Below are 130,175 nucleotides of genomic sequence, written 5' to 3'. Positions count from 1 at the left end.
TGCCCAATTAGGGAGATTATTGATGTCCCTTGAAGAGGACCCTGGATACCCTCTGTCCTCCTTTCCCCCCAGCCACATAAGCAACTACCATACCTTGCACAGGCTGGGATACTTGTGTAGAATATCAGGTTCATCTCCCCAGATACCCACAGCAGCTCTGCATCAGGCCAACGCATACTTCCACAGGTCTCTCCTGCATCTGTGTCCATGGCACAGGATCCATCCTCAGGCCACATTCTAAGAGACTAGGAGAAAGATCTTTCTCCAAGTTTTTAGTAGCCTTCACCTACTTCATGTCTAGCTTTTAGTCATTACAAACCACATCTTATACTTTCCCTCTATTTTTCCTCCCAGTGAAACTTTTCTTTTTTCTTTTACAGGTCCTAGGGCTTGAACTCAGGACAACCACTTTACCAAATTGAGCCACAGCTTCACTTTATGCTTTTTTTGGTGATTAACTGGAGACAAGAGGCTCACAAGCTTTCCTGCCCAGGCTGGCTTTGAACTGTGATCCTCAGATCTCAGCCTCTTGAATAGCTAGGATAACAGGCATGAACCATTGGCTCTTTTCTTTCCTTTCCTTTCCTTCCTTTCCTTCCTTCCTTCCTTCCTTTCTTTCTTTCTTTCTTTCTTTCTTTCTTTCTTTCTTTCTTTCTTTCTTTCTTTCTTTCCTTCCTTCCTTCCTTCTTCCTTCCTTTCTTTCTTTCTTTCTTTTCTTTTCTTTCTCAGCTGTGTGGCCTGAACTCTGGTCCTGGGCGCTGTCCCTCAGCTCTTCAGCTCAAGGTTAGTGCTCTACCACAGCACCACTTCCAGTTTTCTGAGTGGTTTGTTGGAGATAGGAGTCTCACAGACATTCCTGCCCGGGCTGGCTTTGAACTGCGATCCTCAGATCTCAGCCTTCTGAGTAGCTAGGATTATAGACGTGAGCCACAGGCGCCTAACTGGCTCTTCTTTTCTTTTTGCTTCTTCTTTTAGTTTCTATGCCAGTAATGACACTTGAACTCAGGCCCCTTAAATTTTTTGCTCAAAGCTGGCACTATTTGAACAACAGCTACATTTTTGGCTTTTTGCTGGTTAATTAGAGAGCAGAGTTCACAGATTTTCCTGCTCAGGCTGGCTTCACATTTCAGTCCTCAGATCTCAACCTCCTGAGTAGTTAGGATTGCAGGTGTGAAACAGTAGCACCTAGCTCCAACTAGGGGAAATAAATAAGTGCCACCCCAAAGTAGGGCTGACATTCAGCAAATCCATCTGATAGGATTGTGTTCGTTGTTAAAATAATGGGGGGAAAAACTGGGCGCTGGTGGCTCACTCCTGTCATCCTAGCTACTCAGGAGGCTGAGATCTGAGGTTGGCATTTTGAAGCCAGCCCCAACAGAAAAGTCCTTGTAAGACTCTTATCTCCAATTAACCTCTCAAAAACAGGAAGTGAGGCTGTGGCTCAAAGTGGTAGAGTGTTAGCCATGAGCAAAAAAGCTGAAGTACAGCTCCCAGGCCCTGAGTTCAAGCCCCACAACCAAAAAAAAAAAAGGAAAAAAAATCTGTCCCAGTTGATGAACCTTCCAAAGGTGAAGTATTCCCTTCAATGCTATACAATGGTATATGTAGCCAAAGGGCTACCCTAGTTGTCCCTCAAGACCCCCCCACCCCCCATAGCCCAGTAACACCATCAGGCAAGACTACAGGCAATGAGGATAGCACAAGGAGTTTCCTGTGCATGCTAGTGTGCTGGAATTCATAAATGCCCATGCCAGACTCATAGTTGAATGCTTTGAATTCCATCCCTGTCCTAGGAGATGATCTCTATAAGTATGATTTATGTAAGACAAGAGGCAATCCAATGACTTCACTGCATGGTACATGTAGACCCAGGATGACCTTGAGCATGAATGTGTATCACATAAGCAGGCATCCGGATACAGCTTTTCTATTTGCATATATAATATATCCCCCTATGATGGGATAAAGGGTGGTGATAGTTATGCCTGTGGCTGATTAAATAATGGTATCAGGTTATAGAAAATACAAAGAAGAGGGCTGGGAAGGTGGCTCAGTGGTAGAGCGCTTGCCTTGCATGCATGAAGCCCTGGGTTCGATTCCCCAGCACCACATAAGCAAAAAGGAAAAAAAATGGAAGTGGCTCTGTGGCTCAAGTGGTAGAGTGCTAGCCTTGAGCTGAAGAGCTGAGGGACAGCGCCCAGGCCCAGAGTTCAGGCCCACGACTGGACCCCCCCCCCAAAAAAAAAAGAAAGTACAAAGAAGAGAAGTACAAAGCTCAGAATCTGGTATGTGGCACCGTAGATATAAATATAAATAACAGCTTACCATTCATTCAGACTGGAGATATAGCTCTGTGGTAGAGCACTTACCTAGCATGTATAAAACTATGAGTTCACTCACCTGCACCTCAAAAAAAAAACTACTATCAGTCAATCAATAGATACTTATTAACTGTCCATGTTTTATACCCCAAAAGCACAAAGATAAATAAGACAGTCCATGTGTTTATTCTCAATATAGTTGGAGAATCATATTACTAATGGTCTACATGGGGTGCTTTGGAAAGCCAGGCATGGTGGTATGTGTCCAGAGGGCTGCCTCTGGAGTCTGAGGCAAGAGGATCACAAATTCTAGGACAGATTGGGCTACTTAAAGCACAACGTGCATTGTGCTAGAAAAGGAAATGTGTTCTACATGGTAAAATTTAGGAACGGTTTCATAGAGGAGTTGACAGCTGATCTGGGCTGTGGAGAAAGGGAAGAGAAGAAATGCATTCTGAACAAAGGTAGGAAAGCACAGAAGCATTCAACACAAGTGGTACTTTGGGCTTCCTAGTACAGGGCATAGGATGATAAGTACAAGAAGATAAATCTTAGGGTTTGGGCGCAGGGATATAGTGATTGCCTATGTCATGGATTTAACTGGTGGTGGGTAGAGGTACCTGTAAAATAGGACTGCATTGTAAAGCATCTTCAAGGTCAAGCTAGGGAGAGGGTATGCTGCCCTATATGCAACAGGGATTCCTAGAAGTGTTAATGCCAGGCACAGTGGCTTGTGCCTGTAATCCTACTACCCAGGAGGCTGAGATCCACAGGATGGCAGTTTGAGGCCAATCTGGGCAGAAAAGTCCACTAGACACCTCCATCTCCCAAATAACCAGCAAAAAAACCAAGCAGTGCTGGTTTGGCAGTGGTATGGCTCAAGTGGTAAATCACCAGCCAAGTAAGCAAGCTGAGCAAATGTAAGGAAATCCCACTTCAAAAAAAAAAAAAGTTGCCATTTTTCCTGTAGTACTTATTTGTAGGGACAGACGTGGTTATGTAGGCTAAGCTAAGGAATATACAGAGACACTTAGGCTAAGCAGAGATGTCTCTCCCACCCTCCCACACCAGTGCTTTTCTGTATGAGAGGCCTTTCTTTTCTTTTTGGCCAGTACTGGGCTTGAACTCAGGGTCTGGGCACTGTCCCTGAGCTTCTTTTGCTCAAGGCCACTTGAGCTTCAGTGCTGCTTCTAGTTTTTTCTGTTTATGTGGTACTGACAGGACTTCATACATGCTAAGCAAGCACTCTATCACGAAGCCACATTTCCAGCCCCAGAGGCCTTTCTTGTGGTTCTCTAGCTGTCCTGACTCCAAAACACTGCTTAAGGTCCCAGGGAGATGGGGAGATCTCTTAGCCTCTTTCTTTCAGATTCCTAAAACCTCTTAAGTGGATCCATCTACCTTCATTCTCCTTTGCTTGATTTACATCCTACAAGGCAGGTTATAAATGTACCAGCTGGATGATTTAGATGGTGCCTGTGGGCAGAGATGCCTAAGAATTTCCTATCCCCCCCAAATTCTTTCCCTCATAGAGAGAAATTCTTCCCAACATAGACAGAAATGTGACCACATAGCTTTACTATCTTGTCATTTTCACTCACCCCCTAAAAGGTTAATTCGTCACCTCTGGTCAACCCACCCCCACTACGTGTGTGCACACCACCATCGGCATCAGGTCAAGCCACAGCAATGTTGCCAAACACCCCAGTGGTTATGCAACCAGCTTCCCGAGAAGAGACCGGGCGGGCCGAGTGGGTAGAGGTGGAACCAGGGGAGGGCCCTGGGTCCTGAAGGGAACTGGCTGCCTGGCCTGCTTGCCTACTGGTCTGACCGCAGTGGCCCCAGAGGGCGGGGATAGCACTGGCCCTTTATCAGTGCCCTGCAGGGTTGTGCACCCATCACCCCTTGGCTTCCTCTCTCAACAGACGGAAAAGGGAGGCAGCCACAGGGGGCAAGGGGAGGGCTGGGCTTTATCCTAAGCAGCAGAGCCAGGCGGTTACCCGGATGGGGGAGGAGATGGAGGACCTTTGGGACAAGAATGAATAGTAAGGCAAGCTCCTCTTGCTAGAGTAGTCTAAACTGAGGCGCAGAAGGTAAAGCCAGATCTCCACAGCCATCCACTCATTTTTTCCCCCTTGTGTTCTAGTCTGGGTAAGGATAGGATTTTTAAAAAGCCTTGGAGAAGGTTCTTTTCCTCAGATCAGAATTCTTACCTCATGCCTGTAATCCTAGTTACTGAGGAGGCTGAGATCTAAGGATCACTGTTCAAAGCCAACCCAATCAGGAAAGTCCACGAGACCTTTCAGCTCCAATTAACCAGCAAAAAGCCAGAAGTAGAGCTGTGGCTCAAGTGGTAGAGCACTAGCCTTGAGCACAAAAGCTTAGGAACAGCACCCATGACCTGAGTTCAAGTCTCAGGACCAGCACAAACAAACAAACAAATAAAACAATTCTTGGATGATTGATTTGGAAGGGGAGACTGTGCCTCATTCTCAAGACAAATGAGCTTGAGGTTTTCAAAGGAGTTGCTTAAGGCTGTGATTCCTAGACCTTGGCATCTCAGAGTTAAGCCTGCTGGTAGAGCCTAGAATTTATTATATCCCAGAAGAAATATCATCCAGGGCTTACTTATTATCTCTGATGGAATCTCAACTCTTTTTTTTTTTTTTTGCTTTGATGGTCCCGAGTTTTGAACTCAGGACCTAGTACTGGCAAATGCTCTATCACTTGAGACAACCCTTCAGGCCTTTTTGGCTTTAGTTATTTTTCAGATATTTTTCTAATGCTTTTTGCCTTGGGGCCAACCTCCCTACCTACATCATCCACATAGCTGGATTACAGGCATGAACCACTATCCCTGACAAGGAAAGGATCTTGAATCTTAAAACCCTTCATGTGAGCTCAGGATGATGGGGCTCTGTGGTGAATGCTTGCCGAGCATGTTGAAAGCCCTGGGTTTGATTCCCAGCAGTACAGCATTAAATAAGTAAAATGAATACATTTTTAGAAAGGTTTGAGTTTGGGCTTTGATTGGTTGTGTGGCCATGACTTATTTCCTTACTTGAAAGATGAAGATAATGCTTGGGATGGTATTTAAGCCAGGAGGCAGCTTGATTCCAGAAGGGAATCAGAACTAGGATGCCCAGAATTTGGTGGCTAACTCATTCAGGAATAAGCCCTCAGGCCATGGCTCTCCATCACACCCCAGCATTGTTGGGTGGGGCTAGTGCTAGCCATAATGGGCACGGTGCCAGTCTTCTGGTCTTCAGTCACCTTCCAGGAACCCCAGTACCCCTACCCCACCCCATCCCACTGTTGCAATCCTCTGCAGGGGGCAGGGCTGCCTAGCCAGACCTACCCTCTCAGGATGGAAACCAGCCAGATGCCAGGCTATTTACTTACTTATCCGTTCTTCACGGGCATCATCGTTTTTATAGCTGCCGTCTTTGGTCCTGCTACTCCTTTACCCACAATGCCCTCCTTGATCTGCCAATCTGAGTTTCAGTTTGAGTCTCAGGTCAACACTTAGCAGTACAGACTTGGGTGAATTATTTAGCCTCTTCCAGTCTCAATTTCCCCTTGGTAAATGAAAAGAACATAACTTCCATCATGGGATGTGTGAGATCAGATGAGGCAATGTACACAGTTGCTGTGTGTGCATGCATGTATGTGGGCGCACAATCCTCAGATCTCGGCTTCCTGAGTAACTAAGATTACCAATGCCTCACTGGTGCTTAACTGATTTACCCTTATTTAAATAATTTCTTCTCTGTGTGTGTGTGTGTGTGTGTGTGTGTGTGTGTGTGTGTGTGTGTGTGTGTGATAGGCTTTCTTAGGGTTTCACCTCTACCCCTAGGACTGAGATCCCCTAAGTATGTGGGATTATAAGAGCCACCAAGGTGTCTGGTTTTTAGTATAATATATAACTCATTCATCCAACAACTATTTACAGAATGTGTGTGCTAAATTCAGAAGATACCAAGGTAATGAAGGTATGAGCCTCCCCATCATAGTTTAATGGAGCATTCCCAAGTATCAACAAACAACTGGATAGAGCCATTAAGTTTTTCGTGACTCAAATTAATAAAATTAGAGACAAAAATAAAATTAAAGACATAACAAATATCAATGTTCAGAGGATCATAAAAAGGATGCTTGGAAAAATTTTATTCAAATAAATAGGAAAATCTAGAAGAAATGGATAGATTTCTGGATGCATCTAACCTATAAGTTAACTTATTTGAGAATACAGAAAACTCAAGCTGGACACTGAGATCTGAGGATCTTAGCCTCCTGAGTACCTAAGATTATAGGCATGAGCCACCAACTCCAAGAAGCTGAATTTTCTAGGCAGAAACATAGGGTTCAACATTGCAGAAAGAAGAAACTATACATATAAATATACTGTTGTTGGGGATAAAGGTTTGACCAATTACAGTACACGAGAGCCCTAGCCATACAGAAGGAGAGGAAGTTTCCAGCCTCCTGGAAGAGCAGGGTAGGTCATGGTGATTAGGCTCACGGACTACTCCCTGGCAGCCCAGTTCTCAGTCCTCTCTCATCTAGTACCCTGGGGCAGGTTGGGTTGACCTACACAAGGAGGAACTCAGAGGGCTTTAAGGAGGGACTTCTAGTCTTTAAAGAAACTATATTTGCCAGGCACAGGTGGCTCATATCTGTAATCCTAGCCACTCAGGAGGCTGAGATTTGAGGATTGAAGTTTGAAGTCAGCCCAGGCAGGAAAGTCCATGAGACTTTAATTTCCAATTACCCACCAAGAAGCTGGAAGTGGAGATGAGGCTCAAGTGGTAGAGTACTAGCCTTGAGCAGAAAAGCTCAGGGGCAGTGCCCATGTTCCAAGTTCAAGCCCTAGGACTGGAGGGTGGGGGAGAAGATAGCAAGGGCAGGGGGCAGGAAGACTCTATCTTTTTTTGGGGGAGGGGGGTCCGGTCGTGGGGCCTGAACTCTCGGTCTGGGCGCTGTCCCTCAGCTCTTCAGCTCAAGGCTAGCACTCTACCACTGGAGCCACAGCGCCACTGCTGGCTTTTTCTGCTTATGTGGCACTGAGGAATCGAACCCAGGGCCTCATGCATGCAAGGCAAGCACTCTATTGTTGAGCCACCTTCCCAGCCCGGAGCCTCTATCTTTAATTAAGAATCTTCTGCCAGCCAGGTGCCGGTGGCTCACACCTGTAATCCTAGCTACTCAGAATGCTGAGATCTGAGGATCACGGTTCAAAGCTAGCCTGGGCAGAGAAGTCCATGAGACTCTTATCTCCAATAAACCACCAGAAACAGGAAGTGGCGCTGTAGCTCAAGTGGTAGTAGGCTCACCTTGAGCTGAAGAGCTAAGGGACAGCACCCAAGCTCAGAGTTCAAGCTAGAAGCCTCTGTGATCCCCCCTCCCTTTTTTTTCTTTCTTTGTTCCTTTCTTCCTTCCTTCCTCTTTCCCTCCCTCCCTCCCTTCCTTCCTTTCATTTTTTGTTCCAGTCCTACAGCTTCAACTCAGTGCCTCATGTTCTTCCTTGGCTATTTCATTCATGGCCAGCACTCTACCTCTTGAGCCACACCTCCCCTCCTTGTTTTTCTTTTGCCGGTTAATTGGAGATATATAATTTGCCTGCCCAGGCTGACTTCAAAATTTTCAGATCTCAGTCTCCTGAGTAGCTAGGATTATAGATGTGAGCCACCAGGGCCCAGCTGCAAGATCCATGGTTAACCAGGACAACTCTGCACTACCAGAGTTACTATGTGTGACAATCATATCTGCTGGAGCCAGGGCTCCTGCATCTAAAGACATAGATTTCAGTGATATTCCTCAGAGATTTGAGAAGCTGAAAAAGAAAACCTAGGTCTCTTAAACCAAGGAACCTCTAAACCCTGAGAATTGATAAAGCAAATAAAGAAGTAACAATCCCCTGGAGCCATGGGCCAGTGACTCAAACTTGTAATCCTAGTAACTGAGGAGGCTGAGATCTGAGGATCACAGTTCAAAGCCAGCCCAAGCAGGAATGTCTGTGAGATTCTTACCCTTAATTAACCACTAAGCCAGAAGTGGAGCTGTGGTTCAAGTAGTAGAGTATCAGCCTTGAGGGGAAAAAGTAGCTCAGTTGCCAGGTCCCAACTTCAAGACTCAGGACACACGCACACACACACACACACACACACACACACACACACACACACACACACACACACACACACACACGGAATTCCATTTCATCTGTCAACCATCACTGAGAACAACCTTTCTCATCCTGCTCTATCAGTATCTGTGGCTCTCCATTTTTCCAGTGATACTAAGAGATTAACCACTGGCTAGTCTAAGACCAGAGCACCAGCTTCTGACAAGTATGCCTGCAGTCTCCTGTCAGAGGGACCCAAGTTCTGGCTCAGCCACTCCCTTCCCAGAAGAGTTAAGAAGATGAAGTATCGTAGGGAAAGCTGCCCAAGATGGCAACACCTCATGAAGCATCTCACCTTATATTAAGAGATACCAAATTTGGAAACAAATCCCTCTGTATAAGGGGAAAGGCCACAGCAGTTTTCTGATTCTCTCATATGAGGAGTCACCAGTGCCCAGCTGTATGTCTCAATGTAGTAGTGCTTTCCTTCTCCTAGCAAAGGCCATCTTTCCCCAAAGCACTGGCTTTAGGACTAGGAGATAGAGTTTTTGCTTCTGTATTACCTTTCCAGATACTTTTTTGTTTTTGTTTTTTGTCGGTCGTGGGCCTTGAACTCTGGGCCTGAGCACTGTCCCTCAGCTCTTCAGCTCAAGGCTAGCACTCTACCACTTGAGCTACAGCGCCACTTCCTGACTCTTTTTTTTTTTCCACATACTTGTTTAGAGCAACTCTAAAATGTTTTTGTTTTTTTCCAGTCCTGGGGCTTGAACTCAGGGCCTAGGCACTGTTCCTGAGCCTCTTTGTGCTCATGTCTAGCGCTCTACCACTTGAGCTACAGTGCTACTTCTGGCTTTTTGAGTAGTTTGCTTTTTTTTTTTTTTTTTTTAGGTCTGGTCATGGGCCTGAACTCTGGGCCTGGGCGCTGTCCCTCAGCTCTTCAGCTCAAGGCTAGTGCTCTATACCACTTGAGCACAGCACCACTTCCAGCTTTTTTTTCTTTTTGCTTATGTGGTGCTGAGGAATGGAACCCAGGGCCTCATGCATGCAAGGCAAGTGCTCTACCACTGAGCCACCTTCCCAGCCCCAGTTTGCTTATTTTTTAAAAATTTTTTGCTGGTCCTGTGGCTTGAATTCTTTGCCTGGGCACTGTCCCTCAGCTTTTCAGGTCAAAGCTAGCACTCTACCACTTGAGCCACAGCACCACTTCCAGCTTTTTCTGCTTATGTGGTGCTGAGGAATCGAACCCAGGGCCTCATGCATGTGAGGCAAACACTCATCACTGAGCCACCTTCCCAGCCCTTGAGTAGTTTATTGTGGCTCAAGTGGTAGAGCGCTAGCCTGGAGCTGAAGAGCTAAGGGACAGCACCCAGGCCCAGAGTTCAGGCCCCACGAACAGCAAAAAAAAAAAAAGAATCTCATAGATTTTTCTGCCCAGACTGGCTTTGAACAACCGTCCTCAAATCTCAGCCTCACCGGGCACCAGTGGCTCACGCCTGTAATCCTAGCTACTCAGGAGGCTGAGCTCTGAGGCTCACGGTTCAAAGCCAGCCCCACCAGAGAAGTCCATGAGACTCTTATCTCCAATTAACGACTAGAAAACAGGAAGTGGTGCTGTGGCTCAAGTGGTAGAGTGCTCGCCTTGAGCTGAAGAGCACAGGGATAGCGCCCAAGCCCAGAGTTCAAGCCCCAGGATCGACAAAAAAGAAAAAAGAAAAAAGCCAGAAGTGGTGCTTTGGCTCAAGTGATAGAGCACTAGCCTTGAGCTGAATAGCAGAGGGACAGCGCTCAGGCCCAGAATTCAGGCCCCATGGCCGACAAAAAAAAAAAAAGATATATTAATAGTCGGGTGCCAATGGCTTACACCTGTAATCCTAGCTACACAAGAGGCTGAGGATCACAGTTCAAAGCCAGTGAGGGCAGGAAAGGCCTTGAGACTCTTATCTCCAATTAACCCCCAGAAAACAGGAAGTGAACTGTGGCTCAAAGTAGTAAAGTGCTAGCCTTGAGCAAAAGAGCTTAGGAACAGCATCCAGTCCCTGAGTTCCAGTCCTATGACTGACACACACATACATGTACAACAAAAGGATATTCATTCATGTTGGTCCGACAGAGAATGTTCTTCCCTAAACATACTGGAGAAATACTAACAATCTGGGGGCAAAGCTGGGAGTGGATACTTCGCAGATTACTGCTTTCTCTTCAGTAAAAGGAGATACATCTGGATTGATTGCGTTTCAGCCCTATCCAAGTTAATTGATTTTGCTTATCTCCCCTTCAGCCATGTTATTATAATTGATTGGGTTAAAATTTGATTGTGTTAGTGCTCTAGCCTTTTTACTTTAAGTGATTATGTTTCTAGAGCTTTAGATATGCTGATAGAATTACGTTTTCCTGAAACTATATTAGATGATTTGCCACTTCTACAAATGGCTGATCTAAACCATCTCATTTTGACTAGTTCCAATTTTTCCTGTGGTGCACAGTCTTTTAGGGGCATCTGCTAACGGTACTTTTTTTGTTGTTGTTTTGTTTTGGGTCATGGAGCTTGAACTTGGAGCCTGCGCCCTGTGCTTGAGCTTTTCTGCTCAAAGCTAGTGCTCTACCACTTTGAGCCAAGTATCAGTTCCAGTTTTTCTGGTGGTAAATTGGAGATAAGAGTCTCATGGACTTTCCTGCCTGGGCTGGTTGTGAGCTGTGATCCTCAGAGATCAGCCTCCTGAATAGCTAGGTTTATAAGCATGAGCCACCAGCACCAGGCTGTTTTTGTTTTTTTGGTTTGTTTGTTTTTGTGCAAGAACTGAGGTTCAAACTCAGGGCCTCTTTTTTTCTTTTCCTTCCTTCCTTCCTTCCTTCCTTCCTTCCTTCCTTCCTTCCTTCCTTCCTTCCTTCCTTTCTTTCTTTCTTTCTTTCCTCTTTTTTTTGTTGTTGGTCGTGGGGCTTGAACTCTGGGCCTGGGTGCTATCCCTGAGCTTTTCAGCTCAAGACAAACATTCTACCACTTGAGCCACAGCGTCACTTCCACTTTTCTGGTGGTTTATTGGAGATAAGAGTCTCACAGACTTTCCTGCCCAGGCTGGCTTTGAATCTCAATCTTCAGATCTCAGTGTCCTGAGTAGCTAGGATTACAGTCATAAGCCACCAACACCTGGCTTCAGGGCCTCTTCTTTCTGCCCTTTGTGTCCTTCTTCCCCGCCCCTTCTTCCTCCCCCCCCCCCCCATCCCCTCACTCACTTGGCTCTTTTTGCTCAAGGCAGACTTGATCACTTGAGCTACAGTTACACTTCTGGGTTGTTGGTGGTTTATTGGAGATAAGAGTTTCCCAGACTTTCCTGCTCAGACTGGCTTCAAACCTCCATCCTTTGATTTTAGACTCCTGAGTAGCTGGGATTACAAGGTATGAGCCTATATCCAGACAACTGTGGAGAATGTTTTGTGTTCACTGTAAGCTAGAAGAATTGCAACAGTTTCCTAGCTAGTCTTTTTGTCATCTATATCTCTTTCAATCTTTTCTGCATAAACAGTTGTCAAATTAATCATCTTGCAGTGCAGGTGGCTCACGCCTGTAATCCTAGTTACTCAGTAAGCTGAGATCTGAAGATTGAGGTTCAAAGCCAACTCAGGCAGGAACATCCATAAGGTTCTTATCTCCAATTAACCACTAGAAAACTGGAAGTGGCACTGTGGCTCAAGTGGTAGAACACATGCCTGAGCTGAAGAGTTCAAGAACAATGCCCAGGCTCAGAGCTCAAGCCCCACAACCAACAAATAAATAAAATAAAATTAATCATCTTAAAATTGCTTCTGTGTTGCTGGGCACTAGTAGCTCATGCCTGTAATCCTAACTACTCAGGAAGCTGACATCTAGTCTGAGGCCAGCCTCGGAGAAAAGTCCACTAGACTCCATCTCCAAAATAACCAGTAAAAAGTAGGGCTAGAGGGGGCTGGGAAGGTGGCTCAGTGGTAGAATGCTTGCCTTGCATGCATGAGGCCCTGGGTTCGATTCCTCAGTACCACATAAGCAGAAAAAAAAAAAGCTGGAAGTGGCGCTGTGGCTCAAGTGGTAGAGTGCTAGCCTTGAGCTGAAGAGCTGAGGGACAGCGCCCAGGCCCAGAGTTCAGGCCCCACGACCAGACCCAAAAAAGAAAAATTTTTAAAAGTAGGCCTAGAGGTGTTACTCAAATAGTAGAGCACTAGTCTAGCAAGTACAAGGCCCTGAGTTCAAACCCCAATACCAGGAGGAAAGAATAGTCCTAGCCAATTGAGAGGATGAAGCAGGCAAATTGAAAATTCAAGTCCAACCTGTTGAATTGAAACCCCTTTGTACAACTAGTTAAAGATAATAAACTTAAAAAAAATTAAAAGAATTAAAAGTTCAAGGTTAGAACCATATATCTAGAGGTATATGGTTACATATATACATGAAATAATGGAAATAACATTTTTAATTGAGATGAAATGCCCATCACATATATCTTTTTTCTTTTTTTTTTTTTTTTCAGTTGTGTGGCTTGAACTCTGGGCCTAGGTGCTGTCCCTGAGCTCTTCTGCTCAAGGCTAGCACTCTACCACTGGAGCCACAATGCTACTTCTGGTTTTCTGGTGGTTTATTGGAGATAAGAGTCTCATGGACTTTTCTGCCCGGCTGACTTTGAACCACAATCCTCAGCTCTCAGCCTCCTGAGTAGCTAGGATTATAGGCATGAGCCACCAGCACCCAGTAACGCATAATATATATCTGTGTCAAATGGCTTCCATTTAACCAATAGGAGAAAATATTTACAATTTATGTATCTGATGAGTCCAGCATTCACTGTACATAGTGTTTTACAACTGAACAACAAAACGACAAAACAACCTAAAAATGGATCAAGAACTTGAATAGACATTTCTTTCCCAAGAAAGTATGCAGATAGACAACAGACACATGAAAAGACACTAAAATCATTAGTCATATGGGAAATGCAAATCAAAACCACAATGAGATGTCACTTCATATCCATTAGGATAGTTGTAAAAAATACAAAAACAAAAACAAAAAACTCAGAAAATAGCAAATGTTGGTGAGCATGTAAAGAAATCCAGAAGCCTCATATATTGCTGTTAGGAACACAAAATGGTACAACTACTATGCAAAATGGCCAGGTCTTCTTTGGGAGTGCTGTAAATGTTATGGAACTAGGCAGAGCTTGTGTTTGTACATTGTAAGTATACTGAGTATATTGTACATTTCATCTCAATTAAAAATTTTTATTTCCATCATTTGGTATTCAATTTACAATAAATAATAGTAGAATATTTGACACTTTACACACATATTATCTCATTTAATTTCTTACTTTATCCCAAAAGACCCTCTTCTTTTAGCTTCTTTTTGTCTCCAAAGATTTTTTTTTTCTGTCATGGTGCCTGAACTCTGGGCCTAGGAGCTGTCCCTCAGCTCTTCAGCTCAAGGTTAGCACTCTACGAGCCACAGAACCACTTCTGGCTTTTTTCCGCTTATGTGGGGTCTGAGGAATCAAACCTACGGCTTCATGCATGCAAGGCAAGCACTCTGCCACTGAACCACCTTTCCAGCCCCATTCCCTAAAGATTTCTTTATTGAGATTAAGTAACTACATATATTTCACAGTACAGTGGCATAGTTATACTTAGCTAAAGCCACCAACACATTTTAACCTTCACAATGATAATTATCATCATTCTAATCTACAAAGCTTATGAACTCTGTACACATTAGCAATAAAAATATTTCTTACAGAGTGTGTGATATGAATATTTCTTTCCTTTTGCTTAGTATCAGCTGTTCCCTCTTTCTCATTCCCTCCCTCCCATCGCTGCCTTGAGTAGTATCCTTTGTGTGTGTGTGTGTGGGGGGGTCATGGGGCTTGAACTCTGGGGCTGGGTGCTGTCCCTCAGCTCTTCAGCTCAAGGCTATTGCTCTACTACTTAAGCCACAGCACCACTTCTGGGTTTTTCCATTTATGTGATGTTGAGGAATCGAACCCAGGGCCTCATGCATGCTAGGCACGCACTCTACTGCTGAGCTACCTTCCCAGCCCCCTGTCCCAGCTTCTTAAGTAGGTAAGTCTACAGAAGTTTAAGGCCATCCTGAGCAGATCTCATCTGCTAAAATACAAAGCTACACCAAACAAACAAAAATTCTCAAAATATACTAAATACCTATTCAGTGGTTTTGATTTCTGCATGACACAGAATAAATGGAAATAAATGTTATTATTATCATTTAAGCTGCCAAGTCAAGGACAATCTCACTGCTTGATGCCAGGCCTAGGGTTAAGTGTTTGGATAACTCTGCACTGAGAAAAATGGCCAAGTCTTCATCTCTTCTGGATCTGAGGTTGTCACTTGGGACTTCACCAGAAAAATCATTACATCCCTTCTTAGCATATATTCTTACACATATGACAATGTTTCATATTGTTTTATACTTTCTTTTGTCTTTTTTTTTTCTCCATGTGCCAGTACCAGGGTTTGAACTCAGATCTCATGCTCTGCCTTAGTATTTTCTATTTTTTTATTTTTGTCGGTCATGGGGCCTGAACTCAAGGCCTGGGCACTGGTCCCTAAGCTCTTTTGCTCAAGTCTACCACTCTACCACGTTGAGCCACAGCACCACTTCTGGTTTCTCATGGTTGACTGAAAAGAATCTCAAAGACTTTTCTTCCCTGGGCTGGATTTGAACTGCGGAGCCTCAGATCTCAGCCTTCTGAGTAGCTAGCATTATAGGCGTGAGAGCCACCGGTGCCCGGCTAGTTCGAACTTTCTCTGAGAGTTCCTAAAAATATCATTAGACATTGGGAGGAGAGCCCATTGGAATTGGAAGGCGTTAGGGTGTCCCTGATCTACAAGGTACCAGAGACCAGGGAACTGAGGTTATGCGGGGGGACAAACCCAAACTTCATTAAAACCCTTCCTCTCTCACTTTTTTTTTTTTTTTTCATTTTGCAATGGCTTGTCCCTACTGGAAAACCGCAGACCCTACTCCCAGTACCCTCAGAATATATCCATTGTGATCCTAACCATGGTCCCTCCTGTTCTGGCCTCTCTCCAAAACTCTGACATCCTATTTCACATTGAGCCCAAGAAAATCTGATTCCTAGATACGTTTTGATGTGTAATCCATCCCTGGGCCCAGCAAGGCCTGGGTCTGCTCCTTGGAGAGGTTGTTTCTGAGGCGGTTGTTTACTGATCCTGGAATTTTTTCTAGTTAAGTAACACTGCTGGGCCTGTGATTGGGGCCGACTTGCTCTCTAAGTTTGCCAACCTGTAGATATGAAGGAGAACCTAATGGGGGCGCAGGGCACTGGGACTGGGGTAGGACTCTGCGAGGAAAGGCCGGTGTGAAGAGCTAAGTCCCACAACGCCCCCTACAGGGAGTGAGGATTAAAGCCACTGCAGCCGGCCGACGACATCACGTGTCTTCGGCCCAACCAACTGAAAATTAACAATCGCTTCCTCCACTCCCCTTGGAAACAACCTCGTCCCCTTGACCCTCCCGCCCCTTCAGGGGTGAGATTCTGCACTTTTTATTGAGTGTTCGAGCTGACAATCAAATATCTCCTCCTTCTGGCTGGATCGCTTGCTTCCGCTAAGCAAATGAATACGCTGATTGGTTAACAGAACTTGTTCTTATCCAATAATCCTTACCTTGGGCTGGGCTTAATAAGAACTCAGAGCCAATCAGTGGTGGCGCTGCTTTTGCGACTCCACGTCGGCACCAGCTGCGGGACAAGATGGAGGCGCTGATTTTGGTAGGAGGCGGAGGGGCGGCGGAGCTGTTACAGTGCTCCGTGGGGTCAGAAGTTAGGGTTTAGACAACCGGGAGAGGGGAGGAAGGGGAGTTCTGGGTAATCTTAGGGAACTAAAGTTCCAATGGCCTATGGAATGAATGGTGTGGCCTAGTGCAGGACCTAAAGCCTCGGCTTAGGTAGAGTAGGAGCCCTGCCGGGGAGATGGAATAGTTCGTAGGAGAAAGTTGGGGAACGCGTGGCATCCTTAGTACCCATGCAGTTTACAAGTGTGCTTGATGGAGGGGCCGTCCTTCAGATTCTCCCTGATTTTTAGCATTGCACATGTGTGTGATAATTTGACTTGAACTTCCCCAAATGTCCATACTGGCCTTAAATTGTGAAAAATAGAATTCTAGGTGTTTTGTCATTATTACAACACTTCCTGGTGGTTTCTGAGTGTCTCCATTGAGAAGCCCCAGCTACTTTCCGTCAAAAACTTTTCAGTTTCCTGTTCATTCCGATTATGTAGTTCTGTCATGATAAAGAATTAGCATTCCACCAAAGTTCTGGAATACCTGATAGAATTATCATGGCTTGTGGCATTTTTTTTCCCAGACTCCCTATCTGTCCTGATTTTTCCCTCCCCTCATTTAGAGGTTAGGAGTTTTAGAGTGCTTATTTTTCCCTCCTGGCAGCTAAAGAAGTGTTTTAAATGGTCTGTATGATCCTTTTTGCTTATTAAAATGAAACACATATTACTCCTTCTTTGAACTGGACTAGAACATTTTTTTTTCTCTAAAAGTGCATTGTTTAGCGTTTGGAGGTGTGTGTGTGTGTGTGTGTGTGTGTGTGTGTGTGTGTGTGTGTGTGTGTGTGTGTGTGTGTGTGTGTGTGTGTTTGTATGCCATTGCCAGCTTGCTTCCTTGAGTGGAACGCTAATTGTTTAGCGTTTGGAGGTGTGTGTGTGTGTGTGTTGTGTGTGTGTGTGTGTGTGTGTGTGTGTGTGTGTGTGTTTGTATGCCATTGCCAGCTTGCTTCCTTGAGTGGAACGCTAAGCCTATTTCCACATCCAGACCTTTATTAGTAAATGAGAATAGTAGGTTTTACTTCTTTCAAAATATCAGGGAGAATTTCTTTTCTATTATATGCGTTCATCAAATCTAGATACTGATAAGCTTAAACTCTGAGTAGTTTTAAATACTTTCTGTTAACAAGTTTTCTTAACTAGGAAGCAGGTTATAATAGGTTATAGGGAAATGGTTTCTAGATTGTTCATTCATTTATTTTCAGGGATTGAGTTTGAATTTGAAAGTTTGCCTCAAGCTTGCAAGCCAATACTGGTGTCACTTGAACCAGGTTCTTTATGCTTTAGTTGTTAAGATAGGATCTTGCAGGGCTGGGAACGTGCTCAGTGATAGAGCGCTTGCCTTGCATGCATGAGGCCCTGGGTTCGATTCCTCAGCACCACATAAGCAGAAAGAAAAAAAAGCCAGAAGTGACACTGTGGCTCAAGTGGTAGAGCTCTAGCCTTGAGCTGAAGAGCTGAGGGACAGCGCCCAGGCCCAGAGTTCAGGCCCCACGACAGGACCCCCCCCCAAAAAATAAATAAAAGATAGGATTTTGCAATTTTTCCTTTGAGCCTGCCTAGACTGAGATCCTTCCGTCTATTCTCCCAGGGTAGCTACAATTACAGGCATACCACATCCAGCCTCCTTACATGTATTTTAAAGAGACCTTGCTTGAAAGAGCAAAGAAGATAATACTGGTACACCACCCCTCTTCTTTTTATTTGAGTTAAGGTCTCACTATTATAGCCTAGACTGGCCCCCGGCTCTTGATCTTCCTGAGTGCTGGTAGTATAGGCCTTTGCCATGGCCAGCAAGCAACCCTTTTATCAATGGGTCTCTTGGACTGAGTCTGTTGCTCAGTAATAGAGTCCTTGCCTTGCATGTTAAAGATCTTGGGTTGATCTCTGGCACTACAAAAATTAAGGAATGATGAGTCTGTGTGTAGAAGTAAGCTGGAGGAGTTGTGTGTCTCTCTATCGCAGGCTTTTCCCTTAGTTCTCTAGCCCTGCTTCCTCAGTATAGTCTTAGTTCTGCATGCTTCTTTGTTTTTATTCCACTTTAATCTCTACCTTAGATACTGCACTAACAACCTTGCTAACTAGGTCAAGTATTCCCTTACTCTTTTTTTTTTTTTTGGTTGGTTGTGGGGCTTGAACTCTGGACATGGGCACTGTCCCTGAGCTCTTCAGCTCAAGGCTAGTGCTCTACCACTTGAGCCACAGTGACACTTCTGGTTTTCTGGTGGTTATTTGGAGATAAGTCTTACTGACTTTGCTGCCTGGGCTGGCTTTGAACTGCGATTCTCAAATCTCAGCCTCCAGAGTAGATAGGATTACAGGTGTGACCCACTGGCACCTGGCAGTACTCCCTTACTATTATGTAAAAAAATCTGTTAGACCTGGTACCCGTGGCTCATGCCTGTAATCCTGGATATGCAGGAGACTGAAATCTGAGGATCGGGATTTAAACCCATCTGGATAAGAAAGTTTATGAGACTCATATTCAATTAATCACTAAAAATCCAAATGTAGATCTATGGCTCAAGTGGTAGAGTGCTAGGCTTGAGCAAAAAAGCTCAGAGAGGGATGGGAAGGTGGCTCAGTGGTAGAGTGCTTGCCTTGCATGCATGAGGCCCTGGGTTTGATTCCTAAGCACCACATAAGCAGAAAAAACCACTTCCAAAGTGGTGATGTGGCTTAAGTGGTAGAGCTTAAACCTTGAGTTAAAGAGCTGAGGGACAGTGCCCAGACCCAGAGCTCAGGCCCCATGACCAAAACAAAACAAAATAAAAAACTCAGGGACAGTGCCTAGGCTATGAGTTCAAACCCTGGTACTGGCACCAAAATAAATTCATATTAGGGCCAGGCATCAGTGGCTCAGGGCTATAATTGTAGTTACTCAGGAGGCTAAGATCTAAAGATTAAGATTCAAAGCTCACCCAGGCAGGAAGGTCCATGAGAATCATCTCTAATTAACACCAAAAAGCTGGAAATGGTAGTATGGCTCAAGTGGAACATCTGTAGAACATCAAACTTGAGTAGGAAAAGCTAAGGGACAGCACCCAGTCTTTGAGTTTAAGGCCTGTTTACAGACACAAATACACACATTAGTTGTTTCATTTTGTTGCATTGTGTTTTGGCTGTACTAGGATTTGAACTCAAGAGTCTTACACGTGCTAGGCAGGAACTCTTATCACTTGAGCCATGCCTCCAGCTTTCATATACATATATATATGGTAGGGGAAACCAAGGTATAGGGGAAAAAAAAAATCATGTTGAAAGGAGTACAGTGGGGGCTGGGAAGGTGGCTCAGTGGTAGAGTGCTTGCCTTGCATGCATGAGGCCCTGGGTTCGATTCCTTAGCACCAAATAAGCAGGAAAAAAAAGCCGGAAGTGGCGCTGTGGCTCAAGTGGTAAGCACTAGTCTTGAGCTGAAGAGCTGAGGGACAGCACCCAGGCCCAGAGTTCAGGCCCCATCAGACCCCCCCCCCCCCAAAAAAAAAAAAAAGAAAAAGAAAGAAAGAAAGGAGTACAGTGTCAAAACTAGGATTCAGCTGGGAACAGGTAGCTCACACTTGTAATCCTAACTACTCAGGAGGCTGAGATCTGGGATCATATTTCAAACACAGTCTGCACAGGAAAGTCTGTCTATGAGACTCTTATCTCCAATTAACCACCAGAAAACTGCAAATGGAGCTGTGGCTCAAAGTGGTAGAGTGCTATCCTTGAACAAAACAACTCAGTGACAGCACCTAGATCCTGAGTTCAAACTCCTGACCAACATAAAAAACAACAACAAAAAACTAGGCTTTTGAATTCTTTATTTTTGTAGACCAAGTGTGTATCTGTCTCTGTCTCTGTCTCTCTCGCTCTCTCTCTTTCTCTTCCTCTATCCTCCCTCCCTCTTCTACTTCTTTCCCCTTTCTTATTCCATAGAATCTCGCTGTTCAGGCTGGTCTTGAACTAGTTATGTAGCTCAGGCTGTCCTCATAGATTCTCACCCCCACCCACACCCCCATGCACACACATACACTTCACCAAATTCCTGTAGGTTCTCTCAGTACTTACGTGTTACATACCTTGGAGCAAAGTATCAAGAGGTATCTGTGCTTATAATGAGATCTCCATAGTTTTTCTCTTATTAAACTAAACTAGTATCTTCCTCTGTGTCAGCTCTTGCCAACATTTTTTTCTCTTCACAGTTTTACTGAATTTTGGGCCCCCAATTAAAAATTATGTACCTTTTTCACCGCTTCACCCTTTGGTAGCTGAAGTTCTGTGACAGAATTAGTTCCCACTGCTCTATAAAGTATTCTCATGGTACGTTACCAATCAGTTTCTGTGTATCCACCATGGCATTAGTTTTGGACTATTCTTGTGAGAAGTGAGAAAATGGTTACTGAAATATTCTTCAGTATTCAGTGGTTTAAATAGGAACGTTAGTTGAGAATTAAGAGATATTGTCGAAATCTCTACTTCTTAGTACTTTTAGCCTAGCCCACAAATTTCAGCTCTATAGGATTCAGAATCTCCTTTCCTTACCATGCCTTTGTTTCTTATCCTTTCAACTGTCTATTTAGTAGCATTTCCTGTTTCTTAGGTCTTCATCTTCATTATGAGAAGTAAAAGAATCCCTAGATGTCACTTTACATCTCTTGTAAGCTAAAGAGTCACCTGTACCCAGATAGTGTTTCGCAAGCTGTTCCTCAGTAGACTCCAGAAGTTCCCTTGAGCCTCCTCCTTTCATGTTTCTATGTGCTGGTTTGGTTGGGCCTCTAGGTAAACCTGATCAAAGCATATTCTTCCACCTTTACCTCTAGAAGGGCAACAGCTATATATGCTGAGGAGGGGAAGGGTATGATAGAGGGGGTCTAGAAGAAACATGGATCAAAATTTGCTCTGATAATGGGAATTTCTAAATAACAGTAGATTCCCTTCACTAAGGTATTTTACAGTGGGTCATATTTCTCTCTTGAATGAAGTAATCCCGCCTTAGCTTTCACGCAGATTTGTCTAATCTTCCTGAGGCCTCCTTGTATTCTCTAAGGAGAGACCCTTTCATCTCCTTTCCTCATGCTTTATGGTAATACACTTACCTGCATCTTTGGACTCAGCTTTTACTCTCCTGCTATTTCTGCTGTGCTTATTTTAGCGGTGGATGGAGAGGAATCTCTACAGATCACCCTTCTCCATGAATCTGTAGAATCTTAAAGATAATGATTTACCCTTGCCTGCCTTCTTTAATTTTTTTTTTTCCTCTTCAAAGATGAATTACTCTGGTTGTTCAGATTCTTAAAATCTTTGTACTTAGAATTCAGTTTTTCCTTGTCATGTTTCACCTTCAGAATCCTTTTCTAGAGCTTTACAGACTGAACTTGCTAATCTATCCTTCCTTCTCTACCTTTCATAATACTCTATCCTAAAACAATGTCAAAACTCCAATGTCCATGCCTCATGCAAAAATCAGGCCATCCAAAGTGCACGAGGATGTGCAGATATATGGAGGAGGAAGCTACGCAGAATACATCAATGACTCTTAAAGGTTGCTATTGCTCCATGGCCTTTGCTCCCTGAATCATCTTAATGGGGCTTTTGTTAAATTCCTTTGGCACTAACAGTAGAGGTACTTGGCCTAAAGGCCCCCTCCCCCTGCTTTGGGCAAAAGTATCAATTACATTAAGCCCCCAAAGCACTCCCATCTCGTTCCTGGCAGTCCCCTGTGCCCCTCTCCCAGCTGCGTCCTTGCTGGTGCCTGGCCCCTCCATTTCGTTAGAAGAAGCAATCTCCTCATCCCGCACGGTGGAGATATATTTCTCAGCTAGGGCGCAAACAGTGCCAGCACTGCCCCCGGTGAGGTCCCTGGCAGCCATAAAAATTTTTATTGTGATTATGTTGGTGTCGGGGTGTCCATCTGGGTTATTGCACACCTAGTTTAATTGATTGAAGTTTAATTTATTGACACTTCAAATTAAATGATCAGAATAAACTGTGCTGTTACTCTGGCCGGCTTGTTTTAATGGTTGATTGCTGGAAGCAGACCTTGGCTTGAACTAAAACCCCCAAAGAGCAATTGACGCTGCTTCTAACTCTCCCCATGTCTTGCCCTCCAAGAAGACCTCGTTATAGATTTCCGACGTATTTATATATATTTTTTCCCTCTCCTTCACAGTGGTGGGAAAGAGTCGGTCCCTGGCAAGGTATAAATTATATCAAAGGTCTAAGGGAGCTGTCACATGGTCAAAAGAGGAGGAGGAGGCCTCCATGTGAAGAAAAGCAACTCTGGAGAAACCAGGTCCTCCCTGGTAGGCAGAAGATGAATACAATTATCCAGATGCTGGAGGGAGCCAGCTGACATATTTAAGATCTTTCTCATCTTGGTCCTTGCTACTGTTTCTTTCTTTTTTTTGTGAAGGCCCTGGGGCTTGAACACAGCCCTGGGTGCTCTCCCTCAAGGCTAACACTCCACCATTTGAGCCACAGCTCCATTTCTGGCCTCTTAATAGTTAATTGGAAATAAGAGGCTGGCTTTAAACTTCTATCCTCATATCTCAGCCTCCTGAGTAGCTAGTATTACAGGTGTGAACCACTGCCTCCTGTTTCTTACTTTACTGCAGTTTACGCCATGCCTTGGTTAGGAGTCAGAATATGGACAGGAAAGCTAGAGGGAAGGGGAATTGGAGGAGGCAAATAAAATATGGAACATGAATCTTTAAACAACCAGTTCCTTCCTATCCAACTTTACCTAGAACAGGGAAGGAGAATACCTATAAGGCAGGGGAGGTTGAGGCTGAGTCTGTGCATATTTAGGAGATGCCTGTACTCAAGAGCCTTCTCACAGCCGGGCGCTGGTGGCTCACGCCTGTAATCCTAGCTACTCAGGAGGCTGAGATCTGAGGATCGCGGTTCAAAGCCAGCCTGGGCAGGAAAGACCGTGAGACTCCTATCTCCAATAAACCACTAGAAAACCGGAAGTGGCGCTGTAGCTCAAGTGGTAGAGCGCTCGCCTTGAGCTGAAGAGCTGAGGGACAGCGCCCAGGCCCAGAGTTCAAGCCCCACGACCGGCAAAAAAAAAAAAAAAGAGCCTTCTCACAGTTTGTCTCGCCTGTTTCTGGGCAGAATGGTTTTCTCCCACATCAGAGCTCTCCTGTCCTTAGATTCCCCAGCCTATGTCACCTCTGCTGAAGTTTGGGTACCTCCATGCCTTCAGGAAATCCTTCCTGTTGTATAACCTAATACTTGCTGTTGTATAACCTGTTATGCTGCAAACAAAATCCTGTCTCCTTATTTGCCCTTCTACCCTTTACAAAAAAAGTACATCGTCCTATCTATAGCCAACTGGTCTTTTTTTTTTTTTTTTTTGGGTCCGGTCGTGGGGCCTGAACTCTGGGCCTGAGCGCTGTCCTCAGCTCTTCAGCTCAAGGCTAGCGCTCTACCACTTGAGCCACAGCACCACTTCCGGCTTTTTTTCTTTTTGCTTATGTGGTGCTGGGGAATCGAACCCAGGGCCTCATGCATGCAAGGCAAGCGCTCTACCACTGAGCCAACTTCCCAGCCCCCAACTGGTCTTAATAGCTCTATTGAGCAATTTTTCTCCAATTCCCCTTTTCCCCCGTTTTTCTTTCTTTTTTTGTGCTAGTACTGGGCCTTGAACTAAGGGCTTTACACTCTTGCTTGGCCTTTTCTGCTCAAGCCTGGCGCTCTACCCCTTGAGCCACACCTCCCTTTCTGGCTTTTTAGTGGTTAATGGGAGGTAAGAGTCACAGATTGTTCTTCCCAGGCTGGCTTTGAACAGCAGTCCTCACACCTCAGCCTCCTCAACTAGATAGAATTACATGCTCTGTACTTTTTAGTGGGAAACTGAAAACAGGAGATCAACTCCACTACAAGCTGACTTGAAGGTGTAAATAGACTGGAAGACGAACACATAGGCTGTCTGTCAAGTGTTCTGGAGACTTCAGGAGCAGATGGGGGGGGAGCAGAGGCATAAATCATGATATAAATTATGACCAAGGATGCATTAGAAATAGGTCTAAACTGTCTGTGGTGCTTCTTTTTCCCCCTAATGATACTGAGGTTTGAACTTAGGACCTTGAGTTTAGTAGGCTGGCATTCTACTACTTAAGCTATGCTTCCAGTCTTGTTTTTCACTGATTTTTTTTTTTTTTTTGTCAGTCATGGGGCTTGAACTCAGGGCCTGGGGCCATGTCCCTGAGCGCTTTTGCTTAAAGCTAGAGCTCTACTAACTTTGAGCCACTTCCAGTTTTCTGGTGGTTAATTGGAGATAAGAGTCTCACAGACTTTCCTGCCCAGGCTGGCTTTGAACTCTGGTCTTCAGATCCCTGCCTCCTGAATAGCTAGGATTACAGGTGTGAGCCACCAGCTTCTGGTTTCACTGATGATTTTTGAGATTGGGATTTACTTCCCACATAGGCACGTGCTGAGCTTCAGTCACTACTTTGGACTTACCATTGTCACTGGGATCACAGACTGATGCCTGTGTCCACCTTCTATTGTGTAGTGATGGAGCCATGCAGACTTTTCTTTCCTGGCTGGCCTGGTACTGTGATCCTCCTAGTCTCAGATTCCCCAGTGGCTTGAGATGACAAGCATGTGTCACTGGTCCCTGGCCTGGGAGAGGTTGAGGTAGGAGGATTGCTTGAACTTAAGAGTTTGAGGGGCTGGGAAGGTGAATCAGTGGTAGAGCGCTTGCCTTGCATGCATGAGGCCCTGGGTTCAATTCCTCAGCACCACATCAGCAGAAAGAGCAGAAGTGGCACTGTGGCTCAAGTGGTAGAGTGCTAGCCTTGAGCTGAAGATCTGAGGGACAGTGCCCAAGCCCAGAGTTCAAGCCCCATGACTGACTCCCCAAAAAAGAGTTTGAGACCAAATAGACAACATAGAGAGATCCTGTCTCAAAAAAAAAAAGTTTTAAGAAGTTTTAAGTTTATAGATGTGGTGGCTTATGCCTGTAATCCTAGCTACTGGAGTTTGAAAGCCAGCCCAGGCCAAAAAAGAAAAAAAAAAAAAGTCCTTGAGATTCCATCTCCAACATAACCAGCAAGAAGCTAGATTAGAGGTGAGGCTCAAGGGCCAACTGTAAGCAAGCAGAGCAAGCATGAGGCCCTGAGTTCGAACCTTGGTGCTGGCACACACACAACAAATTGTAAACTTTAGAGTCTTAATTTTAGATGTTCAGCAGGGTATGGCAGTGGATACCTGTAATCCTAGTACTCTGGTTGGAGCTGAGGCTGGGGGGTCTAAAGCTGGAGGCTAGCTTGAGCTATACAATAAGATCCTGTCTCAAAGCAAAACACACAAAAGAAAGGAATCTAGCCTCATTTGAGGTTTTCCTTTGCTAAGTGATACTCAAATGAAAGTTTTTGAAACTGGTGTGGCAGGAGGTTCTAGTGCTGCTGAGGGGTGCGTAGGGGCTTGGGTATGGAATTCAGTTTCTTTTCCCTGCAATGTTGAATTGTTTCATCTCTGGGAATCTTTCACTTCAGTGAAAGTTGAAGAGGTTGAGACAGTGTGACTCCAGGACAAAAAAAAAGTTCTTCCTCAGGCCGGGGGGCCTTGTCTTTCACCTGTAATCCTAGCTAATCAGGCTGTAATCAGGCTGAGCTCTGAGGATCACGGTTCAAAGGCAGCCAGAGCAGGAAAGTCCATGAGACTCTTATCTCCAATTAACCACCAGAAAACCCAGAAGTGGTGCTGTGGTTCAAGTGATAAAGCACTCTCCTTGAAGCTGAAGAGCTCAGGGACATGGCCCACGCCCCAAGTTCAAGCCTCACGACTGACCGCTCCCCCCCCCCCCAAAAAAAAAAAAAATCTCCCTCAGACAGGCTTTTTGAGAGCCTGGGTCATTTTTACCTTCCTGTTTTCCATTTTCCATTACCAAATTCAGCCATTGAAAGCTGGAGGGGTGTGGTATTGACCTTGACTCCCCCTGCTGGCTGTGTTGGTTTTCTGAGCTTTATCCATTAATTTATGGAGGCCACAAACACTTATTGAAGTCATTAACTGGGTGTGGATGGGGAAAAGAAAGAGTAATTTATAAAAGTATTAATCATTTCCTCATTCCCCCCCCATCCTCAACTTTATCTTATCACCCATATTATCTCTGAGCTGGAAGTCATAACAGTTTGTGAACATGTGTTAGCTAGGAACAAGGCCCATAGATTTTGTCTGCTGAGCAGAGAAATCTGCTATAACCTTAAGCAGTCTAGGTCAAGCTTCCCATTTCTCCCTTGGGGAAGCTGTGTCTCATAGAAAGGAACAACTTGACTTAATGGCTGATGCAGAATATAATACAAGGGTTGTAGGAGTCCAGAGACATTTTCTCCCATGATGTCAGAACTGCTTTCCATATTTTGTGTCTTCTTGGCAAGGAAAATTCTAGCTAGGTATCTTCTGCCATCAGTTCTTTGAAAATATGTATCCAGTAACTCTTTTTGGTTGTTGTTGCTAGTGCTCGTGCTTGAACTCAGGGCCTGGGTACTGTACCTGAACTTCTCTGTGCTCAAGGCTACCACTCTACCACTTGAGCCACAGCGCCATATCTGGCCTTTTCTGTATATGTGGTACTGAGGAATCAAACCCAGGGCTTCATGCATGCTAGGCAAGCATCTACCACTAAGCCACATTCCCAGCCCTCCAGTAACTTTTTGATGACATTTGGTCTAATACAGCATGTGTTCAGTAATCATGACTAGATTTGATCTCATGTTAGCTAAGGTAATGTTTTGTGGTGCTGGAGATCTAACCCAGCACATTGTGCATGTTAAGCACATAGTCTAGTACTGAAATATACCCCCACCCCGAGTTCCTGAGCTATGCTTCTGGAATCTGCTTTATCCTTGTCAAAGGCAGGTAATTCATGTAAGCCTGTAGGTTTCTGGCTAGTGAATTGAAGCCATCAATACCAGAGGAGTTAGTGTGTGTATGCGCCTGTCGTTGGGACTTGAACTCAGGGCCTGGGTGCTGTCCCTGACCTTTTTTGCCCAAGGCTAGTGGTGTATCACTTGAGCCACAGCTCTATTTAACATTTTTTGTGTTTTTTTTTTTTGGGGGTGGGGGGGATAGTTAATTGGAAATAAGAATCTCACAGACTTTCCTGCCCAGGCTGGCTTTGAACTATGATACTCAGATCTCAGCTTTCTGAGTAGCTAGAATTACAGGCGTGAGCCACTAGTACCCAGCTCCAGAAGAGCTTTTAATTTAAAAAATAGCACAGAGTCAGGAAGCCAAATACTTGCTTAGCCACATGGAACTTAGAGAGGTATCTAGTAATTTCTCCTTCTAGGATTTGTTTTGAATAGAGTTTCACTTTATAGTTCAAGTTGGCCTGGAACTTACTCCATAGCCAGGCTGGACAATCCTCAGTTCAGCCTTTCCATTGCTAGGTTTATAGGCATGTACCACACTACACAAGGCTGTCCTAGTTTTTAACTATCTTGGTTTTATAAGTAGTATTGAGAGAAGAACATCTTATTACAGTTTTTAATTGGTCTAAATCTATTGCCAAGCCAAGTTACCCCTTTTTTTTTCGGGGGGGGGTCTGGTTGTGGGGCCTGAACTCTGGGCCTGGGCGCTGTCCCTCAGCTCTTCAGCTCAAGGCTAGCACTCTACCACTTGAGCCTCAGCACCACTTCCGGCTTTTTTCTTTTTGCTTATGTGGTGCTGAGGAATCGAACCCAGGGCCTCAGGCATGCAAGGCAAGTGCTCTACTACTGAGCCACCTTCCCAGCCCCAGAGTTACCCCTTTTTGATGTGACCCTACAGATTTCTTTCTTTTTGTGTGTATGCCAGTCATAGGTACAACATTTTGGACCTTGAACTCAGGGCCTGAGTACTGTCTTTTAGCTGACACTTTTAACACTTGAGCCACAGCTCTGCTTCTGGGTTTTTTTTTTGGGGGGGGAGGGGTTGTTATTGGAAATAAAAGACTCATAGACTTTCCTACCCAGACTAACTTTGAACATTGATTCTCAGATCTCAGCCTCCTGAATAGCTAGGATCACTGGCACGAGCCACCAGCGCCCGGCTTTAGGATTTCTTTTTAAGTAGGGAATGAAAAAGTTTCTAAGAGTCTTAACTAGATTCTTACTTTTGCTCTTCATCTGCAGATAAAATCTTAACACTATAAAGTTTTTTTTTTTGGTCCCCCTAAATGAATCACATAATTAGTCATAGTTCTAAAATACCCTGTCTACCTGATCTAAATACAGTTTCTCCAATCTTTTTTTTTTTTTTTTTTGGTCAGTTGTGGGCCTTGAACTCTGGGCCTGGGCACTGTCCCTCAGCTCTTCAGCTCAAGGCTATGGCTCTACCACTTGAGCCACAGCACCACTTCCAGGTTCTTTGAGTGGCTGTTTTTTTTTTTTGGAGATAAGAGTCTCATAGCCTTTCCTGCCCAGGCTGGCTTTGACCCATGATCTTTAGATTTCCGCCTCCTGAGTAGCTAGGGTTACAGGTGTGAGCCACCACACCTGGCTAGTTTCTCCAGTCTTTTGGTGGCATATCAAGATCTTCCTCCAAAGTATCATCATACTATATAGGTAAATAGACTTAATTCTGTGGTGTTTTTCAAAGTTCTTTCTACTGTCACTTGAAAAACACAAGGCACTGGCTGGGAAGGTGGCTCAGTGGTAGAGCGCTTGTCTTGCATGCCTGAAGCCCTGGGTTCGATTCCTCAGCACCACATAAGCAAAAAGAAAAAAGCCGGAAGTGGCGCTGTGGCTCAAGTGGTAGATTGCTAGCCTTGAGCTGAAGAGCTGAAGGACAGCGCCCAGGCCCAGAGTTCAGGCCCACGACCGGACCCAAAAAAAAAAAAAAAAAGCACATGATAATTTTTTTTTTTCAGTGCTGGGAATGGAACCAAAGTCTTACATACGCTAGGCAACCACTCTACCATTGAGCTATATCCCCATCCCAAATAGCTGGGACCCAAAATACAGAACTGCTTTTTTCATATTTTTATGACTATAATCCTGAGGAACCTGCAAGTCATCTAGATGGCCCACAGGGGGCAGCACTAGGCACAACTCTCCCTTTCTAGCCCTGTATGTGCAAAGGGAGGGGGTTTTGGGAGATGATGTTTTCAACAGGCTTCAGAAGCACCTGATTGAGATCAAATACCCATTTATGGCAGCCTAGTTGCTTGTTTGATGGTGTTTCAGCTATCTGAGCACAGCATTCTAGTTTTCTCCATAATAAAATGACACGAAATCTATCCAAGCCACTCCTCCTCCCACAAACCAATCTGCCTCTCTCTATATATCATTTCCAGGCACCATTAGCATTTGAGGTGAAGTTCTGTTATACACTCAGACTGTGGCTCTGTGAAAGTCAGTGCATTACAGAACTTTGTCTCAAAAGCTTTCTAGCAGCTACCCATTCTGGGAGGGGAGAATAGATCTTTAAAATCCTTTGAATATGGTCCTACACTTGTAGAGCCTTTTTTTTTTTAAAACAGCATTTAATATGTTACAAAGTCAAAGCCTAGTCTATTGTCCAGGAAGTTCATTTCTCAGTAGCTGGGAGTTATTTATAAAGTTGCCCTTTGCAAAAACTCGAAATTACATGATCAATAAGGGCTTCTGGGGCCTTTAAGCTGACTGGTTTTATGGCATGAGGGGAACGGCTGGCCCTCCCCACTCCTGGGAGGTAAAGGCCCCGGCTGAAGTGGAACCAGCTGCAGTCAGGAGGTGGCAGGAGATGGAAAGGAGAAGCTGCCGGCTCTTGCTGAGGCAGAATGGAGCAAGCAAGCCGCTTTTATACTCTTGCCTCAATTCTCAGCTTTTTAAAGTGTGGTTCTTCTTTTCTAAGTTTAAAATAGCCAGGCTTTTTTTACAAAGCCTTCCTTTGTCTTCCAGCGTTCTAAATCCTCAAATCTGGTCTTTCTCCTTCCTGCCTTTGCCTGTCTTTTATCTTGCACAGGAAGACCCAGTATTTCTGTTTTGGGAGTTTCTTTGATCATGTCTTCTAGGAAGCCAGTGCAAAGAGCCAGCAGCAGAACCCAGGGAGATGTTTCTTTTTCTGCCAGCACGCTGTTTATGTACTCACCCCATGATTGGCCACAAGAACATTGTCTTGCTCTCTTAGTTGGCTGGTGGCCATTAGGGCTTTTCTTGTTTGGGAGTGTGTGGGGATGGCTTTCATGCCTTCCAGGATGCCAGACTCTATGACTGCAAGAAGCAATCACCTATGCCAGACTAAGGTCCAGTTTCAGCTAGTGGGTAGCTCTCTTAAAATTGCCGTGACTGTGATAGACAAAGCCATAGATTTCCACAGGAAAAGTTGATGGAAACATGATTTCTTAAGTCAGAGACTGGTAGCACATGCCTATAATCCTAGCTACTCAGGAGGCTGTGATCTAAAGATAACAGTTTGAAGTCAGCTCTGGCAGGAAAGTCCATGAAACTTTTTTTTTTTTTTTTGGGTCCGGTCATGGGGCCTGAACTCTGGGCCTGGGCACTGTCCCTCAGCTCTTCAGCTCAAGGCTAGCGCTCTACCACTTGAGCCACAGTGCCACTTCTGGCTTTTTTTTTTTTTTGCTTATGTGGTACTGAGGAATCGAACGCAGGGCCTCATGCATGCAAGGCAAGTGCTCTACCACTGAGCCACCTTCCCAGCCCAAACTTTTTTTCTTTTGGCCAGTCCTGGGGCTTGAACTCTGGGCCTGGGTGCTATCCCTGAGCTTCTGATGCTCAAGACTAGTGCTCTACCACTTGAGCCATGGCACTACTTCTGGCTTTTTCTAAGTAGTTTATTAGAGATAAGAGTCTCACAGGCACTTTTCTGCCTGGCTGGCTTTGAACTGCGATCCTCAGATCTCAACTTCTTGAGTAACTTATATGTGTGAGCCACTGGTGCCTAGCTTAAGTCTGTGAAACTTTTTTTTTTCTTTTTTTGGTCAGTTGTGGGGCTTGAACTCAGTGCCTGGGAGCTGTCCCTGAGCTGTGTGTGTGTGTGTTGGTCAATTGGTCGGTCTTGGTATTTGAACTCAGGGCCTGGGCACTGTCCCTGAGCCTCTTTGTGCTCAAGACTAGCACTCAACCACTTGAGCCACAGCACCACTTCTGGTGTCAGTAGTTAATTGGAGATAACAGCCTCACAAAGATTTTCTGCCTGGACTGGCTTTGAACCTCAATCCTCAGATCTTAGCTTCCTAAGTAGCCAGAATTGCAGGTTTGAGCCACCTACACCCAGCTTGCACCGGGCCATCATCTACCTATTTTAGACTTGCCATCATAACTAGAATAATAGGTATACAGCACCCATACCAGCTTTGGCTGAGAGGAGTCTTTGTACCAGGACTGGCCTTGAACTACCATCTTTCCAATCAGCCTCCCATTTCCTTCCTTCCTTCCTTCCTTCCTTCCTTTCTGCCTTCCTGCCTTCTTGCCTTGTTTCCTGCCTTCCTGCCTTGTTTCCTGCCTTCTTGCCTTCTTGCTTCCCTGCTTGCCTGCCTGCTTGCCTGCCTGCTTACCTGCCTGCCTGCCTTTATTCTTTCCTTCCTTCCTTTCCAATACTGGGGTTTGAACTCGGGCTTTGAACTTGCTTGGGTTGCTTGCTCAACTGAGGCTCTATCACTTGAGTCACACCTCCAGCTAGCTTTTTGCTGGTTATTTTGGAGATGGAATCTTGAGGACTTTTCTGCCTGAGCCAGCTTCAAATCAATGTCCTCCATATCTTAGCCTCCTGAGTAGCTAGGGATTATTGGTGTGAGCCAGTGGCACCTGGCTTGCTCCTATTCTTAATTTCCATTGCCTTTCTGCATGGAACCATGTATATCCTGAAGCCTGATGATCCAATTTATATTTACAGAGCTGCAGTATCTGTGTCCTCAGCAATGATTCTTTCTTCCTTCCCTCTTGGGTCTTTGTTATACCTGTTTGGTGAATGTTTGGCCCCTTTGAGGACTGGATTTTCTAAGCTAGTCCAGAAAAGAGGAAACAAAGCAACGGCCTTGTCTCATAGCACAGGAGGTAGTAGTGGAAAGCACTGTTGATTGGGAAGTCAAGGAATGTGCAACAGCCAGCCCTTCTATACTTACACCACTGTCTGCCCTCCTTTTCTCTCCTATCCTAGTTAGCTGATACCCTAGTTGCAGGGTAGAGGAGAGAGAGCACCAGGCCACTGTAGCTTTTGTAGTCATATGTTTGCAGTTGAAGAAGGGAACTGAGGTGGAGGCTGTGCTTCCTTTATAAGAGCTAGTATCTTCAGTTCAGTTCTGTGTGTGTGTGTGTGTGTGTGTGTGTGCGCGTGCGCGTGCATGTGTGTACTTGCACGCATGTTAAGGATGAAACCCACAGTCTTCTGCATGCTGAGCACGTGCTTTACCACTGAGCTACAAACCCAGCCCCTCAGTTTGATTCTTGGTAATAAAAGATAACTCCCTTTTTGCTTGCTGCCTCCAGGCCCCAGGATGTTTCTCAGTTTGGTTGTTTTTTGTTTGTTTGTTTGTTTTGGGGGGATTGTTTTTTCACTGCTTACTACACTCAAAATTCAGGTTGATTTTTGTTTTCTCAAGTTAAGTGGTATTGGCTAGGATATAGTAGAGAAATTGGATTTCACAGGAGAGTTTTTGAATGATATCTCTTTGGACTACCCTAAAAAATGAAGTTGTGTGTGTGTGTGTGTGTGTGTGTGTGTGTGTGTGTGTGTGTCCAGCCATGGGCACATCTGTAAATACTCCTGGTTAGTGGGTGGGTGGCTTAGGAAAGGCTTGCTTTATGCCTCTGCATTGCTGCTGCAATGGTACTGCAGAAACTTCCAAGTATACTAAGGCATTAAGCTCTATTTTCAAATGGCCTCTTGCAGTGCTTATTAATTACTGTGGTTACAGTAATACGTACACCAGAGCGTGGGAGAATTGTGAGGGAGGGCAACTTGGAAAATGACTTTACTGTGATATTTGGGAATAACAGCATGAACTACCTTGCTTAAGTGAGAGACACTTTCTCTGGTGATACTTCAGAGTCCTTCAGTGTAATCTTCCTTCCTCAGTCCAGTTCACCCATTACTTGGTCACCTCAGTAGGAAATGTTAAAAATCTAGATGTATGGGGATATGGGACATAGAGAAGCACTTCTGTAATCCCTTGCAGCCCCGGTGGGGCTAGGAAAAGTTATTTAGCTTGCCAGTGGTAGAGGTACCCTTCCAGACTGAAGTATGTCCATATCTCTTCAGGAACCTTCCCTGTACACCGTCAAAGCCATCCTGATTCTGGACAATGATGGAGATCGACTTTTTGCCAAGGTGAGATTCCATTTCAAGTTAGTTTAGAAGCAAGACAAAGATATTCTTGAATTTGAATCTTGGGATTGACTCTGTTAACCTATATTGTATGTTTTTTTGTTTGTTTGTTTGTTTGTTTGTTATCCCCGGTCGTGGGGCTTGGGCACTGTCCCTCAGCTCTTTTTTTTTTTTTTGGGTCCAGTCATGGGGCCTGAACTCTGGGCCTGGGCGCTGTCCCTCAGCTCTTCAGCTCAAGGCTAGCACTCTACCACTTGAGCCACAGCGCCACTTCCGGCTTTTTTCTTATGTGGTGCTGAGGAATCGAACCCAGGGCCTCAAGCATGCAAGGCAAGTGCTCTACCACTGAGACACCTTCCCAGCCCTCCCTCAGCTCTTCAGCTCAAGGCTAGTGCTCTACCACTTGAGCTATAGCACCACTTCTGGTTTTCTGGTGGTTTATTGGAGGTAAGAGTCTCATGGACTTTACTGCCTGGGCTGGCTTTGAACCATGATCCTCAGATTTCAGCCTCCTGAGTAGCTAGGATTACAGGTGTGAGCCACTGGCGCCGTGCTATATGTTTTGTTTTTTATTTATTTATTTATTTTTGTTGTTGTTACTTGTTTGTGTGCTGATGCTAAGGCTTGAACTCAGGGCCTGGGCACTGTCCTTGAGCTTTTGTGCTCAAGGCTACCACTTGTTCTACCACAGCTCCACTTCCAGGTTTTGTTTTTTTTTTCCTGCCAGTCCTGGGGCTTAAACTCTGGGCCTGGGTGCTGCCCCTGAGCTCCTTTTGCTCAAGGCTAGCACTTGAGCCACAGCATACTTCCAGCTCTTTCTGTGATTAATTGTAGTTAAGAGTCTCATGGACTTTCCTGTCTAGGCTGGCTTTGAACCACGATCCTCAGATCTCAGCCTCCTGAGTAGCTAAGATTATAGGTGTGAGCCACTGGTGTCCAGCTCACTTCCACTTTTTTGGTGGTTAATTGGAGATAAGTCGAATGGATTTTTCCTGCCAGGCTGACTATAAACCAGGATTCTCAGATCTCAGCCTCCTTGGTAGCTAGAATTAATTACAGGTATGAGCCACTAGTGCCTGGCTTAATCTGTATTATTTGACAGTATAATTTTGAGAAGTCTTCTGTCTTGTCTCAATTACTCCAGTAAAACCTAAACTTTCTTCTGTCCCTTAGTTGTGCTATTTCCCTACTTGCTGTCCTCAGACTTTGATCTTTGTTACTTTCTTCAAAGCAGGGCAAAGCTTGAGAACCTTGGCTCCTGAACAAAGCAGTACGTAGATGCTAGAAGTCTGCTGAGTCCTTCACTCTGTCCCTTTCTCTTGTCACTCTGCCTGAGTTTCTCCAGAGAATTCTCAAGCAGTGCTAGGGGCCCAGTCTGAGGTTTACAGACATCACCAAGCTTCTTACCCCTTCACTTCCCCAGTGTGGCATAGAAATACCACACTAAATCTATTGAAAGGGAGTAGAAAGGACACCCCTCTCCTCCCTCTGTAGTTCCTTGGTCCCCACCCCCACCCCCCAGTAGAAATTTCTTCTGTCCCTGGTGTATTAACTCCGGGCAAGTATAGCATAAATCAGTCAGCAGGTAGAGATTAGTTTAGAATTCACCAGCTGTTCCTCCCTGTAATTGGATGTAACTATGCAGGACACCTTTTGAAACAGTTATCCAGTTACTAAATGCCAGACCTGTCATAGGTCTTCAGCTGACTGCGACGGATTAGCCCCTAAAGAGCAGAACGATTTAGCAGCCTACATCTCCATCCCCTTGCAAGAGAGCGCTTGGGAAGTGGGCTCAGCAGCGTAAGAGACTGCCCCCTGCTTCTTTCAGTTTGCAAAAAGGAAAGCTCAGGTCGTAGAGACTCCGGGGGCAGAATTTGCCTTGCTTTTGAAGAGACTCAGTGAATGAGGAACGGGTCTTCCTGCAGTGAGGGAAGGTCTGAGGAAGTGCTCTGTACTGCAAGTGTTTCTTGTTTTCCCTGGCACTGCCCTCACAAGGGGACATTCTTGGAGGAGACAGTCTGGGAGGAGCTTACCCAGAATGTAGACAGGAGCAAAGCCTCCTCTGATGGCTGAGGTCTCTGTGCTCAGATAGCCTTAGAAATGAGAGGGTGGGAGCCAGGAACCAGTGGCTCACCTTTGGAATCCTTGTTATTCAGGAGGCTGAGAGCTGAGAATCACAGTTCAAAGTCAACTTGGGCAGAAAACTCTGTGACACTTATCTCCAATTAACTACCAAAAAGCTGAAAGTGGAGCTGTGGCTCAAGTGGTAGAGTGCTAGCCTTGAGTGAGAAAGCTGAGGGACATTCAAGCATTCAAGCCCTAGTACTAGCAGGGAGAAAGAAGTGGGATGGAGGAGGGAGAGAGAGAGAGGAAGGAAGGAAGAAGGAAGGAAGGAAGGAAGGAAGGAAGGAAGGAAGGAAGGAAGGAAGGAAGGAAGGAAGGAAGGAAGGGAAAGAAGTAGAGGTTGCTTATGATCCTCTAATTTTTTTTTTTTAATATTCAATGAGTCACTGCTCATTCCAGCCTCTTCAGCCCTTCCTTCTCCAGGTCAATATTTCTCCCTTGTCCCATGCCTTGAAAGAGAAATCCAAGATCAGGGCACAACAAAGCAACTAATCATTCTAGACTCCCAGCTCTAATGACCCGACCCTGTCTCCTTTCTCTCTGACCAGTACTATGACGACACCTACCCTAGTGTCAAGGAGCAAAAGGCCTTTGAGAAGAACATCTTCAACAAGACCCATCGGACTGACAGTAGGTCATTTTACTTTCACTCCCAGGCGGGTGGCCTGTGCTGGGGGAAACCATAGAGGAAAGGGGGTAACTACAGAAAAAGACAAAATGACTCTGCCTCCTTCTTTTTTCCTCCTCCCCTCATATAATAAACTCTTCAGAAATGTAATGGGGAGGTGAGTGTACCTCACGCGGGAATACCGTGCTGGAAGGTTGGCTGTTAGCTACCTGTCTAGTCCCTGGATTTATGAGCCTCACTTGACAAATTTAACTGCAGCTCTGCTTATTGTACCGCATCCATTAGGGCAGGTAAATGGAAGTCTGTAAAGGTGACCGCTCTGCATTTTTACCTCCCAAGGATCGACTAGTATCCTGTCTCAGTACAAGGAGGGAAATGTGTACCCGGTAGGAGTGGGGGGGGAGGGAAAGGTAGAGGAAAAGATACATTTAAGATACCCCCCCAACATACACCAAGTTTGTACTTTGCTTTTCTGCTAAGACCCAAAATGACTAGGTCCTCGTCAGTCTTTGTAGGTTATCAAAGCCTGCTAACTCCTTGTCTTACGTCCTCTTTTTAGGCTACTCTCACCATTTCTACCTTCCCCCCAGGTGAAATCGCCCTCTTGGAAGGCCTGACAGTAGTCTATAAAAGCAGCATTGATCTCTATTTCTATGTGATTGGCAGCTCCTATGAAAATGAGGTGAGACTCCCCCCCCCCCCCCCCACTTTGCTCTCTCCGATCCTACTTCCTAAACCACAGGCAGGACATAAAGACTGGTTTTGGGTTTCAGAGATCCACAGCTACTGCCTTCAGAGAGGGTTTATAAAGTGGTGGGAGATCCCCACCAGCCTCACAAATGTGGCCCAGCAAATGAATTAGCCTAGAAAGGAACTTTTTCTTAGGTCTCTTTCTTATCTCTATAGAGGAGACACATATATATTTTTAACACTTTTCCCTGCATAGTGGGGTTTTCTTTGTGTTGGTGGTGAGGCTTGAACTCAGGGCCTAGGCACTGTCCCTTCATTCTTTCCCTCAGGGCTGTTGCTCTACTACTTGAGTTACGCTCTACTTCCAGCTTTTTGGTGGTTAATTGGAGATAAGAGTTTCAAAATCCAGGCTGGTTTTGAACTATGATCCTCAGATTTCAGCCTTCTGAGTAGCTAGGATTACAGGCATGAGCCACTAGCACCTGCACAGTATTTTTTTTCCCCTTCTTCTTGGTGCTTGAACTCTTATCACTTGAGCCATAGTGCCACTTGTGGCTTTTTCTTTTTTTTTTTTGGGTCCGGTCGTGGGGCCTGAACTCTGGGCCTGGGCGCTGTCCCTGAGCTCTTCAGCTCAAGGCTAGCGCTCTACCACTTGAGCCACAGCGCCACTTCCGGCTTTTTTCTTTTTGCTTATGTGGTGCTGGGGAATCGAACCCAGGGCCTCATGCATTGCAAGGCAAGCGCTGTACCACTGAGCCACCTTCCCAGCCCATTTCTGGCTTTTTCTGATAGTTTATTGGAGATAAGAGTCTCATGGACTTTTCTGCCTGGGCTGGCTTCAAACTACAATCCTCAGATCTCAGCCTCTTGAGTTAGGATTACAGGTGTGAGCCATCAGAGCCTGGCTTCAGTTTTTTTTTTAATTTTATTTATTATTATTAATATTTTTTTATGCCAGTCATGGGGCCTGAACTCTGGGCCTAGGTACTGTCCCTCAGCTCTTCAGCTCAAGGCTAGGGCTCTACCACTTGTACCACTTCTGGCTTTTTTTGCTTATGTGGTACTGAGGAATCGAACCCAGGGCCTCAAGTATACAAGGTAAGCACTCTACCACTGAGACACCTTCCCAACCCTTAAATTTTATTGTAAAGGTAATGCACAGAGAGTTATAGTTACATAAGTAAGGTAAGGAATACATTTTTGTTTTGTTTTGTTTTATTTTGCCAATCCTGGGGCTTGAACACAGAGACTGGGCACTATCCTGAGCCTCTCTGTGCTCAAGACTAGCACTCTACTATTTGAGCCACTGTGCTACTTCCAGCTTTTTCTGTTTATGTGGTACTGAGGAATCCAACCCAAGGCTTCATGAATGCTAGGCAAGTACTCTACCACTAAGCCATATTCCAAGCTTTTCTTTTCCCATTTTTTTGAACTCTGGGGCCTGGGCACTGTCCCTCAGCTCTTCAGCTCAAGGCGAGTACTCTATCACTTAAGACACTTCTGGTTTTCTGGTGGTTAATTGGAGATGAGTCTCACGGATGTTCCTGCCTGCACTAGCTTTGAACCCTGATCCTCAGATCTCAGCCTCCTGAATAGCTAGGATTACAGGCATGAGCCACCAGCGCCTGACCTGAAATACATTATTTGTTGTTGTTGGACATCTAGGTTGATTCCGTATGTTGGCTATGGTAAACAGTGCTGCAGGGAACATGGTTGTTCTGGTGGCTTTAGTGTTTCCTTGTTTGTGGTCAATGGATAGATGTCAGGAATGGGATTGCTGGGTCTAGGGAAGCTCTATATTTAGTCTTTTGAGGAACCTCCATATTGCTTTCCAGAGTGGTTGAACAAGTTTACATTCCCACCAACAGTGTAGTAGTGTTCCCTTTTGGTCACATCACCGCCATCATCTGTTATTGTTAATTTCTTTATAATGGCCTTTCCAACTAGAGTGAGGTGGAATCTCAGAGTTGTTTTGATTTGTATTTCTTTTATGGCCAGAGTTTATTGGCCATTCTTATTTCTTCTTCAGACAAATCTCTCTTTAAGTCTTTAGCCCACTTATTGATAGAGTTGTTGTTTCTTTGAGGATTTGTCTTTTGGGGGAGGGGTTAATTTTTTGAGCTCTAAGTATATTTTAGATATGAGGCCCTTGTTTGATGTATAGCTAGTGAAGATTATCTCCCAGTCTGTGGGGTTTCTAAGTATCTTGCTAGCTATGTCCTTTGCCATGCAGAAACTCTAGTTTATTGCATTCCCAGTTATCCAGCCTTTCTTTGGTTTGTTGTGTTTCTGGATCTTAGGAAGTTTCAAACTGTGCCAAGGAGCCCTAGTGTTTCCCCTATCCCTTCTTATAATATTTTCTGGATATCTGCTCTTACCTTGAGGTCTTTGATCCATTTGGAATTGATTCTGGTGCAAGGTGACATAAGGATCTAACTTCAGTTTTCTACATGTGTGTAGCTGGTTCTGCCAGCACCATTTGTTGATGAGGATGTCTTTCTTCCCACCTGTGTTTTTGGCTCCCTGTTAAATATTAGCTGGCTATAGGTCTGTGGGTTCATTTCTGGGTCTTCATTTCTATTGCATTGGTCCTCAGGCCTGTTCTTCTGCCACTACCAAGCTGGTTTTGGTGTTTTGTTTTGTTTTGTTATGGTTTGTTTTTATAACTACAGCTTTGTAATAGAGTTTGAAGTTTGGTATTGATATTCTTCTAGCACTTTTCTTCCTGCTAAGGATTTTTTTTATTATTATTTGGGATCTTCTATTATTCCATATGAATTTTTGGACTGCCTCTTCTATATTATTGAAGAATGGTGTTGGGATTTTGATGGATATTGCATTGAATTTGTAGATAGCTTTGGGCAGTATTGCCATTTTCTTTCTTTCTTTCTTTCTTTTTTTTTTTTTGGGTCCAGTTGTGGGGCCTGAACTCTGGGCCTGGGCGCTGTCCTTTAGCTCTTTTTTTTTTTTTTTTTTTAAATTTTATTTTATTTTATTTGAGAACATACTGTACAGAGGGGTTACAATTACATGGGCAGGATAATGCATACATTTCTTACCAAGCATTGCAGCCTCCTCCTTTGTTTACCCTTCACCTCCCTTCCCAGCCTCCCCCCTCCCCCCCTGTCCTTTAGCTCTTTAGCTCAAGGCTAGCACTCTACCACTTGAGCCACAGCGCCACTTCCGGCTTTTTTCTTTTTTGCATATGTGGTGCTGAGGAATCGAACTCAGGGCCTCATGCATGCAAGGCAAGCGCTCTACCACTGAGCCACCTTACCAGCCCCAGTATTGTCATTTTCATAATGTTAATCCTCCCAATCCAGGAGCATGGGAGGTTTTTCCACTTCCTTAAATGTGCTTTAATTTCTTTTTTTCAGTTTTTTAAAAAAGTTTTCACCATAGAGGTCCTAAGTTTTTTGTTTTTGGTTTTTTTTCTGAAGATATTACAAAGGAGTTGCTTTTCTGATTTCAGCCTCACTCTTCTTATTGTTGGCGTATAGAAAAACTATATGAGGGCTGGGAAGGTGGCTCAGTGGTAGAGTACTTGCCTTGCATGCATGAGGCCCTGTGTTCGATTCCTCAGCACCACATAAGCAAAAAGAAAAAAGCCGGATGTGGTGCTGTGGCTCAAGTGGTAGAGCCCTAGCCTTGAGCTGAAGAGCTGAGGGACAGCGCCCAGGCCTAGAGTTCAGGCCCCACGACCGGACCCAAAAAAAAAAAAAAGAAAAAGAAAAGCTATATGATTTTTGTGGGTTAATTTTATACCCTCTACTTTGCCAGAGTTTCAGATCAGCTCAAGTAACTTGGGAGAGGAGTCTATAGGGTTCATTAAATACACGATCATATCATCTGTAAAGAGGGAGAGTTTTACTTCTTTCTCTGTTTGGATCCCCTTTATGTTTGTCTCTTGTCTTATTGCTCTAGCTAGAAATTCCAGTACTGTATTGAGGGAGGAGTGGAGAGAGCGGACATCCTTGTCTCATTCCTCATTTTAGAGGAAATCTTTTTAACTTTTCACTATTAGGTATAATGCTGGTTGTAAGTTTGTTACCTATAGTCTTTATTATACTGAGGAATGTTCCATGGATTCCTCATTTCTCCAGAGCATTTATCATAAAGGGGTACTGGATCTTGTCAAATGCTTTTTCAACTGCAGTATTTTTTAAGGTGAATTTCTGAGGTGTGGTCAAGGTTGTGGGGAGATATTGGCTTCACTGATGAATTCAGGGCAATTAATGGGTCTTTTGGGTCATGTTGAAGCTGGAAGCTTTACCTCATCAAGTCAACAGCATGAATGGGGACTACAAGTATAGTCAAATCTACTTCCTGTATGCAGAAATAACTATTTGCCTTAGGTGAAAGCAACATCTCTGAGTGAGAGTGGATTGGTAAAAATGAGTCCTTTGATAATATTCTGCTAAAGGTAAAAATTTGCCAGTCCTACCTCCTGCTGAGCACTCATTATTGCTTTGAGTACTTAGTAAAGTACATTATTGTGTGGACCTACCAGCACTTCTGTGAGCTGTAGGCAGTAGTGCCTTTGTGTTACCAATGAGGAAACCAAACAGGAAGAACCATATGAAATTGCTTGTACTTGACCTTTGTCAAACTACAAAAGTGGCAGTTTCATGGGGTTCAGCCTAATAACTCCAAGTCACACATGGAGAAAATGGCTCAGCTGAGATTGAAGTCCAGATCCATCTGACTCAAGTCCATACCCAGCTTGGGTATAGTTCAGTGGTGGAGCCTGTACGGTCCTAGGTTTCAATCCTCAGTACCACACGAAAGAAAAACCAAACAAAAGCCCATACTCTTTCCAGTAGTTCTGCTGCCTCTCAGACCTTATGTTGCTTGGTTAATGATTTCTCTTTCTACTTGATATTTGATAATACATAGATAGTTGGTAAAGACATGTAGAGGATCATGATAGCAAATGCTTTTTGACCTTCTGGCTAAAAGAGATCTCAAATTGGGGGCTCGTTCACTTTTTTTTTTTCATGACTAGATATTAGATCTTCACATGATCTCTTCTCTATAGGCAAATGCTATACCACTTGAACCACACTCTTAACTATTTTGTGTCATAGTTTGTTTCTGAAATAGGGTCTCACTAAGTTTTTGCCTGGGCTGGCCTCAAACTCAAAATCTTCCTACCTCTACCTCCTAAGTAGCTGGGATTACAGATAAGCACCACCATGTCTAGCCAGAATTCACCTCCATGAGAAACAACAGGAAGAGATGCTCTCTTCTACCTTGTATTTTTGGTCCTTTGTAAAAAGCTGTGTGTTTTGATGCTTACTAAATTGTATGAGTTTGTTTTTGTGTAGTTTTTTCCAAGGACTTGACCCTTCTCTTTCTGTCTTTTCTCTCTCCCAACAGCTGATGCTTATGGCTGTTCTGAATTGCCTATTTGACTCCCTGAGCCAGATGCTGAGGTGAGCAGCCATTCTCGATGTTCATTTGGTCCAGGGATTTATAAGGGACTGGCAGAGGTTCCAGGGCATTGATTTAGTTAAGAAGTTGGACCCATGGGCTGGGAAGGTGGCTCAGTGGTAGAGCACTTGCCTTGCATGCATGAGGCCCTGGGTTCAATTCCTCAGTACCACATAAGCAAAAAGAAAAAAGCCGGAAGTGGCACTGTGGCTTAAGTAGTAGAGCACTAGCCTTGAGCTGAAGAGCTGAGGGACAGCGCCCAGGCCCAGAGTTCAGGCCCCACAACTGGACCAAAAAAAAAAAAAGAAGTTGGACCCAGGTGCTGGTGGCTCACACTTATAATCCTAGCTATTCAGGAGTCTGAGATCTGAGAATCACAGTTTGAAACCAGCCCAGGCAGGAAAGTCCATGAGATTCACACACCCCCCCCCCCAACCTGAGGCTTGAACTCTGAGTCTGGGTGCTGTCCCTTAGCTTCTTTTGCTCAAGGTGAGTGAGTGCTCTACCACTTGAGCCACAGTGCCACTTTGGCTTTTTTAAGTGGTTTATTGGAGATAAGAGTTTCACAGGGCCTGGGAAGGTGGCTCCGTGGTAGAGCTTGCCTTGCATGCATGAGGCCCTAGGTTCAATTCCTCAGCACCACACAAACAGAAAAAGCCAAAAGTGGCGCTGTGGCCCAAGTGATAGAGCCCTACCCTTGAGCTAAAGAGCTGAGGAGCAGCACCCAAGCCTAGAGTTCGGGACCCAAGACTGACAGGAAGAAAAAAAGTTTCACGGACTTCCCTGCCTGGGCTGACGCCAAACCATGATCCTCAGATCTTAGCCTTCTGTAGCTAGGATTATAGTCATGAACCATTAGCTCCCAGCTACCAAGTGACTCTTACCTCCAATTAAACATTAAAAAAAAAAAAAAAAGAAAGCTATAAATGGAGCTGTGGCTCAAATGGTAGGGCACTAGCCTTGAACACAAAAGCTCAGGGACAGGGCCCAGACCCTGAATTCAAACCCCAAGACTAGCAAAGAAAAAAATTGGGCTTACTATTTCAGAGGACTTCACACTGAGAGGGAGGACTAGAAGGAGAACATGTTCCTCAAATCGAAAAACTCTACTCAGGAAGGAGATTTCCTAGGAGGAACAGTAGCCCACTGTGTCTCCTGTTGTCATCTCCAGCAACTTGTTAGAGTTTTAAGCACCCTCTCTCTAGGTGATTTCTAGCTTCATTCTTTGCATTAGAAGAAGGGAAAGGACAAACACAAGGACGTGGCCCAGATGAAATGTGTACCTTGAAGCTGGGCACTGGTGACTCACACTTGTAGTCCTAGCTAATCAGGAGGCTGAGATCTGAGAATCACGGTTCAAAGCCAGCCCAGGCAGGAAAAGTCCGTGCGACTCTTATCTCCAATAAACCACCAGAAAACCAGAAGTGGTGGTGTGGTTCAAGTGGTAGAGCGCTAGCCTTGAGCTGAAGAACTGAGGGACAGCGCCCAGGCCACAACCGCCAAAAAAAGAAAAGAAAAGAAATGTGTACCTTGGTGTTGGAGGCACCACCTCTAATGTTCCTTTTCTGGCTGTTAAGCTTCCCTTCTATGGAAAAGGAAGATGTGCCATTTGCTTTTCTCCACTTTTTTCACTCCTTCCCAGCCCTCTATTCCCATGTATGTAGGGCAAGAAAAGAGATATAAGATACTTTTCCTGAAAACACCCAGGGCTTTGAACTTCATCCCCCCCCACAGCAGCTTCCAAGTGAACCTAGTTCAGACAACTATCCGGAGCAGAGGAGCAGAACAGCAGGCACTCTCAGCCCCACAAAACCAGCAGGGTAAAGGCTCAGGTTTCTTCAGGAAGGGGGATGATTTATTTCTTAACCAGGTGAATGAGTAGGCTTAATTTCAGGTAATCTAATGAAAGAGTCAAACTAATGAATGTGACAGGCCACATGCACCTACCACCTGTGGCTGGAAAATGGGGACCCTGACTGTTTCTAGCTCCCTTGTTGGGCTTCTTTTCCGGGCCCGAGCAAAACTGGTGGGGAAAGAGGAGGGGGAGAAGGGACTTAGGATGGTCAGCATCTGAGTGCAGACAGAGTTTACATGTAACCCTTTCCCACATCCTGCAACCATCAGATGGAATTTTACTTCTGTTTTCTTTATTCCGCCCACAAATGCCTGTGTTTGTGAACAGTGTCATGAAGCATCATAGGTAGGAAAGAAACAATAGCTCTGGATAATCAAATCTATGAATAGTCAGAAATTGACTGTGTTTGAATCTCTTAACTGATGTTCCTTTTTTTTTTTTTGTATTGGGGATCGAACTTGGGCATGCTAGGCAAGCACTTTAACCACTGACCTCTTTTCCTGGCATTCCTAATCCTTACTCAGCAAACAAGAATGGGAAAAGGTTTAGAGTAGATTAGCTAAAAACTTCTCCATATTAGTCATGGTGGAGACATTTATTGCCTAATTTAGAGTCCCCTATCTAGACAGTGTCCTAGGATTCTTTTCATACAGAGGCTGATTTTTCTCATCTTTTTGGGGCTCAGGAAAAATGTAGAAAAGCGAGCTCTGCTGGAGAACATGGAGGGGCTCTTCTTGGCTGTGGATGAAATCGTAGATGGAGGGTGAGTTCGCTACCCTGGATCTGGAGTGGGGAGGTAGAGTTGCTGCCTGTGACCTAAGCAAAGTGGGCATGAGTGGTCAGAGAGCCTGTCCCCACAGTAAGTTGATCTCCAAGACAGAGTGAACAGTGATCTCTTCATTGTCTTTGTAGGGTAATCCTAGAGAATGATCCTCAGCAAGTGGTACACAGAGTTGCTCTAAGGGTAAGTGCAAATGCACCTTCCTGCATCTAAATCCTCAAGTGTCCTCCAGAGCTAGACCTGCTGATATGTCTTGGCTTTTTTACTCAAGGCTGGTACTGTACTGCTTGATTCACTTCCATCTTTTTCCCAGACTTTGCTGTCTGGGCTGGCTTCAAACCACAACCCTTAGATCAAAGACAACTAAGTAGCTAGAATTACAGGTGTGAGCCACCAGTGCCTGGCTTTTCTATCTTTTAAAATGTTATGTAATCCATCAGGAAATACTTACTTGCCAGTACCTCAATATTCCTGTGCTAGTGATAACCAGAAAGGAGCCTTTGAATTAATTCCAGAAGGCTCAGAGTCTGCTGGAAGATCATGGTGAATGCAGAAAGAGGGCCACCTGCAAATTGTGGGGTGCAGAGATGTCTGAGCAAAGCAGATCTCCCCATTCACAGAATGTCCTGGCTCTGACCTCCACAGAGTAAAGGCTTACAGTGCCTAGTAATGGGAAATCTTCTCCCTTAACTGCCGTGGGCTGCATTTGCATAGTTTAATCTTCTCCTCTAACATATGTCTCTATGTGGCAAGAGAGAGGGTCCCCCCCAGTGCTAGCTTCCCCCCCCACTTGTCCCCTTCTCAGGCTGCTGTTGCAGCAGTTTATTTCTTCAAATTAACATTCTGTCATTACCCATCAGGCCTTGCAGGATCCATTAAACTACCCCTGGCTCCCCCTCATCCTTTCCCCAGTGATATTGATATTCAGGGAAGGTCTTCTCTGACTAGGGAATCATGTCCCCCACCCCCAAATTGAGGGAGTTGAGGATCAGATAATCTGCTGCTTACTGGGAATGGAATAAATCTTTTAAGAAGTCCTCCTGTCTTAAAATGGAGGATGAATGAAATGACCCTTTTGTGTGTTCTCAATCCCTCTGGCTGAGTAAAACTGGCTGAGTCCCTTTTAGGGACTGAGAAGTTTGCTTCAGTTTAAAGGGCCAACCCTTTCTTCCCTACTTCTAGACTGCAGTTTAAGTGCTTGCAATCTGTTCTACAGGGTGAAGATGTCCCTCTTACGGAGCAGACTGTGTCTCAGGTATGACTTTCTCCCTTCTTCTTCTCCAGAAGGGCAGGGTCACTACGGAGACTACCCTAACCCACCAATTCTGAAAGAGGCCACAGATGGAATTGTCCTCCTTGGTTCCCTCTTATTGCAGGGAAGTGAAACTCAAATAGCCTGGTGCCTTAACTCCCTACTCCTCTCTCAGCTTCCTGTGAGCCATGGCTGTCAGCTTTCCTCTATACCCTTCAAACCCTCCCTGCCTGATGTCTCCTTCCATGATTTATTCCCCAGCAGAGGCTTGCCTTAAGCAGATGGTCTGTGTGCATGTGAGCACTCTCTCTCTCTCTTTCTCTTATTATTCAAATGAGGACTAAGCTGGAAGTGCATATTCTAGCATATGCAGGTTTTGCAGATCCATCCTGCTGCTTGACTGCAGATAGACTGTCTACCTGATGTGGAGAGCCAAGGAGGGGTTCTGGTTTTAAATGGCTTAGAATCCTCACCAAGAAGAGTAGCTGGATGTATAACTCCTTCTCTTGAACATATATCCAGTAACCCCCAGTTTTTTTGTTTTTGTTTTTTTTCTTTCCTCTCAGGTATACCTCTTCTCTCTTCATTTCCCCAGTGGATTTGAATTTGGGGGGAATTTTCCAAACTGACAATCCTCTAGGGCTTTAGAGAGCTTCTTCCTATTCTACTACCTATGGGGATTTTCTATTCCCTGTTCTTCTAAGGAGAGGGAAGGCAAGTGAAGGGAAGGAGAGCCCCCACACCCACCCCTCCCCCTAGTTCCCACCCTGCTCCTTGAAAGCCTCCCTTAGTGCTGCCCTTGTTTCTGCAGGTGCTACAGTCAGCGAAAGAACAGATCAAGTGGTCCCTCCTTCGGTGAAGACACCCCGTGCCTGGCTTATCACCCCTACCAGAAATCTGCATGTCTGCTGTGACTTCTCATCCAGTCCTCAACTGCTGCTCTCAGGATCATCTCAGGGGGGCACAAGGGATCCTTAAACCTTCATCCTGTCTGGGGTTGCCCTTCCCAACACCTTCCCATTCCTCCTCCTCCTTTCCTCTGGAAGTGAAATTCCTAGCCCATTTGGATGCAGGGCAAAGGAAGCAAGCACCCTTTTCCTGCTCAGACAGGGATTCTGCTCCATGCTCTCCTACCCCCACATTCTCCCCTCAGCTTCTCTGCCCTTTGCTATGGCTGCACTGCAGATCAAAGCAAGGAAAGAATGTGCTGAGTGTTTCCTCCCTTTAGTCCATATGTCCAACCAGGGCAGGAGGATTCTTTCCTGGAGGGGGGGCGGTGCGGGCAGGGGTGCATCCAGTCTCAGCTCACTTCCTGGCCTCTGTGTCTTCTATTTCTTCTAGCTGCCCTGTCTTCTGCTGTGGAAAAGAGTCTGGGAACAGCTTATAGGGAGAGGACAAAATGGTGGAAACTAAGACATTATTGGATAGGGCTTACAAACTGCAGTGACCTGGGAGAGGTCATTTTAGGTGTGCCCAGGACTTAGTACCTTTCCTTGGCCTTTACTACTGGCAGCTCCTGGCCTGACTTGTCCTCTCTGTGCCCTGGAGCAATGACAGCTCCTGGGACCAAAATACATTCTTGTTTGGGGAAGAGTTTCTGCTCAGAACCAGGGACGGGAAGGGAAGGGAAGGAAAGGCCAGGTCTTGGTGACTTGGGCCTTGTAGCTCTCGGTCCCCTCACCTCTCCCATGCCACATTTGCTCCTCTGCCTTGGTCCATCATCTGCCCCTTAACCCTGTGCTTTTTCCCTCCACCCCACGTAAAAGCTGAGTGTTTGAGCTCTTTCCCTCAGGTGGCTTAGGCAGTACCTTTGCTTGGGGTCCCCCATTTCCCCAGGAAGGTGGAAGTACAACCACTCCCCTTGACCCTGAACTCCTTCCCTACCAAAATGTCCTAGAAAAGCCTTCCTGAGACTTCTGCCCCACCCACTAACTGCCAGTTCTCCAACTCTGAAGTGGAGCAGACAACTGTGCATATCAAGGGGGCATCTGGTGCAGGAGACTTACCCCTTCCTATACTGCTCCATGCAAAGAAGAATAAAACGGACTTTTCTTTTCCAAACTGCCTTTGTGTGATTTTTTTTTTTCTGTTCCCCTTCCTCTTTTTGGCAGCTATTCCTATTCCTCCACCCATCCACCCCCTCTTATAATATGTCTTCCCCCCTCCTACCTCAGAGACTCGCCAGCAACCCCCTCCCCCATCCCTAATTTACGGAACTGTTTGCCTCCTTGGCATCTCTCCGTCCCCTCGCCTGGAAATTGGCGCCAGGGGTGGGGTGGGGATGGTATTTTCTCAGTGGGAGTCTCAGGGAACTGAGTTCTCCCCACCACCACCCCCAAAGCCAGCTGCCTGCTCCCGCCTCAGCCATTAGTAACCCGGAGACGCGCACCTGCGTGGGGGCTCTCCTCCAGCCCCTGCTCCCTTCCTGAACCTCCCACTCCTGCTCTGAAACGGCGCTGAGCGGGTTATTTATCGGAGCCAGCTCTGCTCCAGAAGGTCAGGACGGTGGTGTAAATAACCTCTTCTCGCCATTTCCCCGTCCCTCCAGAGCCGGCTCCCTTCCCCCTCCTCCACCTTTATTCGCACAAATGAATGTAGCTGGCTGGCGCAGAGCCTGGCCCTGCATCTTAATGGGGCGGTGAGCTCACAAGATGGATTTAGCTAGGGGTTTTTATGGTTGCTGCGGCGACAGGAGAATGCTTTGGTTTTCTTTCCCCCTTCCTCTGCAGGATTTTAGGGGGGGGGGGGGGAAGAGTCCTCTCCAAGGCGATTTGAAGGGTCTCTGCAGTCACCTCTACTGCTCATGAAATGGGTCTGTAATTCCAGGACTATGCATGTGAGATGGAATTAGTACATACAAAAAGATGAAGGGAAGAAAGTACAGAAATGGGTGAGCCCTCTCCAACAGCAGGGTGTGAAGGCTAGAGGTGGCTAGCCAGTCTTGTGTGAGCCTCTGTGGAAACCTAGCAAATTAGGCCCAGAAATTGTCTAGGCCTTGGATCCCTTACAGCAGATAGAAGAGATAGAGCTTGCCTTGCCTAAAGCCTCAAGTTGAAAGCTGGAGTACGGGAGTGGATCAAGGCCTAGGATCCCTTGTTTTTGCCTGAACTGCAGCAATACAACACCAGTCTCAGCATCTCAACCAGCATCTCATCACCTAGCATCTGGCGTGGCATTCATCACCTGTCATGGCACTGGGGAGGGCGGGCGGTTGTTGGTGTGGGTAGGGGAGCGGTGTTGGGGGCTGGTGTGGAGAGTGGGCTTCTAGTTCTCAAATGTGGAATTCTCTGAGCTTCAGTTTCTTTCTACATTGTTTCCCACTAGGACTGGGACATAGGTGTTCTAGGCCTACCCAGTCCCCTCTCCCTCTCTGGTCACTTTCTGTCTGCTTGTGGGCCTCTGTCTTTCTGTTTGTGAGCATTTCCCTCTCCCCCAAGGGACCCTAAGGGGTCGCTCCTCCCCCTCTCTCCCTTCCTCTTTGGCTGGGAAAGTGACTGCAGCCTGAACAGTGCCAGACACCTGCCTGCCAGATGTGGCAGTTCTCTACATGCCCCCCCCCCATAAAAAAAAGTCTCTCTTTCCCTATCCCACTGAGCTGAGGCAGAGGGAGCCCCCCCCCAGCATGATTTACTACCTCAGCCTCTCCTCCTCAAGAGCCCCCCTCAGGGTCCTTGCTCTCCCTCCCTGTGGTGCCCATACCCATACCCGTTTTTTCCCACTCTGTCCCCCAGCCACCTTCCTAGCAAAATGTTGCCCTACTCCTGCGACAGGGTGCTGAGCTAGTCAAGCGGAGCTAGCCTCCGCTTCTTCCCAGACTAGAGGAGGAACATGGTGATTGGCCTTGACTGCACCCTTGGGAGAGCTCAGCAGCAAGGCTGAGGACGGTGACATGGAGAACTGATGTCATTCTCAACAGGGGGGAGAGGGAGGGGAGAGGGAGGCAGTCGCCATGAGGAGGCTGAGGGCGTGACAACTAGCACTCACACCAGGACTGCCTGCAGTGGAGAGAGAAAGCCCTCTGAGAAATTTCTGCGTAGACCAAACAGTGCAGGATTGTAGCAGTGTGGTGAACATGACCCCTTTTGTTTCGCTGGAGGGTTCTCTAGAGCTTGTCTCTGAGTCTGTGTCTCATGTAGATGCCCCTCTGCTCCTTCCACACACTCACTTCCAGGGAACCCTAGCCCTTAGGTGTGCTCGCTCTATCTATCTATCTATCTATCTATCTATCTATCTATCTATCTATCTATCTATCTATCTATCTATCTATCTCTCTCTTGTGTGTGTGCCAATCCTGGGACTTGAACTTAGGGCCTGGGCACTATCCCTGAGCTGTTTTTTGCTCAAGGCTAGTGCTCTACCAATTTGAACCACAGCCCCACTTCTGGTTCTTGGGTAGTTCAAGATAAAGAGTCTCATGGATTTTCCTGTTCAGACTGGCTTCGAACTGTGATCCTCAAATCTCAGCCTCCTGAGTAGCTAGGATTACACCAGCACCTGATCTGGCTTTGTTCGTTTTAACGTTTGCCTTTCTGTGTCTCTTCTCTCTACCTCTCTCCTCCTTTGTTTCCTCTCTCTTAGTTGAACTTTTCTCCGGCCACGCCTTCCTCCATCAAAGCAAAGACCACTGTGATGTTCAAACTACCCATCCAAACTAGGGTCCACCCGATGTTTCTTTTTCTCTTTCCCCTCTCCTTGCTATCTGACACCCTGTCTCCCTTAGGCCAGAACAGGGTTCAAGGTGGAACTCAAATGGGGGTGGAGGGGAAGGAAAATTGCTGGATTAGAGTAACAGAGACAGGACAGATGGACAGACTAAGGAAGTAGGAAAGGGGAAAGAGGACATCAGAAGAAGGAAAGAGAAACAAGAGAGAGAAAAAATGACTAAGAGGCTGAGAGAGTTAGCAGAAAGAATAACACATTGGGAAGGTGAGAGAAACAAAGAAGGGGAAGGCTGGGAGCAGAAGAAAGAAATGGAGAGGTGCAGACAGGGAAGTCACATCAAGAGAAAACTGCTGGGGAGGGAGGGGCCAGGCCAGGGGCAGGCTGGCTCTCCTGGGCTCCTTCATGCTGACAGGTCATAAATCTGTGTGTGTGTGTGTGCGTGTGTGCGTACGCACGTGCACACACATGGCACATGGTAAGGATCTGATGTGGGGAAAGGAATTTCTATGCAGTTACTCTGTTTTCTTGTAGCAGCTTCTTGACTTGAGGTACTTCATTCTATCCTCCCCTCTCCCCCTGCAAACACATCCCAGAATTCCTGGTACTCCAGAGACCAATTCTGAAGATCCTTCCCACATCTCAGAGATCCTGGCTTTCTCACTTGGAATGCAAGCCTGCTGGAATGTCCAGGATCCGTAAAATAATCAAGAGGCTCCCCCCTACCCCTCGCCGCCCAACCCCATGCCTGCCCACCAGCTGGTCCTGTTCATCTTCTTTTCCCACTCTCCTTGTAAGTCCCCCTCCTCTACTCTGATCCCTCCCCCCAGCCTCTGACCCCCAGGCTGCCAGGGGCCTGGGTCAGCAGAGAGACAAAGACAGGATTTATCACCAGTATAGAGAAACAGCCAGAGACCAGGGCTTAGGGCAATGGCTGACCTCCCAGTGGTGGGAGGGAGTACTGGGCCAGAGGCTGGAAGGCTGACTCCTCATAACCCCCAACTTCTACTCCATTCCTGCTCTCTCCCTTATATCTATGCAGCACAGGACAGAGAAGAAGACAACCTCAGTAGGAAAATCTGAGCGAAGGGGAGAGATAAAGTTGGCTTATGAATACCTAGGAGTAGTTAGAAGACAGAGGCAACTAGGCACCAATTACTTCCAGGAATACGAAGGAATTCAGGTAGAACGCAGCAGCAGCAGCAAATGAGAAACAGAAGTCTGTTCTCTAACATGGAGAGGGATCCACAAGGCAGACTCTGATCCTCAATAGGGTGAGAATCCTATTGAGGAGAATCCTGAGGAGGCTGGGATCTGAGGATCAAAGTTCAAAGCCAGCCTGGAGAGAAAAGTCCAGGAGGCCCTTATCTCCAGTTAGCCAGCAAAAAGCCAGAAGTGGAGCTGTAGCTCAAGTGGCAGAATGCCAGCCTTTAGCAGAAAAAGCCATGCAAGAGCACAAGGAGTTCCTGAGTTCAAGGCTTAGTGCTGGGGGGTGGGGAGTTGGGAGGGGTGAAGGAGGGAGGGGGTACCTTCTCATCTGAAAGTGAAGAAAAATCCTTTGCAAGTGGAATCTTAGCCACTCAGAAGGCAGAAAGCTGAGGATCAAAGCCAATCCCTGGCAGAAAAGTTGGGGAGACTCATCTCAATTAACCCCTAAAAGGTCAAAAGTGAAGGAGTGGCTCAAGTGGTAGATCACTAGTTTTGAGAAAACAACAACAACCAGGGACAGTGCCCAGGCCCTGAGTTCAACCTCAGGACTGACACCAAAAAAAAAAAAAGAGAGAAATCCTTGGCCAAGGGTTATTAGCTCTAGCCCCTTTCAGAAAGCCTTTATCTTGGAGATCCTCAGCTCCCTTCTGAAAGGGAGCTGCCAGACCCTGTCTTACAGTAAGTACATTATTGGACTAAAATCTCTAGGCAGCAGACTGTGTGTGTGTGTGTGTGTGTGTGTGTGTGTGTGTGTGTGTGTGTGTGTGTGCATGTACATGGGCACAAAGGAAGGGAATGATACAATTCAGGAGTTTCTGAGAAGACAGTATATATCTTCAGTGGATGAACCCTGCAACTCCTTAGCTGACATAGCTAGAGGTTCTGTGGCCCCTCACCAGAATCTAAGACATCTAACTCTGAGGGTCTCAATTTTCCCAGTTCCTAGCATCCAACATTCTGCTTCTTACAATCCCACCAACCCAGTCCTGCTCAGGGTCTAGTAAGGGAAAACTTGTGGACTCCTCTCAAATTCCTAGGCAAAGTCAGATGCCTCTGATTCATACCTGTAATCCTAGCTACTCAGGAGGCTCAAATCTAAGGATCACAGTTCAAAGCTCCTATTTCCAATTAACAACAACAACAACAAAAAATGAAATGAGAGGTGGAAATGTAGCTGTTTCAAGTAGTAGAGCTACTAGCCTTTGAGCAAAAAGTTCAGGGATAGAACCCAGGCCCAGATGGGGCTGGGAAGGTGGCTTGGTAGTAGAGTGCTTGCCTAGCATGCATAAGCCCTGGGTTTGATTCCTCAGTACCATTTACACAGAAAAAGCCAGAAGTGGCACTGTGGCTCAAATTATAGAGTGCTAACTTGAGCAAAAGAAGATCAGGGACAGTGCCCAGGCCCTGAGTTCAAGTCCAAGGATTGGCAGAAAGAAAGAAAGAAAGAAAGAAAGAAAGAAAGAAAGAAAGAAAGAAAGAAAGAAAGAAAGAAAGAAAGAAAGAAAGAAAGAAAGAAAGAAAGAAAGAAAGAAAGAAAGAAAGAACCCAGGCCCAGAGTTCAAGCCCAGGCCCTGAGTGTAAGCCCCAGGACCAGCACACAAACAACAGCAAAGACTTCTATGCAAGCTGGAATCACAAAGTTGGAAGCTTTACTGGGAAAGGATCCTGGAAGGTTGAGAGAAAACAAAAGAATTGCAGCTAGAGAAGGAGGGAACTGGGTTCAGAAGAAACAGGAAAAGGGAGAAGGGAGTCTCTCTTTTTTCCTTACTCCCCCTTCCCCCAATTGAGGAGGCAGATTTACAACCTTGCTTTGGGGAGGGGGGGGGGGACTGTGCATAAGGAAGACAGATCTGCAGTTCTGCCCTCTGAGTGTCTGGGTACTTAGCTTTAACTTCCCCATTAGCATCAATCCCCATCTTTCTGCCCATCCGTCTTCTGACATCAGCTCCTTCCCCTCTCTGTAGCCCAGGCTTTCTGACCCTAAGTGGCTCTTAAAGGGCCAGTCTAGACCCTTTCTTCCTCCCTCCTCCCAGTCCAGGCAGCAGGCTGTGTGTTCACATGAGCACTGTAGTCATCCTCACTAAGGTCAAAGCAGATGAAGGGCATGGTGGGAACAAGGTGACTCTCTGTTCTTTAGACTTTGTTTATTCCCTTTTCCCTCCTTTTTTTCTTTTCTTTTCTTTTTGTCGGTGGTGGGGCCTGAATTCTGGGCCTGAGCATTGTCCCTGAGCTCTTCAGCTCAAGGCTAGTGCCACAGCACCATTTCCAGCTTTTTTCTGCTTATATGGTGCTGAGAAGTGGAACCCAGGGCCTCATACATTGCAATGCAAGCACTCTGCCACTGAGCCACCTTCCCAGCCCCTCCCCTCCTTTTCTTCTCTTCTCTTTTTTGTTGTTTGTGGCAGGTCTCCCAAGCCTCGGCTTTCCTGCCTCAGCTTCCAAGCCCTGAGATTACAATGTGTGCCACCATGCCTGCCCTGACCACCCCCATCTTTGTGTCTACCCAAGTTGTAAGCAAGCTCACTACTTGGGCCAGTGGATCATAGACTCATGGCTTTGGGAGCTACAGCTTGGTGAAGTCATAGATTCTATAGGCAGATATTTCTTCCCTCCTTCCTATCCTGGAGCCTCAGGGCGAAGAGGTGTCAAGAAGTAAAGTATCAAATGTCCTGGGGAGAGTGTGTTTTTCCTTACTTATTCTTTGTGCCAGTACTGGTGCTTGAACTCTGGGCCCGGGCACTGACCCTGAGCTTCTTTATTGTTAAAGGCTAGTGCTCTACCACTTTGAACCCCAGTGCCACTTCTGGTTTTCTGGGGGTTAATTGGAAATGAGAGTTACAGGCTTTCCTTCCTGGGCTGGCTTTGAACCATGACCCTCAGATCTTAGCCTCCTGAGTAACTAGGATCACAGGTGTAAGCCACTGGTGCCCAACTGTTCCTTAGCTTTTTTTGTTCAAGGTTGGTACTCTACCACTTGAGTCACAACTCCAATTCCAGCTCTTTGGTAGTTTACTGGAATTAAGAGTCAATGGAGGGCCTGGGAAGGTGGCTCAGTGGTAGAGCGCTTGCCTTGTATGCATGAGGCCCTGGGTTTTATTCATCAACATCACATAAGCAGAAAAAGCTGAAAGTGGTACTGTGGTAGCCTTGAGCTGAAGAGCTGAGGGACAGCTCCCAGGCCCAGGGATCAGGCTCCATGGCCAACCAAAAAAAAAAAAAAAAAGTGTCAATGGACTTTTCCCCCTGGTTTTGAACCAAAAGCAATAATCAGATCTCAACCTCTCGAGTAGCTATGTATTTTTAAACCCTTTCTCTGCCCACCCTGCTGTTCTACCCCTCAAGGCTCCAACTTTTTGGTCATGGGGCCTGAATTCTGGGCGTGGGTGCTGTCCCTCAGCTCTTTTTTTTTTTTTTTGATTATTTGCTTATTTTTAATTATGTGACTTACCCTACTAGAGTGCAAGTTGTGATTAGTTTTTTTTTTTTTTTTAAATTTTATTTTATTTTATTTGAGAACATACTGTACAGAGGGGTTACAATTACATGGGCAGGATAATGCATACATTTCTTACCAAGCATTGCAGCCTCCTCCTTTGTTTACCCTTCACCTCCCTTCCCAGCCTCCCCCCTCCCCCCCATCCCTCAGCTCTTTAGCTCAAGGCTAGCATTCTACCACTTGAGCCACAGCACCACTTCTGGCTTTTTCTGCTTATGTGGTGCTGAGGAATCAAACCCAGGGCCTCATGTTTGCAAGGCAAGCACAGTACCACTGAGCCACCTTCCCAGCCCATCCCTGCTTTTAATTCTCTACCAGCACAGGGATGGACAGGTTTGGGCCTGCAGCTCCTAGGAGATGCCCCCAGGCCCACATTCAACTGAGCGGAGGCACGCACTAAGGAAGCAGGCTTCTCCCCATCTTCTGCAGAAAAGCTGTAACTGCACCCAAGTGGTTCTAAAGAATGCTGGAATGCTTGGAAAGTTCCTTCCCTATCAGCCTCCAATCCTTTCTGCTGCAAAGCTCTGCGTGTCTCAGAGGGGCTCTCTACCACCGTCAAAGTCCCTTCTTGATATCTGAAACCCATTCCCCATGTCCCCCAGTGCTCCTTCTCTGGCTCAGGATGAGAAGGAATGGGGGAAGGGGGGGTTGAGAAAGTGGCCATGTTAAAAATAGGAGCCCCCAGTGGCACCCCTAGTGGCCCCTTATTTATCACCTCTGAACCTCACTCTCAAAGAAGCATAAATATTCTTAATTCCTGAAGGCTTAGTCCTGAACTCATAAATCTAACTGGGGAGGTGAGCCAGGGGGAGGAGAAGGCCTGTGAAGTGGGGAGACCATATCCCCTGGGGGGAGATGCCCCACTTGGGCCCAGCAGGAGCTGTGTCTTGTATCTTTTCATTTTTCCTCTGGGGATTTTTCTCATCGCCTCTCCACGGGGTGGGGGGGGTGGGGGGGGGGGTGGGGAGGAAGACACCAAAACAGAGCCAAAGGAAATGGAAAAACCAAAGTGGACCTGACTGTGGTCTTTCTTATTGGCTCTCCATCTTTCTCCCTCCCCCATGTCTTTGCTTGTACCTTCCAGTTGTTCTTCCCTGCTTCTCCCTCCCTCTCTCCTTCCTTTCCTCCCTCCCTCTTCTTTAGTCATTCCTTCCATAGCCACTGTTGGGAAAGGACCTTTCTGTCCCATTCATTTGGAAAGAAAACTCCCTCTGAGGGCTCAGATGCCCCCTGCGTTTGTTTGACTATTCGCCCTTCCACACAAGTACTTTCTGTCAGTGTGTCCTTCCTGCCTCCTTAGACTAATTTCTTTCCTCAGAGTTTTCCCCCTCCACCATCTCGCCTCACCTTCCTTCCTTTCTGAAACCTCTGTCCCCTCAGTGTCCCTTTTGCTCCCCAGTTCCCATTCTCTCCCTCTGGGGTCTCCCCTGCATGTCTCCCTCCCCCCCTCCCCCCCAATCTGCCCTCTCACATCCAACCCTGGGCCACAGTTCCCACCCCACCCCCACCCCACCCCCAGGCCCACAGCAGACAGCGGAGGAGGGAGGAGGGGGCCCGCGGAACAGGTAGCGGGAGCGCGGCTGGAATTGTGGGGAACGCGGGGTGGGGAGGGAAGGGGCGGACGGCGGCGAGGGGAGGGGCAGCCTCGCTCCCATCTGAGCCCCCCCCTCCTCCTCGCAGCCACTAAGCCATAAATCAGGGCCGAGGCGGATCGGCCAATGGGAGAGTGACTCGTAAATCGGCCTGTCAAGCTCAGCCAATGAGAACGGGCGTTAAATCAAGTCCTGTCAGCGGTTGGCCAATGAAAGGCCCTGGGCTGACCATAAATCTGCCTGTGAGAGACAGCGAAAGAGAGAGAGAGTGTGAGCGAGCAAGAGCCCGCGTGGGCGGGGGAGTGGAGGGAGGAGGCGCCGCGGGGGCAGGAGTGGGCAGGGAGGGAGGGGAGAGGCAGGGGGAGGGTGGGAGAGCGGGAGGCCCGAGAGGAAAACCCGCGATAACTGAGATGCGGGGGACGGAGATGTCCTACGGGAGAGACGGACAGATGGAGAGAGACAAAGGCCGACGGGAGAGATAGTGTCAGAGAGCGCGCGGCCGAGCGCGGGCTCGCGGGGGACACGGACGGGCTCGCGGGCACGCGCACCCGAGCGGCCTGGCGCACGGACACGCGCGGTGCGCGCGCACCGCGAGCGATTGAAGGCGCGGGGGAGGGGGGGGGGGCTCACTGTCTTCTCACTCCCAGCCCTTTACTGTAATGAAGGCGAGGTGCTGGGTGGGTGGGTGGGGGAGAAGGTGAGGAAGGGCCGCCTCAGAATACTGGCTTCCTTGGTGTTCCCTGAGTCCTTTTCTTCCTAAAATCGTCCCTTGAGGCATTTCCCCCCCCCAGTGAGTAATAACTGGGAAGTCCTTCCTGAGCGGTCTAACTTCAGTTCTCATTTGAGGAAGCCTTCAAGGAACATGAAAAGTGAGCCCTTTTACAAGCTTCAGAACCTTAGAAGGGAGGACTTTAGGGATCAACCAGTCACTTGATCCTAGTTGGAGCTAGGCAGGCCTGCCCAAAGTGGGTAGTCAGCCTGGTGTGCTGGCGATCAGATCAGTTAGACTTTGCCTTCTGAGAATCAGGGTCCTACCCATTTACTAGCCCCTCGACCTGGGACACATGAACTGGTGTATCAGTTTTCTCACTTGTAAAGAGATGATAGCAGACCCTTCGTGGGAATTTTGTGAGCGTTACCTGGAATAATCTAGTTGCAGACTTTGGAACCTGACTAGGCTTGTGGGAAGAGTGAGCCCTGCCCTCTTCCCCTTGGCTTTGTACCTGTCACGAAACCTGAGCCCAAGAGTGGTCTTCAAAGAGCTGTTCCTTATTTATTGATTGATTTTGGTCTGTCATGGGGCTTGAATTCTGGGCCTGGGCACTGTCCCTCAGCTCTTCAGCTCAGGGCAAGCACTCTACCACTTGAGCCACAGTGTCCTTCCAATTTTCTGGTGGTTTATTGGACATAAGAGTCTCATAGACATTCCTGCCCTATCTGGCTTTGAACCATGACCCTCAGAACTCAGCCTCCTGAACAGCTAGGATTACAGGGGTGAGCCACTGGTGCTTGGTGAGCTGCTTCTTTATCTGGAGTGAATTTTCAGAGTCTTGTGCCAGTACCGGGTCTTGAACTCAGAATCTCGAGCTCTTGTATAGCTTTTTATTTTTGCTCAAGGCTCTACCCCTTGAGTTACACTTCCACTTCCAGGTTTTTTTTGCTGACTGATTGGAGATAAAGATCCTCAGATCTCAGTCTCCTGAGCAGCTAGGATTATGGGCACTGGGCCATCTGAGCCCAGTTCAGGTTATGGTTTCTGTCATAGGAGACCACCTAAACATATATGCACTGGTTTAAGAGGCAGGATTCTTGGGGCCCAGAAACATGCTATATATAAGGGTATCCATCTGTGCACATTTGATTCTCTCCAGACTCTTCTCCGTTCTCAGTCCAGATGTTGGGGGGGTTAGGAAGGGCAAGCAGCCTCAAAGCTTTCACATTCCACTCCAACCCCACTCACCAGACAATCACTACTTCATGAAAATAGAGATCTGTGCTTCACTTTTTCCCCCTAAGCTTTGGGGATGAGGGACTGCAGATCCCTGAGTTTCCACCCAGCTGGTCAGGACCTCCTGGTCCTGCAGGCCCTTCCTGTCCATCTGGGAAGTCAGAAAGGAAACACAGGGAACTAGCGCCACCTGGTGGCCACATGTGATTTCGGGCTGTGGGAGTACATGCCAGATTTTTATAGTCATGCTGGAGGGAAAGAACTGTGGTTTCCCCCTAGCCAGGCCCCTGATCTTTCTCAATGAGTGTCTCTGTTCTGCTTTCAGAAGCCAGGGTAACAAGAGCTTCTGGGAGAGGCGGGCAACAAGGGGCCTGGGGAACTGGGGACTTAGCCCCAAAGAGCAGACCCTGCTCTTTGAGAGATCCCTGTCTGCCTTGGCCTCAACTACACCAGAGCAGAGTCGTCCTTAACTAGACCTTTTGTGCAGGGCATAGGAGTGGGGAAGGGGCTGGGTTCACAGGAAGGCTGTCAAGATGAATCACCAAGCAGATGCTGATGGCTCACACCTATAATCCTAGCTGCTCAGGAGGCTGAGGTCTGAGGATTGTGGTTCACAGCCAGTCTGGACAGGAAAGTCTGTGAAACTTATTCCCACTAAACTACCAAAGAAACCAGAAGTGAAACAGTGGTTTGTGTTAAAGCACTAAGCCCTGAGCAAAAGAAGCTCAGGGATAGCACCCAGGCCCTGAGCTCAAACCCCAGAACTAGTACAAAATAAATAAATAAAAATTGTTGGGGTGGGGGAAGCGGGGATAGCGCCCGGTTCTGGGAAGTAAAACATAAAGACAGGTAAATATTTTGAAACAGTCTCACATTTCTCTTATTTCTCTCTATTAAAAAAATTTTTTTTTAGTGGTACTGGGGTTTGAGCCCAGAGCTTTGCACTTGCTAGGAAAGTGCTCTACTATGAGAGTCACACTCCTTTTTTGCTTTTGTTATTTTTCAGGTAGGATCTCTCAGTTTTTTCCCAGACTATGCTAGACTGCAATGCTCAGTACATAGACTTATGCTCCAAAGGTAGCTGGGATGACAGGTACCCACTATCATGCCCAGTTTATTGGTTAAGATGTTTAATGTTTCCTCCCAATCTCAGCCTCCTGTGTCTCTGGGATTACAGTACTAATCATCCGAGCCTGGGTACCTCACGTCTTATAACATGGAAACCTCAAGTAAAGGCTATGTCCTTGTTCAGCTGTTGTCTACCTCTGCTCTCTCCCTTCAGATGATCAGCTGTTAGGCTCTAGCTCCAACCCTGATCTTTTTTTTTCTTCCATAGACACCATGTGTAAATATTAAAACCATTTATTTATTTATTTATTACCTTATCCTAGGATTTGAACGCTGGCCCTGGTGCTGTCCCTGAGCTTCTTTTTGCTCAAGGCTAGCACTCTACCACTTGAGCCAGTATGCCACTTCCAGTTTTTTCTGAGTAATTTATTGGAGATAAGAGTCTCGTGGACTTTTCTGCCTGGGCTGGCTTCAACTGGTGCCTGGCTTTATTTTATTTATTTATTTTCGGGTCGGTCGTGGGGCTTGAACTCTGGGCCTTAGCTCTTCAGCTCAAGGTGAACACTCTACCGCTTGAGCCACAGCACGACTTCCTATTTTCTAGTGGTTTATTGGAGATAAGAGTCTCACTGACTTTCCTGCCCAGGCTGGCTTCGAACTGTGATCCTTAGATCTCAGCTTCCTGAGTAGCTAGGATTATAGGTGTGAGCCACTGTCGCCCAGCCTGGCTTTATTTTATTTTAAGTAAGATGGTCTCACTGTATAGCCCATGCTGATTTCAAAATCAAAACCCTTCTGTCTTGAATACTAGGATAACAAGTATGCACTACCACACCAAGCTGTACTTTATTTATTAATGATTAATAAGATTTTCGTGGGGGCTGGGAGGGTGGTTCAGTGGTAGAGTGCTTGCCTTGCATGCGTGAAGCCCTGGGTTCGATTCCTCAGCACCACATCAGCAGAAAAAGCTGGAAGTGGTGCTGTGGCTCAAGTGGTAGAGCACTAGCCTTGAGCTAAAGAGCTGAGGGACAGTGCCCAGGCCCAGAGTTCAGGCCTCATAATGGAGAAAAAAAAAAAAAGACTTATTGGATGCTGGTGGCTTGTGTCTGTAATCTTAGCTACTCAGGATCTCAGTTGAAAGTCAGCCCAAGCAAAAAATTGTGAGAGACCCTTATTTCCATTTGACCAGCAAAAATCTGGAAGTGGAGGTGTGGCTTTTATGGTAGAGCACCAGCCTTGAGTAAAAAAGCTAGAGGAGAGTGCTGAGTTCAAGCCTCAGTACTGGCACACACACACACACACACACACACACACACACACACACACACACACACACAAATTAGTAGGGCTCCTTGGGCATTCTGGGGCTGAAACACTGGTGGAGGAAAGGGGTAGCTTGGTGGGCATTCCACAGGTCTTACTTTCATCTGTTTGTCTAACAGCTGCCCGCTTCACTTTTGGAAGAGATGGTGATCTTTGGTCCTGGTAAATGGGCTCGGAGTTCTAACGGAGCCTACGGAAGCTCTGGGGCCCTCGTTTTAATATGGAGCCGTATGCTCGGCGGAACTGGTGGTTCATGGCTGCATAAAGAACTGGATTGATACAACTGTTGAGCCAGGTGAGGTTGGCAGCAAGCATGTGGACTACCCGGGGGGCCCGGATCATGGCATCCAGGAGGTTGAGCAGCAGGAAGGGGATGTAGCTCAGGACAAAGCAGAGGAACACCGCGAAACACATCTGAGTCACTCTCCCAAACTCTGCTGAAGAATCCTGAGCTCTTCGGGCTCCTTTAGTTGGCTGGGCCCTGGCAGATGTTTCCTGGGGGCTTTTCTCTGCCATCTGCTTGGCTACTTCGCTGTGGCCCTGGTGCCCTGGCTCTGACGAGTCCCCTTCCAGGGTCTGGGTGGTAGCAGCACTGACTGGTTCAGATGAAATTCCTTCCCCAGGTCCCCTTGATGCCAGCCCGCTGTCCAGCTCCTGGAAACGCCCAGGCAAAGCCTCATCTGTCCCAGCCACGTGGTTGGAGCGGATGCTGGCACGCTTCAGCTTGTACTTGTCCAGCGCCCGGGCTGCTCGTCTTACCTGACGATGAATGAGGCCATAAAAGATGCCCACGCTGCTGAGCCCAAGCACAAAGTAGACACCCAGGAGGATAGTGGTATATGGCCGGCCTTGAGTGCGGTGAAAGCTGCAGGTGCAGACGGAGGGTACCAAGATATAAACAGACCAGAGCGGGGCAAAGCTGGTCACCCCTACCACCCAGGTGCTCACCAAGGCCAGCACTACCCGCCTTGCACTGAACACTTGAGGAAAGAGCTTAGGGTGGGCAATGAGGAGGTAGCGACCCAGGGCAATGAGGCAGAGAGTGAGGATGGAGACAGAGTTGGAAACGAAAAGGAGGAGTCCGAACACCCTGCAGAAGGTGGCACCCGTGCGCCAGTGGAGGTGGAGGTAAGTGTCCACGGAGAAGGGCTGGAGCAAGGTGCAGTACAGCAGGTCGGCCAGGGTGAGGTTGGCGATGAGCAGGTTGAAGCGAGTGCGCAGCTTGGGCTGGATGGCTAAGGCCAGCAGGGTGAGCACATTTCCCACCGTGCCCGTCACAGTCACCACTACCCCCCAGCTAACAGCCACGTAACGATAGCCCAGTACAGACTCGTGGTAGCAGGAGAAGTTGGCATCCGGGGTTGTCAACATGATGGAGGCTGAAGACACAGGGAATAGAACAAAAGGGAATCAAAACCTGGCCTTCCACATTGGGGCTGCTAGTCATGCACCTGTGGCTAAGGCCTGTCATTGTGGTTCCTCAGGAGGCTGAGATCTGAGGATCGTGGTTTGAAAACAACCCAGTCAGGAGAGGCTGTGAAACTCTTAACCACCAGAAAACTAGAAATGGAGCTGTGGCTCAAAGTGGTAGGGCACTAACCTTGAGCAAAAGAGTTCAGGGACATTGCCCAGGCTCTGAGTTCAAGCCCACACAGACAAAAAAAAAAAGAACAAACCAGTCCTGGGAAGTCTGTGAGACTTTCATTGCTATTGTTGTTGTCGGTCATGAGGCTTGAACTCAGGGCCTGGGCACTGTCCCTAAGCTCTTTTGATCAAGGCTAGCACCTCTACCTCTCTGAGCCACAGCACTACTTCTGGTGTTTAATTGGAGATAAGAATCTGGGTTTCCTGCCTGGGTTGTCTTCAAACCATGATCCTCAGATCTCAGCCTCCTGAGTAACCAAGATTACAGGTGTGAACCACCACTTCTGGCTTATATGAGACTCTTATCTCCACTAACTTACAAAAAAAAAAAAAAAAAAAATATATATATATATATATATATATATATATATATATATATATATATATATTAAAAAAGCCAGAAGTGGAGCTGTGGCTTAAATACTAGAGTGCTAACCTTGAGTACAAAATCTCAGGCTCAGTGCCTGATTATATCACCAAGTCCATTGCTGAAGTTCAACTAAGTGAGGCTCTAGAGCAGGTTAGGAATGGTACCCTGCTTTTGTAGGGAGAGCTTATTGGAAGAGGTCTTAGGACAGGAAGCAATGTCTTCGTGGAGACAGCCCAACCACTCCAGTGGCTTTCAAAATCCCCCTAGACCAGCAGTAGCATCTTAGGAACTTGCTAGATAGATACATCCTTAGGCTCACTCACTCAAAACTGGGTGGGACCCACATATACATTTTCAAATAAGCCCCCTTCACCCACCACAGAAGTACTCACCTGAGCCTTCCAAGTCTTCTGTTTTCTCTCTAATGGAGGAAGCCCAACTTGCCTAAAGAGACCTTCCTAGTTAGTGGACATACAGGGGTCAAACAGGAAGTAGAATGTCTCCTTTTCTGCTAGACTAAAAGTACAAGAAACTCCCCAGTTACTTAATCTCAGCCACTTCCTTCCTTACCTTCTGTTGGAACTACTCATTTTGCTTTTGCTACTAAAATCTGGGCTTCTGGGAGTGGGGAGAGGGAGGGGTCAGTGTGAGATAAAGAGGGATGGGGTAACAATGATTAAATACAAATGTACTTATTATTGCCTTACCTATGTAACGATAACTCCCCAGCTCATCACCTTGTCAATAAAAAACAAAATAGCATAAACATTTACATGATAACTAAACAAAGTTTGAAAATATAATAAACTTTAAAATCAAAAATTTTAAAAATCAGGGCTGGGAAGATGGCTCAGTGGTAGAGCGCTTGCCTTGCATGCTTGAGGCCCTGGGTTCGATTCCTCAGCACCACATAAGCAAAAAAGAAAAAAGCCGGAAGTGGCGCTGTGACTCAAGTGGTAGAGCGTTAGCCTTGAGCTGAAGAGCTGAGGGACAGCGCCCAGGCCCAGAGTTCAGGCCCCATGACTGGACCCAAAACAAACAAACAAACAAAAATTTTAAAAATCGGATCTGGGAAGGTGGCTCAGTGGTAGGGTGCTTGCCTTGCATGCATGAGGCCCTGGGTTCGATTCCTCAGCACCACATAAGCAAAAAGAAAAAAGCCGGAAATGGCGCTGTGGCTCAAGTGGTAGAGCCCTGGCCTTGAGCTGAAGAGCTGAGGGACAGTGCCCAGGCCCACAGTTCAGGCCCCACGACCGGACCCCCCCCCAAAAAAAAAAAAAAAAAATCTGAGCTTCTATATTGATTTTGTTGTTATTGTTGGTCATGGGACTTGAGCCCAAGGTCTGAGCACTGTCCCTGAGCTCTTTTGCTCTTCTGGTTTTCTGGTGGTTAATTAATGATAGGAGTCTTATGGACTTTCCTGCCCAGGCTGGCTTTGAACCATGATCCTCAGATTTCAGCCTCCTGAGTAGCGATGATTACAGGTGTGAACCACTGGCACCTGGCTTGCATTTACTTTGTTGAAGTTTCTCTGCAATTTACTTCAGAATTGTCTTACTCTTCCCCGTTCCTTCTAGAAACTCAGACTCTTCTTTGCTTGGCCAGGTACCTTATAAAGATCACTGCTGAAAGTAGTTTGGCCATATATATATATATATATATATATATATATATATATATATATATATATATATATATATATATATGAACTCTAGGTACCTTAAGAGCTTTGTGTTTATTTTGTGGGGAGTATTGCCTTTCTTCTCTTCAGGGTTTGGAGATGGTTTGATTTAGAGAGTACTAGGTGACACCCTGGCATATCTGGGAAACGGAGTTGCATTAAAAAAAAAAAAAAAAGGTATGAAATGAGTCATTCAGGATTCCAGCTTCAATCACCTTAGAGGAACAGGGTCCCTGATCATTCATTCATTCATACAATTCATTCATCCATTTACTCCACAAATCTGTACTGGGTGCCAGCTAGCACCAGCATCTGAGCTAAACACTGGAACACTGGAAGGTTTGACACAAAGCCTTATGCTGGGGACACAAATAGATAAACATACAAACGCTTAATGGTGCCTTAAACAGGGGTTGTAAAAATTCAGCCTATAGGCTACATCTGACTGGTAGTGTGTGTGTGTGTGTGTGTGTGCTGGCATTAATACTGGAACTTGATCTCAGGGCCTGGCATTCTCCTCTAGCTTTTTCAGCTCAAGGCTGGCATACTATCACTTGAACCATACCCTTACTTCCCACTTTTTATTGGTTAATTGGCAGAGTCTCATGGATTTTCCTCCCCAGGCTGGCTTCAAACCACAATCAGATCTCAGCTTCCTGAGTAGCTTGGATTAAAGTCATGAATCACTGGCTCCCTGCTTTTTCTCCCCCTAGAAACAGGATCTCACTATGTAAAGGTTGGTCTTGAACCTGCACCTCAATTTTCTCAGTGCAGGGTTTCAGGCATATACTACCATGTTTAAATTGAATTCAGCTAAAACAAGCAAGTTTGAGGTGCCTGGGATGTGTCTTTGTTTCTCAGTTCCAATCCCTTTCATTCTTTCTACATATAATCCAGAGCTTTACCAATGGGACCAACCACTCTTGCCCCTTATCCTTTGGAGTCATGGGGCTTGAACTGTGGGCTCTACCACTTGAGCCACAGTACCACTTCTGGTTCTTATTGGAGATAAGAATCTCATGGACTATCATGCTTGGGCTAACTTTGAACCTCGATCCTCAGATCTCAGTCACCTGAGTAGGATTACAGGCCTGAGCCACCAGCTTTAGTCTCTGCTTTTTTTTTTTTTTTAAGCTAGATTACCTCTACCCCTAAAAGAAAAAAAAAAAAAACCAAAAAACTCTTTGTTGGGTTCCAGTTCTGAACTCACAGTGAACCCCTACCCCCAACTTCCCAGTTGACAAATCAAGGGGCCCCTATTCCCATCTCCTTCCTCTTTTGAAGTCAGTGTCTCACCTTTCCTGTTCCTGTCTTTCGCTAGACTGGAAGTGGGCCAGGACACGTGAGAAGACACATCACGTAGCGGGTGGAGTTTTGGTTTGGCTTTCCTCCCACCCAGCAGGGTTAGACCCAGGGGTGGGGGGCGGGGGTCATGGGTTCCTGGCTAGACTTGTGAATATATAGTTGAACTAGTTTCTGGGATTACGGAGGCTTTCACCAGATGACAGGCAGCTAAGTGCTCCTGTTTCAGACCAATTGGAGAGACCAAATAGTGCCACATTTCTGCAAGTGGCACATTCCCAGGGCTTTAGTCTTGCATGTATGGAGATCTCAACAAACCTAAAGAACCAGGCTTGAGCCGGGTGCTGGTGGCTCACGCCTGTAATCCTAGCTACTGAGGAGGCTGAGATCTGAGGATCGCGGTTCAAAGCCAGCCCGGGCAGGAGAGACCGTAAGACTCCTATCTCCAATAAACCACCAGAAAACGGAAGTGGCGCTGTAGCTCAAGTGGTAGAGCGCTCACCTTGAGCTGAAGAGCTGAGGGACAGCGCCCAGGCCCAGAGTTCAAGCCCCACGACCAACCAAAAAAAAAAAAAAAAAAAAAAAAGAACCAGGCTTGACTGAATACTGATGGTTCACACCTGTAATCTTTTTTTCTTTTTGTGCCAGTCCTAGGACTTGAACTCAGGGTCTAGACACTATCCCTGAGCTTCTTTTACTCAAGGCTAGTGCTTTACCACTTGAGCCACAGCTCCATTTCTGGCAAGCGTGTGTGTGTGTATGTGTGTGTGTGTGTGTGTGTGCATGCATCTCCTGAGTCTCCTGAGCTGGGTGCTAGTGGCTATTGCCTGTAATTCTAGCTACTCAGGAGGCTGAGATCTGAGGGTCACAGGTAGAAGCCAGCCCAGGCAGAAAAGTCTATGAAACCCTTATCTCCAATAAACTAGTCAGAAAAAGCTGGAAGTGGTGCTGTGAGCACAAAGAGGCTCAGGGACAGGGTCCAGGCCCCGAGTTCAAGCCCCAGGACCAGCAAAAAGAAAAGAAAAAAAATCTGGACGTTCCTTCCCAGGCTGGCTGTAATCCTTCCTAGTCAGGAGGCTGTGGTCTGAGGATCACAGTTTAAAGCCAGCTGGGGGAGAAAAGTCTGTAAGACTCTTACGTCCAATTAACCAGCAAAAAGCTGGAAGTAGAGGGCCGGGAAGGTGGCTCAGTGATAGAGCGCTTGCCTTGCAAGCCAGAGGCCCTGGGTTCGATTCCTCAGCACCACATAAGCAAAAAGAAAAAAGCTGGAAGTGGCGCTGTGGCTCAAGTGGTAGAGTGCTAGCCTTGAGCTGAAGAGCTGAGGGACAGCGCCCAGGCCCAGAGTTCAGGCCCCACAACCGCACCCAAAAAAAAAAAAAAGCTGGAAGTAGAGCAGTGGCTCAAGTGGTTGAATGCTAGCCTTGAGTAAAAAGCTAAGGGACAGTACCCCAGCCCTGAGTTCAAGCCTCAGGACTGGTACAAAGTGACAACAAAGCAACACACTTAGTCTTTTTGTAGATGAAAAACAAGTTCAGAGGACAGGGATTGACCCAAAGTCACTATCCCAGGACAAGCATAGTCTAGAGTTCAGATTCTCAGATCCAGTCAATCTTCATGTCTTTCTGTCTGTTTTGGGTTCCTACCAGAGGCACAAGATGCTTTCTTTTGTCTGGGTTTACATCCATCTCTCCAGAACTGCAAAAAACACATCGAAGAAGTGGCTTGGCCTAGGGGAGACGCCTTTTCTGTGTCGATGGCGCCGCCTGGTGGACTTGTGGTGAGTTCTCAACAACTGCAGCAGGAACCCCAGACCTGGACCAGCCAAGCTTACCAGAGCTAGGCAGGATTGAGGGAGGGATGGGGAACCCTCCCGCCCCCCCCAACCCAGATACATCTCTCCAGATTAAATTGATTTGCTTCCCCTAAAACAGCGAGCAAAGACAGAGGCTGAGTCTGTGCGGGAGCGGAGGGCAGAACGAATCCAGACTTTATTGTCAGAGGAGGCAGACAGGGAGGGCTGGAGTGGGGGTCCGAGGTTGCTACATTGTCAAGCAGAAAGAGTTGATGCGGAGGGGGAGGCCAGTGGGGCCCGCCCCGCTCCCGGGGGTGGATGGGCGGTCGGCTAGAAGGGCTGACAGTACGGAAATCACAGGAGGGGTGGGGGTGTCAGGCCCCCCCCGAGTTGTGCAGTGGGGGTGTCACGGGGAGGGGGGGGGGGAGAGGCTCCTGCGGGAAGGGGCGGGGACGAGGCTATTGCTTTTTGCTCACAGTTTTGCGGAAGGCGAGGCGGGCACGGGCTTGGACTGGACACCCCTTGCCCTCCTCGGTACCCCTTGGGCGATGGGTGCTGGTGAGAAGAATGGAACCCAGGCTGGGGAGGAAGGAGGCGGGGGAAGGGTCTCGGGGGCATCTCCTTGGTCCCACCCAAGTGCTGTCCCCCGCAATTGGCCCCGGCCAGGCCGGGAGAGGGGGCTGGGGCGCGGGGCGGGCACAGTGAGGTCGCAGGCGGTAACACCAAAGTGCTAATGAGGGACCCGGGACCCCGCCTGCCACCCTCCCCCTGCGGAGGGTGGGGGGGGGTTCACGGAAGCGCTTCAGTTTGGGGTATGGGGGGGCCGGAGTCCCAGAGTCCACTTATTGCCAAGAAAATCAATTTCCTCCTCCCCACCCCATCCTGGGGACCTCCCCCTCCCCCCCCCCCCCGCGACCATGGCTTGTGAACCCCGTTTTGTGCTAGGTTTGGGGGGAGGGGGGAGGGCTAGATGGACATGGCTTTTGGGAGGGGGGGTGTCTCCAAAGGGGGCTCGGGGGTGAGACGGCCCCTCCATTTCTAGGGGAGAGGGAAGGGCAGGGGGCGGGGTTCCCTGAGATCTGGGGTGTTCCCCCCTTTCTGAAGCCCCCCTCCCCCGCTACCCCTCCCCTTTCCTGGAACCCCCGTACCTTCGGGGTGGGGGGGGGAAAGGAGAGATCGTTCAGGGAGCGCCGGGAAGAGGGGCAGGCTGGGGCCCCCCTGGAGGTCTGGGGTCCCGGCTTGGAGGTGTGTGTGGGGGGGGGGGACCGAACGGGAGGGGGTTCCGGGTTGAGGTCAGTATGGGGAAAAGAGGATGGGTCCGTGCGCAGTTCGGATGGGCCCCGGGGCCGGGTGGAGCAGGGGGTGGGTGATGGGCGGTCCCTGCAGAAGAGGTGCGGCCGGAGCGGGGCGCAGAGACAGCGGGGAGCCGGCCGCGGCTGCCATCACCGCAGCCACCGCCAGGGGGCTGGGCAGCAGGCCCCCGGCCAGGGACTTGGGCAGCTCCTTGGAGAAAGTCAGCGTGCCCTGCACGAGGAGAGGAGGGGGGCGAGGTCAGACGGGCAGGGCCGGCCACAAGGAAGGGCGGGCCACCCCCGCCATCCCAGACAGCCCGCACACCCACCCACCCGCCCGCCCTGGCCCTCCCCTGGCCCGGCTGCCCACAACCCAGGCCTCACCGCCAGCTCCCCGGCGCCCCTCGGCTTCTTGTGCCGGCTCAGTAGTGGGTTGGGTTTCCCGGCCACGCCATCTCGGTGTCGCCGGCTGGAGATGTGCTGCAGGACGCGAGTGGGGGGAGTGGGAATAGAGCGACCACAAGGAAGGGGCAAAGCCACAGCTCAGATGACAGCAAGGCGCTCCAGGCCTTGGCCACCACCCCTTCTTTGGCACAGAGGTCAGAGCTGGCAGAGGAGACCTCGGCCCAAGCTCCCGGGGTTCCTGGGAAGGGCTGCAGACCCACCTGTTTCAGTTGGACCTCCGAGTTGACCTTGACGTTGCAGATCTCACAGTGGAAGGTTCGGTCTTGGGCAGGAGCTTCGGGCTCCCCGGGGGTGGGAGGCCCGAGGCGAGGATATGCTTTAATGGGCCCCAGGCCACTGCGGGCCTCCAGAATTGTCTTGTGCTTAGTACCTGAAGGCCACAGAGGACAGAGGGTAAGGGACAAAGGGAAAATTTCTCCAGGCGGACCAAAGCCTCAAATGCCCACATTCTCAATTACAATACCAGAGAGGGTGGAGGCAGGCATAGGATTTTCTCCAAGCCTCTTGATCCCTCTCAAACACAAGGTGAGTCAGTGGAGAGCCACCATGCCTGGAAATCCTAGCTTCTCAGGAGGCTGAGATCTGAAGATCATAGTTCAAAGCCAGCCCAGGCAGACTCCTCTCCAGTTAACCAACAAAAAGTTGTGGGCTGGGAAGGTAGCTCAGTGGTAGAGCGCTTGCCTTGCATGCATGAGGCCCTGGGTTCGATTCCTCGGCACCACATAAGCAGAAAAAAAAAAGCTGGAAGTGGCACTGTGGCTCAAGTGGTAGAGTGCTAGCCTTGAGCTCAAGAGCTGAGGGACAGCGCCCAGGCCCAGAGTTCAGGCCCCATGACCAGACCCCCCCCCCCCAAAAAAAGTTGGAAGTTAGCCAGGCCCGGTAGCTCACGCCTGTAATCCTAGCTACTGAGGAGGCTGAGATCTGAGGATCAAGATTCAAAGCCAGCCAGGGCAAGGAAAGCCCGTGAGACTCTTATCTCCAATAAACCACCAGAAAACCAGAAGTGGCACTGTGGCTCAAGCGGTAAGAGTGCTCGCCTTGAGCTGAAGAGCTGAGGGACAGCACCCAGGCCCAGAATTCAAGCCCCATGACCAACAACAACAAAAACAACAACAACAACAAAAAAGTTGGAAGTGGAGGAGTGGCTCAAGTAGTACAATGCCAGCCCAGAACAAAACAAAACAAAACCTCAAGTGAGAGTGCAAGGCCCGGAGTTCAAACCCCAGTACATGCAAAAATAAGTAAGGTAAAGGGAAAAAGCTAAGAGAGTAATCTTAACTACTCAGGAGGCTGAGATCTGAGGATCATGGTTCAAAGCCAGCTCAGGCTTTTTTTTATTTTTTTGTTTTGGTCAGTTGTGGGGCTTGAACTCTGGACCTGGGCACTGTCCCTCAGCTCTTCAGCTCAAGGCTAGCACTCTACCAGTTGAGACACAGCACCACTTCCAGTTTTCTGGTGGTTAATTGGAGGTAAGAGTTTCATGGATTTTCCTGCCTAGGCTAGCTTTGAACTGTGATCCTCAAATCTCAGCCACCTGCGTAGCAAGGATTACAGGTTGAACCACTGGCACCTGGCAGCTCAGGCATTCTTATTCCACAAATTACCAAAAAGCCAGAAGTAGAGCTGTGGCTCAAGGAAGCAGAGCACCAGCCTTGAGTGAAAAAGTACAACAGTGCCCAGGTCCAGTTCAAGCCCCAGTACTGGCATATACATACGTACATATATACATACATGCATACATACATACCTACAAACATACATACATAAGGTGAGGAGGTTTCTGGGAAAGGAGATAGACTGGGGAGTTTTAGAGGGCTCAGGGGAGCTAGGATGTAGACTTCAGAGTGGGCTGAGGACAGGAAATGTGGACGGGGCAGGGAAGGCCATACCTTTGTTATGCGCCTCAAGCTGGGACAGGGAGTTCACAGCCACCTTGCACAGTGCACAGTAGAGCAGTCGCTTGGCTTTCTCCTCCTCCTCCTTGCTACCTCCAGGCAGGGCAGCGGGGGCTGGAGTCCCCCCTTCCCCTTTGGTTATACCCCGGCCACTCTCTGGAACACTGGGAGGCGATGGGGACCCAGGCTGTTTCTCTGGGGATCCTGGGACAGGACCCAATCCATTCTCCATGGAAACTGTTGTGGGGAGAAACATGGGGTGGGTGGGGGGATCATCCTAATGGCTCTTGGAGAAGCTTCTTCATGTGGAGACCCACCCCCACTTCCTGGAGGGCAAAGGCCCAGAAATCCCCACCCTGTGACAACATTCATGCTTTCTCATGCCCTGGGTCAGGGCCAGATGTGGTCTAGCTGCCACAGGCTGAGAGCATGAGGCTCCAGTGTCTGGCTCATTCTCCATAAGCTGAGAATGGTCAAGTGGTCTGGCCCCATCAGTCGACTTTGAGGGTAAAACTGGCCGCCTACTGAGTTGGCCTACTGAGTCTGGGGTAGAACATGGAACAAGGATTCAAACACCCTCCTCCCCGCGCCCCTGTCTATGTATCACCAATGGCCTGCCAGCCAGCCGGGGCTTCTTGCCAGTACAAGACCCTTCCCAGAGTCCTCAAGCTCCAGGAAAGCTCACCAAGGAGCTGTGGAAAGGGGTAGAACCAGGATGAGGGAAGGTTAGGAGAGACAGATGCAGGCAGAGCAAAGGGAAACAGAAACAGCAGAATCGGAGAGGGAAGAAATAGGGATGCAGGCTATTCTATAATTCATGGGCACAATTAAAGATGCACAGTCCCCAGGCCTCTGCAACTGGGTTCTGGCCTCTGTACAGGGGAAACTCTAGCGCTCCCATTCTCGCTCCAGCAACTGATCCAGTTTCCGGGTCATGGGGCGGGGAGGGGCCTGTGATGGGCTGTGGGGATGGGGAGCTGGTAGAAGGGGGCATTCCTAATCCTTGTAGGTATCCATTTGTTTGTCCAGCCGATGATCCTTCTCTTTCATTCTCTTACTCAGTTCTGACATTCTCCACCAAGCTATATAGCACATGTCTGGACAGGACTTCACAGTTTATGAAAGCAGGGTTATGGATACAGTTATCCCACCCTGTATCTTCAGAGACAGAGTAGGAAGTAAATGAGGTAATATAATAAGGAATCTAGAACCTAGAACAGAGCTTGTTAAGAAATGTTAAGTGGGCTGGGATGTAGCTCAGTGGCAAAGCACTTGCCTAGCAAGTGCAACATCCTGGGTTCGATCCCCAGCACTAAAAAAGACAAAAACAAAACAAGCAAAAAAAACCTACCATTTATCCGGGCGTCGATGGCTCATGCCTGTTATCCTAGCTACTCAGGAGGCTGAGATCTGAGGATCGCAATTCAAAGCCAGCCTGGGCAGGAAACTCCGTGAGACTCTTACCTCCAATAAGCCACTCAGAAAACCGGAAGTGGCACTGTGTCTTACCTTGAACTGAATTGCTGAGGGACAGTGCCCAGGCCCAGAGTTCAAGTCCCATGACCGACCCCCCCCCCCAAAAAAAATGTTAAGCAAGCACTGCTACTGCCACCACCATTGCCATCCTATATCAATTTCTTTCCTTCCTTCCTTTTCCTTTTTTGGTGCTGGTTCTGGGGCTTGACCTCAGGGCCTGGGCTTTGTCCCTGAGCTTCTTTTGATCAAAGCTAGCAGTCTACCACTTTGAACTACATCTCCACTTCTGGCTTTCTGGTGGTTAATTGGTGATAAAGAGTCTCCTGAAGTTACCTGCCCGAGCTGGCTTTGAACTTCAGTCCTCAGATCTCAGCTTCCTGAGGAGGCAGGATTATAGGCGTGAGCCACTTGTGTCCGGTTTACACCCCAATTTCATACAGGTGTTGGCAAATTCATTTAAGATGATCAGGGTAGGAAACAGCCAGAATATAATTAAAACTCAGGCCTGCAGCCACTATCTGCAATTCTGAGGGTGTCTTCTGTGTGTGTGGGAGGGTTTGGGAGGTGTCCATGGGAGCTTGAGATTCCAAGCAGGCAGGCTTCCTCCCTCTCTCTCTCTCTCTCAATCTCTCTCTCTCTCTGTTTTTTTGGTGCTGATATCTGGGCTTGAACTCAGGGCCCTGTGCTCCTATTTGGCTGTTTTTGCACAAGGTTGGCATTCTATCACTTGAACCATGCCTCCAGTTCTGGCTTTTTGCTGGTTTGAGATAAGAGTCTCACAGACTTCCTTGCCTGAGTTGGCTCTGAACCTTGATCCTCAGGCCTTAGCCTCTTGTGTAGCCACTAGTACTCAGCTTTTCATTGCCCTTGTGGTAAGGCAGGGCAGGCTAGGATCCGATGAAATAGGGACGAGGAGGATGTCAGATCTCTCTCTCTCTCTGGAATTGGCCAGGATTGACATCGATGTGGCAATCTCGGGATGGGGGTGGCTTGTATCTTCTTGTCCCCATATTCCCTCTTCCCAATTTCTTGGAAGTACGGTTAAGGATGGTGGCCATCAGCCATGAGGGTAAAAGAATTTCAGAGCTGTTTTTCTTTCTTTCTTTCTTTCTTTTTTTAAAGCTGGAAAAAGACCGTGAAGATCTTAAAGTCTCATTCTCTTGTTTGCCAGAAAAGTAAACTCTGGCCCAGAGAGGCCCAAAGTTCTACTGAAGACATCCAAGGAGTTGCCTGTTTTGTTTTGTTTTTTTCTTTTTACCCAGACTTCCCTGGGGAGCCCTAGCTGGGCTCATATATCCTGATTCTCTCTCCCTAAGATGAAAGGGGCTCTTCCTGGATTGGATGGTTCCCTTTTTCTTGGGGAGTTTTGCCAGGTGGCCTCACCCTAGCCCCTCTGAGTCACTGGGCGTTGGGGAGAGCACAGTGGGGATTCTGTTGAGAGAAGCTGAGGCAGGGCTGGGTGGGGGTGACAGGATGGAAATTTCTCATCACTGTGTCTGTCCTGCTCCAGCACTCACCTTGGATGAGGAAGAAGGGGGCGGGGGGATGGGGACTGAGGGAGGAGGAGAGAAGCAGGGGAGAGAACATGAAGACAGAAGAATGAGTGGGTGGGGGGAGAAGGATTTAGACACACCTGGACGGGGGGTTACCCCATCTCCACTTGGAGGGGTATTCCCTGGTGGAGCTGGGTCTCCAGGTTCCCGGACACCAGGCTCCCTGCCTCGGGTCTTGGCGGCCTCGATGCCTTTGACTCTTCGGGCATGGCGATTACCCTTGTAGTGTGCCTCAGCCTGGCTCTTGAGGGATGGAGGAAGAAAAGGGAATCTGAGATTGCCTTTTATCCGCCTGGCCTCCCCCACAGAGCTCTTTTAGGTCCCAAGGTAGTCTCAGCAGACTACAGAGAGAATCTTTGCCTACACCCTGGGAATATAAAGCCCCCTGCTGATAAATCTGGTTACTCCTGGAGCTTCCAGCTTCATTCAGTCTTTGGGAATCTAGATTCTCCACCTGGCTCAGACTGCATCCCAACCAGGGTCTGACTTTGGGCTCAGGACTCTTACCTAGTCCCAAGGTGGAGGGCATGTGGACCCTAACCCTATGAGAGAATGCTAAACTGACAGAGGCTTTAACAATGAAGCCTGCTGGTCCCTTTAGACCCTGAGGCCCATGTGCCAGAGTCCCTCAATCCTCAAGATCTTACCTTGGTTGTTTTCACTATCAGTCCTAGGAGCTCTGATGCCTGGGCTCTGTCCTGACTACTTTCCACCCCTCCAGGGTCTAATTTTCCCTGAAGTCTCCGCAGACACCCCGGAGGACCCTGGCCTCAAGCCCAGCTCTAGAGACAGGAGACAGCTGTCAAAACAGAGCCACTTCATGGGGAGGGAGAGGAAGAGCCTATCAAGGGGAAGGCTATCTGCTATTGGCTCCCCACCCCTCCAATCTTATTCCTTCCACCAATGAGTGGAGACAGGGTTGATAGATAGAATGCCTGGGGTCTAAGCTAAGCAAGAGGCCTCATGCTGGCTTGATTCTGACTCCACCTACCTACTGCCAGCCCCTGTCCTCCACTCCCATTTGCACCCTTGCTAAGAAGGGACAATGCTGGAGGTACAAGGTCACCTACACAGGGGTGGAAATGAAAGGTATGGATAGACAGCAAAGGAAGATGGACAGCCTAGGAGGGATACAGCAGTAGTGTGCAGTGTGTGTGTTTGTTTGTGTGTGTGTGTGTGAGTGTGTGCTGGGTAGTCAAACAAAATATGCTTTTCCCCTACTCAGCATAGTGAAGATCTGCTGTTTTTCTCCAAAAGCTCTCGAGAGCCTACACCCCATAAATTCTCCTTGAATCTAAACAAAAGACCCAGTGGAGCCTGAAAGGGAGAAGATCTGAGTGGCAGGATACATACCTGGGTTTGGATGGCTTTGGGGCATGGGGAAAGCATGAAGGGGCCTGGGGCTGGTCTTTGTATGTGACTTGGAGGTAGGAGGGTAGAAATGAAGTCGAGTGACAAATGAAGCCAGGAAGTGGGAGGGAATCAGATGGGTCTGGGGTTCAGCAGAGGCCAAAGAAGACACAGGATCTGTGGGGGAGCCAATGACCTAACAGCCCTGCACCTAAGGAGGGCAGAGGCCACCTTCCCACCTCCCCAGACATCTGTGCTCCCAGTGTGTCTGAGCTAGTGGTGCCTCAGTCTCCAAAAGGAGAGATCAGCCTTGGAGGATTAATCCATTTCATGTCAAAAATACACCACAACTGTGTGTCCCTCTTAAGTGCCGTCCATCTGCCCTTGCCCTTCCTATAGTATCCCAGTTCCCCACTTTCCCCTTAACCCCCGTCTTAGTTCCTGCCCTTCACCCACAGCTCTCAGTCTCTGCCCCTCCTCAAGGCCCCTGTCTCCCCAACCCTGTGGCTGAGTGGCTGGGCTTCTTACCTGAGAATTGAAGCGGATTTGACAGACATTACAGGAGATGACTGGCCGCTTGGTCTTGAGCAAGGGCCCCCCGAAAGTGTGGGAAAGCACAGCCTTCTGCACAGGGTCCATCTGTGGAGGTAAGCTGGGGTGAGCCAGGAACCCCAGCACAAGCTCAGTTCTGTCACCTGGCCCCTCCCCGACCCTTCATCAGCGAGGTGAAACCAAGAGCCCAGAGCCTCAGTGGCCAGATGCTCTCCAGCTTAGTCCCCTTCAACAGCCCTGGAAGGAACCAGCTGGAGCCACTGATCCAACATGCTCCCATTTCACAGAAAGTAGAATTCCCAGTGGTTTGTCCAAGGTTCACAGGATGAATTAGCAGCAGAGCCCAAAATCAAACCTGGACTCCTGGCTTGGTCCATCCTGCCATGATGGTCCAACTCTGATCCCCCTTGACCTATTTGTCAATAGTCCCACTGACAGAAATCCTAAAGTATTGTAGTTCCTAGGGCCTTCATCTAAAGCCTCTAAACCTTACTGGCCCCACTCTGGGGTAGGCCTGTCTGCCAAGCCTTGCTTCTGCTTCCAGGAGACAGATATTCCTAGCTCCCTAGCTCCGAGCCCCACTTGACCTAGTCTGCTTCTCTCTGGACCTCTTTAAGGTAGTAGCTTCTAGAGGGAATCAAGTAACTTAAGAAAGTGGCTCTAGGGAATAATGGAGAAGGAGAAGGGGGATCTGGACAGCTAGGGTGGCTTCAGACAGCCCAGAGATCTTCTGAACTCTCCCTCTGATCAACGGGACTTTGAGGGTAGGGCTGGGAGGCTGGGCTGGATTAGGAGACATCTCTGCCTCCACCCTGGGTCAGCAGATGTCTTGGCTGTCTCCTGCCAAGAGTTCACAAGAGGAGGGGAGAGGACAGCCTTTCTTTGAGGCCTTCAGCAATCAGGGAATAAACCAGGGGCCCAGAGGCATGAAAACAGCCTCCCTGAACAGTCTTCCTCCCTTTGGGCCCCTATAGGTGGCCCAGAAGAGGCATGACTGGAATGCCACTGAGGCCCTGAAGGACTGGATGGTGGCTGGGACCTTCAGAAGAATTAGGGCGGAAACCTTATCTTCCAGCTGGAGGAAATTAAGGAAGACATAGTTGCTGGGGACTTGGGGATCCTTAGCTCCCCAGCTGAGCCCACCTTACACCACGTTTCAGGGTTCCCAGGAGACATGGCAAGAGACAGAACATGGAGCAGAGTCTGGAAAAACCTACCTGTCTTGACTGTCCTTCCCTCACCCAGGAGTCTTACCACCTGGTCTGGGGTTTATATCAGGAAAGAGGCATCAGCAGCCCCTGTGAACTGGGTACTGGCCTCACCTGCTTTGCCATGATCAGGTTCATTCAGGTAACTGGTCTGACAAGTGTCTCCCTCTTGGCCTATGCCTGGCTGGAATCAGCCCCTCTCACGGGGAAACCCCTCCCTCCCTCCCTCCTTCCCCTTGTCACATCCAAGGAAAAGCCCAACAGGAGAGGAATGGGTGTGCCTATGTGTGTCAGGCAGGCTGTGATCAATCTGTGCATGGGTGGAGTGTGAATGAGTGTCATGTACTGTGTGTACAATCATTTATGTATCAACATTTCTGTGTCGGGGGCTTTGCTGACACTAGGAATGGTCAGGTTGTGTAATCTTCAGCTGTGTGTTTGTCTGTGTGGATCTGATGTGTTTGGCAGAAAGAAAGACAGACCAGGTTGGAGACAGGCTTTAATCAGAGTGGGGAGACAGATTGCTTTTCTCAAGCTCCCCAAACCCAAGGCTTCAGTCTTTCCTATTCAGAGACCCTCCCCCAAATCTACCCTAGGGTTCTCCTAGCCCCTGCGCTTCCTCATATGCTGGGTGGGGAATGGGAATTCAGCCCAGACAGAAACCCAATCTGGGCCAGGAAACCTAAGTCGCATGAAAACAGTAGGGAGAGAGGAGTAGGATGGAGAGGAGAGAGAGAGAAGCCTCCCGGTCTGTCCAGGCTCACCCCAGCTCCCCAGGCTGCTCCCCAGAAGGGCTGAGGAACCAGGACCTTGAAGATGAGCTACAGACGGACCATTCTAACCTCCACCCCTGGGAATGGTCCAGAATGAGAACTTTAACTTGCACAGCCTTCTTTCCAGGTTAAAGTCCTGAAACACCAACTAGGGGTGAGGCTTGGGGAGGGGGAGAGGGCAGCCACAGAACCAGGTGGACCCTCCCCACGTTCTCTAGGAACTGAGGAGACCAGGGGCTGAAGGTGAGGGTTCCTGGGCCCAATCCTGGTGCAGGTGGAATGTGAGCCACTGGAGTGCTGCTCCAGGCCAAGGTCAGGAGGCCCTGGTGACCTAGATGAGGCCTCCCTGGGGAGGGGGGTGGAGGCCAGCATCTCTTAGAGCCCATCTTACTCCAGAGCCCCTTTTGTGGGATGGTGGCCCAGACATTATCTGTCCAAGTCCCCTCCTGCCTGCCCTCCAACAGGAGACTCGAAGGGGAATGACTCCCTGAAGCTGGGACAAAATGAATCAGGAAGGGCAAGGGGGGTGGCAGATTAGGAACAGGGGTGGGTGTGGGTGGGCGTGTGGGGTATGACTGTATTTCCTTCCACTGCCTCCTATCTGATGGAACCCCCTGCCCCATGTGGGGCCACCCCACTTACCCACCCTCAATATCAGGCAATGAGGGAAGGGAAAAAAAAAAAAAAAGAGTGGAATCGTGGAGCTGGGAAAAGACCTGAGAACGGGCAGCACTGACACAGGAAGGAGCAGGTGGAAGGAGTGGGGTGGGGTGGGGGTGGGGTCAGGCCTGGAGAGGAGGAATCTGGACAGTGTGGTCATGTTGGGGGTGGGAGGGTGGGTGTAGAAGACCTGGGAGCGCCCCCCCCGCCCCCCCCCCCGTCCCCCAAGGACCTGGGACGCAGAGGTTGGGGTCTCCAGGAAGGCGGCAGAAGTGGGGTGGGGGAGGGGGAAGAGAGGGGATCTCGAGGTTGGAGGGCCGCGCCGTGGAGGGGGGATGGGCCCCGCAGGGGCAGGGCGGGCGGGGACGGAGGGGGGGGGCGCTGCGGCAGAGCCGGGGGGGGGGGGGGAGGGAGGGAGGGGGAAGACGGGGGAGGGACCGAGTGGCTTACCCTGCGGGACCCTGGGGGCCGCGGCTCCATACACCCGGGCGTGCAGGGTTGGGGAGCTGAGCCGGGCCGGGGCCGGGGCCGGGGCCGGGCCGGGGACGCGGAGCTCGTTGCCCGGGCGGCTCGGGGCTGTGAGGCCGGGCCGGCCCCGGAGAAGGGGAGGCGGTGCCGGCTGAGCTCGGAGCCCCGCCCCGGAGGCGGGGCCGAGGTTGGGGGGGGCGGGGACAGGGAGCTGGAGCGGACGAGGGGGGCGAGGGCGAAGAGACCTCAGGATGGATGTCGGTGTCCAGACACTGCTTTCCCTGTCTTGGGAAGTTGTGTGTGTGTGTGTGGGGGCACTGGCCTGATGACCCAGACTCCCCAAACTGGGGTTCCATCTTGGGTTCATTGTCCCCACCAACTCCCACCATTTGTCCTTCCTCCTGCCCTGCTGACCCCCCCCCGAAGAGGGTCCCCCCACCTACCCACCCCACACCCCCCAGCCTTCCCAGCCCCTGTGCTGCACTACCTACTGCAAAACCCTTTCCCTGCCAAGGAATTGGAGAAACTGAGTCCGGGTGTCCTGGAATCTCAGCGATTCGTCTGGGTGGCGGGGATGGGGTGGGGGAATCACTGAACAGAAGCGATCTCAGATTTGGGGGCATCATCTCTAACCTCTTCCGACGCCTCCCCCCTCCCCTGCCCTCTCACCCGCCACCTGCCAGAGCATCCGCTTTTCCCAGGCTAGGCTTTCGTGCCCTTGCTGCCCCCTGGCGGTGGAGTTAGGAGAAGCTGGGGGTGGGGGGGGGGATGAAGAGGGCACAGCACCCCCCCTTCCCTTCCCCCCATCACATTCTCTCTGGACAGGTCCTGGGCTTCCTCTCTCATCTCTAGGTCTCATCCCCTCTCATCCGAGGGCAGTCAGAGAGATGAATGAGTCAGGCTGGCTTTGAGGGACAGTGAGAGACTTCCAAGGGCAAAAGGAAGCAGTAGGGTGAGAGGGAGGTGAAATGAGGGAAGACAGTAATGAGACAAGGTTCATCCAAAATGGAGGGGTGGGTAGAAACTGTCCCCGCATCAGAGAGGCAGTGACTCTGCCGTTCCTAACGCCACCACCACCAACCATCACCTAAGGTTGATAGAGCCCTCGGATTGCGCCAGCCCTGTGCCGAGCATATTATGGCATGGCTTATCGAATTTAATCATCATAGCCACTATTTGAAGAAAGTACAATTATTATCTGCATGTTACAGATGAAGGAACTGAGGTTGAGAGAGGTTAAATAATTTGCCCAAGGTCATAAGCTAGTAAGTGGCTGAACTGGGATTTGAATTTAAACCCAGGCAGCTTGACTCCAAAGCCATGTACTTAACTGCTGCACAGGACTTCCAAAGGCCTGTCTGCAGCTTTTCTGCAGAACTCACTCCCTGCAGAATTTGACACTATTGATGCAGCCCGCCACACTCTCTCCCTTGGCTTCTCCAACTCTACAGGAACCTATTTTCCTCCCCACCCCCTCCAGTGGCTCCTCCATTTCCTTTGCTGGAGTCTCCTCCTGTTCCCACTGCCCAATTCTGCTTATTTCCCAAGGCTCAGGCCTTGACTATCCTACTTAGTTTTTTTTTTTCTGCTTAAATAAAAATAATAGCAGAAATGCAGCCATGATTGCAGTTCACACTGATTGAGCACTTTGTACTGGGCATTACGATTATGTAATAAGATTCACACAACCTTGTGAGTTGGTTCTATTACTATCTCCCCAATTAGTGTTTTTTTTTTTTATTTTTTATTTTTTGACAAGGTTTTTCCACATAGACCAGGCTGCCTGAAACTCACAATACTTTTGTCCCAGATTTGCTAGGATTATAGGTATTATGCTACCATGCCTGGCTATCTCCTTTTACAGCCGGTAAATTGAAGGTTTTGGATGATTAAAAGACTTGCCTAAATGCACACAACCAGTATTTTGTTGTTGGTGGTGGTGTTGTTAGTGGTAGTGGTGGCGGTGGTGTGTGTGTACGTACTTGTACTGGGGCTTGAACTCAGGGCCTGGGCACTGTCCCTTAGCTTTTTTGTTGTTGTTGGTGGTGGTCATGGGCCTGAACTCTGGGCCTGGACACTGTCCCTCAGCTCTTCAGCTCAAGGCTAGTGCCCTACCATTTGAGCCACACTATCACTTCTGTTTTTTTCTGCTTATGTGGTGCTGAGGAATCGAACCCAGGTCCTCATGCATACAAGGCAAACACTCTACCACTGAGCCTCCTTCCCAACCCTGTCCGTTAGCTTTTAAGCACAAGGCTGGTGCTCTACCACTTGAGCCACAGCTCCACTTTAAGCTTTATGGTTGCTATTTGTAGATAAGAATCTTGGGCTGGCTTTGAATCTCAATCTGCTGATCTCAGCTTCCAGAGTAGCTAAAATTTATAGTATGAGCCATTGGCACCTAGCTTCAAATGTTCTTTTCTAGGTTTTATATGTGTGATGTTCTTCAGCCTGGGGCATCTTCTAAAGCCACTTTTTTTTTTGATCCGTTGTAAGGCCTGAACTTTGGGCCTGGGCGCTGTCCCTCAGCTCTTCAGCTCAAGGCTAACACTCTACCACTTGAGCCATAGCACCACTTCTGGCCTTTTCTGCTTATGTGGTGCTGAGGAATCAAACCCAGGGCCTCATGCATGCAAGGCAAACACTCTACCACTGAGCCACCTTCTCAGCCCCTCTAAGGTCACTTTTTAAACCTTCTAATAAGCCTGTCGCCTCATGCCTATAATCCTAGCTACTCAAGGGCTGGAATCTGAGGATCATGGTTCAAATCTAGCCTGGACAGGAAAGTCCATGGAATTCTTACCTCCAATTAAGCACCAAAAAAGTCTCAAGTGAGAGAGTGTTAGCCTTGAGCAAAAAAGCTTAGGGACAGTGTCCAGGCCCTGAGTTCAAGTCCAACATGGGGATGGGGGGGGGGGGGGACTAATAATAATTGCAGGTACATATCTGCAATCCCAGCACTTTGGAGGCTGAATTGGGAGATTCCTGAGTTTGAGGCCAACCTGGGCTGCATATCAAGACCCTGACTAGCCAGGCACTGGTAGCTCACGTCTGTAATCCTAGCTACTAAGGAGGCTGAGATCTGAGGATCATGGTTCAAAGCCAGTCCAGGCAGGAAAGTCCATGAGAGTCTTACCTCCAATACACCACCAGAAATTGTGCTGTGGCTCAAGTGGTAGAGAGCTAGCCCTGAGCTGAAGAGCTCAGGGATAGCTCCCAGGCATGGTGTTTCATACCTGTAATTCTAACTATTTAGGAGAATGAGATTAGTTTGAGGTCAGTTTGGAAAAAAAAAATCCTGTGAGCCTGACATCTCAACCAATAAAAAGCTGAGTATAGTAGAGTGCATCTGTCATTCCAGATATACAAGAGCAGGGAATAGGAAGATTGCAGACTGGGTCTGCCTGTGCATAAATCTGAGATCCTACTCAAAACATAACTAAAAGTAAAAAGAGCTGAGGGCACGGTACAAGTAGTAGAGTGCTTGCTTATCAAGCTCAAGGCCTTGAGTTCAAACACTAGTACGACCAAGAAAAAAAAGAACGCCCCCCCCCCCAAACATAAATACTAGAGACTGCATCTCCAATTGACCAAAAAGTCATGAAGGCATGATTTAAGTGGTAGAGTGCCAGCCATGAATTAGCAAGCCTAGTGAATATAAAAAGTTCAAGTCCTGGTATCAGCAAAAAACAAACAAGCATAGTTAGGTGCTAGTGGCTCATGCTAGTAATACTAGCTACTTAGGAGACTGAGATCTGAGGATTCAGGTTCAAATCTAGCCTGAGCAGAAAAGCCTATGAGACACTTATTTATAATTAACCAGCAAAGAAAGAGAGAGAGATGGGCTGGGAAGGTGGCTCAGTGGTAGAGCGCTTGCCTTGCAGGCCTGAGGCCCTGGGTTCGATTCCTCAGCACCACATAGCAAAAAAAGAAAGAGAGAGAGAGAAGGAAAGAATGAAGGAAGGAAAAGAGGGAGGAAGGAGGGAAGGGAGGAAGGAGGGAAGGGAGGGAGGAAGGAAGGAAGGAAGGAAGGAAGGAAGGAAGGAAAAAAAAAGGGAAATGGAGATGCAGTTCAGGTGGTAGAAAACTAGCCTTGAGCAAAAAAGCTCAATGAGAGCACAGGGCTGTGGGCTTAAGCCTCAGTACCACCAATAAATAAATAAGCAAATAACCCAAACCCATCCACCCCTCCCCCTCCAAAAAAAACCCAAACAAACTAAAATCAGCTAGACACTGTGTCTATAACCTTAGCTACTGGGGAGGTTGAGATCAGGAGGACTGAGGTCTGAGGCCAGCCAAAGCACAAAGTTCTTGAGACTCAATCAATAAAGCATGGGGTACAGTAGTATGTATCTGTCTCCCCCCATAAATAGTACTGTAGTCCAGGCTGGCCTGGGCAAGAGCAACACCCTATCTGAAAAATAATAAAAGCAAAAAATGGCTAGCAAGATAGCTCAAGTGTTAGTATACCTACCTAGCCACTAGGAAGGCCATGTGTTCAAACCCCAGTGTTGCAAAATCCCACTAATAGATGGGCACAGTAGCTCAAACCTGTCATGCTAGCTAGCTGGAAGGCAGATTAGGTGATCACATGTTCAGCCCAGCCCAGGCATAAAAGTTTGTGAGACCCCATCTCAACCAATGGCTGGACACAGTGCTATGTACCTGTCATCTCAGTAACACAGGGAAGTACAAATAGGAGGACTGCAGTTTAGGCTGGCGTAGGTATAAAGTGAGACCTTATCCATAAAATTAACCAATGCAGAAAGAGGCTGATGGAGGGGCTCAAGTGGTAGTGTGTCTGCTTGGCAAGTGTGAGCGGGACCCTGAGCTCAAACCCTAATACTGCCAAATAACTAACTAACTAAATAAATAAAAAACATCGGGATTGGAGGTGTAGCTCTGTTGTAGAGGCCTAACAATTGAGAGGTCTTAAGTTAAAAGCCCAGTATCATCAAAATAAAATGTTACAGCCTAGTGCCAGGGGCTCACACCTGTAATTCTAGCTACTCAGGAGGCTAAGACCTGAGAAACAGAGTTCAAAACCAGTCCTGGCAGGAAAGTCTGTGAAACTCTTATGTCCAATAAACCACTCGAAAACCGGAAGTGGTGCTGTGGCTCAAGAGGTAGAGCGCTCGCCTTGAGCTGAAGAGTGCAGGGACAGCACCCAGGCCCAAAGTTCAAGCCCCATGACCGACAAAAAGAAAAAAAAAGAAAAGAAAAAAGAAAGAAGGAAAGAGAGAAAAAAGGAATGCTACTAATAATTTTTCAAAATTCAAGTGATTTGTCGCCTTTACTCTCTCCAGCTAGGTTGGTTAATTCCTTTTTTTCTCTGCTTAACTCTGCAGTCCCTGGGGCATCCCCACACCCTGCAAGTCTGCAAGTCTTTGCAGGGGATACCCCCTTGGGTTCCCATGCAAGTTATCAACTTCTAACACGGCATTTCTTCACTAGACCTGTGAAATGGCTAGTATTCCTACTACACTGTGAGCTCCTTAAGGGCAAAAACTGTGTTCCATGTCCCTAATGTCAGCCACAGTGCCTAGCATTCGGTAGGTACTCCAAAAAACCTTTTGGTTGTGAAACTGAATCTTCGTTAGTGTTTCTGTGACAATGTGTATAACCTTCCTTCTGTTTTGCTGTCTATCTTTCTCCTCTGAATAAAAGTCCTTTAAAGAGCTGGGTGCAGGCGGCTCACGCCTGTAATCCTAGCTACTCAGGAGGCTGAGATCTGAGGATTGCAGTTCAAAGCCAGCCTGGACAGAAGAGTCCCCAGACTCTTATTTCCAATAAGCTACTCAAAAAAGCCAGAAGTGAAGCTGGGAAGGTGGCTCAGTGGTAGAGTGCTCACCTAGTATGCATGAAGCCCTAGGTTCGATTCCCCAGTACCACACACACAGAAAAAGCCGGAAGTGGCACAGTGGCTCAGTGGTAGAGTGCTAGCCTTGAGCAAAAGAGCTTCAGGGACAGTGCCCAGGACTGGTACACACCCACAAAAAAAGCTGGAAGTTTGGGCTGGGAAGGTGGCTCAGTGGTAGAGTGCTTGCCTTGCATGCCTGAGGACCTGGGTTAGATTCCTCAGCACCACATAAGCAAAAAGAAAAAAAAAAAAAAAGCTGGAAATGGCTCTGTGGCTCCAGTGGTAGAGCGCTAGCCTTGAGCTGAAGAGCTGAGGGACAGCGCCCAGACCCAGAGTTCAGGCCCCACGACCGGATCTAAAAAAAAAAAAAAAAAAAAAAAAGCTGGAAGTGGTGCTGTGGCTCAAGTGGTAGAGCGCTAGCCTTAAGCACAAAGATGCTCATGGAAAGCACCCAAGCCCTGAGTTCAAGCCCCAGGAACAGAAAAAAAAAAGGTTCTTTAAGACAGGTCTGTCTCATCTTGACTCTCCTGTCCTGACTCCATGTGTCTGAAGCTGAAGCAGTGCTTTTCTTGTCAGCACCCAGTGTTTTCATCTGTAAATTGAAGGTGATACTAGCCACGGAATGGCACATACATCAGGTCAAGACATGAACCAGGCACCGGTGGCCAGGCTTGTAATCCTAGCTACTCAGGAGGCTAAGATCTAAGGATCACAGTTTGAAGTCAGCTAAGGCAGATTAAAGAAAATCAGAAGTGGAGCTGTGGCTCGAGGGCTAGTGTGCTAGCCTTGAGCACCAAAGCTCATTGAAAGCACCTAGGCAAAGAGTTCAAGCCCCAGGACAGGCGGGCGCACACTCGCACACACACACACACACACACACACACACACAAGGTCAAGACATGACCTTGGTGAACTTTTAAGTGCAATTTTGGTTGGGGGTCTTTGGGAGGAATTTGGGGGGGGAGCAGCTATGCTATAAAGAGAACTGTAGGAAAAAAGGGAGAGAGAGAACTATAAATCAGACACTGGTAGCTTACGCCTGGTGTCTCCTACTCAGGAGGCTGGATCTGAGGATCGCAGTTTGAAGCCAGCCCAGCAGGAAAAGTCCATGAGACTCTTATCTCTAATGAACCACAAAAAAGCCGGAAGTGGAGCTGTGGCTCAAGTGGCAGAGCTCCAGCCAATGAGTTCCAATCATGTGTTAGGCACGTAACTGTGTCAGTCTGATGAAGTACCCTTTTGAGTCTGGGTTTTTGTCATCCCATTTGTCAAACAGACATTATAGTGTCCACTGGCTGGGCTCTTGAGAAGCTGCATGAGTGGCCTGGGGCCTGCTTCACTCTACGTGTGTGTGGCCAAATATAGTTTGATGCTGGATTCTGTGAAATGAATAAAAGTGATTTCCCTCAAACCTTTCGTCTGCACTCTTTACCATGGCCTCAGAATCCAAGGACATGTATCCCACTGTACGCCTCTCAGCTGGTCCTAAAGTGACCCCAGTGTCCTCAGCCCCAACAGCTTCCTCCTCCAACCCCTGCCTCCCATCAGCGGCAACTTCCTCCCAGTCACAGAGGCCTGAACCTAGAGTCATCCCTGGCTCGCCCCTTCTCTCTCCCACCCCCGACAGCAGTCACCATGGACTATCAATATTTCCCTGGAAATACCTCACTCCTCCTCCTGTCCCCTCCCTCACGTGGCTGCTGTCCCTGACACAGTCTGCCTTCCCTCAGGCCTGTTGCGGGGACCGTCTCCTGTAGCCTTTGCTCCCTTCAACATTCTTACTAAGCCACTTCTTGCTCAAGAGAACAGGCAATGGAACCAAGCACCTGGTGGCTCATGCCTGAAATCCTTAAGACTCAGGAGGCTGAGATCTGAGGATCTCAGTTTGAAGTCAGTTAGGCAGGAAAGCCTGTGAGGCTCTTATCTCCAATGAACCACCAAAAAAAAGCCAGAAGTAGAGCTGTGGCTCAAGTAGTAGAGTGCTTTCCTTAAACAAAAAAAAAGGTAAGGGACAGTGTTGAGGCCCTGAGTTGAAGCCCTAGGACAGGCACAAAACAAACAAAAAACCAACCTCATCCACTCTCCCCCCCAAAACAACAACCAAACAACAAAAATAAAAACAGCCATGCTTGCCTTTCTGCTAATCCCTGCAGCCACTACCACCGATTTAGATCTCAGTGCTTCTGTGGATGGAGGACTGAACGTGACCATTTGCACCAAATGCTGAACACAATGTCTGGCCCATAGCAAGCTCCTAGTCAATCTTCACTATTATTACTGTTGCTAATGGTAGACAAAGAGCCCACAATCCTTGCCTTTGACCCCAAGTAGGGAGGATGAGGTTATAAGGAGAGAGTTAAGCACAGGAGGGTGAGAAGGGGCCCACCCCCTAGGGTGGGGTATGGGGTACTCACAGTGCTGTAGTTTCCAAAGAGGCCCAGGGTCGGGGCTGGCTCCAGTGGGAAGGGCAGGATCTGTTTGAGGTCCAGTGGGGGCTGCATGATGGGGGGCTGCCGTAGCAGAGGGAGGGGCCCTGCCCGGCTCAGGCTGCCTGGAAGGGAGAAAAAAACATTCTGGGACAGTCGGAAGATGGACGTTTGGACGCACTGCCCCTATCTGGCAGTCCCTTCACCCAAAAGTGTGATCCCCCGCTGGGAGGTGGGGACATATACATGTATGAGTGACACACATTTCCCCTGCTGGGTCAGGTCTGCTGGGGACCTGGGGGAGGGCACAACCCAACCCAGTGTTCCCTTGGGGTGGCTTTCATTTCCCCTTCTCCAGCACCCTTCCCCCAAGACCTTTAGGCCCTTACTTGATAGACTCAGGAAAAGCCTCTGCCTTCAGGCTCAGGGGGCACTCTGAGCCCCAAGGCCCGTCTGTCCACCCCCTTCTACTCTGCTCTTGCTTTTCCCCAGGGATCTAAAGGTTTAGTGTCTGTCCCAGGAAAGACACAACCAAGTGGACAATTCATCCCACTGCCCAGAGATGGACATTGAGGCCTAGATTTGGAAGGGGGCCTCCTAGCCCCTTCAGATTCCCTCCAATTAAGGTTTGGATCCCATCATAATTCTTTCATTAAGGGTGGCGTTGGTTCCAGGCTCTTCTCCAGACCTCTAGGGTCTTCTCCTGGCCCCTTCTGTCTCACCGGAATGCTGGCCTCCAGCTCTGCAGGAGGAAGCTGCCCAGGCCTCAGGGAGAGGAACGCCTAGGTTTGACCCCAAGGGGAAATGAAAGTCCAGGCCTCCCCTGAAATGTCTCCTCCCACTAGAGTGGTGAGAGGGACCCTAACAGGTTCCAAAGGGGCAGCTTCGGGGCTTGAGGAAGCAAGCTTTCTTCTGCAACCAGCTGTGGAGTTCTGTCTGCCCTCTGCTCCTCCAGTAACAGAGGCTCCCAGGAACAAAAGCAAACCCAGGAGGCTACAGGCCTTGTTCTGTCCTCTCTTGACCTTCTAAGAGCAAGGGGTCCCCAGGATCCTTTCCTGTTCCCTCCATAGGGACTGCCCTTTGCATACCTTCAGTTTCTGGTGCCTGCTGCCCCCAGGCAGTGGCCTGGCCCTGGCCCCCCAGGGGCCTGGGCCTGACAGCCGTCCCCTTCCCTCAGTTCTGCCCTCTGCCCCCTCCTTTGCCATCCCCCTCCCCCAGCCCAGTCAGTAGGATCAGCCAATCAGAGACCTGGAAAAGTGGGGCAGAGGGGAGGGCGGGGGAGCAGGGATTAGGGGAATCTGAGGCGAGAGGGAGGGGGTGGGGAGGGCTCAGGCACAGCTGGGGGCAGGGAGCTGGTCCAGAAAGGTCTGGAGGGGGTCTGTCTCTTCCATCCCATGCCAGGACTAGACGGCCAGAAAGCTTGAGGCAGAGGGAGTCAGGCTGCTGGGAGCTTGGACTTCCAGATTCTAAGGACTACTTGTAAAGGTTTAGGATGCTCGGCTTTGGCCTTGAGCTGCTGGGGGTCTGTGTACCCTATGTTGTATTTCTTCCTCTGATACCTTCAGTGTTGGGGTAGGGTAGAGAGAGCAAACAGACCCACAGAAGTAAGCAGAAACAGATGGGAAAGAGAGATAGACACAGGAGTAAAGTGGCTGGGAGAAGGGTCAAAGACACGAGAGAGAAAAGAATAGAGGACAATAGAGAGAAGGAAAGGTGAACTGAGAAATAAAAACAGAGAAACAGTGCTGAACACAGAGCTGGACCAGAGCATGGCGAGAAGGCGGAACACAGGGAGGGGGTGGGGGGAGCGAGACAGAGAGATATGAACCGAGTGACAGACCATTTAACCATCTCCCCTCCCTGGCCTGTGCTGCCCCCCCAGCTTCTTCCCAGTGCACCACCCCTCCTTACTTGCCGGCACACTCGGCCAGGGCAGCCCTAACGAGCCTCAGGAATGGTGCGAGAAACCTGAGTGTGCCCAGTGTCCCCAGCTTCCTGCACCCACCCCCAGCAGCTGGTTTGGGGCTGGCACTTGCCCTGTGCAGAGCCCTGGGTACTGCAGCTTGGCTTTCCTTGACTAGTTCCGTGGCTCCCAATCTGAAACCTATCTTAGAGGAAATGAGATTTTTTTTTTTGTTTTTATTTTTTTCCAGAAAAAAAAAGCATGAAAAAAATTAAAAAGCCACTCTACTGAAGTGTCAGGTAATAAATTGGGAGTCTTCTCACGTTTAATCTCTGAGGTGCTGAGTTTTTATAACGCAGTTGACTTGATTTCTGTCATTTGGCATATAAAAGAAATTGGTACTCAGAGAAGTTAGAAAAGCCCAGCTGATGTCGCAGAGCCTGTAAGTATCAGGGCTGAGCTTCTTGTGTGTGTGTGTGTGTTCCAGTACTTGGGCGTTAGGTATGGTCCTTGAGCTTTATCTGCTCAAAGCTGAAACTCTACCACTTGGGACACAGTTTCACTTCCAGCTTTTTGGTGGTCAACTGGAGATTAAGAGTTTCTTAAATTCTTCTGCTTGGGCTAGCTTTGAAACTGGATCCTCCGATTGCAGCCTTCTGAGTAGCTAGGGCTAGGGCTGGGATTTCAATCAAGATCTTTGTAGCAAATTCTTCCTTCACTACATCCCTCCCAAAGGGCTCTGAGTTAACTCTAAAGCAGAGTTCTGAGCAAAGGCTTCCATCTTGTTTAAGGAACGGACCGGGAGATGAACGCTGTAGGGTGGAACCAGGTAGCAGCCATTTAGGTCCCTGAGGCTATCCGGGAGTTCAGCTTTCCACTGATAAGAGTCTTGGGGTACAGGAGAAAGGAAATGAGACAGAGGCCTGAGGTGAGAGGAAGCAGGGAGGGCACCCAATAGTTCCTTATCTCCTTTCCAAATTCTTGTTAGCTCTACTCTGCAATCTGAAGTAGAAGAGGCAGATGGCAGCTTAAGGGTTGGTTGGACAAAAAAATGGGGCTCTTGAGGGCTAGGGGTGTAGCTCAATGGTAGAACGCTCACTGAACATTTGTGAGGCCCTAGGTTTAGTCATTGGTACTGCAAATAAACCAAAGCACCAAACAAAAAACCCAAGATGTCTTTGTTTCATATAACCAAGCCCTAGGCTCCCTTCTTCCCTTTTTCTGAGAATAACAGTAGTTACCACTTTTTGAGGTTTTAGGCTACTCCAGAAACTTCATTTTTTTACTTATTATTTTTTATTTGTTTGTCAAGGGGGGCGGGTATCTTATTCTGTAGCCCAGGCTGTCCCTGAACTCATGATCTCTCTCAAAGTGCTGGGATTATAGACATGTGCCACTGTGCTCGGCTTTGCCAGGCACTTTATAATTTCCTGGTGGATGGCTGCATGGAGCACGAGCAGGGTGAGTAGCTGGTTTCACTGGCTCTCCTGGTCTCATTTCTCATCTGTCAAATGAGAACAGCAGTACCTGCCTCGCAGAGTTGATGCGAGGATTGAACAGATCCATGTAAAGTGCTGGCATATCACAATGAGAGCTCAATAAATGTTTGTTGAATAAATGAATTCTTATCTGATAGATGATGACAGTTGGCTCATAGAGCAAGAGTTATAGGATCAAGGTCAAACAGCGAGTGGAGGATTTGAACACGGCTGGTTCCAGAAACAGGTTTTTATTTTTCTTTTCTTTTTTCTTTCTTGTGTGGCCAGCAGGAGAGTTTGACCTCGGCCTCAGCTTGCTTGCCTGGATAGTACACTATCACTTGAGCTATGCTTCTAGCCTGGCTTTTTTTTTTTTTTTTCTGGTTAATTGGAGATGGGCTTTTCTCTTTAGGATAGCCTTGAACTATAATCCTCCAGATCTCAGCCTTCTGAGGAGCTAGGATTAAGGTGTGAGCCCGTGGGCACCTGTCTCAGAAGTGGGGCTTTTAAGTACTATACTTTTCTGCGTAGACTGGAGTGGGGTGGGGAGAGGAAAATAGGGTGGAGAAACAGGTAAGAAATCTAGAGCTTTCATCATCTGGTGTGGTGAGGCCTGAAGATAGGTTTGGAGGAAGAGGAGGAGAACAAATTGGAGTATGTGTATGCAAGTGTGCTTGTATGTGTGTGTGTGGCACCCATGTTAGTCAGGGCAGGGAGGAGTTGAGGCCTGGCTGGGGCAGGCTCTTCCAGAGAAAGCCCAATTAGAGTAATTACCTTCAGCAGCTAGAACCCCACCCAGCTCCATGGGGAACTGCCACATGCTTTATTGAAGACAGTATCCAATGCATTTTAGAGGGTGAGCTCACAGGCCCTTGGTTGGATGCCTCTCTGCCCATTCCCATCCCCTAAGCACTCTGATTCTTCCCAGGTTTCCCTGAGCCACACAGGGCTCCCTTCTTCCCACAGAAGGCCAGTCTTTCCCTTCCCTTCCCTGGAAGATCTGGTCAGGTCCAGAGCAGCCCCTTGGCTCTTAGGTGGAACTAAGACTGTCAGTAAAAAATGGGAAAGAATGGGAGTGTGTGCTATGAGTTGGCCAGGGGAGTGTCAGCGTCTGGGTAGGTACAGGAACCAGACAAGGTGCAGGGTAGGGAGGTGAGTTGGTGTTGGACTGAAGACTGAGCCAGGGTGAGATTAAGATCAGAGACAGGAATTGGAGTTAAAGTTGCCAGTGCTTAGGGCCTAATGTGGTAAGAGGCACAGGACGATCAAGCCCCGTGTTAAAATAGTAAAACTCTGAGGCCAAAGGAGAAACAGATCTCATCTTGAATCATCACTTTTTAAAAAAAAAAAATCCTTCAAGCATGTTGTTTGCTCCCTCTCCAGATATGTCAAAAGGTGAAGAAAGCCTTGAACCCTTGGGTCTTAGCCTCCTGACCACGTCCAGTGTGTCTGTCCCCTTTTGCCTCAATTCCCCCATCTGGGCAGGAGGCAGACTGAGGGCTGGAAAAGCTTTGAAGTCAAAGATGAAAGAGACAAGGGATGATTATGAACCACCACTGAAAGCACTCTTCCCTAATAACCCCAGGGTAGATGTGGGTGGGGGCAGGGCCTAGGGGGAGAAGGTGGCTGGGAAGCCGGAAGCAAGCTTCCCAGATGTCTTGCCCACCTGACTGGACAGGGGTCCCCCCATCCCCCACTTCTCACTGCATCAGGGACTCAGTTGGAAAAAAAAAAATGGTACGAAAGGCTGAGTACAGCCTGGGGCCCTGACTCTAGAACCTTGAACAGGCTGGGCAGGGAGAGTTATAGAGCTTAATAGATCAATGGAAAATTGCTAGCACTGATAGCTCACACTTACAACTCCAGCTACTCAGGAGGCTGAGATGTGATGATCAAGGTTCAAAGTCAGCCCAGGAAGAAAAGTGTAAGATTCGGATCACCAGTTAAGTCACCAGAAAGCAGGAAATAGGGCTATGGCTCAAGTGGTAGAGCCTTGAGTGGAAAAAACTAAGGAACAGAGCCCAAATCCTGAATTCAAGTCCCAGAACGGGCACAAAAAATATAACGTAAATAAACAAGGGGAAAAATGTGAAGGTGTGTGAGGTTGGCACAAGGAGGGAATGCATCACTGTGGCCTCCGGGGATGTGCTGTGGGAAACGATTGCTCCCCAATTTCAGAGAATTTGTACCCAGGCAGTCTTCCTGTGGCTGGGATCTTGGTGGGGTTCCAGCTAGTCTCCAACATTCTCCTCTTTGGGGTCTCCTGACCAGGGCAAGTCCTGCTCACTGTAGTCTGCTGTGGGTAAGTGTGTAGGAATGACCTAGGCTTGAGGAGAAAGAACCTGTGTGCTGGAGGCCTAAGTCCAGTCTGTGTTGGGGCATTGTGTGTGCAAGGAGTGGGGAAGGAAGCCCTCTAACGTAAGGGTGGTATTCACAGAAGGGCACAGACTATCTTCCTCTGCTAGAGACACTCCTGGAAAGGAGGCAGGCAACCAACCAGTCATTCATGCCTTAGTTCTCTCATTCATTTAATAGCTACGATGTTGTGCCAGGTGGAGGGGACCCAGACATAAAGTGGCAAGGGACCGAGGCCACACAGGAGAAGATGGAGGTGGAGGAAGGAGGGCAGTAAGGGAGAAAGATGCTGTGGAGGTCAACCAGGTAGACAATCAGTTGAAAGGAGAAAGGAAAGGCAGACAGCTGGCAAAGGGCCTCAGGACAAGAGAAGGTAGGAGTCAGTTGAGCCCTCTGGCACCAGCATGGGCCCAAGCTGTCCCCAGTGAGGAGTAGGGGGCAAGGAGACCACAGGTGTCTAGGCCTGGTAGTAGGGGAGGGATTCTCTCCCCCCCCCCCCAACAGACCCTAGGAACTGACCTCAGCCAGGGCAGAGGGTAGGGGTCAGAGCGGGCTAGTGCACTTTGGTGGAAGCAGGGAGGAGGGTAAGGGCCTAGAGGAGAGTCCAGAGCCCAGCTAGGCCCTCTCCTCCCCCATCCCTGGGGCTCCCTTCCCGATGTAGGTCATGAGGATGGGGTGGCTGTGGCAGACAGGCTGTCACAGCCCAGCGGGACTTCCCCTCCCCCATGCTCGCCCCTCCCTCTCCTGAAGCCCCCACCCCCGCCCCGACCCAAGGCCAGGGTGGAGGGGAAGAAGGAAAGGCCCAGGCAGCCAGGGCCAGGAGAAAAAGAGAGGGGCAGGTCCCGGCGTGTTGGGGCAGGATGGCTGCGGAGCCAGGCTCTCCGCCGCAGGAGCCGAGGATGGACAGTTTTCCCCTCCTCGCTTCTCCTCCTCCCCCCACCCCCAGCCCCTTTATCTTCACCCTTCCCCAAGTTCCCACCTCCCACCCCCCCTCCTCTCCCCTCGAAGCTGCTCCCACCACCCTCGTCCCCACCCCCGCCCCCCACTTCCTCCTTTCCCCTCTTATCCTGGGCCCAGGAGGATGTCGGAGTGTCAAGGCAGAGAAGGAGGGGGGGGGGAGTCGCTGGAGCAGGGGTGGGGGTGGTAGTGGGGTACAGGTCAGACCCTTCCCCCAAGTCCTCCAGGCCGGGGCAGCCCCTTCCCCCAGTTTCTCGTAGCCTGTCATATAATATTCATGAGCCTCATGAATACGCAATGTCCTCATGATGGGGCGGGGGTCGCACCCCGCCTCCCCCACCCCCTCGCGCAGCTCCGCCACCCCCTGGATTCCCGGGGGGAGAGGCGGAGGAAGGGGCCGAGGGGACCCCAGGTGTGGCGGCCGATGGAGGGGGAGGGGGAGCCGGTGGCTGACCGGCGGCTGCAGTCGCCGCGGTGCCGGGAGGGATTTTTTTTTGGGGGGGGAGGAGGTGTGGAGGGTGGGGGGGACAGGAAGGTGACCCACAGAGCAGGGCCCGGGCTCTTGGGGGGCACCGATCGCAGAGGCCACTCACCGAGGATCATGCTGGGGACCCAGGCGCCCGGGATTCCGCGTCGCTCTGTCCCGGGGGCCGCTCTGGCCGGGCTGGGGGTGCGGGGGGTGGAGCCGGGGGCGGAGCGGCGGGCGCCGGGGCGGGCCGGGGGCGGGGCCCGGAGCAGGTGAAGGCCCGAGCCCGAGGAGTGGGGGATTCGGGCCCTCCGGGGTCCTGGCCGCTCCCACCCTCGGGATGGTTACCCTCCCCCTGGACCTCTGCAGTCCGGGCTGGGGAGACGGGAGGGAAGGACACGGCATCCAGAAAACGGCGCGGGGTGATGGAGAAGGCTGGAAAACCGAGATGCCAGGGACTCCCGGGAGGGGCTGAGTCGGAGGGCTGCAAGTCGCCTATGCTTATGCACTCTGGGGAGAGATGAAGCCTGGGGGTAGGACGGGGTGGGACAAAGTGGGGGGTCCCTTTCTGAGAGGCTGGCTGGGATGGGGGGGGGGCTGAGGGCAGAGGAGATGCAGCAGAGAATGTCTGGGCTCCTAGTTTGTTTTTCTGGCTTTGGAGCAGGACTCCTGGGGAGGGAGGGGGGCTGTCTCCTGTCTCAGAGGTGAAATGGAGGGTAGAAGATGGGACTCCAGATTGACCTCTGGCCCTTAGGGCAGCTCTGAGTGAAGAGACTAGAAATCAATGGTTCTGAAGAGGTGGGAATAAAAGCTTGTAACAGATCATTAGGGCATTTGAGAGATGACAGACCCAGGAGGCAGGAGACACAGAGAAGCCCTGGATTTGGGTTGAGGTGTGTGTGTGTGCATTTTACCCAGGGACTACATTCTGAGCTTTCCCCACCAAGGAGAGGTTGGATTGAACAGCCCTGGTGAGGTGGAGGAAAGGCTAGGAAGCAAAGCTGGGAAGAAGGGCAGGGAGAGGGTACTCAGGACACCCGGATGTGTTCTAAGGTCTAACAAAGACCAACAGGGTGTCTGGGCTGGAGGTTGGCAACGGAGGCCTCAGCACGAGGCTGAAGTCTGCAAGTCTGAGAGGCGTCTGGGGAAGAAGCTGCTACAGCTTGGGCCTGTCAGTACCTGCCTCAAAAGGGGAGGGTGGCAGGCAGATTTCCCAGAATGCCAAGCCACCAGCTTGAGGCCAACCCCAGCCAGAGGGAAAAAGGGGTGTGACCCAGGAATTGGAACTGTTTGGGGCTTGGGGAAGGTGGAGTCAGGGAGGAAGAAGTCTGGGAAGGGTAGTGTGACTGACTAGAATTTTGGAACAGTTTTCAAGGAGGAAAGAAGACTGGCATCTGTGGGTTCTGGAGGGAAGTTGGGGTGACGTGGCCAAGTTAAGTTGCAGGAAGTTCAGGTTCCTATTTCTGGGCCTGGGTAATCTCAATCTTCAACCTCTATTGAGCTGGTTTGAAGAAAAGTTCTGTTCTTGCACCTGCCAAAATATACCTCTCTAGTTCAAGGGCAAGATTATGCTGTGTTGCCAATGCCTTGATTTTGTTATGACCCAGAGATCTTCAGGGACTTTGACCTTGCTGCTCATATTTGGCCTTGAGGGAGGATGTAGGGCCTCTTAGCCCATCAGATGAGGAGGTTGTCTTGTTCTGAATCTGACCTGCCACCATCCAAATGGATTCATGACAGGAAGCCTCCTTCTCCTTAGACCCTTCTCGACTCTTGTTCTCTTTCCTGTGGACTCTTAGACAAGACTGTGGGCCAGCATGGCTGACCTGTAGCAGACTCCTCTTTGCCCTAAGAGCCTGTCCACTCTCCCACACTGGCCCCAGGGGCTCTGAGTTAGGGAGGCCTCAGAAGAGGGGTTGCTTAGTATACTGTGGGGAGGCAGCTGGTTGGAGGGCGGGGTGACCTTGCAGGGAGCTGGGGGGGCAGTGTGTGGGGTGAATTCATTATTGATGAGCCCCGCACCCCGGGCTACTAATGAGCCTAGGCCGGCTGTTCTAATTGATGTCAAGAAACTTGAGACCCCCAGATCATCTTCCTGCCTGCCAGCTGCCTCTTCTGAGCCCCTTCCCTCCTCCCCCTCCAGCTGCTCTGTTTCCTTCTTTTCCTCTTCTTTTCCATCCCCACCAACAGACAAGGACAGGGCTCAGGCCTCCTACCTCCCCACCCCCATCCCTACCCCAGGTTTCTCTGGATCATTCTAGTCTCAAGATGGGAGGCACTGGGTGCCAGTGGCTCACGCCTGTAATCCTGGCTACTCAGGAGGCTGAGATCTGAGGATCATGGTTCAAAGCCAGCCCTGGCAGGAAAGTTCATGAGACTCTTAGCTCTAATTAACCACCAGAAAACTGGAAGTGGCGCTGTGGCTCAAGTGGTAGAGTACTCGCCTTGAGCTGAAGAGCACTGGCAGGGACAGCGCCCAGGTCCAGAGTTCAAGCCCCACAACTGACAGAAGAGATGGGAGGCATACTTATTCTGCAAGGTTGGAAGATTTGGGAAAGGAAACTCAGCCAGGGGTCAGAATTACAGCTGGGGGACAGAAGCTGGTACTAGATTACATATATGAAAATCTCTGAGTCTAGGGAATTCCTTCCTTGTGTTGTGTTCAAGGGGGGGATCCTGTCACTGTCTCAAAAGCACAAGAAGCTGCACATCAATACATCCAGCCCAACACTCCTGGCTCATTTTCCTCCCTACAACATTGGAGCAAATTCCTGATCTGACCCCAGAAGTTTGGTTGTTATACCTTCATTCCTCCTAAGAGGGGAGACTCTTCAAAATAGCCAAACAAAACAAAAAACATGCCAGGCACTGGTAGCTTATGCCTGTAATCATAGCTATTCAGGGGGCTGAGATCTAAGGACCACAGTTCAAAGCCAGCCAGAGTAGGAAAGTATATGAAATTCTGATTTCCAATTAGCCATCAGAAAATTGGAAGTGGGGCTGTGGCTCAAAGTGGTAGAGCACTCACTAGCCCTGAGCGCAAAAGTTTAGAGATAGCACCCAAGCCCTGAGTTCAAGACCCACAAATGATGAAAAAAAAAAAACCCGCCCCCCCCCCCAAAAAAAACCACTAAACCAAAACAAGAGACGTGACTACCATCCTTGGAAATGGTTTCATTAATACTGTTCTCTGCTTAGTCCCTCTTCCTTTATGGCTTCTAGAAAGTCATTCTGGAGGTATAGAATCCAAAATTCCAGACTGGAGTGTGGTCCAGATGGTCTAGCTGGAGGAATAGTTTGACATGATGTAGCCACTTCTTGGCAGGAGCCTGAGTCCACAAGAATAGCCCTGCTGATGGGGGAAGATAGAGGTGGGCTTCATACCCTCTTTCTCTAAATGTCCATAATTTGTGGCTATCCTGCCCTCTGGTGGTGAAATTTCCATATAGCCTGACATGTACACGTTCTTCCTTTCTGCCTCTCTGGATAGGCCTTGAGTAGAAAAGAGGACTGTGGGGGCCTCTCTCATGATGAATGGCTTTATTTTCCAAGATCTGGGGCCTGTGGCTGATCCAAAGCCCATGTTGATTAAGAACCAGATCTATCATTGTCAGATAAGGCTGAATTTGACTTTGCTCTGGCACACAGTGTGACCTTGGGCAGGCATATTATACAATCTCTGGGCCTCAGTTTCTCCTTGTGAAGATAGTCAAGAGTACCTAATTCATGGCATTGAGAGAAATCAAATGGAATCAAATATATATATATATATATATATATACACTATCCAGCTGGGCGCCGGTGGCTCATGCCTGTAATCCTAGCTACTCAGGAGGCTGAGATCTGAGGATCACGGTTCAAAGCCAGCCCGGGCAGGAAAGTCGGTGAGACTCTTATCTCCAATAAACCACTAGGAAGCTGGAAATGGTGCTGTAGCTCAAGCAGTAGAGCGCTCCCCTTGAGCTGAAGAGCGCAGGGACAGCACCCAAGCCGAGTTCAAGCCCCACGACCAGCCAAAAACAAACAAACAAACAAAAAACAAAACAAACTATCCAACACCTCCCCTTGCACCATGTACAATGGCAATGATGACATTATGAAAACCTAACTAGATTTCTTCCATTTTAGTTCCATGGCTTTTTCTCCCTTTATTATTAGTTTGGCTTAAGAGAAGGCCAGGTGAATCGCTGCACCATCTTCCCTCACCTTCAACTTTGTATGCTTCCATTATCCTTAAACCTTTCTTCCCTAGGGGTGTCAAGGACCAGATCTGGTGGGGGGCTGATGAAGGAAAAAGGTGAGCCCTTCCCTCTCCTTTTCCATTCTTAGTCATTTAACAGAGGTTCCTGGGGAGTCATTCTCCTGGCTCCCCATAGAGAAAAGCCAGCCATCTGGTTTCAGGATGAGTTTGGAAGGAGTGGGGTGGGATGATACAGGTTCTCTGGTCAGTAGGGACATTGGGTCAGGTTTATTGCACTTGCAACAGAGTTTAAATAAGTCCAGGGTGTCTGGAGCCCAGGGGAGGGGAAGGGAGGGTTGGGCAAGGAGTGGGGGAGGGGCAGCATCAGTGCAGCTGGTGGACAGAATCTAAGTCTTGCAGGCCTGAGGCTCCCCTTTCTCCAGAGACTGAGGGGGCCTGAGTCTGGCCAGGCTGAGGTTCCAGATCTGTTGCCATCATGGCCTCTTCAGGGTCCTAGGCAATTCCTGACTATTCTTAAGTCAGGGATAAATAGGGCCTCTAGGCCCAGGTCTGGAGCAGACCCAAATACAGTCCTGGATCTGCCCAGATTAGGTTATCAACATCTGAGGCTGGGCTTTAGATCAACTCCAGGTCCCAGACTGGATCCAGCTCCATGTGAGTTCTGACTCCTCTAGAGCTGGGTCTGGGCCAGCATTGACCCTTGACCTTCATTTGGGATCTGTCCTGAGGCGGTCCATCCACGGTTAGTGTTCCTTGTTAGTCCCCCAGGGTGGGGGCTGTTGGAGCTGCCAGGCCAGGTCTCACTCCTCAAGTCCCAGATTCTTAGTTGGAGAGCGGGGGGGGGCTTCCTTTGGATCTCTGGTGAGGAGTGATGACCCATCTTTGCAGGCTGGAGCTGGACAGGAAGTCCTGGTGGCACGGCTGGCCCGAAGAACCACAAATAGATTCCCTAGCTATGATTCCAAGTTGTTTTCAGGAAACTCTGAAATGCAAAGGCTGCAGAAAGGCTGGGGCTTCTGTCCCTGGATCTGAGTTCCCCCATCTGTGGGAGAGCATGTGTAAACGAGGGTCCTTCACAGTGCACAGGGGGAGGGTCAGCCCCAGTTTCTCTCCTGGCCCCTGGCTCTGGCCCTTCAAGTATGTCTCTAGGCCAGGGAGAGGAAGTTCTCCCTGGCCCTCAGCACCTTCAGGAAGTGCCCAATCCCCTCTCTGCGAACAGATGGAGAGCAGGGGACTGGCTCTTCAGGATTGGGAGTCTGGGATCAGGAGGACTCAGGCATCAGAGGTGGCTGGAGGCTTGAGCTGAGCTTTTTCCATGGCTGTGCCGTATGGGAGGGAACGCTTGAAGAAGCCAAGCTGATAAAACGGAAAGAAGGGAGCAGTTAAGTACCAGCACGACTCTGATTCCAAGAGAACATTAGGATTCCTCGGTCTTCCTAATCAGAATTCAGACTATGAGACTTCCCCACGATGTCCAGTGGGTACAGGAGAGTGATAATCAAAGGTGATTTAGGGACCTTTTATCCTTGAATCAGTATCTTAAAAAATGATCCCAGTTAGCTGGGGCCCTGGTGGCTTGTGCCTATAACCCTAGCTAGTCAAGAGGCTGAGATCTGAGGACAGAGTTTGAAACCTGCCCAGGCAGGAAAGCCTATGAGACTCCTATCCCCAATTAACCACCAAAAAGCTGGAAGTGGAGGTGTAGCTCAAGAGTAGAGGGCCAGCCCTGAATGAAAAATGAAAAAGCTCAAGGACAAAGTCCAGACTGAGTTTAAACACCAGGACAGGCGTACGCACGCACACGTGCGCGCGCATACACACACACACACACACACACACACACACACACACACACACACACACAGTCCCCCAGTTAAGCTAGGAAGGGCAAAGAAGTCCCATAGAGTCAAACCTTCAACTCAAATATGGAGTCTGTCTGCCTAACAGTGGCTGCTTCTTAAAGATTCCATACCACTCTTAGGAGATGATTGACTAGAGATGGCTGCCATGGACTTTTAGAGGAAGTGACAGGAGAAATAGCCTTGTATTTGCCATCTGTGGGCTACAGTGGTTTTGCCAAATGGACAAGAAGACTCTTTCTAAGCTAGGAGCTGTAGCTGGAAGAAAGGGTCCTCGGGAAGGGTCAGGCCTGGACTCAGGTAGGCAGGATGGAGGTGAAAACATGCTCCCAGAAAACAGCTGGAGGTAGATACTTGGGATTACGCTGGGTTGAGGGCAAAACCTGCAGGCAGGGGGGCCAAGTGTAGGGCAGGATGTGGCTAACCTTATAAAGAATGTAGATGAGCAGACCAAGAAGCAGAAGTCCAAAAAGGATGGCTAGGATGATGATCCACAGCGGGACGCCATTGCTGCCCTCTGCTTTGCTCCACTGCACGGCCGTGGCCACCTGGGGGGAGCAAGCCCAGTGAAGTCGCTGAGAACCCACAGATTTTCCTCGCTCATACTTGGCCTCCGTTACTTGAAGGCATCAGCACTTTGAGTGTGTAACAATATTGTCTCTCACTTTGGGGCCTTCCTGTTATTTCCTTTCCTCAGTATCTTCCTTTCATGGGTGGCTAGCCTGGTTAGTTCCCTCAGGCCTCAGCCTACACATCACATCTTCCAGGAAGCCATCCCTGATCCCGTAAGACAGGTGTTTCTATAACTCACTAGCTTGGCCACTCACACAGTAGATGACAAGGTCATTCCTTACATGGTCATTCCCCAGTCCTAGTTCCAGGGCTCTGAGCCTGGCTTCTGTGAACTAGACCTCTGGTTCTCTGGCCTCACCTGAAGTCTCTTTTGAGGCAGCTGCTGAGGCAGGATCCGGTAGGGCATTTTCATGGCTTCGTACACAGCCTCGCACTGAAGGCTAAGTGGCTGGTGTTCCCGCTGTGGGTGGGAAAGAGGGGTCAGGGGTCAGGGCAGCCTTTTTTGGGATCTAGAAGACAAAGAGCTTCCCCATGGTCTAGGGCTCAGGCTGTGATCTTTCCTTATATTGGACTCACTCTCTCTTGATATTTCTTTTGTCTTTATTTTGTGCCACCTGGGTCTTGAATTTAGAACCTGGGCTCTGTCCTTGAACTTTTTTTGCTCAAGGCTGGTGCTCTACTACTTGAGCCATAGCTCTATTTTTGGCTTTTTTTCACGGAGGGGGGAGACAAGGGAGTGGAAGGAGTTGTGATTTGATTAATTGGAAATAATAGTTTCAAGGACTTTCCTGCCTGAGCTGGCTTTGAACTGTGATCCTTAGACCTCAGCCTCCTGAGTAGCTAGGATTACAGGTGTGAGCCACCAGTGCCCAGCTGAACTGTTTCTTATATCATATATGTAAAACTGAGAAATTGAAACTAAATAATGTATAATTGAAACTAAATAATGTATAATCAGATAACATGTTCAATAAAATAAAATTTCTTTTTGAATCATTTATATGGGTCAACACCCAGATCCAAGCTTGGACCATAATGTATGCTTGATTAAATGGCTCTTTACTATTCCTGCATCTGCTTCCTTGGTCTCTCTTCTGTCTCTCCATTCTCTGAATTGGCCAGAAGAGGAAGAGGCTACTCCTACTATGGCCACGAGGTGGCGCTAAGGACAGACTTTCTGATCTAGATCAGGGGACAAGGGAATTGTAGTGTCTTGTCCATTGGCCAAAGGAGAGCTGCTTAGGACAGTAGAGAAAAGGCTGGTCTGGTCTGGGCAGGCCCAGGGGTCCCAGTCAGGGTCAGGGCGACTCCCTCACCTGCAGAATGGTCTTGGCCCAGATTCGGAAATGCAGCTGCAGAGTTCGGCTTTCTTGTCGGTGTAATGGCCCAAGTTCACAGCGTAGCCTTAAACACTCAGCTTCTGGGCATTTCTGGAAAGAAAAGGCTTGAACTTGGAATTCTGCCCCTTTTTGGGGGGGGGGGGGGGAATAGTTCTGAGAGCCCAAGTAGGTACTCCACGCGTAGGTCCTGACCCAATTCTCAGAATGACTTACCAGGACCTTTGCCCCCGAGGTGGCGGTGCTGCGGCTTGGGGCTTCTCGTTTCTGCAGGTGTGAGGGGCCCTCAGGGTCCAGCTGGAAGAGGACAAGACCCTTGGATACCTTTCCCAACTCATTACAGCATCGAAAATAGCCCACAGCTGTTTAACCTCTTCCTCTGTGTGTGTGTGTGTGTGTGCACACGCGTGTGCAGGGGGGGAGGGGGAGTGTGTAGGTACTGGGGGCTTGAACTCAGGGTCTGGGCACTGACCCTTAGTTTTGTTTTGCTCCAGGCTGGTGTTCTACCACTTGTACCAATGGCTCTATTTCCAGCTTTTTTGAGAGTTAAGTGGAGATGATTCTCATGGACTTGCCTGCCTGTGAAAATGGCTGGCTCTGAACAATCTTCAGAGCGGTTAGGATTACAGGTGTGAGCTGCAAGCATCCAGCTATTTATCTGCCTTTGTCAGTCCACTCCACTGACCACTTCCCATGTGTAAGGCACCAAGGGAGCTCAGCACTGAAATCTGAAAACAGATGGAACTCAGGTTGTCATGAAGACATGAGCCTTTTTCTTTGCCTTGGCTGTTCTGTTTTTTTTGTTTTTTTTTTGGCTGTTCTCTTTGTATGAATGTTCTTCTGTAGCTTATGGGTAGCTTCATCCTTGTCTTTTAGGCCTCAGGATTTTCCTTCCTGCCTGCCTGTCTTCCTTCCTTCCTTTTTCTTTTTTTGATCTTGGGGCTAGAACTTAGGGCCTGGGCACTATCCACTGAGCTTTTTTTTTTTTTTTTTTGGTCAGTCATGGGGCTTGAACTCTGGGCCTGGGTGCTGTCTCTGCGCTCTTCAGCTCAAGGTGAGCGCTCTACTACTACAGCCACAGCACCGCTTCCGGTTTTCTAGTGGTTTATTGGAGATAAGAGTCTCACAGATTTTCCTGCCCAGGCTGGCTTGGAACCATGATCCTCAGATCTCAGCCTCCTGAGTAGCTAGGCATGAGCCACCGTCCCAGCTTGTCCATTGAGCTTTTGCCCTTAAGGCTAGTGCTCTACCACTTTGAGTACAACTTCCAGTTTTCTGGTGGTTCATTGGAGATAAAGAATTTCATGGACTTTTCCTGCCTGGGCTGGCTTCGAACAACAATCCTCAGATCTCAGCCTCTTGAGTAGCTAGGATTACAAGTATGAGTCACTAGCACCTGGAGATTTGTGTGTGTGTGTGTGTGTGTGTGTGTGTGTGTGTGTGTGCCCGTGCATGTGTGTGTGTGCGCGCGCGCGTATTTGGTGCCAGTTGTGGGGCTTGAATTCAGGACCTGGTTGCTGTCCCTGGACTTTTGTGCACAAGGCTAGCGCTCTGTCACTTGAGCCACAGCACCACTTCTGGCTTTTTTTTTTTTTGGTCGGCCGTGGGGCTTGAACTCTGGGCCTGGGCGCTGTCCCTCAGCTCTTCAGCTCAAGGCGAGCGCTCTACCACTTGAGCTACAGCGCCACTTCCGGTTTTCTGGTGGTTTATTGGAGATAGGAGTCTCACGGTCTCTCCTGCCAGAGCTGGCTTTGAACCACGATCCTCAGATCTCAGCCTCCTGAGTAGCTAGGATTACAGGTGTGAGCCACCAGCACCCGGCACCACTTCTGGCTTTTTGAGTAGTTGATTGGAGGTAAGAGTCTCACTATCTTTTTTTTGCCCAGGTTAGCTTCAAACCATGATCCTCAGATCTCAGCCTCCTGAGTAGGTAGGATTATAGATATGAGACATTGTCATCCAGCTCTGGTGTCAGTTCTTGGGTGTGAGCCCAGGGTCTGGAACTCTGGCTCCGTTTTTCCACTCATAGCTGTTCTTCTACTACTTGAGCCACATCTCACTTCTGGCTTTTTTTTCCTGGCTAATTGGAAATTAAGTTTCTTGGGTTTGCCTGCTCCTGTAGGCTTCAAACCTTGACCTTTAGATCTCAGCCTCCTGGGTAACTAGAATTATAAGTATGAGCTAGCAGGACCAAAACTCTCTACACCCCGCCCCCCTCCCCACAATGGAATTTGATCTCAGGGCTAGATACTTAGCAGGCAGGCACTTTACCACTTGAGCCATGACTCTAGCCCCAGGCCTCAGTTTAACTACTGTTTCTTCATGAGGATTTTCCTGATGACATAACTGAAGGTCTCCAGTCTTCCCAACAGCGTATCAGTTCTGTGTTTTCATAACTTTTCAATACCTGTAATTTTTCTCTTTTTAGTTTTTGTTGTCTATCAGCCTCCACTAGAACAAAAACTCCAGGAGTGGGGGATTTGATTGGTTTTGTTTGGTGTGGGTTTCTTTTCCTATGTCTAACGGTGTCCCAACATTCATTACACCAAATACTGCTTTTGTGTAACTCCAAAACAAAGGCACGAGCCCCGAAGGACAGATCTGGAAAAAGCTTCCAGGAGGAAGTGGCTCAGATCAAAGCCCTGGATGAACACCAGGAAATAGGGAAGGTTGCTTCAGGCAGAAAGAAATGCAATGGACAAAGTTGCTTTTCCCTCCCAGGCTTCTGAAACCTCTGAACCTTCTGACTCTTCCCCTCTCACCCACTTCTCCCAGGCCCTCAGTCTGGTCCTCTGAGCAAATCAAAGCCCTCACCTCCAGGCCCTGTGGGTTGATGAGGTGGCTGGCTGTACAGTTGCTGAGTCCGGTCACCCTGGTAACATAGAGGAGCTGCTGGCCTTCCAGAGCATGGGGACAGCTGAGCTCCAGCACACCCTGGCTGATGGAGCTGGGGCCCAGGTTGATGAGCTGAGGAGAAGAACGTGGAGAGCTGGTCCACTGAGATTCTGGGCACCACACCCCACCATACCCTGGCTGCATGGCTTCCCCTCTTTCCAGCCCACTCAGCTGGCCTGTCCCTCATCGCGCTGTCTCTCTTGGACCTTTCCTTCCTGTCACTCACCCAGCTCTCTCTCCTCTTCTCCATCCTCCCTCTGATCCCATTAGCTCCTCCTTTTCTTTCTGTCACTCATTCCCACTAGCTCCTCCTTCTCTTTCTGTCACTCATTCCGGCCCCTCCCCTCTGCTTCCGCTTCCTTGGCTACCACTCAGCCAGTCTCACCTCATAGACGTGGTGGACAGCAGGGCCCACATCCTCTTCCTTCTGAGGCTGGTCTCGAGGATGCCAGTCGGTGACCGGGAAGAGCACCGCCTCAGGCTTGGAGACACTGAGGAGGAGAGTGGTTGAGAGAGGGGCAGAAGAGACCCCCTATCCTAGAAAGAGGCCCCCCCCCCATTCTACTGGGCACTGACCCATTAAGAGAGACCTGGGCTTGAGCTTCCACGGAGAGCAGGAAGGAGACCATATTGCTTTGCGAATTGTTGAGATTCTTACTGTGGGATGGAGGAAGACTGAGGTGGCATCCGGAGCTCAGCCCAGGAGAATTCCACACTTGTTATCGGGGTTGGCCACCTGCCCCACCCACCTGCCCCGCCCTCCCTTCTGCCCCCAGCCCAGCCCTCCCCACACTCTACCTGAGGATCTGGAAGTCAAACTGAATGGTTTTCTTTGTGTCCCGGAGATGAGGGACAGTGAACCGAAGGCCACCCCAGAGCTACAGGTCAGAAAGGGGCTGTTAGACTGAGCATGTGCCTTGCTTCAATTCCAGCCCTCTCTCCTATGCTGCAGCCAACTCTGGACTCACGGGACTCTGTCCCGGGGTCCTCTCTCCCTCCAGATTTCTCCTCCTCATCTTTTTTTTGTGCTGGACCTAGGGCTGGGGCTTGACTTCAGGGCCTAGAAGCTGTTCCTGAGCTTCTTTCACACAAAGCTAGTGCTCTACCACTCGAGCCACAGCTCTAGTTCTGGTTTATTTTCGGTAGCTTTCTGGTAGTGGAGATAAGAGTCTCAAAGACTTTCCTGCCTGGGCTGGCTTTTTTTTTTTTTACCAGTCCTAGGGCTTGAACTCAGGGCCTGGGCACTGTCCCTGAGCTTCTTTTGCTCAAGGTTAGCACTCTACCATTTGAGTCACAGTGCCACTTCTGGCTTTTTCTGTTTCTGCATTACTGCTGAAGAATCAAACCCAGGGCTTCATGCATGCTAGGCAAGCACTCTTACCACTAAGCCACATGCCCAGCCTCCTGGGCTGGCTTTGACTAGTGATCCTCAGATCTCAGCCTCTCGAGGAGCTAGGAGCCACAAATGCTCAGTTTCAGCCCCCTCCTCTTCCACCCGAGACTTACGCTGGCCCCTGCCTTCATGGGGTTGCCCAGGTCGCACACCAGCAGACGGCTCTGGTTCACGGCGGAGTAGTCACAGCTGAGGCTGGAGAAGTTCTGGAGGTGTGTGGGCAAAGGTCAGGCTTGGGTGTCCCCTCTGGAGAGATATCCCCTCAACCCCACTTTGGAGAGAGTCCCCTCTCTCTCACCCCTGGGTGTCTGATGAGTCCTGAGTACTCAGCCTCTGGAGGGGCCGTGACCCGAAGCTCAGCCTCGTAGGCACCGCCCTCGCCCATGTTCTGGGCGTGGAAAGTCAGGTTCACTGCGTTCTTGTCACCCAGATACACAGGTTTCTGTTCCCTGGAGGGGACACACAGGATAAGGATGCTGGGGAACGAATGGTCCAATGAGGACAATGGGGAATATGAATAGTACAGAAGAGACAGCACTGAGTTCCAACTCTGGCTGGGCACGAGCCTAGCTGCTTTATGCAGACTATTGTATTTGGTCCTTCTATCAAGACAGAGAAAGAAATGCGGCCAGGCGATGGTGGCTCACATCTATAATCCTAGCCATTCAGGAGCAGAGATTTGGGGATCTTGGTTCAAAGCCAGCCTGGGCAGGAAAGTCCATGAGATGCTTATCTCCAATAAACTACTCAGAAAGAGCTGGAAGTGGCACTGTGGCTCAAGTGGCAGAGTGCTAGCCTTGAGCACAAAGAAGCTCAGGGACAATGCTCAGGCCCTGAGTTCAAGCCTTGGCACCAGCCCAAAGAAAAGAAATGTCCTTACTCCTAATGTAGAAAGACACAGAAGTCAGAGAAATTTCAGAGACTTCCCAAGGTCACACAACTAGTATGTCCCGACTAATATCTGGGTGCCAGGGGTACCCTGAAGCTCCCAGCTCATGGCTAGCACCACTTACCCATATACCTGCAGCTGCAGGTCAGGCACACAAATGTTGTCTTCTCCGCAGTCCAGCAAAATCTGAGCCTGGGGAGCAGGGCAATCTTGAGAGGGGAGTTTCCACCATGCCTGGGCTACAGGCCCCTCCTTCCTTTCCACAGCCCTGCCCCCAGGTGTCCAGGTCTCAGTCCTCCCAGGGCTCCTCTTTCTACCCCATCCTCACCTTGTCTTCTATCCGATTCTTACTCTGGTAATGCAGAACTGGCTGGAGGCCATGGCTGTCCAGGGGAGCTTGGGGGTCCAAGGAGAAGTTGAGGGCGATGTGAATCGGGGAGAGCTTGTCTCGGAATTCTGACTCATTCTAGAAATCAGGGGAGAAACTTCATAAGGCCAGGGGACTCTGGGGGGACTCGGTAGCCCCTCTCTTTCAGTTTTGCATCTCCTTTTTGCAATTTTTTTTTTTTTGGGGGGGGGGGGTCCAGTCGTGGGGCCTGAACTCTGGGCCTGGGCGCTGTCCCTCAGCTCTTCAGCTCAAGGCTAGCGCTCTACCACATGAGCCACAGCGCCACTTCCGGCTTTTTTCTTTTTGCTTATGTGGTGCTGAGGAATCGAACCCAGGGCCTCAGGCATGCAAGGCAAGCGCTCTACCACTGAGCCACCTTCCCAGCCCCTCCTTTTTGCAATTCTTAACAACCTCATTTCTTCAGAAGCCCTGGCAGCCTGGCTCCCAGTCCTCGTGACCGAAGAGCCTCCTTTCCTCGGCCTCACATGACCAGAGAGCCTTCCGATCGCACTCCCTTCAGGAAGGGTCTTAGTTCTGTGTGGGTCACCTGCCCTGGCCAGTCCACCCCTGTCCTCAGGGCCATACCCTGAGGTAGATCTTCATCTCTCTGCAGTCCTCTCGAGCCCCATTCTGGATGAGCAAGGTCTGGGTTAAGGTTGCCTGTCTGGAGGCCATAAACAGTGCCCGCCGTATCCCTTTTTGCTTCTGCCAGTCCAGTTGGAGTTCTACTGTGAAGCCTGTAGTCAGGGACACACATAGAAGGCAGGATAATTGGCCTCACCTTCCTACTCTATTCAAGGAGAGAGAAGGTATCCCCATCCACAACCCCTCCCTGCTGTCCCAAGGCCTGAGAGATCCAGGTTGTTTCCCTTACCAATGGAGTTGGGGATGTGTTTTCCAGAAGCATTGAGACAGAAGCTGAGATTGATGCTGGGGAAAGACCAACAAATGCAGTTGGACCAGTACCCTGTCTTTTACCTTCTTCCCAGATACACCTCCATCTAGGACACCCCCATCCATCCCTCTCTAAAAGCAGACATAGGCGGGCCTCTGCCTGCTCCCAGGCCCTGATCTCTACAAGTCTTCTGGCTCTGCTCACCAGGATACAGGGTTCCCCTCCAAGCTGCAGCTGCGCTCTTCTGGATTGAACATGGCAGGGAAAATGGTGAGGGAAGCGCTGGCAGACACAATGGGGCGGCCCCTGGCAAACATGGATGTGGGATAAATAGAATTAGGACTCTGAGAGGCTGGGCACAGGAGTCTGATGTTGCAGACCCAGAATGACAGTTTCTTCTACATTCATTTTCCCAATCTTAGCTCTAAGGAGAAACTCCCATTTCTCCCAGGCTGTCTCAGTACCCGCTTTGAGTTCATACCTGTATACTACAGCCTTGTCCACTCCAAAGGACCCCACAATCAGATCTGCAGAAGGCAAGAAACCATCCCTTACAGCAAGCCCAAATCAGAATGTACCCTTCCTAACCTCCCCAACCCACCTTTGAGTTTCATTGCTCAAGGAGGCTGAAGTGAAGGGACTACACCATCTGGTGGCAACGTCCTAGAATTGCACCCAGGAGCTTAGGATGAGTAATTCTATTTCCTTTTTTTTTTTTTTTTTTTTTAAGTGCTCAAAATTTTAGTTCTTCTAAAATACTGTGAAAATTAACCCAAAACAGACACATATGTACAGGTGCATATGTACACAATTTTACTTTTGAATAAGAAACTATAAAAATAGCTGGGTGCCAGTGACTTATGCTTGCAAATCCTGGCTACTCAGGAGGCTGGTATTCTGAGGATCCTCAAAGCGAGCATGGGCACAAAAAGTCTATGAGACCCTAACCTCCAACTAATCACCAAAACTCTGAAGTGGAGCTATGGTTCATGTGGTAGAGTGCTAGCCTTGGGAAAAAAAAAAAAAAAAAGTTCAGGGACAGTGCCCAGGCCTGGAGTTCAAGCCCCAGGACTGGCATGTACACACACACACACACACACACACACACACACACACACACACACACACACACACAGTGTAGTTGTGTGTGTGTGTGTGTATGATGGTAATGACTGAAGGTGTGGCTCAAGTGGTAGAGCATCTGCCTAGAAAGAATGAGTAGGAGAGAGGCTCTGAGTTAAAATCCCAGTACTGAAAAAAATAAAAATAAAAGCCTTAGAATCAGTACTATAAAACTGGTTTCCACAAAGGAAAGTAATAGTAATTTTAAATGGCTGGTTATAGTTGGTTCTCTAGGCTTATTTATTTACATATTTTACAGAGTAAGACCAGGGCATTCCAAAGGGAAAGGGCCTAGGGCCCAACTCACCAGGATATCCATTGCCATCCAAGTCTCGACCTCCTCGAAGGGCAAAGCCAAAGAAGTCTGGGGTGTGGCTGGCTGCCCACAGGGGCTGAAGAACTTGGGAAGGCTTTGAGCCCAGCCCTCTTGGGCCCCCAGAAAATATGAACACTACTCCTTGCTGGGTCTCCCCACCAAAGGGAGCCCCGATGGCTACATCTGCAAGATATACAACACACATCGGTCAGCAAGCTGGGAATTGGGGTGGGTGGTGGGGAGGCGTGGGGATCCAAATCTCTACCACTAGACCCCAGGACTTGGAACTCCTGTATTCTAATCTCTTCAAATCTCCAACATCCAGGCTTAACATTCACATCCTTCTTGGAAAAGCAGGAGAGCCTGTGTATCTTAACAGATAGAACTCACTCCCAAATCCCTCCTAATTTGCCCCCTACCCCCACCCTTCCCCATCACCCTCAGCTTCCAGAGCTCATGTTGCTTACCATTATAGCCATCCTGGTCCAGGTCCCCCAGGGGGGTCAAGGAGCTGCCAAATCGACCAAACTCATCGTGACCAGTGAGGGTGAGGGTGGGTGCAGGCTCAATGCCAGCTGGGTGCTGCAGGTAGATGTAGACCCTGCCCACCTCCTGGTGGCGCCCGTCAGGCGTGCGCTCCATGAGCAAGGGTGCCCCCACCAGCAGGTCATCCAGTCTGGGGGGAGGGGGGGGAGAAGGGCAGACCCAGGTATTCTCATATTCTGTCTTGTTACTCTCCACAGGCATCCTAGCTCCCTGTGGTCCCTCCCACACCGATCAGAAGACCCAAGGGCTCCGATTTAGCTCCCAGCAATCTCTTTGTCCCTAAGCAAGGGGAAGGCAAGCATGAGTGAGAATCCAGAGCCAAAGGCTCTGGAGAAACACTGCTGGCATCTTGTCCCAAGCTCCCTCTTCTCTCTTGGATCTGGAAAGGCCATCATGGTGGCTCCTTTCCCACTACTCACCCATCCCCGTTGATGTCAGTGGCAGCCACGGCATAGCCAAAGTAGGAGGCCATCTGGGGGGGGAAGGAGGGAGAGGGACCAGCACTGTCTCAGAACAAGGCAGGGTCAACAGTTAGGATCAAGAGGGAGCTATAAGGCAGTTCAGAGGCTGTAAGGAGGCTGGGAAGTGTGCCATCATCGCGTCAGGGCTGGGACTTAGTTGGCAGAGAGCCAAGCTAGGGTGTGTGTTGTGTGTGTGTGTGTGTGGTGGAGGTCCTTACCTGTTCCCCTGAGAAGTTGTAGAGTGATCGGATGTCTGAGCCATTAAGGATGGTGACCTGGGGATGAGGAGAGAAGCCTATTGGTCCAAGTGTTGCAAGGGTGAAGGATAAGGGGGACACCTGGAAGTAGGAATACCTCCCTCAGAGACAAACTCCCAACTCCCTCCTGAGTTTCGTCCTCCCATTCCCCTCTTTCCTGGTTCCACTAACTGCCTGGTTATCCACTTTCTTCCAAATTACTTATCTACTACACAGATTTCACAATGTCTGTTTGTCCCATCTCTGCCCTACCAGAATGGAAGATCAGTTGGAGTAGAAGCTTGGTTTTGTCCTTTGGAACATAAATGGAGCTTAGTAACCAGTAGCCACTCAATAATTATGACTGAATGCACACTGGTAGATATATGTGTGTGTGTGTGTGTGTGTGTGTGTCTGTGTGTGTGTGTGTCTGTGTGTATGCCAGTACTGGGGCACTCGTGTTTTTTTTGCTTAAGGCTGGCATTCTACCACTTGAGTCACACACCTACTTCTGGCTTTTTGTGGTTAATTAATTGGAGATAAGTATCTCAAGGCTGGCTGCAAATCTCAATCCTTCTGAGGAGCCTCCCAAGGTGCTAGGATTACTGGAGTGAACCACCAAGGCCCAGCCACACGCAGGAGTCTTAAACTCAAAACCTAAGTCATGGCTGGGAAGGTGGCTTAGTGATAGAGTGCTTGCCTAGCATGTAAAAAGCCCTGGGTTTGATTCCTCAGTACCATATAAACAGAAAAAGCTGGAAGTTGGTGCTGAGGCTCAAGTGGCAGAGTGCTAGCCTTGAGCAAAAGAAGCTCAGGGCCAGGTGCTGGTGGCTCACACCTGTAATTCTAGCTACTCAGGAGGCTGAGCTCTGAGGATTGTAGTTCAAAGCCAGCCTGGGCAGGAAAGTCCGTGAGACTCTCATCTTCAGTAAACCACTCAGAAAACTGAAAGTGGTGTTGTGGCTCAAGTGGTAGAGCACTAGCCTTGAGCTAAAGAGCGCAGGGACAGCACTCAAGCCCAGAGTTCCAGCCCCAGGATTGGCAAAACAAAACAAAACAAAACAAAAACTCAAAAAACAAAAAACACCGAAGTCATCCCTCATCCTCCAGTCCCCTCTGAGCCACAAACACTTCTGTCTTCTCTATGTTCTCCCTTGAGCTGCCTGTCCCTGTAGACTTCTAAGGCCCTTGGACCCTGGCTCCTTCCCACAGTAGTTGCTGTAACTGACTCTGCTGCAAGTCCCCCAAGAACTGCCCAGAACTGCTTTGGGCTCCCCTGTCTGGCCTGCACCCCACCCCTACCCTTACCCCAGGCGCTGGCCCATGAATAAGACTAATTGCCTTTGAGTGCATCTGGGATAGTTACCTCTGGCCTGACACTCCTATGATTCCCTGGAGTCACCTCCCAGACTCTGCCCATCTATGTTACTGTCCTTCTTCTCAATCCCAATCAGCCCGAGAGATTTTCCTCCATTCTGTCCCTGTCCAGGACACCCTCTCACTTCATCTCTGCGCAGAGAAAAGCCTTCCCTGACCCCAGCTTTATTTCCCCCCCCCAACAGTTCTGCCATCCCTTTGGTCACTTTTCAAAACTTGTCATAGTGTACACAGAACGCTCACTTTGAAGTAACCTAGCTCTGGCTTTAAATCTTACTGGGTAATCTTTTTTGTTTTGTTTTATGCCAGTCCTAGGGTATGAACTCAGGGCCTGGGCATTGCCCAAAAGCTATTTTGCTTAAGGATAACCACTTGAGCCATAGCTCTACTTCCAGCTTCTTGGTGTTTAATGGGACATAAGAGCCTCACAGACTTTCCTGCCTGGGCTGGCTTCGAACGGTGATCCTCAGCTCTCAGCCTCCTGAGCAGTTAGGATGACGGGTGTGAGCCACCGGCGCCCAGTTTACTGGCTGATCTTAAACAAACAGGCCAGTTTGTCTCAGGTGCAAATGTGAAATGACAACATCTCTCTCCCATGGACTCAGAGATAGACAGATGATGCCTGGGGTGCAGTGCTATCTCACATACTTGGTTACCTTACTTCCCGAGATAAAGGGAAAATGTCTTCATCTCATTTATTCCCTTGCCTTAATAAGTGTTCATTGAAGGGCCATGTACAGCCCTGTTATCTGTACACGCCCTTGTCATAGCCTAATTATAACAGCTGCCTGTTGTACTCAGCCGAACAATTCACCAAGTACTTTCAGATGGACTATCTTATTTCACCCTTTCCAGTCCCTCTGGTGAGGTCAGAACTATTATTATCCCATTATATAGAGGAGAATACAGCGTAGAGAGGTTAAGCAGGAGGCAGGGTAGGAAGAAATAACCGTAACGTATCCAGCAAAAGCACCAGAACTTGAACCCAGGTCTGACTCCAGAGTCTGTATCTCATCTAGATTGTGAGGCGCCCCCCTCACCAGCCACAAATGGCTCTTCGTGTAGCCCAGAAGGAGAGAGGGGAGGCAGGAGGGGAGGTTGGGCTGGATCTTACGTAGCCATAGGTAAGGTTCCCTTTGGGTACACCAGCAACGAAGTCTGCAGGGGGAAGAGACACAGTCATGAGATCAGGCTGAGCCAGGCAAGGCAGCAGAAGCCGGGAGTGTTTGAGTGCTGCTTGTGGTCCCCAGGTCCTGGATCTCTACCCCTCCCTCCCCTGGTCCAAATGTGGACACTCACCTTCTACGTCGTCACCACTGAATTCACCCACAGCCACGGCATAGCCTGGGGAGACAGAGGGAGTGGATATTGGCATTCCTGCCTCAGAGATTCTCTTGCCTTGCTCTGCCCTGCCCCCATCCATCCTCTTCATACGCATTCTGCACAGGACAAGTATGGCAACAGGGCCAGGTGCTGGTGGCTCACGCCTGTAATCCTAGCTGCTAGAAAGTGGAGATCTGAGGATCAAGGTTCAAAGTCAGCCCAACCAGAAATGTCTGTGAAACTCTTATTTCCAATCAGCCACACACAAAAAAAACCCCTCAGAAACGGAGCTATGTAGAGTGTCAGCCTTGAGTGATAAAAGCTACTAGTTCGCTAGCGCCCAGGCCCCGGGTTCAAGCCCCAGTACGAGATGCAAGCAAGGTTGTGAGTTGGGACCCTTGAATTCTCTCACCGCCTCTCCTCCCACGCCCCATGTGCCACTCACCCAGGTAGCTGTCATCGTACACGGAGCTGGCCTGGCGGGTCTGCAGCTGCCCCTGAACCAGGTTGATGAGGTACTCGGGGTAATAAGACTCAGCGATCTGCTCCTGAGTGGCGGACAGGATCTGGCCTGGGGAGGGGGCGCAGAGGGGATGGGTGGGGGGGCTCTGGGGACTGGCTGGGGAGGGTTTCAGAAGCACTGCTCAGGGAAAGGAAGCATGTGGAGGGTGATGAGCCTGGCAGAAGGCCGAGGAGAACTGGGGGGGCGGGGAGGGGATGAAGATGGCAGAAGCAGAAAGGACTGGTGAGTTCAGGCCGGGAGTGGTGGACATGGGAGGTTGGTGTCAGGGACTCCCAGAAGGATGGAAGAAGGACTTACCTTGCCAGAAGTAGCTGCCCGGTCCACCCAGGACCACACGGCCCGTCTGCAGGGTGGGGGTAGAAGGTGAGTCCCTCCATATTTCATCCTGGACCCCATGTGTCTAGGCCCCCTGCCCTCTTCCCCGCTTCGCCCTCTCACCTTGGTGAACTCGGCACTGAAGCCGCCTTGGCAGTAACCCTGCCCTGCCACCCAGCTGAAATCTGTGTGGGAGAGGATGGTGAGCGGGAGGAGAGGTGGGGGGGGGAGGGAGGGTAGGGATGAGAGCCCTCCCTCCCATCATGGTACTTACCTGAGCGGCAAGGCGAGTACTCAAGGACTCGGGTGAAGTTGTCTGTGGAGAGGTAGCAGGTGCCCACGGGGTCTCTCAGCGGCTCCTTCTCTGTGCGCCAACTGTACAGTGGAGCACATGCCTGGGAGGCCCAGGAGGAGGGGGCTTCAGGCTTCCTCCCACAAGAACCCTGATTCCCCCCACCGAACCCTGCAGGCCTGCCTCCATCCCCAAGCCCTTGAATCACTAAATCCTTCTAGGACCCTCACCAAGATAGAGGAGCCATGGGCTCGAACTGTGGCTCCAAACCACTGCAAGGACTTATACTCCAAAGGCTCCTCTTCTTCCGTGCTGGACAGCGAGGACTCCAGGACCCGGGAGCCTTAGGGAGGTAAGAAGGGAGGGGGGTGGTGGGGGTGTCACATTGGGCAGCCTGGAGGTGTCCAGCACTTCCAGGTCCTGAACCCTTGAGATTTAGTCAAGGAGAGGATCTTCAGTCTGCTTTGGAGTTGGGACTCATTACACACACACACACACACACACACACACACACACACACGCACACAAGCACATTGTCTCTCCCTGGCTTCCTCTGCTGCCTCACCCAAGGGGACAAAAATGCTTGCAGTAGGCAGGCGCATGGGGGAACAGAGGTTGCTTCCCAAGAGGTCAATTTCTGTTTACCTGGGCCTGCGACTCCAAACCCTTCCTTTCTTCTTCCTTTGCTTTCCCTCCCGCCCTTCATTTTTGGTAGTACTGAGCTTTGGGCTTGCTAAACAGGTGTTCTACCACTTGAACCATGACTCAACCTTCCCCCTACCATTTCTCCTTTCCTCTTCTTTCCTTCTTTGTTTAAATTTCAGGTTTTTTTTTTCCCATTAGTATACATTATTACACAAGGGATACAGTGCATCCCAATCAAACTCCCTCTCCTTTACCCTTCTCCCTACTTCTTAAAATTCCAACTGATTTCCTTCTATTTTTCCTCCTCTCCCTCCTCATCCTTCTCCTCCTTCCTCTCTCTGTCTCTCTCTCTCTCTGTTTCTCGGTCTGTTGTAGGACTTGAACTCAGGGCCTAGGTGCTATCCCTGAGCATTTTTGCTCAAGGCTAGAGCTCTATCACTTTGAGCCACAGCTCCACGTTCAGTCTTGGGGGTGTTAATTGGAGATAAGAGTATTGCTGACTTTCCTGCCTTGGCTGGCTTTGAACCGTGATCCTCAGATCTCAGCCTTCTGAGTAGCTAGCATTACAGGCAGGAACTACTGTTTTGATGATTCTTATCTCCATAACCTCCATCTTTTGAGGCCTTCCTCTTCCTGTCTCCTCACCCTAGTCTTATCTCTGGAGACAGACTGCACCAGTCCATCTCCTGTCTCATCACTTATTAGCGATGAAGAGACCTTAGACAAGTGACTAAATCTTCGCTTCCTCACTTGTAAGAGGGGGAATAATAATATCTCCTCCAGCTGTTGGAAGGATTAAAGGCGCTGATGTCTGTGAGGAGCTCACAACAGGGCTCAGGCGCACAGCAAGTGCTCAGAGTGTGAGCTGTCACTCTCTGTCTGGGAACTGTGCTCCCAGAGGGCAGCAGCCAATCAGCTTTCAGTCTTGAAGCGCAGGATGCGGCACAGAGCCTGGGGTGAAGTCACTTAGTCAGTGCCTTGTTAAAGGAACTGAGTCTTCTCTGAGACTCTCCCTGCTTTTGTCTATGTTACAGCCCTGGCCTCCCTGCGTTGTGGGTGATTCAGTGGAAATGAGAGCCACATGTTTCTGAATCACGCCCGCCCTCTTTGGGCTGGGCCTCAGAGTGAGTGCCATGAGGAACCTACGGCTCTGAGAACTGCTGCTGGAAGAGAACGTGGCGGTTGTGCATGCGTGTCTGTGCGCATGCGTGTGTACATGTGTGTGTGCATGTGCATGCGTGTGTTAGAGGGCTTGGGCAGCCACACCTGTGGCTCTGGGGCCTACCCTCCCCCCCACTACTGTCACACCCACCCTCAGGCCCTCCCTGAATCCCACCAGCCTACCTTTGCTGTCAAATTCTATGGGGGTGCACTGTGCAGGCCTGGTGCCCCAGGGACAGGCATAGACAGCACCCCCCTGCAGCACTCCTGGCTGGCTGGTGTTAGACTTGGGGGCCCCCACCAGCACGCTTACCCTGTGGAAGAGAGAAGAGAGGTTAACTTACTTACTGGGGGGGAGAAGGACTTCCTAGCTCTTGGTCAGGCCTCTAGGCCAGGACTCTGTGTGTGTGTGTGTGTGTGTGTGTGTGTGTGTGTGTGTGTGTGTGTGTAGGGGGTAGGTGCCCCATGGGTTGTATTTATATCTCAAAAGATGCCGCAGATGCCAGAGGCACAGGCTGGAGTCAGGCATGTGCTGCTGTCACTAACCCAACCCCTTTCCTCCTCCCGCCACGCTCTCCTCTCCAACAGCTCCTGTGAACAGACAGAAGGAAGCAGAGCCAATTCCTGGAGTGCTGGAGGGCTCTGGCCTCAATTTCTCACCATCTCTGTGGATACCTGTTTTGGTTAGATGCACAGCCCAGCTTGGAATATTGCTCAGTGGTAGAGAATCAACATGTGCAAGGCCCTGGCTAGATTCCCCAGAACCAGAAATAAAAGAACACATACACTCTCTCACACTCACACTCAAATGCAGTGTGTGGCCTCTGATTGGACAATTTAGATACACTGCCCCTCTGTAGCTTCTGGGTTCTTGTACCTACCCTATACCCTTACTTCACAAGCCAAAACCCTTTTCCCTGGGCTGAGACCCAGGCATCCAAGGGCCTACTGCTGAGTCCTTGGGGCGTGTAGGAGGAAAATGTGAGTCTTGGAAATCAGGCAGCTGTAGTGCAGAAAGGAGCTGCAAACAGTGAACACAGACTGTTTCCTTGGGCCTGCCCCACCTTGGGGCTCCGAAGTGAACCTCACCTACTTGGTTTTGTTATAAGGCTTTGAACCCCTTCAATCCCAGCTCTAGAAGACCCAATTCAAATTCTACTCTTCTGCTTCTTCATCCTGAACAAATGGATCAGTTAGTTCTCCCCAGAGAAGTTTGCCTCTGATGGGATCCCATGTCCTGGGTAGTCATAGCGGAGGCCGCCTTCCTGCCTTCAATGTAGCCTCTACTATCCTTGAGTTCCTTGCTTCCAAGGCCTCCACACAGCCTTCAAGCTTTGGCTTTTTCCTTCAGGATCTCCTGTGAGGACTCCATCTGGCAGCCTGGGCAATTTGCCCTGGCCATTGGACTAGTGTCCCTGCCAGCCTTGGCCTCTGTTCCCTTGTGTCTGCCTCTGGCATTGCTTCTTAATTTGTCCCTCGCTGTCCTCACGACTGCTTACTCTCTTGGTTCAGGTTTACGGGTTCTCTCTTGGTCTCAGATCTTAGGTTTTTCCACCTCTATTAGTTTCTGTCCCCTTTCAGCTTGCAACCTGCCCACCCCACTACCCCTTTCCTGGCCCAAAAGAAACTTCCTCAGTCTTTTCTCTTGCTCCCTAGGAAAGAAGCACAAAGAGTGGGAGATGCTAGTAGCTGGCACAGCAGCTAAGAGTGTCTTCCAAGAGGACTAGGTGTAAGGCCTGGTGCTGGTGGGCTCACGTCTGTAATATTAGCAACTCAGGTGGCTGAGATGTGAGGATCGTGGTTCAAAGCCAGCCTGGGCAGAAAAGTTCTTGCCCATGAGACTCTTTATCTCTGATTAGCCACTAATAAAAAGCCAGAACTGTGGCTCAGAGTCATAGAGGGCAAAAGAACTTGAGCGAAAGAATTCAGGGATAGTGCCCAAGCCCCATGACCAACACACACACACACACACACACACACACACACACACACACACACACACACACACGACCAAGTACATGAATGGGGAGGCCTGGGATCTAGAGAGATGGGGAGGGGGATGGGAATCAGAGAGGACAGCCCCAAGGGCACTAAAGTGTGGTGTGTGGGCCAAAAGGTAGGAAATGGAGAAGGCTGAGAGGCAAGAAGGGAGGGTGCAGAAAGAGTTCCAGGAGTTCAGGGAGGGGGTGAGTGGAGAGGGGAGGGACTAGCTTCTGTTTCCCTGGGGACAGGAAATGTTTACAGCCCGTGGCTTCCTTTGGGTTTCCAACCTCTCACTTCTCCGTTTGTCCTCACTCCCGCTGGGCCCCACCCCTTTCACTCATTCTGTTGGGGGTGGGAGCCAGTAGGAGATAAGAGCGGGCCACTCCAAACAGACTCCAAACTGACTTGAAACTGAGTGGAGACTGGCTCCACAGGGAGGCTAGAATCCTTGGGGTGTGGCTGCCCCAGGGCTGGGAGACTAGGAGGGGTGCATCCAAGACCTGCCTGCGGGCTCTGAAAATGCAGAAAGGGCCTTCTACCTCTACCGGGTGATGAGAACCCTGGTTCTGGCTCTAGCCCTAGGTCATTAGGACACAGTCCCAGCCTTTCTTTCTTCAAGTCCCCTGGAGCACGGAGGTGAGACCCCATGCCCTGTTCGCACTTGTCATTTCTCAACATCCTTGGCTCTTTCGGAGAGCTGAGCCCAGAACCCCAGAGATGGCCTGGAGCAGAAATGTGTTTAGCAGGATTGGGAGGTGACAGACAGGCCTCACAAAGTTTATGAAGGCCACAAACACAAGGGACAGAGACACGTGGGGCATATCTATTCCTGTTCCTGGAGAAGATTTAAGATAGCCCCATGCAGGCACAGGGCACAGATCCAGACCCTTCCACCACCCCCACCCCAACTTCATAAGGCTTATTCTGTGTATTCAGTCGCCCACCCATGCCTGTAGTCCCAATCAATCCAACACATAGGCACACCGCCCTCAGGCCACGTGAGATATTTATGCATTTATTCTCCTAGTTCTGGCCGCCTAAATCCTGAGTCCTCCTAAGGGTTCAAGAAGGTAACAATGGAGGAGTTCTTGAGCTGTTTTCTGTATTTTAGAAAGCCTAAAGTATTTACCTGATAAGGCAGCCAGGGCTAATTAAAATGTCACTTGGTTGGAAGGAAATCAACTCCTGTAGGGAACCTGGTTATCTCCTGCTGGTCAGAAGCTCTAACTGGCAACTGGATAGTTTTGGTTCATCAAAAATGGGAAGGTAATTAATTACTCCATACTAAATGTGGTTTGGCAGACCAACTCTTCTGAAATAGAACCCAAGGAAGATATAGTTGCCATAACTTATTGTTTCGAAGTCTCAGAGCTCTGCAATTCTAGAATTAGTCCCTGCCAACATGGACTACTACTCTAGCTAAGAGATAACTGCAGAGGCTGGGGAGCCCATGGGTTACCTCTGTAGTCTAGCTATTCAGGAGGCTGATAGCTGAGGATTCCTGTTTGCAGCCAGCCCAGGCAGGAAACTTTGGGAGGCTCTATCTTCAATTAGCCACCCAAAAGCTAAAAATGGAGCCATGGCTCAAGTGGTAGATCATTCGCTGTGAAAACAAAACTAAACTAAAAGCAAGCTCAGGGACAGCACCCAGGCCCCGAGTTCAAATTCCAAGACTAGTATAAAAAAGGGAGAGAGAGGGAGAGAGGGAGAGAGAGAGAGAGAGAGAGAGAGAGAGAGAGAGAGAGAGAATCCACTGGGTTTACTACTGATACAGATACCTCTGAGAGGACACAGGCAGTGAGGACCACATGCCAGCTTAGCCCCACATTATCCTCCAGCCGTCCCTAAACGAGTCCTAAACTGTCTTCATTTGACAGGTGGGAAACCAACTCTGTAAGAAGCTATTTAAAAACACGTCCAGGGTCACCCAAAATCTTTTCCCAAATAAAAGTCGGAAGCCAGGATTCCTGGATTCTAGACCAGCCCGCTGGTCTACTCGCAGCCAATTGATCCTCCCCTCTCCCCTCAGCCAGGCAGGCTTTTGATTAACCACGTCTCCCGTTCAATACTCTGTTACTGTTTGACTCCTTTGGCCCCACAAAGTCGGGGTGGATAGCAGCAAGTGGACCAGGGCCCAGTCCTGCAGGTCCCACAGTAGTTTCTGCTTCTGGAACTCCCAGAACATGAACAAGGGAGATGCCTGGTTGGCTTGGAAGGAAAAGCTGCCTTCCTCCAGTTGTTTGTTGAGTGCTCAGGGAGCCCCAGCGATGAGACTGGCCCACCTTCCAAGCTTTCAAGTGTTCTGGGCCAAGTCACTTTCCCTCTTCAAGCCTTAAATTCTCTCCCTATAAAATGATGGGTTTCACTTGAATGGTCCCTGAACTAACTTCTACTCTAAAATTTCCACGCTTGCACAGTTCAACACTAGGGGTTTTGTAACTATGGAGAAATCCACAGAAAAGTGCTAAAGGAATGTGAGGGACCATGATCACAAGCCCCATTATGGGCAGGATGAAAAATCCAATAAGTAATGGGGAATGGCTCAAAGAATGAGGTGGTGGCTGGGGAGGAAATAGCTAAAACCAGTACACAACCAACTCCATAAAACTCTTACATTTGCCGGGCGCTGGTGGCTCACGCCTGTAATCTTAGCTACTCAGGAGGCTGAGATCTGAGGATCGAGGTTCAAAGCCAGCCCGGGCAGGAGAGACCGTGAGACTCCTATCTCCAATAAACTACCAGAAAAAAACCGGAAGTGGCGCTGTAGCTCAAGTGGTAGAGCGCTCGCCTTGAGCTGAAGAGCTGAGGGACAGTGCCCAGGCCCAGAGTTCAAGCCCCACGACCGACAAAAAAAACAAAAAACAAAAAAAAACTCTTACGTCTCTCTTGTCCTAATCAGCCTCTGGAGACAGGTACCTTATATACATATATTAGTATCATCTCATTCAGTCTTTAGAGTACCTTAGGTGTTCATGGGAAAGCCAGGCTTCAGTAACTGTTTCCAGGTCCCAGTTCTTTTTTTTGCCAGTCACAGGGCTTGAACTCAGGGCCTGAGCACTGGCCCTGAGCATTTTTACTGAAATCTCTACCACTTTAAGCCACAGTGCCACATCTGGTTTTCTAGTGGTTAACACAGAGGTAAGAGTCTCACGGTCTCTCCTGCCCAGGTTGGCTTTGAATTGAGATCCTCAGATCTCAGGCTCCTAAGTAGCTAGGATTACAGGTGTGAGCCACTAGCACCTGTCTCAGGCCACAGTTCTTTGGCTGGTAAGTGGTAAGGACTTGTATCTTGCATTACTTGGCTTCAAGCTTCACTCCATCCTGCCGTGGAATCTCTGTGGTGCTTCCCTTGTGTTCTCCAGGAGAAACGAAGGAGAGACAGGTACCCAGAAGCCCTCCCTCTCAGGTTGTGCTATCTCACTCTAAGGGAAGAATGAAAGGCACAGCTGGGCTGGGAGGGAGGTCCCGGGGGAAGAAGAATGTTGGGAGTGACACTCCTCCAGCCTTCTGCTCTAAGACCAGCGGAGAGGGAGGAATTTGAGCAGGACACCTGGGTTCTCTTGGGAGGGAAGGAAGATGAGTAGAGGGGAGGGAAGGGGAATAAGAACACTGGGTTCTGTATTAGAAGCGGGCTTTAGGGGATCAAGCCAGGGGCCAGACGCCTAGGGAACCAAGAGTGTGTGAAAGTCCAGATGTTTTGGGGGTATCCAAATTGGGAAATGATAGTGTTGTGTGGAGTGTGTGTGTGTGTGTGTGTAGAGGGGTGAGGGGGGAAGGTTAAAAGACTGACAACTGCTAGGAAGAGGAGGAGACCCCCCCCACCCCCTCTTCTCTACTCCATTAGGGTTGTGGTAAGAAGTTTGAGGGGGCCTGGGGGAGGCCAGGCCTGGCAGAGGCTCCAGGCCAGGGTGATGCAATGGGGTTTGGGCAAGAGGCCAGGGGGGTGGGGTGGGGGTTGGGTGGGGACCTTGAAAAGCACAGACCCAGCAGCTGGGGCCTAACCATCTTTCTTTTTTCTTTTCTCTAAGTCCCCCAGACAAAGGAGAGCTCTGCCCCCTCCTCTCTACAACTAAATTAGACAAATTAACTCTTTTCCCCTGCTCCCAAATCAGAGATCAGGTAAGTGTTATCAGGTGTAAAATCCTGTTCCTGACAGAGGTCCCATCAAACCCAAAGACTGTGGGAGTGGGGTGCTGGTGGTGGGAAGCCCAGGGGTGAAGGAGAAAGACTACTACTGAGCCTTTCAGGACTCTGCCATCTGCCCTTCACCCCCACCCCAGAGTAGGGGCAAGTTACCTTTTCTGCTCACCCACCCCCACCTTTAAACCAGCATCCTTGTTCCAGTGTGGCTTCGATTCTAACTCCACTCTCCCCCAAGTTTGTGGGCACCCCACTTTTATAGACATTCAGGGTTTAGGTGACCCAGAATCTTCCTTTGAGTCTTTCAGAGTCCTGGGGGATCTTGATTCTGACATTCTTGGGTTCACGGAGGTTGTATCTCCCCCTTAGTTTCCGACCCTAGCCCCAGAAGTGACGAGCTGGGTCTCAGTTCAGCGGCAGCCGACAAGCTACAGGAAATCAGCTTTTCTCTTCCTCCCCAGAGTTAGAGGAAGAGGGAAACCGCCCACCACCCCCCTTCTCGCCCGCGCGCGCACACACACACACCCCTCCCGACACATCCGTGTACCCGCCCACGGCTGAGCCCGACCCCCACCCCAACCCCAGAGCCCCCAGTCCCAAAGACCTGGGGTTCTCCACAAAGTTTTGGACCCCCCCCTCCCCTTCCGCCCGCCTTGTCCAAATGTATTGGAGGTGGAAGGCGGAGCAGGAGACTGAGGAGAAAGAGGAGGGGGCCGTCCTCCCCCTCCTTCCCAGGTCTTTTCCCGGCTGGGCTCGAGGGGGGAGGGGAGGATGAGGCTGGCCCCCATTTAACCTTCCTACCCCTTCAGTCTGTCTCCTCTCTCTTAACTACACGCACAGTCCACCCAGCCCGGATCCGTTTCCTCTCGGCACAATGGGCTCCCTGGATCCTGAGGCTCCCCAGTGGAACCCTCCTCACTAAACCCCTTCCCGGTCTCCACACCTCCCTCTGCGCCCCTCCGACCCGCCTCAGATCCCTTCCACCTGGGACCTCTCCAGATCTCAGCCGGAGACCCCCTCAGCTCTGTATTCGTGCCCTCTTCTTCTCGGTTGGCCCTGAGACTCCTGCCCAGACTTCTGCAGCTTTTAGCTTCGTGTCCTCTCCCCCCCATGTCTACCACCGATCGGCTGAGACTGCAGGCCCCCGCCGCGCCGGGCCACCCCCCTCTCGACCCCCAACTCTCGCATGGGCACCCCCCCCCTCCAAACTCCAGCTCTGGTCCTTCCAAACTCCGCCCTGGTCCCTTCCAGACCCCAGGCGCGCGCCCCCCTTTCCTTCCTTAAGTCTTCTCCAGGCGGTCTCCCAACACGCACACGCACAACACACACGCACACACACCCATCCCGCCGCCAACCCTCGCCACTCACCCGTCTGTGCCCGGCCGGTAAAACTCCACCGAGAAGCCGAAGAAGGAGCCCGGGGGCCCGGAGAGCACCGCAGGGGCCTCGGCCTCCAAGTTGAAGCCCCCGACCCTAGATAGGGGCGGCGGCAGCAGCAGCAACAGCAGCAGAGGCAGCAGCGGGGGCAGCGGGGGTCGGCGCCTGCTCCCCCAGCGCAGCTGCCCGGCGTGGAGAGGGGACCGAGGCGCCCTGCTCCCCATAGCGCCCGCTCTTCCCTGTCCTGGGGCCACCGACCCGGAGCCGCTTCCTAAACCTCCCAGAGGCGAATGACTCAACGCGGGGAGGAGTTTGCCAAACTCCCGGCTGAGCCCTCCCCCCGCCCGCCGAGAGGGCTGGCGGGGGGGCATTCCTGGGTCCCCGGAACGCCGATCGCGGGCGCCCCCCCCGACCTCGAAAAGGTCCCGCACCTCTCCAACCCCCTTCTCCTCCTCTCCCACCTCTCCAGCCCCAGCCCCAGCTGGAGGCCGGTTGTCTGGCCTGGGTCAGACTGGGCGGGCTGGGGTTCTTCCAACCCTCCTCCCCTCCTTCCTCCTCCTCCTCCCTTCCAGATGTAAAACGTAAACGCTCGGAAAAGGAGTCGGAAAAAAGGGAGCGGAGAATTTCCTAATGAGGAAAGGAATCACCTCTGGAGGGTGGCGGGAGGGCTGGGGGGAGGCTGTATATTGTGTGTGTGGGGTCTCCTCTATTTCTTCAGGGAGGAGACTCCTCTGGCCCCTGGCCAATTGGGATTTCCCCCCTTTTGCCTTCCGGGGCCACTGGGTGCCTGGATTTGGGCCAGCCGGATTTGTTTGAGACTCTTGCCCGTGCAGTCGAGGTACAAGAGTACACATTCTCTCAATCAGCCTGATAAGAAAAGGATCTCCACGGGTTCCTTCTTCCTCTACCCGGCTTTAAGCAGAAAGAATGGAAAACCCAGGAGTTTGGGGTGTGGGTGTCACTCACCAGGAGGATGCTGGCCCGATTCTCTCTAGCTTCTTGGCTGTATGACATGGAGACTTGGGTCTAAGCCCGCTTCTGGGTTCTCACAGTGGACCAGGAGGTCCGCAGTGATTGGCTCCTCAGGACCTTGATCAAGTTGACCTACGAGCCTGGAGAATTATGAGGAGTGGGTGGTGGTGGTGGTGGTAGTGGGGTCTCTACAGGGCCCTAACTTTCAGCTTCTGTTAGATCTGGGAGCTGGAACCCAGAACTCCTATTTTCTCTCACACCCCTGGTGGAAGTAGAAGAAGGGACTGTAAATGAAGGCAGTGACCCCCTGCTGCCCCTTCCTCCAAGCTGTGGGCTTAGAGTGATGAGATCACCTTTCAGGATTCTAGTCTTTATCTTTGTCTGGGGGAGGGGACCTAATTTCTCTCCTAACCCCTTTGCCTTTCCAGTTCCTTTCTTGCTTTTTTCCTCCAGGGCTCCTCCCCTTCCAGAATAATACCCCTTCCCAAGCAAACCCTGCCCTTCTCTTCCTGTCCTGTACCCTAGTCCACCCTGGGGTGGGGTGGGAGTATGTGTGTGGGTCAATGTTATTCTCCCTGTCACAGTCTTCCCCTCATGGTTACTCTACTTCCTGTCCTGGCACCCAACAAGAAGTTCAAAAACCCCCTTTGGAGCCAGCTGCAGGCCGTAGGGAGAGGCCAGCTGAGCAGACTTGAGGGATGAGGCTGGCCATGTCCCAAGCTCACATCTGCAGGTCCTGACCCCTCAGGCGAGAAACCTAAGGAATCTTTGGGTCAGCCTCTGAAGCACAAAAGTGCCTAAAGGTAACCTCTAGTGGAAACCGGCCTCAGGGCTGGGAACTCCCTTTGAGTGGAAGATGGAGGCTTGGCCGCCGGGGAGTCCGGCAAAGCCCACATGTGTGAATCAAGCTTGCTCCTTTCTTTCAGTCAGGCTCTCTTTAGATTTTTATTTTTCCCAGGATTTGGGAGCTTGGGATGGAGTTTGATTGGGATGCAGGGAGGGAGGTGTGTGACTCAGCACCTCCCAGGAGCTTTGGTGGGGGGGACAGGGGACAGAGTGTCCTGCCCCAGGCCTCCTCCCCACTCCTCACACCCCCCCCCCAGCCTTGGCCAACTCAAACAGCACCCCCCCCTCCTGTCCATTCCCAGCTCCTGTTTACCCGGGAGCCCCTTAGTCATTCTCTGGCTAGTTTTTCTCCTCAATATCCCTCCCCTCTTGGCTTTTTCTGCCCTTATAAGTCCTCTCCCAATAACCTCAACACCTCCTGTCTTCCCTCTTGTCTTGCTTGTCTTTTCCTGTGCTGGGGTTGGGCCTGAACTTGGGGTTCCTTCCTTGTTGGAGGTGGTTCAACATAGCCCTCCCTAGAAAGGCCAGCTAAGAGAGGGTCCCTACAGACCATCTAATTCTCTTCAGAAGAGAAAAAGAATCAGAAAATGGCTAGCCAGTCAGTTTGGACTAAAGATGTGTGTGTGTGTGTGTGATCTTGGGGCTTGAACTCAAGGCCTGGGCACTGTCTGTGAGATTCTTTTGCTCAAGGCTAGCACTCTACCAGTTGAGCTACAGCACCACTTCAGGATTTTTGAATAGTTTATTGGAGGTAAGAGTTTCATGGACTTTCCTGCCTGGGCTGGCTTCAAACTGTGATCCCCAGGTCTCAGCGGCCTGAGTACCTAGGATCACAGATGTGAACCACCACTTAGCTGTTGCGCTAAGGATTTTTGACTCAAAAACCCAATGCTCTCTTTCCCCTTAGGCCAAAACTCAGTCTCCTCTCAGAGTTGTTCTCCCTACCCCCACCCCCCTAAATCTCTGTTTTGTGTTTTCCTCAGCTTATAACTGGCCCAGCCTATGTTCTTCCAAGTGTCCCTGGTTTCTCTCTTGGATCTGACCTCTTTGGCCCTCTCTGACTGCTCATGGCTCAATGGGAATGATTTGCTAGGATGATTATTATTAATGATGGTACTCTACATGGCAGAGAGGGCACAGGCCAAGGCCAGGACACTCACCAGTCTTCTGCTGTCACCACTTTGCCTGCCCTAAAAGTCTGTAATTTTACAATCAGAAGAGGGAATTTTTGAAGAGTTCATGTACATTTTTTTTTTAAATTGGTAATGGGCCTTGAACTCTGGGCCTGGGTGCTGTCCCTAAGCTCTTTAGCTCAAGGCTAGCTCTCTGCCACTTAAGCCACAGCACCACTTCTGGTTTCTGGTGGTTAATTGGGATAAGAGTTTCACGGACAGAAGTGGTGCTGTGGCTCAAGTGGTAGAGTGCTTGCCTTGAGTTGAAGAGTTGAGGGACAGCGCCCAGGCCCAGAGTTCAGGCCCTGGGAACAGTACACACACATACAAACATACATATACACAGAGAAAGAAAGAAAGAAAGAAAAAGAAAGAAGAAAGAGGGTCTGGGAAGGTGGCTCAGTGGTAGAGTGCTTGCCTCATATGCATGAGGCCCTGGGTTTGATTCCTCAGCACCACATAAGCAGAAAAAAAGCCAGACGTGGCGCTGTGGTTCAATTGGTAGAGCGCTACTAGCCTTGAAGCTGAAAAGCTGAGGGACTGTGCCCAGGCCCAGAGTTCAAGCCCCATGACTGACCAAAAAAAAAAGAGTCTCATGCCTTTCCTGCCTGGACTGGCTTTGAACCTCGGTCCTCAGATCTCAGCCTCCTGAGTGTCTAGAATTAGCTGCTGTGAGCCACCAACACCTGGCTACATGCACAGTTTTTAAAATGCAGAGTCAGCTGGGTGCCAGTACCTGTAATCAGCTACTAAGGATCATGGTTCACAGCTAACCTGGGCAGAAAAGTCCAAGATCTCCAATAAGTTACTCAGAAAAAGCTAAAAGTGGTGCAGGTTATAGAGTGCTTGCCTCGAACAAAAGAATTTAAGGGACAGCACCCAGGTCCTGAATTCGAGCCCCAGCACTGGCAAATAAAAAAGGCTTTTTTGGCCTATGCTATAGACAGGCTCTGGGCCTGGCCTTCATTTTTTTTTTTTTTTTCCTTTTAGGCTGACTTTTAACCTTCATCTCCCATTTAATCTTCCCACCTCTCCACACAGCAAAATGACGATCCTCATTTTATTACCAGGAAACTGAGGTTTAGAGAAATAGCTGATAATGTCAACAGAAAGACTCAGCAGAGGGGGAAGCCAAGCCTGGTCCCAGTGGATTCTAAAGAAGAGTCTCTTCCCATTTTTAGCCTTCTAACTGGGCTGGATTTCTACACCCAGTAAGTAGGAATCTTAATCTAGATCTGTTGTCTTTAGGGGTAGGGAGAGGGGAAGATTGTATATACAATCCACTAATCCTCTGAAAATGGGTGGAAGGATTCTGTGCACGTCTGTCATTTCTCTGGAGTGAGACTCTGGCTTCTTTCAGATTCTTAAATGCCTCAGAACTGAGAGCACTGAGCCTGAAGGCTCTGATCTCAAGAAATGGGCTTAGTTAGGC

General features: G+C 49.2%; 4 protein-coding genes across 11 annotated transcripts; 1 reads left to right on the top strand and 3 right to left on the bottom strand.

Annotated features, from left to right (window-relative positions):
- Positions 1 to 16,113: 16,113 nt before the first annotated feature.
- Copz1 (COPI coat complex subunit zeta 1) lies at positions 16,114 to 48,346 on the top strand. 2 transcript variants are annotated; one of them, XM_042698985.1, is made up of 10 exons: positions 16,114 to 16,217; positions 33,457 to 33,525; positions 36,195 to 36,276; positions 36,865 to 36,956; positions 42,344 to 42,399; positions 44,938 to 45,015; positions 45,165 to 45,216; positions 46,250 to 46,288; positions 47,097 to 47,157; positions 47,191 to 48,346. In XM_042698985.1, exons 1-9 carry the CDS (start codon positions 16,200 to 16,202, stop codon positions 47,142 to 47,144), a joined length of 534 nt encoding a protein of 177 aa, XP_042554919.1. In that variant the 5' UTR covers positions 16,114 to 16,199; the 3' UTR covers positions 47,145 to 47,157; positions 47,191 to 48,346. The 2 variants fall into 2 exon arrangements, with proteins under 2 accessions (XP_042554919.1, XP_042554918.1); XM_042698984.1 differs by having other exon boundaries at positions 47,097 to 48,346.
- A 13,264-nt stretch (positions 48,347 to 61,610) lies between these two features.
- Positions 61,611 to 64,030, bottom strand: Gpr84 (G protein-coupled receptor 84). 2 transcript variants are annotated; one of them, XM_042699029.1, is made up of 2 exons: positions 63,983 to 64,030; positions 61,611 to 62,959 (listed from the first exon to the last, which is right to left on the bottom strand). In XM_042699029.1, exon 2 carries the CDS (start codon positions 62,949 to 62,951, stop codon positions 61,761 to 61,763), a length of 1,191 nt encoding a protein of 396 aa, XP_042554963.1. In that variant the 5' UTR covers positions 62,952 to 62,959; positions 63,983 to 64,030; the 3' UTR covers positions 61,611 to 61,760. The 2 variants fall into 2 exon arrangements, with proteins under 2 accessions (XP_042554963.1, XP_042554964.1); XM_042699030.1 differs by having other exon boundaries at positions 63,972 to 64,006.
- A 4,517-nt stretch (positions 64,031 to 68,547) lies between these two features.
- Znf385a (zinc finger protein 385A) lies at positions 68,548 to 95,695 on the bottom strand. 6 transcript variants are annotated; one of them, XM_042698833.1, is made up of 8 exons: positions 95,634 to 95,695; positions 88,336 to 88,472; positions 76,929 to 77,039; positions 75,131 to 75,293; positions 72,016 to 72,258; positions 70,327 to 70,496; positions 70,046 to 70,141; positions 68,548 to 69,893 (listed from the first exon to the last, which is right to left on the bottom strand). In XM_042698833.1, the coding sequence occupies exons 1-8, from the start codon at positions 95,641 to 95,643 to the stop codon at positions 69,663 to 69,665; spliced, it is 1,161 nt and encodes a 386-aa protein (XP_042554767.1). In that variant the 5' UTR covers positions 95,644 to 95,695; the 3' UTR covers positions 68,548 to 69,662. The 6 variants fall into 6 exon arrangements, with proteins under 6 accessions (XP_042554767.1, XP_042554771.1, XP_042554768.1 ...); XM_042698837.1 differs by lacking the exon at positions 95,634 to 95,695 and adding an exon at positions 89,436 to 89,492; XM_042698834.1 differs by lacking the exon at positions 95,634 to 95,695 and adding an exon at positions 89,070 to 89,132.
- A 3,881-nt stretch (positions 95,696 to 99,576) lies between these two features.
- Positions 99,577 to 126,038, bottom strand: Itga5 (integrin subunit alpha 5). Its single transcript, XM_042699076.1, has 30 exons — positions 125,745 to 126,038; positions 118,437 to 118,567; positions 116,678 to 116,790; positions 116,430 to 116,550; positions 116,279 to 116,340; positions 116,138 to 116,183; positions 115,763 to 115,888; positions 115,294 to 115,338; positions 115,109 to 115,152; positions 112,600 to 112,656; positions 112,340 to 112,392; positions 111,842 to 112,050; positions 111,366 to 111,557; positions 110,418 to 110,463; positions 110,141 to 110,242; positions 109,916 to 109,971; positions 109,627 to 109,778; positions 108,982 to 109,119; positions 108,778 to 108,845; positions 108,063 to 108,213; positions 107,878 to 107,970; positions 107,170 to 107,249; positions 106,948 to 107,028; positions 106,757 to 106,862; positions 106,291 to 106,443; positions 103,693 to 103,773; positions 103,456 to 103,569; positions 102,498 to 102,599; positions 101,992 to 102,114; positions 99,577 to 101,063 (listed from the first exon to the last, which is right to left on the bottom strand). Exons 1-30 carry the CDS (start codon positions 125,975 to 125,977, stop codon positions 100,980 to 100,982), a joined length of 3,162 nt encoding a protein of 1,053 aa, XP_042555010.1. The 5' UTR covers positions 125,978 to 126,038; the 3' UTR covers positions 99,577 to 100,979.
- Between the last annotated feature and the right edge of the window lie 4,137 nt (positions 126,039 to 130,175).

This window comes from Dipodomys spectabilis, unplaced genomic scaffold (genome assembly GCF_019054845.1).
Source record: "Dipodomys spectabilis isolate Male_0828 unplaced genomic scaffold, ASM1905484v1 ptg000234l, whole genome shotgun sequence".
Classification (NCBI taxonomy): domain Eukaryota; kingdom Metazoa; phylum Chordata; class Mammalia; order Rodentia; family Heteromyidae; genus Dipodomys; species Dipodomys spectabilis.
Note: the sequence above shows the minus strand (reverse complement) of the source record. Positions and strands in the feature narration are given on the sequence as shown.

Bases quoted from the DNA above. Each gene is read 5' to 3' on its own strand.
- Znf385a (XM_042698833.1), bottom strand. The intron at 77,040-88,335 runs GTGAGTACCCCA...TTACCTCCACAG, and splicing joins TCTTTGGAAACTACAGCACT to ATGGACCCTGTGCAGAAGGC. The intron at 70,497-72,015 runs GTATGGCCTTCC...TGTGGCCTTCAG, and splicing joins GCTTGAGGCGCATAACAAAG to GTACTAAGCACAAGACAATT.
- Copz1 (XM_042698985.1), top strand. The intron at 36,277-36,864 runs GTAGGTCATTTT...CCTTCCCCCCAG, and splicing joins CAAGACCCATCGGACTGACA to GTGAAATCGCCCTCTTGGAA. The intron at 42,400-44,937 runs GTGAGCAGCCAT...TTTGGGGCTCAG, and splicing joins TCCCTGAGCCAGATGCTGAG to GAAAAATGTAGAAAAGCGAG.
- Itga5 (XM_042699076.1), bottom strand. From the start codon at position 125,977: ATGGGGAGCAGGGCGCCTCGGTCCCCTCTCCACGCCGGGCAGCTGCGC. The intron at 116,341-116,429 runs GTAAGTACCATG...TCTCCCACACAG, and splicing joins GTACTCGCCTTGCCGCTCAG to ATTTCAGCTGGGTGGCAGGG. The intron at 107,029-107,169 runs GTAGAGTGTGGG...TCCATCCCACAG, and splicing joins TTTGACTTCCAGATCCTCAG to TAAGAATCTCAACAATTCGC.
- Gpr84 (XM_042699029.1), bottom strand. From the start codon at position 62,951: ATGTTGACAACCCCGGATGCCAACTTCTCCTGCTACCACGAGTCTGTA.